Source organism: Lathamus discolor, chromosome W, assembly GCF_037157495.1.
Source record: "Lathamus discolor isolate bLatDis1 chromosome W, bLatDis1.hap1, whole genome shotgun sequence".
Taxonomy (NCBI): Eukaryota; Metazoa; Chordata; class Aves; order Psittaciformes; family Psittacidae; genus Lathamus; species Lathamus discolor.
In genome coordinates this window covers 20,677,514-20,821,692 of record NC_088908.1, presented here as the reverse complement: position 1 = coordinate 20,821,692, position 144,179 = coordinate 20,677,514, and the positions used below count along the sequence as shown (strand labels likewise).

Here is a 144,179-nt window from a genome sequence, read left to right as displayed (position 1 = left end):
TACCATTCCGGACTTAAAGGATGCATTTTTTGTCTGCCTCTGGCCAAAGAAAATAAAAATTTATTGGCTTTCGAATGGGAAAACCCTGAAAGAGGAAGGAGGACACAGCTCACTTGGATGGTGTTACCTCAGGGATTTAAAAACAGTCCAACCATTTTTGAAAATCAATTGGCACAAGAATTACAATCCTGGGAAGCACCCATCCAGACAGGCACTTTACTACAATATGTTGACGACCTGTTAATTGCTACTGAAACTGAAAAAGAATGTGTTCAATGGACTGTAGAATTGTTAAACTTTCTAGGGCTAAATGGATACCAGGTATTGAGACAAGGGGGGCACAAAATGGCATATATAAACCTTTAGAATTAGTTTTAAATAATGTTAAGTTTGATGGCTTTGTAACAGTAGCAACGTATGAATGTATGCCCAGTGGCTATATAAGGACGGCTTATGTAGCAATAAGGGAGACACACGTTAGGAGGAGCTATCCCCCATGTCTCCCGGCGCCGCAATAAAGAATAACTGCTTGTCAACTTGAAGACTTCGTTGGCAAGTTTGTTCCTGGAGTTTACTCCGAATCAGTATCTAACTCGAAACCTCAACTAATTCGAACTCGAGTATCTTATTTAGGATACGAAATAACAGGAGGACAGTGAGAACTTGGAGCAGCTCAGAAGGAAGCAATCTGTCAAACGCCATGACCATCCACAGTTAAAGATCTCTGGACATTTCTAGGAATGACAGGGTTGTGTCGACTCTGGATCCATGATTATGCGACTCTGGTAAAACCTTTATATGAGCTGCTAAAAGAAAATCCAACCTTTCTAAAATGGACGGATCAAACTGAAGAGGCGTTTAAAAGTTTAAAGATAGAACTCATGAGAGCTCCAGCTCTGGGGCTCCTGAACATAACCAAACACTTTTGGCTCTATTCCTATGAGAAACAGGGAATAGCCTTGGGGGTTTTGGCTCAAAAATTGGGACTTTTTAAAAGAGCAGTAGCCTGTTTTTCAAAACAGCTGGATGAACCAAGCAAAGGCTGGCCTGGATGCTTGAGAGCAGTGGCAGCAGTTATCTTAAACATCCAAGAGGCCCCAAAATTTACACTGGGGCAAAAGATCACCATGTTAGTGTCACACGCAGTATCAGCAGTCCTAGAACAAAAAGGTACTCATTGGCTATCGCCATTACATTTCTTGAAATATCAGGCCATCCTAGTAGAACTGGATGATGTGGAAATTGTGGTCACTAATGTTGTGAATCCAGCATCTTGCCTTCAAGAAATCCCCACCAAACCATTAGTTCACGATTGCTTGACCAGTAGAGACAGTATACTCGAGCTGACCAGACCTGAAGGAGGAGCCTCTGGAGGGTGCAGATTCCTGGTTCACCTATGTCAACAGCTTTGTTAAAGAGTGTAAACAACAAGCAGGATACACCATAACTACAACTTCAAAGGTAATAGAAGCTAAACTATTATTCTCTAATGCATCAGCAAAAAAGGCAGAAATAATAGCCCTGACTAGAGCCTTGGAGTTGGCAAAGGGCAAATGGATAAACATCTAAATATGCTTTTGGTGTAGTTCATGCACATGGAGCAATTTAGAAAGAACAAGGACTTCTCAGTACCCAGGGAAGACAAATTAAACATGCAATGGAAATTCTGCCATTGTTAGAAGCTGTACAATTACCTAATGAAGTGGCTATCATACATTGTAAAGGACATCAAAAAGGTAACTGATCAAGAGACTGGAAATAATTTGGCTGATCGTGAGGCTAAACGGGTGGCAGAAACAGAAAGAGTTGAGGTTATGTCCTTAAGTCCTGATGGTAAACTGGTAATTGAGCAAAATAAACCTAGGTACTCCAAAGAAGATATGAAACTAATTGAAAACTTAGAAGGACAGGAAAATGAAAAGGGTTGGATAAAAATACCTGATGGGCGAGTAGTGATCCCCTATAATCAGTTATAGAAATTGATACAAGAAGAACATAATGAAACTCACTGGGGAAGTAATGCCTTGTATAAACATTTAAACAAACAGATCATAGGAAGAAATTTCTATACCATAGTGCAATTACTGACAAAACAATGTCAACTATGACTGAAATATAATCCTAAGACTGAAAACAGAAATCAGGTTGGGATAATTGGAAAAGGGAATTATCCAGGACAACAGTGGCAAATAGATTTTTCTGAATTACCTAGAAAAGGAGGTTATCAATATTTGTTGGTATTGACAGATACTTTTTCAGGTTGGCCAGAAGCATTCCCTTGCAGGGCAAATAATGCGAAACAAGTGATTAAAGTGTTATTAAATGAAATAATACCTCATTTTGGGGTACCAGCAACTATCTCCTCTGACCACGTGTCATGGTTTAAACAAAGTCAGCCATAAATCACGCAGTCGCTCTCTCACTCCCCCCCTTCTTGCCCTCCCCCTACTCCCGAAGGGATGGAGTGGAGAATCGAAAAGAATGCAACTCCCATGGGTTGAGATAAGAACAGTTTAGTAAACTAAGGTATAACACAAATCACTACTGCTACCACCAATAATAATAATGATAAAGGAAATAACAAGGGAAGAGAATACAACACCTCAGCACCAGCCGACCGATAACTCGCCCCACCCCACCTGACCAATACCTAGTCCAACCCTGCAGTGTCCTAGCCCTTCCAGGTGATTCTCTGTTACATCCTGGGCATGATGTGCTGTGGTATGGAATACCTCTTTGGCTAGTTTGGGTCAGGTGTCCTGTCTCTGCTTCCTCCCGGCTTTTCCTCCTCCTTGGCAGAGCATGAGGCTCAGAAAGTCCTTGGTCAGACTAAAACATTTGTGTTATCAGCTCTGTTCCCAGGCTGAAAGTCAAAACACAGAGCTGCACCAGCTACTAAGAAGGAGAAAAATGACTGCTACTGCTGAACCCAGGACACCGCGGTATACATTTCAGTGCAAAATTATTACAAGAAATCAGCAAGAAATTGGAAATAGGTTGGCAATTACATGTTCCATACAGGCCTCAGGCCAGTGGGCAAGTGGAAAAAATGGATCACTTAATTAAACAACTTGGAAAGATTTGTCATGAGACTAAGTTATACTGGTATCAGGCATTACCATTGGCCTTATTAAGAATCAGAACAAAACCTCGGTCAAAGGAAGGAATTAGCCCATTTGAGATTCTATATGGAAGGCCATACCAATCTCAATTTAAAGGGGAGAGCCTTCAAGAAGTAGGAGAAGGATACCTTCAACAGTTCTTAGCAAACTTAGGAAAACAATTCGAAGAAATAAATGGCAGAGTGTTAGAGACCAGGGCCAGAGGTTTAGATTATCCTATTCATCTTTTTAAGACAGGAGATTGGGTTTATATTAAGAACTTTACAGGTAATCCTCTTAAGGAAAAGTGGAATAGAACATATCAGGTGCTGCTGATCACCTTCACTGCAATCAAGATAAAAGAGCAACCTGCTTGGATACATTACTCAAGAATTAAGAAGATGCCAGGACCAGAAAAAAAAACAGAACCAAGAAAAAGTATGGTGCGTCAAGTCTTCAGGACCCACACATGTGAGACTACATCGATCATAATTTGGACTTGTATAATAATAGGTGTAGAAGCATGGAATCAAAATCTATAGCTGAGATTGATACAAAATGTCACTAGTGTCTTAAACAAGAGTGATTGTTGGATTTGTATTCAGCTACCTAAATCAGGAGGGAGACTGGGTATTCCTTTAATTGGCCTCCCTATCCCCTTTAAGACAAATTGGAATAGTACAGGGATGTTGTCCGGGAAGCTAGGGACCAGGTTAGGAAGGCTAAGGCCCAGTTAGAATTAAACATAGCCAGGGATGTTAAGGATAATAGGAAGGGATTCTACAGGTACGTAGCAAACAAAAAAAAGACTAGGGACAAAATAGGCCCCCTGAGGAAGCTTTTGGGAGAACTGGCTACGCAGGATTTGGAGAAGGCTGAGGTTCTGAATGACTTCTTCGCCTCGGTCTTCACTGGCAAAGGCTCTGACTGCACTACCCAGTTCTTAGAAAGTAGATGCAGGGGCTGTGAGAATGAAGACCTTGGGCCCACTGTAGGAGAGGATCTGGTTCGAGACCATCTTCAAAATCTGAACGCGCACAAGTCCGTGGGACCTGATGGAATCCATCCACGGGTCCTGAAGGAGCTGGCGAATGAAGTTGCTAAGCCACTGGCCATCATATTTGAAAAATCATGGCAGTCAGGTGAAGTTCCCGACAACTGGAAAAAGGGAAATATAACCCCCATTTTCAAGAAGGGGAAAATGGAAGACCCGAGGAATTACAGACCAGTCAGTCTCACCTCTGCTTGGTAAAATCTTGGAGCACATTCTCCTGGACAACATGCTAAGGCACATGAAAAACAACAAGGTGCTTGGTGACAGCCAGCATGGCTTCACTAAGGGGAAATCCTGCCTGACCAATTTGGTGGCCTTCTATGATGGGGCTACAGAATTGATGGATAAGGGTAAAGCAGTTGACATCATCTACCTGGACTTGTGCAAAGTGTTTGACACTGTCCCACACGACATCCTTCTCTCTAAATTGGAGAGATATCAATTTGATGGATTGACCACTCAGTGGATAAAGAACTGGCTGGATGGCCGCACACAAAGAGTTGTGATCAATGGCTCGATGTCCGGCTGGAGACCGGTAACGAGTGGTGTCCCTCAGGGATCGGTGTTGGGACCGGTCTTGTTTAACATCTTCGTTGCTGACATGGACAGTGGGATTGAGTGTGCCCTCAGCAAGTTTGCCGATGACACCAAGCTGTGTGGTCCAGTTGATACGCTGGAGGGAAGGGATGCCATCCAGAGGGACCTTGACACGCTTGTGAGGTGGGCTGATGCCAACCTTATGAAGTTCAACCACGACAAGTGCAAGGTCCTATACCTGGGTCGGGGCAATCCCAGGCACAGCTACAGACTGGGCAGAGAAGAGATTCAGAGCGGCCCTGCAGAGAAGGACTTGGGGGTGCTGGTCGATGAGAAAATGAACATGAGCCGGCAGTGTGCGCTCGCAGCCCAGAAAGCCAACCGTATCCTGGGCTGCATCAAAAGGAGCGTGACCAACAGGTCGAAGGAGGTGATCCTGCCCCTCTACTCTGCTCTTGTGAGAGCTCACCTGGAGTATTGTGTGCAGTTCTGGTGTCCTCAACATAAAAAGGACATGGAACTGCTGGAACAAGTCCAGAGGAGGGCCACGAGGATGATCAGGGGACTGGATCGCCTCCCGTATGAAGACAGGCTGAGGAAGTTGGGGCTGTTCAGCCTGGAGAAGAGAAGGCTGCGTGGAGACCTAATAGCAGCCTTCCAGTACCTGAAGGGGGCCTATATGGATGCTGGGGAGGGACTCTTTGTCAGGAGCTGTAGTGACAGGACAAGGGGTAACGGGTTAAAACTTAAACAGGGGAAGTTTAAATTGGATATAAGGAGGAAATTCTTTCCTGTTAGGGTGGTGAGACACTGGAATCGGTTGCCCAGGGAGGTTGTGAGTGCTCCATCCTTGGCGGTGTGCAAGGCCAGGTTGGATGAAGCCTTGGGTGGGATGGTTTAGTGAGAGGTGTCCCTGTCCATGGCAGGGTTGTTGGAATTAGATAATCTTGAGGTCCTTTCCAACCCTAACTATTCTATGATTCTATGATTCTATGATTGTGGAAAGATCCTGTTCATACTCACAAAAGCCATACAAATTTATAGGTTTTAAGGATTCTAGCCTCGAATATGTCATATGTTAAATGTGACCACTAACAAAACTCTTAATCAAGGCAACGTGTTGGTAAGAAATTACCCATATTGCAGCTGGGTAATGCAACTTCACCTTCGAAAACATTTAACTGGTTATTGGAATTTTCCTGAAGGAAAAGGGTGGTATTGGTTATGTGGAGAAAATGCCTATAAGGCTTTGCCTTCTAACTGGAAAGGAACATGCACACTAGGAGTAGTGGTTCTCAACTTTACAGTGATTGACATTCATCCCTCTGGAATCTGGGTTCGTAGTTTTATTAAAAGAATCAAACGAGGATATAATCTCATAGCAGAATGAAACACTGCTTTCCATAGCTTTGTTAGATGGCTTATTCCATCTCTAGGTGTTAGTGAATTAAAGAAAGCAATTGTAAATATCTCAGCTGCAATTAAGGAAATGGAAAATCAAGCTGCTGATGCTATTCTAGCATTACAAGAAGAAATAACCAGCCTGTCTAAAGTAGTGCTCCAAAATCGAGTGGCATTAGGTACACTGTTAGCATCCCAAGGAGGAGTTTGTTCTGTAATCAATGAAAATATTTCATAAGGTGGCAGAGGATGACACCTCGTGGGGATTTGAGGAAATTTGGGAAAAATCAACATCATGGGGACCCAATCTCTCCTGGTTGAGACAATTGTTTTTAACTGTATTAGTAATAATAGGAATGGTTTCGATTACATGTATAACAGTCCAGTGCTCCTTTTGTTGTTACAAACAATCAGTAATGAACTATGAGAACAAAGTTAAATATCAGATAGAAACTAGAGAATATTCTAGAAAAACTCTAGACCATAACAAAATAATTTAAGAAACTTTTGCAAAAGAATTTGCAAAGGAACAGAAAAAGGGGGGACTGAAATAGAGAAATATAGGCTGAAATATAATCTAAGTAAGTAAATTAGTTCTGCTTAGTGATTATCCTTGTATAAGAGAAATTACCGTAGCTGACGTAGTTCTAGGACCTTGTAACCTTGTACAAAATTAATGGTAAGTGAAACAGAGCATGTAGATAAAGATTATCTGAAACTAGCAGATGTTCAGGATGAGTTGTAGCTGAGTTAACTGATAAGTAGAAGGACGGGGAGAAATCATTCAATTATGTCAGTAGTGCTACTAAACTAATTAAGCAGGCATAAACATTTATCTACTGCGCATGCTTCAAAGACTGCCAGGGCGAAAGTTCAAGGAGCTGCCAAGTGATGAAGATTGTTGGAAGAAGTAAACGGCCCCCAAAGACCACTACCACATTTTTGTGCGCATGCAGGAGAAACTTTCCAGAAAAAGTATGTAATACATAAGTAACCTCATGAATATGTGTGTGCGTAATGAATATGTATGCTTAGTGACTATATAAGGATGGCTTGCTTAGCAATTCAGAGAGACACACTAGAAGGAGCTATCCCTTGTGTCTCCTGGCACCGCAATAAAGAGTACCTGCTTGTCAACTTCAACTTTGTTGGCCAGTTCCTGGAGATTTGTCCGAATTGTTGCCTACCCCCAACCTACTCACTTCGAGTGCAGAGTGAGAAACAGAGAAGGCCTTGGTGCTGTGCAAGCACTGTTTGGCAATAGCTAAATCATTGGTGGGTTATCAGTGCTGTTTAGCCACAAATGCAAAGAACAGCACCATATGGGCAGCTATGATGAAAATTAACTTCATCCCAGGCAGACCCAGCACATGGTACTAACCAATTATAGAGGAAAATATGGAAATTCAGAAGAATGAAGCATAGAAATCTGCTGGCTTTAAGAAGTTCAGAATTTCTGCATTTTTCAGTTACTTCAAGGGAGGGGGGAGAATGAAGCAATAAAAACATTGTGCTGTATTTGTGTAGAATGCTATATAATAAACTAAATAAAAGTACAAAACCACAGCAAGTACACTGCTTTCCAGGGAAGTATCTTAAGTAGTCATGACAGAGTATCATGACAACTTTCTATGTGAATATAGTTATTTCATTATCCTTAGATTAAACACAATAATCTAACATGTCTGGGAAGATGCATTGTCAGACTAGACTTGCTTTCCCTATTTCTTTAGAGGACCTGAATTTCCTCCATTAGTCCTAAGTTAAATTTTCAACTCAGATGTAAAAATAAAGCAAAGAGCAAAGGAAATAAGTACTCAGTCATGATTCCATACCATGTTATAGCAGCAGTCATTAAGCTATTGCTGACCAGCATTTTCCCCACACAGCATGCAAGTAATGAGGCTGTGGAATACAAATAAGTTCTTCCCTACTCCAGCAACAGAAATGGATTCAATTTCAACAGCAATAGTCTGTCTTCAGCAAAACTTCAACATCACTGAAAAATAAACCTCAACTGTCAGTTTAGTCCAGGTAACAAGCTAAATTAGTTTCCTATTCCACAAGTTTCATGTCTTTTCATGGTTTAATAACGAGCTTTAACAAATTATGAATGCAACAGTTATAAGTCATCTATAATTAACTGATTACTGTGATGGCAAAATTTCTACTGTGTACATGTCATAGAATCATAGAATAGTTGGGTTTGGAAAGGACCTCAAGATCGTCTAGTTCCAACCCCCCTGCCATGGGCAGGGACACCTCACACTAAGCCATGCCACCCATGCCACCACCATGTCTCCTATTTGCATACTTTTTTTGGACACCGTTCTGTCAATCTAATACTGGTAATTCTGAAGTTGGATCCACTGGAGAAATGCAGGAAGTTTAGTGGATTTCGTAGTATGTCAGATCTACCGGTCTTGCCAGAATAAACCTATAATCAAAAGCTTAAGAAAGGTGGAATAGGAAAAGATGGTTCTTTAGTAGTCAGCAAAAGAAATGAGACTTGTCATTGGAACGCAAAGCATCACAAAGAGTGCAAACTCCTCCAGGTTCTTGCATTATTGGCAACTTCAAGGCAACTGCTTTCCAGTTCCATGAACGTAGTTAGCTTCTATCAAAAAGACAACAGCCAACATCAGCCATCGGCTACCAATTTACATTCACAAGCAGTTAAAAAAATAATTAAAAAATCAGAGAATTAAGAAGAGAAAAAGCAACAAATGAAACAGAACAAAAACAGTTTTCTAAAGCATTGCAGACTAGGAATTTGCAAAATGGGTTCATAATAATGTGCAGATGACTTTTAGTAAATATTTTTCCCTGTACTTTTCACAAAATGGAAGCTTATAAAACCTAAAAAGAGAGGCAGACAATTCCATTTTCCCCATCAACTAGAGCTATGGACACAAAACTCAATCATAATCACAGTTAGGAAAACATTTATTGTTCCTAAATTCAAACAATAAAATAAAAAAAAAACCACACCCCATCATGTTTTATAGCCCAAATGTCAGATACCATTTTACCAACAGATGGGTCTCCAGGGGACTCTTGCAGCTATGCCAATCAAACAAGTTGGTTTTGAACATATGGTTCTGATCTTATCAGATGATTTTAAGAGATCCTTGTACAACAATGTCATCAGGCTATACCACTCAGAAGCATGATTCTACAATCAAGGCACAGAATATGCATCTGTCTCTTCCCAGATTTTCTGCATGGTCTCTGTGCCTCACCTCCACCTACAAACAGTTCTCTATTTCACTGAAAATCCCCAAATTTCTGGGTATAAAGTGCCAAAGATTCATGAACACATACTGTAGAGTAGCCTTCTAAAACTGCTGTCCAAGTCAGTTACATCTATGTGCTTCTTGATAGCTTCAGAATTTTACTCTAAGGACGGCTGCATACCATATCAAAATGGACAGTACAGCGCCAGAGATGGAAGGCAGCTATATGGAGTCCCCTATGCCAAGATGCAGAAACAGCTGAAGGAGAGGGTAAATCAAGTCAGTTTGCAGAGATGAAAGCGGGAAGAGGAGAAAGAGGGGTGTCTAGGGTTCAGCTGTAGCAGTAATTTTTCTCCTTCTTAGTAGCTGGTACAGTGCTGTTTTCAACTTTAGCTGGAGAACAACACTGATAACACACCAATGTTTTTAGTTGTTACTAAGGAATGCTTACTCTGATCAAGGACTTTTCAGTCTCATGCTCTGCCAGGGAGGAGGGGAAGCTGGGAGGAAGCAGAGACAGGACTCCTGACCCAAACTAGCCAAAGGGGTATTCCATACCACAAGATGTCATGCCCAGTATATCAACTTGTGGGAGTTACCCAGAAGGCCTGATCGCTGCTCCGGTTGGGCTGGGTGTCGGTCAGCTGGTGGTGGGCACTTTTATTCTTTCCCCTTGTTCTTTCCTTTATCATTGTTGTCGTTGGTGGTAGCAGTAGGAGTTTTGTATTTTACCTTAGTTACTGGACTGTTCTTCTCTCAACTCGATTCCTCTCTTCTCTCCATCCCTCCGGTAGTGCGGGGGTGAGGGATGAAGAAGGGAGGGAGTGAGCAAGCAGTTCCGAGTTACCAGCTGGGCTTAAACCACAACAGTTCTTTTTGGCACCCAACATGGGGCCCAAATTGTTGAGAAAACAGCAGATCTGACCAGAGTGTGTCTAATTGTATCTCTGATAAGCATTCATTGTTTTGGATTAATAGTCGCTCATCACAATGTTGTATTTGCTCTCAGGGTTATTGTGCTTGGTCTCAGTTTCTGCATACCTTACTTAGAGCCAGAATTTGCTGTTTTAGTGTTTATCAGCTGGGGGGCCTGAGCTAAGGTTATTGTTTCACTGTACTTCATGGTAATGATGTGTAATACAGTATAATCATTGATTATGAAACTGGTCTGGCATGCGTTCCCAGCATGGTCATCACCTCTATGCTTTGGAACATATGTAATGCATTTTTTTTAGCGATTACACTATTTTTTTTCCATCGGGGGGTTAACCTATGAAGGAGACATTCCCTCACACCTCCCACTCCCCCACCAGGCTATTTGCAGCACCATTTGAGAATTCTAAAGGTTTTGGATGGCCTTTGAATACCCTTGAGACCTGCCTGCTGCTTTTGCTGGGAATCAGCATGTTGCCACAAATACTGCATGTGTTTTACTCAGGGCCATCCCACCTTGAGAACGCCCTACTTCATCTGATCTCAAAAGTTAAGCAGGGTCAGGCTTGAGTCTTGTCTAAGGTTGCACAACAATCTAAAAGGACCACCAAGAGATTTTCCCCAAGGCTGGACAGTCATGAGTGGCAGGGTGTGTGGGATTGAATGGACAAGTATCTAGGCCAGCAGTCCCCTCCAGTGCTTTGGAACTTCACCCCTCAACAAGTGCAAAATCCAGAAAAACTAGTAAAGCACTTAAATGAGGTGTGCAGTCATCCTGGCAATACCAGAGAGGGACAAATCATGGCAACGTGCTGGGACTTGGCCTATGCCTATACTCTCTGGAAAAAGATGTCTCTGGATCTGATGGCAAAGCAACAGACAACACAGCTACTCAAGCTCTAAGCACAGCAGCTACACCAACCCTGACAAAAGACACTGCAGCTGTTCCAACCCTAGTGACAGACACTGCAGCCACTACAACCACAGTGATAGATACTGCAGCTAAACTAAAGGACCAGTCTGTGCCAATATTGGTTGCCCCTATATGCAAGGGAAAAAGCAAATGAGAGCCACAAAGGGCAACTCATGCAGTGAAGAAAGACAAAGACGCAATGCACATATTACAGGGGACGACATATTAACAGGAGTTATTAATACATGAATCAGAGGAAGAAGAAGAGTTAACTTCTCGATCGTGCACCTCTACCAAGCTGCGGAATATACGAAAAGATTTCAGCTGTCTTCCAGATGAGCACATCATCACCTGGTTGCTCTGATGCTGGGACAATGGGGCTGACAGTCACAAACTAGAAAGTAGGGAAGCCAAGCAGCTGGGATTACTTGCTAGGGAAGGCAGAACTGACAAAGTGATTTGTCCTGGGTTTAGCAGTAGCAGTCAATTTTTCTCCTTCTTAGCTGGTGCAGCGCTGTGTTTTTGACATTCGGCCTGGGAACAGCGCTGATAACACCGATGTTTTTAGTTGTTGCTAAGTAATGTTTACTCTGACCAAGGACTTTGTGAGTCTCATGCTCTGCCAGGGAGGAGGGGAGGCAGATTGAAGACGAAGAGTCCCTCCCCAGCATCCGTATAGCACCCTGATCTTCCCGCATTACCCACCAAGTATATCCGGTCCCCCGAGAAAAAGCAATCCCACGAGTGGGTTTGCCATTACCTGAAGAAGGAATAACCCAGATTGTCTTCCCCAGAAAATTCTTCAGGTGCACCACAAGAACTTTGTCCCCCTCTACAATATGTAAAAGTTCTGACTGGGCTGAGCCAGCTCTGTTGGCAGATGCTCTGGTGTTGACCAACCAGGTGGCCTTTGGTAAGTGTGTATCCCAGTGCTTGAAAGATCCCCCACCCATTGCTCTCAGTGTGGTTTTTAACAGCCCATTGTACTGTTCAATTTTTCCAGAGGCTATTGTATGGGAGGGGATGTGATATACCCACTCAATGCCATGCTCTTTGGCCCAAGTGTCTATAAGGTTATTCTGGAAATGAGTCCCATTGTCTGACTCAATTCTCTCTGGGGTGCCGTGTCGCCACAAAATCTGTTTTTCAAGGCCCAGGATAGTGTTCCAGGCAGTGGTGTGGGGCACAGCGTATGTTTCCAGCCATCTGGTGGTTGCTTCCACCATGGTAAGCACATGGCGCTTGCCTTGGCAGGTTGGTGGGAGTGTGATATAGTCAATCTGCCAGGCCTCCCCATATTTGTACTTCAGCCATTGCCCTCCATACCAAAGACGCTTTAACCGTTTGGCTTGTTTAATTGCAGCACGTTTCACACTCATGAATAACCTGGTCAATAGTGTCCATTGTTAAGTCCACCCCTCGGTCACGGGCGCATCTATATGTTGCATCTCTGCCCTGATGGCCTGAAGTGTCATGGGCCTACTGGGCCAAAAATAATTCACCTTTATGTTGCCAATCTAAGTCCATCTGTGCCACTTCAATCTTAGCAGCTTTATCCACTTCTTGGTTGTTCTGGTCATCCTCAGTGGCCCGACTATTGGGTACATGGGCATCTACATGGCATACCTTCACCACCAGGTTCTGCACCCGGGCAGCGATATCTTGCCACAGTGCAGCAGCCCAGATGGGTTTACCTCTGCGTTGCCAGTTGCTCTGCTTCCATTGCTGCAACCACCCCCACAGGGCATTTGCCACCATCCATGAGTCAGTGTAGAGATAAAGTACTGGCCACTTTTCTCGTTCAGCAATGTCCAGGGCCAGCTGGATGTCTTTCACCTTGGCAAATTGACTCGATGCACCCTCTCCGTCAGCAGCATCTGCAACTTGTTGTCGAGGACTCCATACAGCTGCCTTCCATCTCCGATGCTTTCCCAGAATACGGCAGGACCCATCAGTAAACAAGGCGTACTGTTTTTCAGTTTCTGGCAGTTTGTTATGTGGTGGGACCTCTTCAGCACACATCATCTCCTCCTCTGGTGACATTCAAGATCTTTGCCCTCTGGCATGACGACTTCTAGAATTCCTGGACAACTGGGATTTCCTATTTGAGCTTGTTGTGTAATTAGTGCAGCCCACTTACTCCATGGAGCATCAGAGCCTTGGGTGGCATGGTTTAGTGTGAGGTGTCCCTGCCTATCACAGGGGGGTTGGAACTAGATGATCTTGAGGTCCTTTATAATCCTAACTATTCTATGATTCTATTATATGTCGGGGCCTCTTCAGCACACATCACCTCCTCCTCTGGTGACATTCCATAATCTTTGCCCTCTGGCCAGTCCATGATGACTTCTAGAATGCCTGGAGGACTGGCATTTCCTATTCGAGCTCGTTGTGTAATTAGTACAGCCCATTTACTCCATGTAGCATCAGTTGCATGATGTGTAGAGGAGACCCTGCCTTTGAACATCCAGCCCAGCACGGGCAACCAGAGTCCCTGGAGGAGCTGTGCTTCAGTGCCAATCACTTCCGAAGCAGATTGAACCCCTTCATAGGCTGCCAGTATCTCTTTGTCATTTGGGGTATAGCTGGCCTCAGATGCTTTGTATCCCCTCCTCCAAAAGCCGAGGGGTTGACCTCGAGTCTCCCCTGGATCCTTATGTCAGAGGCTCCAGGTAGGACCAGTTTCCCTGGCTGCAGTGTAGAGCACATTTTTCACATGTTGCCCGGTCCGGACTGGTCCAAGGGCTACTGCATGAAATATATCTCATCAAATTTGTTCAAAGGCTTGTTGTTGCTCAGGGCCCCATTTAAAATCATTCTTCTTCCAGGTCACATGACAGAGAGGTCTTATAATTGAACTGAAATTTGGGATGTGCATTCTCCAGAACCCCACAACACCCAAGAAAGCTTGTGTTTCTTTGGTGTTTCTTTTGTGTTTCTGTTGGTGGAGACATTGCTGTTCTCTTGTTGATCACATCTGTTGGGATCTGGTGACATCTATCTTGCCATTTTACTCCCAAAAACCGAATCTCCTGTGCAGGTCCCTTGACCATACTCCGTTTTATGGCAAAACTGGCATTCAGCAGGATTTGGATTATTTTCTTCCCTTTCTCAAAGACTTCTGCTGCATCGCCCCACACAATAATGCCATCAATGTATTGCAGTTCTTCTGGAGCTTGCTCCTGTTCCAGTGCAGTCTGGATCGGTCCATGGCAAATGGTAGGACTGTGTTTCCACCCTTGGGGCAGTTGGTTCCAAGTGAACTGGACACCCCTCCAAGTAAAAGCAAATTGTGGCCTGCACTCTGCTGCCAAAGGAATTGAGAAAAATGCATTGGCAATATCAGTCGTGGCATACCACTTGTCTGCCTTTGACTCTAATTCATTTTGAAGTTCTAGCATGTCCAGTATGGCAGCACTCAATGGCAGTTTGACTTCATTCAGGCCACGATAGTCTACTGTTAGTCTCCACTCTCCGTTAGACTTTCGCACTGGCCATAAGGGGCTATTAAAGGGTGAGCTGGTGCTGCTGATCACTCCCTGACTCTCCAGTCTACAAATCAGCTGATGGATAGGAATAAGGGAGTCTCGGTTGGTGCGATATTGCCGCCGGTGCACTGTTTTGGTCGCGATTGGCACTTGCTGTTCTTCGACTTTCAGCAACCCCACAACAGAAGGATCCTCTGAGAGACCAGGCAAGGTGGACAGCTGCTCAATTTCCTCTGTCTCCAAAGCAGCAATACCAAAAGCCCATCGGTACCCTTTTGGGTCTTTCAAGTACCCTCTCCTGAGGTAGTCTATGCCGAGGATGCATGGGGCCTCTGGACCAGTCACAATGGGGTGCTTTTGCCATTTCCTCCCAGTCAGGCTGATTTCAGCCTCCAATACAGTCAACTCTTGGGATCCTCCTGTCACTCCAGAAATATAGATGGGTTCCACCCCTTGACAGCTTGATGGCATCAGGGTACACTGTGCACCTGTATCTCCTAGAGCCTTATACTTCTGTGGGTTTGATGTGCCAGGCCATCTGATCCACACAGTCCAGTAAATCCTATTGTCCCCTACCTCCACCTGGCTGGAGGCAGGGCTCCTCTAATAGTCATCACAACGTTGAACACTTAAGTCATGTTGAAAGGGATTATTCTTCGCTATCACAGGAGCTGGAGTAAAATCAGCTCTTCCACTCTGTCTGGGAACCTGCTCACCAGAGACTGAAGCCGCAGCTCTCATGGGATGATCAGTCTCGGCGCTTGCTCCCCTCTTCAATTCATTCACCCGTCCCTCCAAAGCTGAAGTAGGTCTTCCATCCCACTTCGTCATGTCTTCTCTGTGATCCTGCAGGTAAAACCATAGGGTGGCCCGTGGTGTATACCTCCTGTATCTTCTCTCTCAAAGAATAGGACGCCTTTTGTTAATAGCTGAGACGTGTGTTGGTACACGCGAGGAGCTGGATAAATCATATAGATCGTCCCTCAATTGTTTGAGATCCTGGGACAGATTTTCCACAGCTGAGATGATGGAAGGGGTGAGATTGTCTTCGAACTCTTGGAGTTTATGAATCATTTCATCCACTGTAAGTGGTACTATGTCATTCCAGGTTACTGTTGCCAGTGAATAGGGATATGATGACGGTGCATTCCGTGTAAGTTTTCGCCACATGGGTCGAGTACATTCGACTTCATCTGGGTCTATGAGTATATCCCCATTATTTGGCTTGATGTGATAGATCATCTCTACGATGGCCGATTCCCTCAGAGACTGGATGCCTTTGTCTAAAGTAGTCCACTTGGCCGAACGACTCATAACATCATCCTTGTATGGAAACCTTTCTTTCACAGCTGCCAAGAGCCGCCTCCAAAGACTGAGGGACATTTTCTCTCTTGCAATTGCTTTGTCAATTCCCCCTTCTCTAGCAAGTGATCCCAGCTGCATGGCTTCCCTACCTTCTAGTTCGTGTCCATCGGCCCCCTTGTCCCAGCATCAGAGCCACCAGGTGATGATGTGCTCCCCCGGTTGACGGGTAAAATCTTTTCGCATATTCCGTAGGTCGATTGAGGTCCGAGGTTGAGAAGTCACCTCTTCTTCTTCTTCTTCTTCTTTGTCATGTGATGATGACTCCTGATCAGATGCTGGACTGGGTGGTGAATACATTGTTTCTTCATCTTGCTTCACCCTTCTTGCCTCTTTTTTGCTTTTTCTCTTGCTTACAGGGGCAACCGATATTGGTACGAATTGGTCCTCTGGTTTAGCTGCAGTGATTATTACTGTGGTTTGAGTAGCAACTGTACTTGTCGCTGGGGGTGGTGTAGCTGCTGTGCTTGGAGCTGGGGTAGCCATGTTGTCTGTTGCAGTCGAAGTTTGAGTAGCTGCTGTACTTGTCGCTGGGGTAGCTCTGCTGACTGTTGCTTTGCCCTCAGATGCAGGGACATTTTTTTCCTTTTGAGGGTGCTGGATAGTGTTGAACAAGGCCCTGTAAGCATAGGCCAAGCCCCAGCACGTTGCCATGATTTGTCCATCTCTGGTATGGCCAGACTGACCACACACCTCATTTAAGTGTTTTACTAATTCTTCCGGATTTTGCACTTGTTCAGTGGTGAAATTCCAAAGTACTGGAGGGGCCCACTGACCTAGATACTTGACCATACTATCCCACACCCCCTGCCACTCATGGCTGTCCAGCCTTGGGGAAAATCTCTTGGTCCTCCTATATCGTTCTTTAACCCCTGACAAGCCCAAACCTGACTCTGCAAAACTCCTGAAATCAGACGAAATGGTTGTGGGCAAAACACACTCTGTATGCGTGCCAACATGGTGATCCCCATCACAATCAGCAAACAGGTCTCAAAAGTATCAGAAGGCCATTGAAAAACTTCAAAACTCTCAAATGATTCAATAAATGGTCTGAGAGGGTGTCCTGGGTTCAGCAGTAGCAGTTATTTTTCTCCTTCTTAGTAGCTAGTGCAGCACTGTGTTTTGATTTTTTGGCCTGGGAGCAGTGCTGATAACGCCGATGTTTTTAGTTGCTGCTCAAATGTTTGGTCTGGCCAGGGACTTTCTGAGTCTCATGCTCTGCCAGGGAGGAGGGAAGCCGGGAGGAAGCAGAGACAGGACACCTGACCCAAACTAGCCAAAGGGGTATTCCATACCACAGCACATCATGCCCAGGATGTAACGGAGAGTTAGCCAGAATGGCTAGTGGGACTGCAGGGTTGGAGGAGGTATCGGTCGGTGCTGGGTAGGGTGAGGTTGGGTGACTTATCGGTCGGCTGGTGCTGAGGTGTTGTATTCTTTCCTCTTGTTATTTCCTTTATCAGTATTAATATTGGTGGTAGCAGTAGTGATTTGCATTATACCTTAATTACTAAATTGTTCTTATCTCAGCCTGTGGGAGTTGCATTCTTTTTGATTATCCTCTCCGTCCCTCCAGGAGAAGGGGGAGGGCAGAAGGGGGGAAGTGAGTGAACAAGCCATGTGATTTATGGCTGTGTTTGTTTAAACCATGACAGAGGGGGATGGGAGGGTAAAAGGATGTCTCCTTCACAGGCTGACCACCCGAGAAGGAGAAAAAAGATGTGTAATTGCTAAGCACTTTTATTATATACCTCCCAAAGTATAAAGGTGGTGACCACACTGGGAACCCAAGCCAGATCAGTTTCATGATCAATGATTCTATTGTATTACAAGTCATTACCATAAAGTACAATGAGACAAGAATCTTAGCCCAAGCCCCACACTTGAAAAACATTACCACAGCAAATACCGGCTCTAAGTAAGGTACGATATGCTGAGACTGTGAGATCAAGTGGAACAACTTTGAGAGCCAATAAATCAGCATTGTGATGAGTGACTATTAATCTAAAACCATGAATGGTTTTCACGAATGCAATTAGACACACTCTAGTCAGATCTGTCGTTATCTCAAGGCCTTGTGCCCCACATTGGGAGCCAAAAAGAACTGTCATGGTTCAAAACGAGCCACACAGCTCGTCCACTCACTCCCTCCCCCTTTTTTTCTCCCTCTTTCTTTCCTTCCCTCACCCCCCGCTCCCAGAGGGATGGGGAGAATCATAGAATTATATAATAGTTAGTGTTGGAAAGGACCTCAAGATCATCTAGTCCCAACCCCCCTGCCATGGGCAGGGACACCTCACACTAAACCATCCCACCCAAGGCTTCATCCAACCTGGCCTTGAACACCGCCAGTGATGGAGCGCTCACAACCTCCCTGGGCAACCCATTCCAGTGTCTCACCACCCTAACAGGAAAGAATTTCCTCCTTATATCCAATCTAAACTTCCCCTGTTTAAGTTTTAACCTGTTACCCCTTGTCCTGTCACTACAGTCCCTGACGAAGAATCCCTCCCCAGCATCCCTATAGGCCCCCTTCAGGTACTGGAAGGCTGCTATTAGGTCCCCACACAGCCTTCTCTTCTCCAGGCTGAAAAGCCCCAACTTCCTCAGCCTGTCTTCATATGGGAGGTGCTCCAGTCCCCTGATCATCCTCGTGGCCCTCCTCTGGACTTGTTCCAGCAGTTCCATGTCCTTTTTATGTTGAGGACACCAGAACTGCACACAATACTCCAGGTGAGGTCTCATGAGGGCAGAGTAGAAGGGCAGGATCACCTCTTTCGACCTGCTGGTCACGCTCCTTTTGATGCAGCCCAGGATACGGTTGGCTTTCTGGGCTGCGAGCGCACACTGCCGGCTCCTGTTCATTTTCTCATCGACCAGCACCCCCAAGTCCTTCTCTGCAGGGCTGCTCTGAATCTCTTCTCTGCCCAGTCTGTAGCTGTGCCTGGGAATGCTCCGACCCAGGAGTAGGACCTTGCACTTGTCGTGGTTGAACTTCATAAGGTTGGCATCAGCCCACCTCACAAGCGTGTCAAGGTCCCTCTGGTTGGCATCCCTTCCCTCCAGCATATCAACCGGACCACACAGCTTGGTGTCATCGGCAAACTTGCTGAGGGCGCACTCAATCCCACTGTCCATGTCAGCGATGAAGATGTTAAACAAGACCGGTCCCAGCACCAATCCCTGAGGGACACCACTCGTTACCGGTCTCCAGCCGGACATCGAGCCATTGACCATAACTCTTTGTGTGCGGCCATCCAGCCAGTTCTTTATCCACCGAGTGGTCCATCCATCAAATTGATATCTCTCCAATTTAGAGAGAAGGATGTCGTGTGGGACAGTGTCAAATGCTTTGCTCAAGTCCAGGTAGATGACATCAACTGCTTTACCCTTGTCCATCAGTTCTGTAGCCCCATCATAGAAGGCCACCAAATTGGTCAGGCAGGATTTGCCCTTAGTGAAGCCATGCTGGGTGTCACCAAGCACCTTGTTGTTATTCATGAGGACGATTGAGAGAATGTAACTCCCACAGGTTGAGATAAGAACAGCCCAGTAACTAAGGTATAACACAAATCACCGCTGCTACCACCAATGATAATAATGATAAGAGAAAATAACAAGAGAAGAGAATACAATACCACCCCCGAACGAGTTTGACCCCCCCCTGAAGAGAGCTCGTGCCCTTCCAGGTAACTCCCAGTTACCTCCCTGGGCATGACATGCTGTGGTATGGAATACCTCTTTGGCTAGCTTGGGTCAGGTGTCCTGTCTCTGCTTCCTCCCGGCCTCCCCTCGTCCCTGGCAGAGCATGAGACTCACGAAGTCCTTAGTCAGGGTAAACATTACTTAGCAACAACTAAATGCATTGGTGTTATCAGCGCTGTTCCCAGGCTAAAAGTCAAAACACAGGACTGCACCAGCTTCTAAGAAGGAGAAAAACTGATTGCTACTGCTAATCCCAGGATGCTGCTATATAACACTTCTATAGCCCATCAACTAGATGCCCTTCTCCACCACTCTGGGCTTTGAAAAGAAGTTATGTGTTGTTATGATCATCAGTGGAGAATAAAGTCACGGGAAAACCTGGCAGCAACAGCAGAACTGTCCTCAGGTCACCATTGACTGACCCTGACTTCCCTCCGATCATCACCCCAACAAAGAATGAACACTGACAAAACCAGATGAGCTCAGCAGTGACCAGATGAGTTCAGCTGTGTCATCAGCATTCCAGTACTACACACCATCTCTCCTGCCCTGAAAGACTGTTACAACAGATGGAGCCTGACTTCAGGGACTGGATGCATTCAGCACCTTTATATGGATTGGTCCATGGACTAAGGAATGATATCTCTCTCTTTGTGTGTGTGTGAGCAGTATACAAGCTACTATGAAGAAAATTAACTCTATCCCAGTCAAAACCAGTGCACTTATGTTCTAGAATCAGTTGGGTCATATTATTTCTCAGTGAAAAAGAAAAAAGAAATTATGTAAGGAATGAGAAAATGTTGTTTGGTTTTGGTGTCCTTGTAATTTTATATGTAAACAGATGAATAAAACTTTTCCTTTGAAGTTTACTGTGAAATACAACCTTAAAATCTGTTTTACCATATGGTATTTTCTTGTTCCATGAAATGTACCTCAAGCGATTACATTGTACAAGGAAAAGCCTTTTAAAATAAATAAAACTTCCAGCTTGTGGTGCTGCAAACTGTGTGCATTCAGAGAGTTCAAGCAGGGTCTTTTTCCCACATTGGGACAGTATGTTTTCTGCTGTTAATCCCTTTGCTTCAGCTCATTAGAATTTAGTAAATAATTTGGTCATAGAATCACAGAATACATAGGGCTCTAGAAGAGAAGGGAGTCCAAGAAAGCTGGTCAATATTTAAGCACCACTTCCTCCAAGTTCAGGACCAGTGGATCCCCATGATGAATAAATCGGGCAAAGGGGTCAGGAGACAAATGCAAGAAAGAAATTTCTAAGATGTGGACAAAGGGGGAGGACTATAGAAACATCATTAGAGTATTCAGGGATGTGGCAAAGAAGGCCAAGGCCCACTTGAATTGAGTCCAGCAAAGGACATTGAGGACAACAAGAGGGGCTTCTACAAGTATATCATACTCTAGTTTTCCTGGAGAAATTGGCTGCTCATGGCCTGGATAGATGTATTCTTCTCTGGGTTGGTAACTGGCTGGATAATAGAGCCCAAAGTGTAGTAGTAAATGTCATCACATCTAGTTGGTGATCAGTGGTGTCGCCACTAGTTGTGGAATCACATCACTAGTGGTGTCCCTCAGGGCTCGATGTTAGGGATAGTGTCGTGTAATATCTTTATTGGCGTTCTGGATGAGGGGATCGAGTGCACTCTCAGTAAATTTGTGGATGACACCAAGTTGGCTGGGTGTGTTGCTCAGCTGAAGGATAGGAAGGCTCTACAGAGGGGTCTGGACTGGCTGGATAGATGGGCTGTAGCCAGTGGAATGAGGTTCAACAAGGCAAAGTGCCAGGTCCTGCATTTGGGCCACAACAACCCCATGCAATGCTCCAGGCTTGGGGAAGAGTGGCTGGAAAGCTGCTCAGCAGAAAAGGACCTAGGGGTGCTGATTGACAGCCGGCTGAACATGAGCCAGCTTGTGCCCAGGCAGCCAAGAAGGCCAATGGCATCCTGGCCTGTATCAGAAACAGTGTGGCCTGCAGGGCCAGGGAAGTGATCATCCCCCTGTACTTTGCATTGTTGAGGCCACACCTGGAATACTGTGTTAAGTTCTGGGCACCTCACTACAAGAGGGTCCAGAAAAGGGCAACAAAGCTAGTGAAGGGTCTGGAGAATAAGCCTTATGAGGAATGGCTGACGGAGATGGGATTGTTTAGTCTGGAGAGGAGAAGGCTCGGGGGGACCTTATCGCTCTCTGCAACTACCTGAAAGGAGGTTGCAGTGAGGCGGGGGTCAGTATCTTCTCCAAGGTATCATGTGATAAGACAAGAGGAAACGGCCTCAAGCTGTGCCTGGGTAGGTTTAGATTGGATAACTGTCCTGGGTTCAGCAGTAGTAGTCATTTTTCTCCTTCTTAGTAGCTGGTTCAGTGCTGTGGTTTTGACTTTCAGCTTGGGAGCAACACTGATAACACCAATGTTTTTAGTTGTTGCTAAGTAATGTTTACTCTGACCAAGGACTTTCTGAGTCTCATGCTCTGCCAAGGAGGAGGGGAAGCCAGGAGGAAGCAGAGACGGGACACCTGAGCCAAACTAGCCAAAGAAATATTCCATACCACAGCACATCATGCCCACTATATAAACTGGGGGCAGTTATCCGGAAGGGTAGATTAATGCTTGGGTCAGGCTGGGTATCGGTCGGTAGGTGGTGAGTGGCTGTATTCTCTTCCCTTCTTAATTCCCTTATCGTTATTATTATTGGTGGCAGCAGCAGTGGTTTTGCGTTATACCTTAGTTACTGGACTGTTCTTATCTCATCCCGTGGGTGTTACATTCTTTTGATTCTCCTCCCCATCCCTCTTGGAGTGGGGGGAGGAAGGGGGGGAGTGAGCGAGCAGCTGCGTGGTTCCGGGTTGCTGGCTGGGCTTAAACCACGACAGTTTTTTGTGGTGCCCAACTTGGGGCACGAGGGGTTGAGATAACAGATCTGGCTGGAGTGAGTCTAATCGTATTCGTGATAAGCATTCATTGTTTCAGATTAATAGTCACTCATCACAATTCTGATTTATTGGCTCTCAGATTTGTTGCTCTTGATCTCAGAGTTTCAGCATGTTATACCTTACTTACAGCCAGCATTTGCTGCTTTAGTATTTATCAGCTGGGGGGCCTGAGCTAAGGTTCTTGTTTCACTGTACTTCATGGCAATGACTTGTAATACAATAGACTCATTGATCATGAATCTGTGCTGGCATGTGTTCCTAGTGTATTCATCACCTCTATACTTTGGGAGGTATATAATGGAAGTGTTTAGAAATTACACATCTTTTTTCCCCTCCTCAGGTGGCCAGCCTATGAAGGAGACATTCCCTCACACCCTCCGCTCCCCCACCAGACTATTTACAGTGGGAGTAGATCCTGGAAGATTTAAAGATTCTGAATATCCTTTCTATGCCCTTGAAAGCACCCTGCTCCTCTTGCTGGGAACCAGCTTGTTGCTGCATATGCTATGTTTTGCCTACAGCGTGACCACCCTGAGAACGCCCGATCTTGTCAGATTGTGGAAGCTAAGCAGGGTCCGGCTCAAGTCTTGTCTAGTATTAGATGACAATATTGGAGGACCACCAAGAGATTTTCCCTGAGGATGGACAGTCATGAGTGGCAGGGTGTGTGGGACAGTATGGGCAAGTATGTAGTCCAGTGGGTACCTCCAGTGCTTTGGAAGTGTCGGAGATGGAAGGCAGCTGTATGGAGTTCCCAATGACAAGTTGCAGATGCTGCTGAGGGACTTGGTGAATCAAGTCAGTTTGCAGAGGTGAAAGCCGTCCAGCTGGCCTTGGACATTGCTGAACGAGAAAAGTGGCCAGTACCTTATCTCTATACTGACTCATGGATGGTGGCAAATGACTTGTGGGGGTGGTTGCAGCAATGGAAGCAGAGCAACTGGCAACACAGAAGTAAACCCATCTGGGCTGCTGCACTGTGGCAAGATATCGCTGCCCAGGTGCAGAACCCGGTGGTGAAGGTACACCATGTAGATGCCCATGTACCCAATAGTCGGGCCACTGAGGAACACCAGAACAACCAACAAGTGGATAAACCCGCTAAGACTGAAGTGGCTCAGTTGGACTTAGACTGGCAACATAAGGGTGAATTATTTTTGGCCCAGTGTGCCCATGATACTTCAGGCCATCAGGGCAAAGATGCAACATACAGATGGGCTAGTGATCAAGGGGTGGACTTAACAATGGACACTATTGCCCAGGTTATTCACAACTGTGAAACCTTTGCTGCAATTAAACAAGCCAAATGGTTAAAGCCTCTTTGGTATGGAGGACGATGGCTGAAGTACAAATATGGGGAGGCCTGGCAGATTGACTATATCACACTCCCACCAACCCACCAAGGCACTGTACTATAACATCTTGCGATGTGCAGTTTTTCAGCTTCCTTAACCGCACTAGTGAGAGACAGGACCCCCTTTTCCCAATCCAAGTACTGTTGTTCTGTTTCTTTAATGCGGTAGAAGAAAATAGTAGAGGCCTGGCCGGTCCTCATGGTCCCTTTTGTAACACACCACAGTATGAAGTGTGGGTGGCAAATCACCACTCTAGTCTTAACATATCCTGCTGGTGCAGTAGACCCAGTCTCTTATAGGCTCTGAGTTAATCTTTCAGAGTATTAAGGGCTTCCATAAGTTGTGGAGTCCAGTCCCATACCTTATTTTTCCCAAAGCAAATTGTATAATGGGGGAGCAATTACCAAACCCCCTGGTTTATGTTTTCTCCAATAGCCTAATGTGCCTGGCAACTGCTGAAATTCTGTTTTATTGCCCGGCGTTTGTCTCTTCTTGATACTTGAGAGGGTATCATCAGGTACTGAACAGCTCCTGCTACCCACCAAGCCCCTAAGAATTTAATTTCTTGTCCAGGACCTTGGCATTTGCAGGGTGGAACATTTAGCACATTTTTATTCAATAGGGTCCAGATGGATCCAGCCACTTGCCCCACCTGTTCTTTATTGTCTCCACCAATTAGGATATCATCTATATATTGATATATGTGGATGCCTGCTGGCACCTCCACAGTACTGAGGAGCTTGGCTAAAGCATTTTGGGCACTAGTGGAGGAGTGTTTATACCCTTGCAGGAGTCGGTTAAAGGTGTACTGCATCCCCTCCCAAGTGAAAGTAAACTGAGGTTTGTCTTCTTCCCTTAGGGAAACCATAAAAAACATATCCTTAACATCTAGAGTGGTCATCCAGGGGTGGGCAGCAGCTTGTATTGCTGTCACTACAGAGGTTATGCTTGGGACAGCAGCAGTCAGTGATGGAGTATTACCATTCAATTTCCTGTAATCAATTGTTAAACGCCATTGGCCATCAGCCTTACGGACTGGCCAGACTGGAAAGTTATAAGGGGAGCATGTACAACTTACAATGTGTCTCTTCTCTAGTTTTTTAATTACTTCAGAGATGCCCCATTTGGCAGTGATTGGCAGCAGATATTTAGAGGTACAGGTTGTTCTAGGTTGTTGTAGTGCAGGGACAGTCTGCAAAAGCCTTGCATGAGCAACTTCTGCCTCTCTGCATCCAAAACTTCACACCCTGACATTAGGTAGATACCATTGCTTGACTGCTAGTATGTAAAATCCTAATATATTTTCCTTGTGAGGACTTAGAACCACTTCCACAGCTGTCATCCTCTTCTCCCCAGGTGGACAGAATTGAGTTAAAACCAAGGGGAATTTTTCCACTACACCATTTACCCCCACTATATTTATAGCTTTCCTTGATGGTTTAATTCATAACTTCTCCACTTGCTGCTTATTTGAAACACTAATTTGGGCCCCTGTATGAATTAAAAATTCTAGACTTACTCGCTTTGGACCCACAGGTATATGTATATAGGGCTCCTTATCAGTGGACCATTGGCAGGTGTTCACCCCACAGAGTCAGCTGCTGGAGCCCCAAACAGCGGCTTCTAGTTTTTTAACCCATTCAGGTCTTCCTGCAATGGTGCAAAAGGTTTAATGGCACTGTTGCTGGAGAGGGGTGGTCGCCTGTCTTTCTGGGCTCCTAACTGCCAAAGATAATTTCTTTCTGAATCCAGAGTCCATCCTGGTCTGTCTTGGATGGTTTGGGATCCTGGCAGGGCGGCTGGGCCGGGGCAGGGTGTGTGACTGACCTGCTGGACCCTCCTGCTCCTGTCCGTGCCACCCTCTGGATCCCTCCAGTCCATCTCACACCCATGGGTGACTATACTGTGTATTACCAACTCTGCCCAAGTCAAAATGCACATGGGGGGGTGTGTGGGGTGTGTTCTGAGAGGTTTGCCAATTGTGCTCAGTGGCTGCTTAAATTCTCTCCCTAAGAGACTGAACAAATATTTTCAGGGCATCTGGTAATCCTCTAATGAAGGTTCTGAGGTGGCTGGGATCTACGGGAGAGGTCATCAGTACTCCATGCAACCCTCTCTCACACACTGCTTGGATGCAAGCAGCCTTTTGTGCTCCCTCCGGTAGCCTGGACAGTCCTTTCACTTGAGCAGTGACAGGCTCTCCACTCTCCCTGGGGTCTATGCCCCCAGCTCAGTAAGCCCTCAGGATGTTATCGAGCAATCACCCACTGGTCTGTTGCTCAAAACCACTCCTGAACCCCAAACCCCGCTCGCTTCGTCACTTAACAGTATCTGATCTCCCTCTGTCAGACTCTCTACAAATACTCCATTTCTGTTTTGCAATTCACTGAGCTCGGGTCCCGACCATGGTTCGGGGGTTGCCACCTTGTGGACCCGTGTGCCTTTCAGTTTTAATAAGAGGTAACACGTTCCTTTCCTCCAGTTCCTCCACCTCTTCAGAACTACTCTCATCAGAATCTCCCCAGATATCCCTATGCCAATCCTCCAGGTCTGTGACTGCAATCAATTTCTGAATTTGGACAATACTGGTGTTGTTTTTTTTTTTGCTCATGCCAACATAATTTCAATTCTTTGTTCCAATAAACACATTCGCTCTCTCTTTTTTTTTTTTTTTTAATTCCTCTTTTAAACAGACCAGTTTGGGGCATCGCAACCCAAGGAGACAATTTAAGTTTTGTGACCAAACATGGTAGACATTTATATTTGCTATATTTAGGGGAAAAAATGCTGCAGGAGGCACTAAATGTGGTGCAGTTTATGCTGTTACTGTTCCCCAGGTAAACAACCAACCATATATGGTTTAGACTGCATTTATGCAAATTTACTTATTTCAATTTCTTAAACAACAGTGTCCTGTAATAATGCAGTCTCAGATATCTCAAAGATTGGTCTGGAAATGAAGCTTGCAGTGAAACAAAGTGGGAAAGGTAGAAAGGCTGTCATGGTTTAACCTCAGCCATCAACTAAATACCACACAACCGTTCGCTGGGATACCTGCGAGTGGGTTTTTCAAAACTTTTTTTCCTTAATGATTCCAGAAAGGGAATATTGAGAGTCTCAGTGATAATGTATGTCTTTCAATTTTTTATTATTTTAGTTTTGCAGATGGAAAACAAAACCCCTCTGTCATGTTCTTAGTGGAGAAATTTATATGCTTGCACATCAGCTTTAAAGACATGCTAGATTTATAAAATGTACTTAAAGTTTATTTGAATTTTTAGTAGCCATCCAGACAGTTCTTTATCCACCGAGTGGTCCATCTATCAAATTGATGTCTCTCCAGTTTAGAGACAAGGATGTCATGCGGGACAGTGACGAATGATTTGCACAAGTCCAGGTAGATGACATCAGCTGCTCTACCCCTGTCCATCAGTTCTGTAGCCCCATCATAGAAGGCCACCAAATTGGTCAGGCAGGATTTCCCCTTAGTGAAGCCATGCTGGCTGTCACCAAGCACCTTGTTGTTTTTCATGTGCCTTAGCATGCCTTCCAGGAGAAACTGCTCCAAGATTTTGCCAGGCACAGAGGTGAGACTGACTGGTCTGTAGTTCCCTGAGTCATCCATTTTCCCCTTCTTGAAAATGGGGTTATATTTCCCTTTTTCCAGTCTTTGGTAACTTCACCTGACTGCCATGATTTTTCAAATATGATGGCCAGTGGCTTAGCAACTTCATTTGCCAGCTCCTTCAGGACCCACAGATGGATTCCATCAGGTCCAATGGACTTGTGTATGTTCAGGTTCTTAAGATGGTCTCGAAACAGATCCTCTCCTACAGTGGGCCCAAGGTCTTCATTCTCACAGTCCCTGCATCTGCCTTCCAAGACTTGGGTGGTGTAGTCAGAGCCTTTGCCAGTGAAGACTGAGGCAAAGAAGTCATTAAGAACCTCAGCCTTCTCCAAATCCAGGGTAGCCAGTTCTCCTGATAGCTTCCGGAGAGGGCCCATGTTATCCCTAGTCTGTCTTTTATTTGCAATGTACCTATAGAATCCCTTCCTGTTATCTTTCATATCCCTTGCCTTTCACGTACTTTGCTATCTCTCGCAGTCATGAGAGGGAATCCACTCTCAGCTAGGGTCCCATGCATTACATTTGGTCCTTTGATTCCCGATCACGACGGAGACACACGAGACACAATGTCTCATGACTGGTACCATAGACATGAGGTCCATATTGTTAATAAAATGAGTATAACAACTATTATGCACACTGAAGGATGCTAGAGCTGTATTCCCACTACTACTACTCAGGTTGTATACATTTTCTGTACTATTAGAACAGTGATTACAAGCACTTTAGAAAGGTTACAACATTTGATAACAACAATACTAGCATTAGCTATAGTTACTACATCTTAATCCGTTTGATGTTGTACAAACAATAATTTGTAGCATTTTTCTGACAAACTGGTTGTCCACAGGTGTACTCCTGGAGAAAATGTTGAATTAGCTATGAAGGCAAGGTTCATTCACATTACAGAGGTAACTATCTTGTTGTCTGCGAGGTGTGGTGCTGCTCTTCCATATCCAGTGCACAAGCGAGATGTCAGTCCTGTGGTAATGGCATCGTCCCAAAGGGACCATAAGACATATAAGTACGGCTAGGATCTGTAGTTCCTGTAAAACACAAAGCTAAAACATAATAACATCATTCTCTTAAACAGCATTTATTTGCAGGGACATATTCCCATTTTTCTGTTATAGTTTTGTAACTTTAAATCTTAAACTAACAATAGTGTGTGTGCTTTTAACATAGTAGAACAGACCAAACTGTTCTAACTTAGTAACACATAGAAAGGAATGTTCAGCTAATGGGGGAAGGAACAGCATGGGACTGATAACAACTAGGAAGACAGTAAATAAGACCAGGGATGTCAGCCTTCAAGATAACAGAGTGGCGCCCAGCGTGGAGGGAGACTGGAGCAGAACAGAAGCAAGGACATACCAACTGCTATCTCAGCACCAGGTTCTTGCAAGCGTGCGCAAGCACTGAGTTCATTCAGTAAACACAGTGAGGAAGACTATCAGCGACCACCAGAGACCCCCACTCAGCAAGAAAGTGCATGTGTAATTAGGATGCAAATATTATAATTAGATCATGGGAAAAACTATGAATATGCATGAGTATGCTAAATACACAGCTGCTGTCGGCAAGTATCGGGTGCGCTCACCTTCGCGAAATGATTCACGTATGTGCCCAGCGCTGCAATAAATTATGGCTGCTTTCTAAAACTCCAAATTGAGTCTTAGAGAGTTTCTCTGGCCGACTTTCATGGTAACAATTTGGTGCCCGAACAGCGACCCTCTCCTGTTTCCTGTGGATCTGGGGTCTCTCTGGGACACTGGCATCAGGGGAGTTTCCCTGAAAGGAACCACAGCTTCCTGGACCAATTCAGGACCTCGGTAAGACCCCTGATTTCTTTAAAAATGCATTCTTTTTGGTCCCTTTCAATGTAAGGTGCAGTGGGACACCTTGCGCGGTGGATAAAAGGTAGTTTGGTTTTGGTTGTCCGGACTTTGGTATTTGGTGGAGGTTAGGATCATGGGTACCACTGCCTCCAAAGGGGGAATCCTGAAAAGGTCCCCATTGGGTTGCATTTTGCAACAATCTGGGTGCAGGTCAGGATCACTGCCTCCACAGAGGGTTTTGAAGAAATCCCCATTAGGTTGCATTTTGCAACACTGGAAACAAATTGGTGAACACCCAGGTGGCTTTGTCACTTGGGAGACTTTGAAACAACGTGGTGGACCCCCAAGCGGTTTGGTTACTTGGGAGACTCTGGTAAAATACTGTAATCATTGGTGGAAGTTATTCTTGAGATGAGAAGGAAAGTGGGATGAAGTAGCTTATGCAAAAATGTTTTTCACTTTGAGATATCATCTGGAATGGCAAAAGGATTGCAGTTTTAATTTTGCACCCCATGACCTGTTAGCATTGCCCTTGGAGAAGGACAGCAAAATTTACTTAAACGCTGTTGCTCTTTGTGCAGCATAGAACAGTTATGCACTAAACATTTGAGGAATGTGGAGGAGGATTTGGATTTGATGGTAGCCCCCTGGAGAAGGGATATTGTGAATAATGGGGCTGAAGGTGCTGACAATGAGAATCAAGCACAAGCACCAGCACAGGCACTGGAGATATTGGGGGGGGGGGGGGGGCTGAAGGATTTTGCCCTGCAGCAGGGCGAACTAGGGAAAAACAAGTGGAAACTGTGATTGCACCTTTAAGACAAGCTGTGGGCAATAATGGTCCAGTTATGATAAAGATTCACTTTACCATTATATATTAGAATATATGGAAACAAGTGGCTGGTAATTATGCATCATGCTTTCAAGACTGTTGACAGAAATACAATTATTTGTATGGCTTGGACTGTGGTAGAGCAACAAATAACAGCAGGCACAGTGGATCTTCACGTACCTACCCCCAATCCTAACTGGGACCCTAATCAGGACCAGGACAGGCAGGCTTTTAAACAATATCAGAGGTGGATTTTATTTGGTATTAAGAATGTGGCCCCCAAGGCAATGAACTGGTCTAAGCTATATCAAATAAAGCAAGGTATAAATGAATCACCTTCTGGATTCGTGGAAAGATTAAAAGAGGTGATGCATAAATATACTAGTTGATCCGGAATCAGAGGAAGGAAGGAAAGGACCAATATGATTTGGGAGAGATAACGAATGTGGCCTGGGAGAACCTATTGAAATTGGACCACCATTGCTCTGGTGCAAGTTCCCTGAAATGGTGAAAAGGGATTTGAGTCCCCAATTATTAATATATTATTAATATAATACAATATTGTGTATTGTGGGTTATACTATGTCAGGTTTCAACTAGGAATCAGTTACTGTATGGGGGGGGCATAAGATAAGCTCCAGAGTAAAATTGGAATGTTTAGGAAAAATTGTTGGCTGTAACTCTCACCCAGGAAACCAGGAAAGGGGGGAGAGGCCCGGGAGGAGAGGAAAGAATAATTACATGGAAAGGCTTGCAAACAGACTCCACGCGTTGCACTGGAAGAGGGAATGCCCTCAGAATCAAAATAAACACTGGAGATTTAGAGGAATGTCAGGACAGGCAGAGCAAAATATTACTTTAGATGAAGACTGAGGAGGACTGGGGGAAGATTTGAAAACCCCCCCCCCAGCAGAACCCCTGGCTACAGTTAGGTTGGGGAATGATAAGGTAAAATTTCTTGTAGAAACAGAAGCTATTTATTCTGTTATAAATACTTCTAAAGGGCAATTAAGGAAGCAAACAGCTTCAGGCATTGGTGCCATAGGGTGGACAGGAACCCGGCCTTTCTTTAAATTTTAAAATTGGCAAACAGATGTTGACCCATCAATTTCTTTACATTCCCGAGTGCCCCATGCTGCTATTGGATAGAGATATACTGAGTAAATTACAAAAAGGCTGTGGAGGCCCGAGTTTTTATGTTACAGAAACCAGCCACTGAGACGGATATACCAGAGAAAGTGGAGAACGCACCCCTCAAGTATGGGCTGCTGGAGCACCAGGACGATCACAAAATGCAAAAGTAGTAACTATTCATCTGAAACCAAATATCAGACCTGTAAGACAGAAACAATATCCTATAAAACTAGAAGCAAGAAAAGGACTAGAGCCTCTAATAGAAAATTTTGTCAAATACTTTGGGACAAAAATGGACTGTATTTGTATCTTGCTAGTCAGGTTAAAGACAATAGAAAGGGCTTCTTCAAATACATAGCAAATAAAACTAACACAAGAGGCAATATAGGCCCACTGCTGAACGAAGTGGGTGCCCTGGAGACAGAGGATATAAAGAAGGCAGAGGTGCTGAATGCCTTCTTTGCCTCTGTCTTTACTCCTGCAGACTCTCCCCGAGGGCCCCGGATTTCTATAGCCCCAGAAGGAGTCAGGACAAAGGAGGAGTTTGCTTTGGTAGATGAGGATTGGGTTAAGGATCAGCTATGCAATCTGGACATCTGTAAATCGATGGGTCCGGATGGAATGCACCCACGGGTGCTGAGGGAGCTGGCGGAGGTCATTGCTAGGCCACTTTCCATCATCTTTGGTAAGTCGTGGGAAACGGGCGAGGTGCCTGAGGATTGGCGGATGGCAAAGGTCACACCAATCTATAAGAAGGGCAAAAAGGAGGACCCGGGTAATTATAGGCCGGTCAGCCTTACCTCCATCCCTGGAAAGGTGATGGAACAACTTATTCTTGACTCCATCACTAGGCATATCAAGGATGAGGGGGTCATTAAGAACAGCCAACATGGTTTTATGAGGGGGAAGTCATGTATGACCAACCTTATAGCCTTCTATGAGGAAGTGACTAGGTGGAGGGATGATGGTAGAGCGGTAGATGTAGTTTTTCTTGATTTCAGTAAGGCATTTGATACTGTCTCCCACAGCATCCTCATAGATAAGCTAAAGAAGTGTGGGCTTGACGATCAAGTAGTGAGGTGGATCGAGAACTGGTTGAAAGGAAGAAGGCAGAGAGTTGTGGTCAATGGCGCAGAATCTAGCTGGAGGTCTGTGACTAGTGGAGTTCCTCAGGGGTCGGTGCTGGGACCGGTGCTGTTTAATATTTTCATCAATGACCTGGATGAGGGAACTGAGTGCACCATCAGCAAGTTTGCTGATGACACAAAACTGGGAGGAGTGGCTGACACACCAGAAGGCTGTGCTGCCATTCAGCCAGACCTGGACAGGCTGGAGAGTTGGGCGGGGAGAAACTTGATGAAATTTAACAAGGGCAAGTGTAGAGTCTTGCATCTGGGGAAGAACAACCCCATGTACCAGTACAGGTTGAGGGTTGACCTGCTGGAAAGTAGCGAAGGGGAAAGGGACCTGGGGGTCCTGGTGAATAGGAGGATGACCTTGAGCCAGCAATGTGCTCTTGTGGCCAAGAAGGCAAATGGCATCTTAGGGTGCATTAGAAAGGGAGTGGTTAGTAGGTCAAGAGAGGTTCTCCTCCCCCTCTACTCAGCCTTGGTGAGGCCGCATCTGGAATATTGCGTCCAGTTCTGGGCCCCTCTGTTCAAGAAGGACAGGGAATTGCTTGAAGGAGTCCAGCGCAGAGCCACAAAGATGATTAGGGGAGTGGAACATCTCCCTTATGAGGAGAGGCTGAGGGAGCTGGGTCTCTTTAGCTTGGAGGAGACTGAGGGGTGACCTCATCAATGTTTACAAATATGTAAAGGGTAGGTGTCAGGATGATGGAGCTAGGCTTTTTTCAGTGATATCCAGTGATAGGACAAGGGGCAATGGGTGTAAACTGGAGCATAGGAAGTTCCACGTTAACATCAGGAAGAACCTCTTTACTGTAAGTGACAGAGCACTGGAACAGGTTGCCCAGGGGGGTTGTGGAGTCTCCTACACTGGAGATATTCAAGGCCCGCCTGGACAAGTTCCTGTGTGATGTACTGTAGGTTACCCTGCTCTTGCAGGGGGGTTGGACTAGATGATCTTTTGAGGTCCCTTCCAACCCTTGGGATTCTGTGATTCTGTGATTTCATATGGTAACAACCATTCTGGAACAGAAAAGCAGTCATTGGCTTTCCCTAAGCAGGCTGTTAAAATATCAGGCTGTGCTTTTAGAACAAGAGGACATAGAACTGAAAGTAACTAAACTTTTGGACCCAGCAGTGGTTTTGACAACCGATCCAGAAGCAGAAGAGCTGACTCACAACTGTTTAATGACTATTGAGCAGGTGTATTCCAGTTATACTGACCTGCAAGATACATCCCTGAAGGATGTGGACTACAAACTGTTTGTGGATGGTAGCAGCTTTATGAAAATGGAAATGGGAAAGCAGGATATACTGTGGTAACCAAACATAAAATGATGGAGGCTAAAGCCCTGCATTTCTCCCCCCTGCCCAACACATCAGCACAGAAAGCCAAGCTGATGGTGCAACTGAGACTTCTAGAATTGTCAGAAAGTCAAAATTTACTTTTAAGGCACATCAATTTGATAATACTCCAGTGGATACTGGTAATCACGTTGCTGACAAAGCAGCCGAAGAAGCTATGGGTGGGGACCTTTTATTAATATTGCCTCATAAGTATCAGTGCTTGGATAATGAAGTTCCAAGTTATCAAACAGAGGATGAGAAATTACCTAGTCTATTAGGAGCCAAGAAGAATGATGAAGGATGGTGGGTTACACCAAACCAGCAGGCAATAATTGCCCAACCTCTTATAAGAAAAACACCAGCAACTCATGGGGGAATAGAATCAATGACTGAGGCTTTAAAGCTCCAAGTTCTGAGTAGTATGCAAATGGATGGAATTATAAAGATGTTATAAAAAGAAGTGTGAACCTTGTTTACTGTGTTAAGAGACCCCCACCTGGAACAACAAAGGCAGTTGTCCAAGAGACTATTGGCAAGTGGACTTTACAGAATTGCCACAGCACAATGGGCTCAGGTATACGTATATATTGGTACTAATAGATATGTTTTCTGGTTGGCTGGTGGCTTTCCCTTGTTGCACCAATATGGTTCATGAAGTAGTAAAACATTTACTGAATCAGATAATACCCTGATATGGTGTACCTGCAGGCTTGTCCTTGGACAGAGGTCTGCATTTTGTTGCTTCTGCAACAAAATTTTGTTGCTTCTGCTGCTTCTGTAGTTAGGAAGGTGGGAGAGTGTTTGGGAATCAAGTGGGACCTGCATACCCTATATAGACCTCAGGCTAGTGGGAAAGTGGAATGTATGAATCAGACACTCAAGTTACAATTGAAATATAATCAAGAAACTCATTTAACTTGGTTACAAACCCTACCAATTGCTTTGTTAAGGATATGAATATAGCCAGGAAGGAACCATGTGAGTCCATATAAACTGATGTATGGGCGGCCTTACCAACTGCCTTTTGTTCCTGGTGATACGTTTTTACAGGAAAAACAGGATCTCAGACAATACCTGCTGGCACTGGGTAAAAATCTTGGCTCTGGTAATATCTTGGTAGGAAATTACCCAGACTGCAGCTGGACAATGCAACTCTGGACTAAGGGACCCCAAACTGGCTATTGGAATGCTCCATAAGGGAAAGGGTGGCATTGATTGTGTAATAATACTGCTAGAAAGGCCATTTCCCCAGGATGGACTGGAACATGTGCATTAGGTGTTGTACTCCTGGATATTACAAGAATCAAACCCCTAAAACCAGAAAAAGGATGGATAAGAACCTTCTTAAAAAGGACCAAGAAATCCCGTGATGCTGTTGCAGATCGTCCTACAAAATTTCAGCTTTGTCAGATGGTTTCTCCCTTGGTTGGGGGTGAGTGAATTAGAAAAGACCATATAAATATACCAGCAGTAACTGAAAACATCGAAGACAACATTATAGATGCTATACAGACATTACAGATTGAGGTATCCAGGTTATCTCAGGTAGTATTGAAAAACAGTAGGGCCCTTGATCTGCTAATAGCTGCCCAAGGAGGTTTTTGTACAGTTATAAATACAAGCTGCTGCACATACATAGACCAGAGTGGTAGAATATCCACAGATACAGCAGAAATTTGGAAGCAGACAAAGATCTTACATCAGGCCGTCAGAGTTGATACTAACTGGGGATTTGAAGAACTATGACATGGACTTACTTGTTGGCTACCAAATTGGAAATGGTTGAAAAACTTGTTTGTGATCATTATAGTAATAATCTGGGTCTGTATCCTTGCATGAATCATGACTCAATTTTGTAATTGCTGGTCATGATGGTGTATTAGAATCAAATACGGGTGAAGGGTAAAGAATGAGATTTACAGGATATATGTATACCCTATAAGTCTCAAAGGGGAGAAATGTAACTTTAAATCTTAAACTAACAATAGCGTGTGTGCCTTTAACATAGTAGAACAGACCAAACTGTTCTAATTTAGTAACACATAGAAAGGAATGTTCAGCTAATGGGGGAAGGAACAGCATGGGACTGATAACAACTAGGAAGACAGTAAATAAGACCAGGGATGTCAGCCTTCAAGATAACAGAGTGGCACCCAGCGTGGAGGGAGACTGGAACAGAACAGAAGCAAGGACATACCAACTGCTATCTCAGCACTAGGTTCTTGCAAGCGTGCGCAAGCACTGAGTTCATTCAGTAAACACAGTGAGGAAGACTATCAGCGACCACCAGAGACCCCCACTCAGCAAGAAAGTGCATGCACAATTAGGATGCAAATATTATAATTAGTTCATGGAAAAGATACGAATATTCATGAGAATGCTAAATATACAGCTGCTGTCAGCAAGTATCGGGTGCGCACACCTTTGCGAAATGATTCATGTGTGCGCCCAGTGCTGCAATAAAGAATGCCTGCTTTCTAAAACTCCAAATTGAGTCTTAGAGTTTCTCCAACCGACTTTTATGGTAACAGTTTTATTTGCAAATTAGGGGTAGTCATTCTCATTAAAGGGGTTTCCATTTCCCCAATGGGTCTATTGTTCAATATCTGTAGCTCTTCAGGCAAATGGACCCTCCACGTGTTTAATTCTTGTCTGCAAGGTGTGGTGCTGCTCTTCCATATCCAGTGCACAAGTGAGATGTCAGTCCTTTTCATATATCTTCCTGTGGTAATGGCATCGCCCAAAGGGACCATAAGACATATGAGGATGCCTAGGATCTGTAGTTCCTGTAAAACACAAAGCTAAACCATAATAATATCATTCTGTTAAATAGCATTTATTTGCAGAGACATATTCCCATTTTTCTTGCTGTCATGGTTTAAACCGATCCACACAGCTAGTCCACTCACTCCCCCCCTTTCTTGCCCTCCCACTGCTCCCAGAGGGATGGAGAGGAGAATCGAAAAGAATGCAACTCCCACGGGTTGAGATAAGAACAGTTTAGCAACTAAGGTATAACACAAACCACTATTGCTACCACCAATAATAATAATAATGATAAAGGAAATAACAAGAGGAAAGAATACAACACCTCAACACCAGCCGACCAATAACTCGCCCGACTCCCCCCAGCCAAGCACCGACCGATACCTCATCCAACCCTGCAGTCCCCGCCCTTCCGGGTAACTCCCAGTTACATCCTGGGCATGACGTGCTGTGGTATGGAATACCTCTTTGGCTAGTTTAGGTCAGGTGTCTTGTCTCTGCTTCCTCCCAGCTTCCCCTCCTCCCTGGCAGAGCATGAGGCTCAGAAAGTCCTTGGCCAGACCAAACATTCAAGCAGCAACTAAAAACATCGGCATTATCAGCACTGTTCCCAGGCCAAAAGATCAAAACACAGCATTGCACTAGCTCCTAAGAAGGAGAAAAATAACTGCTACTGCTGAACCCAGGACAGTATCCACCCCAGATTTAATCACTAATACAGCATTGTCTTTTTCAGTGACAATAATTTCAGCCAGCTTGGGTGGGCCCTTGGGTGTTTGGACCCAAACTTTAGCTCCACTATTCAATTGGTCAGCCAATCCAAATCCACAGTTCCCTCAAGCTGTAGTTATTTGTGGGGCTTTCCCCTTACTCACTTGCTTTTTCAACACAGGAAAAATCAACATTTGGGCAACACGGCCTTGTGGCTGAATTAAGATATCTTGATCTCTGCTATTCAACAAAATCACCTTGATCTCCCTTTGATAATATGAGTCAATAATGCCCCAAAGTATGTGAATACCTTTGATGGCTAAAGCAGACTTGGGGCTATCAAACCAAAGTAACCCAATAGAATATATACCCCAATACCAGTATCAATGACACAAATGCCTTGGGTGTTCAATATATGCATTTTTAAAGCATACAAATCTAATCCTGCAGCATCCAGAGTTGCTCGATAAGGTGCTAAAGCTCCCTCCTTTATTTCCCAGTACATGAGGGTCTCTGCTACTGTTAATGGTTTTATTTGCAAATTAGGGGTAGTCATCCTCACTAAAGGGGTTTCCATTTCCCCAATGGGTCTGTTGTTCAATATCTGTAGTGCTTCAGGCAAATGGTCTCACCATGTGTTTAATTTGCCTCCCCCAGACTCTTCAACTGCTCCTTAAGCAAGCAATTCATCCCTTGAATTAATCCCACAGCTTGTGGATAATATGGTATATGAAATATCCATTGGATGTTGTTCGTATCAGAAAATTGTTGTATTTTCTGTTTTTTGAAGTGTGAACCACTGTCATTCTAAATTTGCAAAGGAATGCCATAGTATAAAATAATCAATTCCAGAGGTTTAATTGTACTGTCCTGGGTTGCTGGTCTACATGGATGTGCTATTAAATATCCAGAGTATGTGTCAATGGCTGTACACACATACTGACAACCCCAATGGGCCGGCAGAGGACCTATATAATCCATTTCCCAGATTTGCCCTCGTAATTTTCCCAAATTCAATTGCGCTTGTACTATATGCGATACAATCCTTTGCTGTGTATGCTTTCAGACGGGGCACTGGGCTATCACCGTTTTAATGATACCAAAATTTATGACAACTCTATGGTCCCAGGGCCACCTGCAAGTGGCTTTCTCCCCAAGATGACTGCATTTTTGGTGTGCCCATTTGGCCAAACCCATCTGTTGTGGTGATGAGGGTCTTCCACAACTTGGGGAGTTTTTGCTTGTCCATCTGCAGTAGAATTATATACCATCGTCCCACATTGAGCATCTATATAGAACACTGTGACTTCAGTTTGTTGGAAAAATGCCCAAATATCATGCCACAACTCTTTCCACAATATTTCTATGGAATGACTTTTCCAATCATGCCTGGCCCAAGTTGGGAGCCAGGAAGCTAAACCATTGGCAACTGACCACAAATCCGTAAAATCATGACACTGTCCAAGTTCTTCTTATTAAATGCCACATATATGGCATATAATTAGACATACTGGATAATTTAACCTTCACCTGAAGTGTCTTGGAACTTATTCTGAGACAGATTAAAGGCTATGCCTTTCCAAAAACGCTTCCCAACAATATATTTACTTGACCAATCAGTAAACAAGGCATGCTTCCCTTATTCTCCTGTCACCTGGCATAGGAGGTATACCCATTTTTTCGATGATTCAAGGAAACATCCTACATCAGTTTCCATCGCCTCCCAGGAAAGATTAAATAAAGGTCAAGTCCTCGGGTTGCTTACGTGCCCACCGCACCAAACTTCACCTGATCACTTAAAAGAGAAAAAGAAAGATGAAGTTTGCCGCCTCCCTGTCATGTACTTTTGGGTTGGGTCTGGCGGGGACGGAGGCAACTTTCCCCGTAGCAGCCCTCATAGTGCTGCGCTTGGTAGTTGTAGCTAGAAGGGCTTTGATAACACGGCAGTGTTTTGCCTACTGCTGAGCAGTGCTCCCACAGCATGGAGACTGTCTCTCCCACCACCCCTCCCCCCAGCATCCGGTAAGCTGGGGGTGGGCAAGACGCTGGGAGGGGACACAGCCAGGACAGCTGACCCAAACTGACAAATTTCACAACTGTCCGCTGTGCTATGGAAGCAGCACAGCTGCCATTCAGGCCAATTGTTTTCTCCTACCATATATACCCCTCCTCACCAGAAAAGGGATATCAACGGGGCCTTACTACACAGCCATTCATCGAGTGCTCCAACAGGAGTTGGATGCTCCCAGCACACTGCACCGTGCTGAAACCGCCCTTGTACGGCCTGCCTGTAGCGTCGCGTACAGTATTTTCTAGAGGTTCAGCAGCAGCCTACACCGGCTCTATGCACATTTGCATCCCGCTTCCAAAACAGCTAAGAGTTTGCACCCAACAAGACGCAGGAGACTGCTACGCGGTTCCACCGTCACGCTTCAAATGACTGGGCAAATCACTATCTATCTACGGAACACTGTTAACAGACAGAAACATTCCACACGCTTACGCTCCGGGGAGACACCGTTTTAACTCGCAGAGCTATTTCCCCTCAGTAAGATGCACAAGACACAGATGATATCCCCATGCTAAATCTTTACTGTGCAACTGCTGCTCAAAGCTTTCGTTACCTTCCACAGACACGCCTCATGAGAAATTAGACACCAACAGAGGCTAGGTTGACGGGCAACAGACAAAATCCATCCAGTGAGCATTTGTACACGTGCAGCAACTCTTGGGGTACAAAAGCCTCAGCCAGGCGGCCAGCCCAACTGACGGCCACCCAGAATATGGAGGTGCATGTGATGGACAGACTGCCCACCCTCTGGCCCTTCACCTGCAACCATCCGGAGTCCATCAGTCAGGCCCAGGTGAGCAGCACGCTGGAGAAGGAAGTTCGAGACCATAAATAAAATAAATAAAAAGCCACACACAAAGAGGGCGGCGAGGGAAGGAACGAGAGCAGAGAACCACCCAGAGAAACCAGATAGCCCAATTCTTAGCAAGTCAACCGCTGCGCTTCAAAATTACTGCCTGTCCGCCCGCAACCGACGTTTCCCAAGCAGAGCTACAAAGAACGACTATGCACGCTATAAGGGGGTGGGGGTGGGGGGTGAAGAGCTACTCAATTTTTGTCAAGCTAGACAGTAACAGTACTAAACAACCACAGAAGCTAAGTTTGTCTCCGGGTTAAAGCCCCCATTAATATCTTCAGGCGACGTAAGCAATTCCAGCCGAAAATAAACTTTAGGCTGCATTTTGCGCGGGTTTACAGAGACTTTGAACTTGACTTTTATAGCTAAAAGGGAAGCATCCAACACCTCTCAGCCAGCTTTGCCCTTCCTCACCCCTGACCCGCCAAAAGCCCCAAGCCCTCTTCCCCATATCAGAAGTACTACTGCTCTTCCTCTAAACCATGACAATAGGCAGCAGACTGCGCTCCAAAACAACACTGCATTTTGCACCACAACTACATACCCAGGGATGAGCATTGCTTTAGCTCGCTACTTTTAGTCAGAAAGCTCAACTCCATTACAAGCCAGAAAACCCAAGCCAGCCTACTACTGTGCCCAATCAAGAGGAAGAAAAGGGGGGTGGGGAAAGAGGAACTAACTACAGGTACAGTTTAGCATACAGGAGGCTTCCACAGTACTTACAGCTTCACCAGGATCTTCTGCTTCAGATAACCTGATAGTTGCCTCCTTAGGCATGACTAGGAAAAGTGTCGGAGCTTGGGGTGAAAGGTCATGGAACACAAGGCGCTGGAGGAAGAGTAAGCAGTTAAAACGCAATTGGCTCCAGAAAAAGGTAATAGCTGAAGAAAATCAATACACCCCAAAGAACTCGCATGGAAGCGGATTACCACACACCCCAAGCGCAAGCCGAAACACTGATTTCTCTTACGCGATAGTAACGCTTTCTATACGCAAAACCCAACGTAGTTACAGAGCCCCATTCCAGAACAAGAAATAAAAAGAAATAACAAGAGGAAAGAATACAACACCTCAACACTAGCCGACCAATAACTCGCCCCACTCCCCCCAGCCGAGCACCAACTGATACCTCGCCCAACCCTGCAGTCCCCCAGCCCTTCCGGGTAACTCTCCGTTACATCCTGGGCATGACGTGCTGTGGTATGGAATACCTCTTTGGTCAGTTTGGGTCAGGTGTCCTGTCTCTGCTTCTGTCCCGGCCTCCCCTCCTCCCTGGCAGAGCACGAGGCTCAGAAAATCCTTGGCCAGACCAAACATTTGAGCAGCAACTAAAAACATCGGCATTATCAGCACTGTTCCCAGGCAAAAAATATCAAAACACAGCACTGCACTAGCTACTAAGAAGGAGGAAAATGACTGCTATTGCTGAACCCAGGACATGGCCTGACTGTATGAAGACAGAAGAAGAATCCAGTAAGGTGTTAGAAGACCCCAAACAAAAAAATCACCCTTGGACTAAAAAGGTATGTGAGGGGCTGGTGCATAAATCATAAGGATATAATTGCCCAGGCATTTCTTTGTTCAGGATCTGTCTCCAGAGGCACCGGGCTTGAGTTGTCCCTATTGCTGTACCACTCAATTATTAAATTATTTTTTCCTGGAATCAGACGACTGAGACTCTGCTGCCATAAACCTAGGGTTGAGCCTGAAGGAGGAGGAAATGCTCCCGAGAATGAGTCAGTGTGTGTGTGTGCGAGGGGTCAAAAGGAGCACCTATCGGCTCCCTGGAGCCTCCTGCTGTGAAGGGACTCCAATCCTAGCAGTTAAAGTCTCGGGTGGTGTGTGTATGCTCTGGTAGCAGCTTCTCCCCTTACACTAGTATGGGGCTATGTTTTTCATTTTTGATGAAAACAGCATTGATAACACTGGGATGTTTTAGTTATTGCTGAACAGTGTTTATTCAGAGTCAAGGCCTTTTCTGCTCCTCATGCTGCTCTTGAAGCAAGTCGGCTGGGGGTAATCAAGAAGTTGGGAGAGGACATGTCACCGAAAGCTGGGAGAATAAAACTCCTTAATGCCAATGTAGCATTAAGAAGCAGACACTTCTTTATTGCAGCACTCGGTGCTGGGTGGAATTTCCACAAATCGAGCACACCCAATGCCGATTTCATCCTTATGTTTATACACAAAAATTACAATGTAGTACACTCCCAGTTACAATTATTGGTTAGTGATTTACATACAATTATAACATCTGCACTGTCATTCTCTTCTGCTACTATGCTTGTGTGGGGGAAGGGTCTTCACTTGGGCAAGGGTCTTCTCGATCTGTGGGTGTGTTTTTTAGTATTATAGTGTAGGCAGTTTACTTTAGGTCACCTTAAAAGTAAGTTTTGTTGCCAAGTTGGCTCTTTAGATTTCTGCCTTGCCAGATTGTCAAATAACTCATCCTATATACAACAGACCCTAGGTGCTTTGGTTATGTTCTAGAGAATAAAGACTAAGGCTAGCATGTCACAGAGAACAGGGACTTCAAGCAACACAGCATCTAATTTCTAAGCTAACACAGCATCCTGTACTAACACAGAGGCTAACTTCTTAAATCAAGTTCTTATATATAACTGCTTTATAATCAAACACAGAATATAGAAAGATTCAGTGAAACTTAAGATAATCTGCAACGTTTCCCCCCTTTGAAAGTTTTGAAAATAATTTCAATACTTTCATTTTAACTGTTTTTGTTATTACTTTTTGGTGGGAGTTATATGTTAGTGGGAGCCTTTGGAATTGATTATTGTTCATCTTGTTGTCTAGCCACTGCTTAGATGATACAGTCTTGTTCTTTATTTGTCTTTTAAAATAATAATAGATCAAAATAATTGTTAGAAAAATATCAACAAGACTATGGTGGTGCTAATCAGTGATTTTATCCATGAACTCAAATTTCATCCTAATCCTTTGAAGATTTTATCTATCCAACTTTCTTGTATGTCTTGTTGAATCTTTTGATTATTCTGTTCTACCTTTTCCAATAAGTCTAAGTCATGCTCCATATCTTGAGTCACATTTGGAATGCATATACAATGATCAATTCTATCTTTCAAGAATCCACAAACTCCATGCTCTTTAAGTAAGAGCATATCCAAAGCTGTTCTATTTTGTACAGTCATCCTTCAAGTTGCCTGTAAATGTAAATTCAAATCCTTAAATCCTTTCCAGGTTGCATTTACTAGTTTTTCTACTTGTCCTGTTAGTTGATATATACATTACCTGTTCTTATATATTGCTAAAGGAGTCAGCAAAGACTCCAAAGCCAACCAACTTTCATTCCAGTCAAAAGTTCATTCCATTCTTCATCTATTTCTGACCTCTTCACCCTTTATAATTTTAAATGTTCTTGATGGCTTGGCTTCGCGAACGAAGATTTTGGAAGGGCTTACCCAAGCTAATGCTCCTCTAAAAGGAGTTATTCTCCAGGACATAGAGTTGGTATGCCCAATGTTATTTGTGTTACTTTACCATCTAGAGGTAAATGAGTTGTCCAGGTCCCATCACTCACTGTTCACACTAAGTGTCCTGGGCTCCAGAACGCGGATCACAGAATCATAGAATCATAGAATAGTTAGGGTTGGAAAAGACCTTAAGATCATCTAGTTCCACCCCCCCCCCCCCCACCATGGGCAGGGGCATCTCACACTAAAGCATGTCACCCAAGGCTCTGTCCAACCTGGCCTTGAACACCACCAGGGATGGAGTATTCACAACTTCCCTGGGGAACCCATTCCAGTACCTCACCACCCTCACAGTAAAAAAATTCCTCCTTATATCCAATTTAAACTTCCCCTGTTTAAGTTTTAACACATTATCCCTTATCCTATCACTACAGTCCCTAATGAAGAGGTCCTCCCCAGCATCCCTATAGGCTCCCTTCAGACACTGGAAGGATGCTATGAGGTCTCCACACAGCCTGTTTTCATACGGGAGGTGTTCCAGTCCCCTGATCATCCTCGTGGTCTTCCTCTGAACTTGTTCCAATAGTTCCGTGTCCTTTTTATATTGAGGACACCAGAACTGTACACAATACTCCAAGGGGGGCCTCACAGGAGCAGAATAGAGGGGCTGGATCACCTCCTTTCATCTGCTGATCATGCTTCTTTTGATGCAGCCCAGGATACATTTGGCTTTCTGGGCTGCGAGCGCACACTGCTGTCTCATGTTCAGTTTCTCATTGACCAACACCCCCAAGTCCTTCTCCAAAGGGCTGCTCTGAATCTCTTCTCTGCCCAGTCTGTAGCTGTGCCTGGAATTGCCCTGACCCAGGTGTAGGACCTTGCACTTGTCATGGTTGAACTTCATGAGGTTGCCATCAGCCCACCTCACAAGTGTGTCAAGGTCCCTCTGGATGGCATTCCTTCCCTCCAGCATATCAACCAAACCACACAGCTTAGTGTCATAGGCAAACTTGCTGAGGGCGCACTCAAACCCACTGTCCATGTGTTCCAGAGTTTGAGGATTCCAGGTGAGAGAAAACAAGAGATAAATAGAGAAATCACAACTAGTTTATTAATATAGGAAAATATAGATATACTAACAGATACAGTAAAAGATACTTCTGATGTTTGCTTACCTTACCAACCCCAAGGACCCTGTGAAGACGATTAGGAAACCAGCTCCAAGAATCATCATCGATGTGTGAGGTGGCAGGCTCAACCTTAGCGGGCGTCCCTGTGGAGGCAACATTGACCTGGCTGGTATGAGGTTCTGCCTCCCTGCATTGCATGAGGCTCAGGGTTTTATACTGACAAAAATGCACACTCATTCTGACGCAGGGGGCCAGCCTACGTCGGAAGAAGTGGCCAGCAAAATCTAGAAAGGTCTCCAAGGGCTGGAACTTTTCCAGGGAGTTCTAAAGCAGAACTTTCTGAGGAGGAACCAAAGATGGACTTTCCGAGGAGCAGCCAAAGCAGGACTCTCTGGGGACGAGCCAAAGCAGAAACTTCCGGGGAGGAGCCAAAGCAGACAAACAGTAGTTTTTTATCTTTGTGTGTTTCACCATGGACCATTATCTATTGTCATTGACACCCCATGTCATCGACAAAGATTTTGAACAAGACCGGTCCCAACACCGATCCCTGAGGGACACCACTCATTACTGGTCTCCAGCTGGACATTGAGACATTGACCACAGCTCTTTGTGTGCGGCCATCCAGACCATTTTTTATCCACTGAGTGGTCCATCTATCAAATTGAGGTCTCTCCAATTTAGAGATAAGGATGTCATGTGGGACAGTGTCCAATGTTTTGCACAAGTCCAGGTAGATGACATCAGCTGCTCTACCCCTATCCATCAGTTCTGTAGCCCCATCATAGAAGGCCACCAGATTGGTCAGGCAGGATTTCCCCTTAGAGAAGCCATGCTGGCTGTCACCAAGCACCTTGTTGTTTTTCATGTGCCTTAGAATGCCTTGCAGGAGAATGTGCTCCAAGATTTTGCCAGGCACAGAGGTGAGACTGACTGGTCTGTAGTTCCCTGTGTCATCCATTTTCCCCTTCTTGAAAATGGGGGTTATATTACCTTTTTTCCAGTCATCGGGAACTTTACCTGACTGTCATGATTTTTCAAAAATGATGGACAGTGTCTTAGTAACTTCGTTCGCCAGCTCCTTCAGGACTCATGAATGGATTTCATCAGGTCCAATGGACTTATGTACGTTCAGGTTCTTAAGATGGAGTATTGTGTGCAGTTCTGGTGTCCTCAACATAAAAAGGACATGGAACTGTTGGAACAAGTCCAGAGGAGGGCCACGAGGATGATCAGGGGACTGGAGCACCTCCCGTATGAAGACAGGCTGAGGAAGTTGGGGCTGTTCAGCCTGGAGAAGAGAAGGCTGCATGGAGACCTCATAGCAGCCTTCCAGTACCTGAAGGGGGCCTATAGAGATGCTGGGGAGGGACTCTTTGTCAGGGACTGTAGTGACAGGACAAGGGGTAACGGGTTAAAACTTAAACAGGGGAAGTTTAGATTGGATATAAGGAGGAAATTCTTTCCTGTTAGGGTGGTGAGGCACTGGAATGGGTTGCCCAGGGGGGTTGTGAGTGCTCCATCCCTGGCAGTGTTCAAGGCCAAGTTGGATGAAGCCTTGGGTGGGATGGTTTAGTGTGAGGTGTCCCTGCCTATGGCAGGGGGGTTGGAACTAGATGATCTTGAGGTCCTTTCCAACCCTAACTATGATTCTATGGTCTCGAACCAGATCCTCTCCTATAGTGGGCCTAAGGTCTTCATTCTCACATCCCAGATCTTTTGCAACTAAATATTGTTCCTCTTCTGGGTATGTATGTCTCAGTCAATTTGAGGTCATTCCTAAGGCCTCTGTATAAACATCCATATTTTAAAGCAGCAGCTAAAGGAAGAATAGTTTGGATCACCGTATCAGGGGTATTACAATTATACATTTTCTCACACTTCCACCAGGACACTAATCTTTCCTTTTCTTGTGATGAACTATTTCTATTGGGAAGGTTGCAAAAGTCACTACATCCCAAATAAAACACCAAGGTGCTTTAGCCATGGATTGAAATAAAGATAAAATGGCCATATTCCAGAGTCCCAATTTGCTTCTCTCTTTTGTATCTGACTTGTCTCATTGCATTCCCATTTCATGATCATTTAGCTTACATTTTTCTTTCTTTGCTCATCATAAGAACACCACCCCATATTTTTAAGTTTCCCAATTTTAGTAAAAACATAATTTAACAATTTTTCACAGTCAGCCCTACTACCTGCAGTTTTCCATTTTTTCCGAATTTCCGAATGGTGCCATTCAACCACAGGTTTTTTGTTCACAATGTATAGTTTCATTTTTCCTTAAAATTGTCAGATTCATAGTTAAATTTCCCATGGTAGTGAATCACCTACTGCTCTTGGAATTGGTAAACAAGCAGTAATTTGTGACACTTTTTTGCAAATTAGCTAACTCTTCGATTAATCCTAACATCAAATTTTCATCCTGGGATTTTCCTGAGAGATAGATCAATTGGTCTGTTTCTATTTGCCTTTTATTTCTTTTCTTTTTTTTTTTTTTTTCAGTTCACTTGCCGTCTTATCAGGATTAAGGTCTGGAATTTGAGTAGAATTACATTCTAATTTCAATAGATTTCCATGTTCTACTAATTCTCCATCTGGTTCAGGTTTTACCACAAAATTGGCTTCCATTAACATCTAAATCAATATCCATTCTCCCCAGATCAAAATTAGACATATTTCATAGTCAATTTGGAGGTTTTATAATCCCTGTTAACAATTTTGCACAATGATGGGGCTTTCTTCACCCTAGTGTAGTGTATCTATGCTTCTGATTCAGCTCTCTTGATGGCGATGAAGGTAGTCAACAGTACTTAAAAAGGTCCTTTCTAGCATTCTTGAAGAGGTTCAGAAGTCCATGTCTTCATGTAGACATAATCTCCCGTTTGGAAATTATGTAATGGGTTCTCCAAAGACAGAGGCCTGTTCCAAACAACCCCACTCTGAAGCGCAGTTAAAGTTTTTACTAGGGAAAGTAGATAGTTATATACATTTTGTTTTCTTTTTACATGTACATTCAAATTTAACTCTGGAGATTCATACAGCTTTCCATATAACAACTCATAAGGACTAATTAAAGTTCCACTTTTAGGTTGAACCTGAATTCGCAAGAGGGTCGATGGGAGTGCCTGAGTCCATTTCAAATTAGTTTCCTGACATTTTACTAACCTGTCTTTTCAATGTTTGATTAATTCTTTCAACTTTTCCACTGGATTGTGGCCTCCAAGGTGTATGTAAGTCCCAAGTAATTACCAACATTTTACTAACACCCTATACCACTTCTGCAATAAAATGTGGACCTCTATCTGAAGATATTCCAATAGGCACCCCAAATCTTGGGATAAGCACCTGCAATAGCCAATTAATGACTTCTTTTGCTAGACTGGTCCTATAGGGAAAGGCTTCTGGCCATCCTATAAAAGTGTCAACCTCTACCAAAATGTACCAATACCCATTTTGCCGAGGTAGTTCGGAAAAATCTATTTGCCAATAATCTCCTGGTTCCATTCCTGATTTCAGTATTCCCATTTGAACCTTTTGCTTTACAACTGAATTGTTTTTCAAACATATTTCATATTTTACAGTTGTCATTTTAACTATTTCTAGCAGTTTTACTGCGTCTCTTTAAAAATGTCACTAATGCTTCTGCTCCCAATGACATTCCTTATGTTTGTCTGTATTATTTCCCTCATTATAAATGGTGGGATTACTATTTGACCTTGTGATGTCACCCACCATCTGCCTAGATTCTTTTTGCATTTAGCAACTTCCCTAATTTCTTGTCTTCCTCTGAATATTTAGGGTTTTCTCTTGGTAGAGCTATGGTTTTAGTACGGATTAATGCCATTTGGAAAGCATCTCTTTTTGCATTCCTCCTAGCTATTCTGTCTGCCAATTTGTTTCCTATAATTTCTTTTGTTTTTTCCTGACTGGTATGCTTTAGAGTGCATGATTGCCACCTGAATCAGTTTCTGGACTGCTTGTATTAATTTAAAGATTTATTCTTTGTATTTAATGCTTGTTCCCTGGGAGGATAATAATCTCCTTTCCTTTCACAGGAATCCATGAACATGTACCACACCAAAGGCATATTTTGAATCAGTCCAAATATTCACTTTCTTTCCTTCACTCAGTTCTAATGCTGTCATCAGGGCTATCAGTACTGCCTTTTGAGTTGAAGTAGTGCAAGGTAAAGAATTTGCTTCTATAACTGAATTCTCAGTAGTCACTGCATATCCTGCATATCGAATTCCATCCTCCACAAAACTGCTACCATCCCTGTAAAATTCCCAATGAAGATCATCCAGTGGTCTATCCTTTAAGTCTTCTCAACTGGAACAGACATGTTCAGTGGTCACCAAACAGTAATGTTCTAGCTATCCTTCTTCCTGCATGGAGTTCAAAAAGACTGCAGGGTGTCCTGGGTTCAGCAGTAGCAGTCATTTTTCTCTTTCTTAGTAGCTGGCGCAGTGCTGTGGTTTTGACTTTCAGCCTGGGAACAGCGCTGATAACACCAATGTTTTTAATTGTTGCTCAGTAATGTTTACTCTGACCAAGGACTTTCTGAGTCTCATACTCTGCCAGGGAGGAGGGGAAGCTGGGAGGAAGCAGAGACAAGACACCTGACCCAAACTAGCCAAAGGGTTATTCCACACCACAGCACGTCATGGTCAGTATATAAACTGGGGGGAGTTACCCGGAAGGCCCAGATTGCTGCTTGGGTCAGGCTGGGTATTGGTCAGTGGGTGGTGAGCAATTGTATTCTTTCCATTATTTCCCTTATCATTATTATTATTGGTGGTAGCAGCAGTAGTTTTGTATTATACCTTAGTTACTGGACTGTTCTTATCTCAACCCATGGGAGTTACATTGTTTTGATTCTCCTCCCCATCCCTTTGAGAGTGGGGGGAGGAAGAAGAGGGGGAGTGAGCGAGCAGCTGCGTGTTTCTGAGTTACCATCTGGGCTTAAACCGTGATACAGGGTTAATCAGGCTAGTTGTTTTCAAACTACCACCATCTCATTCTGTTAAAATCACTTGGTATTTCATCATTCCACTAGGGGATAACCAATGACCCCCCTTTTGTTCTAAAACAGTATTTACCATGTGTGGTACATATACTGTTATTGTCCTCCCCAAAGTTAGTTTTCAAGCTTCTTGTATTAGCATCATTGTAGCAGCAACTGCCTGGAGACAAGTGGGCCATCCTCTACTTACAATGTCTAGTTGCTTGGAGAAATACCCAATCAGTCTTTTCCAGCTTCCTATTTTCTGAGTCAGCACCCTGAGTGCAAGATGTTGTCTTTCATGAACAAATAACTTAAAGTCTTTGGTTAGGTCTGGAAGTCCCAATGCTGGTGCAGTCATTTACTTAAACATGCCTGGTTTAAGTCCAGAAAGGCCTTTTGATGTTCTGGACCCAAAGCCCAGATAGATTACAGTTTGGCTTGCTATCTGAGCCTTATTTCTAGATGCTTTTTGCTCATTTAGTCCAAGAAAGTTTAAAAGGTCTATTACCTTAATAAAGGTTAGTGCCTCTTCTGTAGCAATCAAGATGTCATCCACGTATTGTAGAAGCAGATGTCCAGGTTTAGGTTCTGTATCTCTTTGTTTTCACTTTTCCAGCTCATTCACCAACTGGTTATCAAAGCTCATTGGACTATTTTTGAATCCTTGTGGCAATCTTGTCCATGTTTTTCATCCTGTTTGTGGATTTTCCCACTCAAAAGCAAATAATTTTCAGCTCCCTCCTCCAGGGGTATACAAAAGAAAACATCCTTTAAATCAAGCACTGGAAAGCACTGATGATCCTCTCTCAATGCTGTTCAAAGTGTATATATATTTTCAACTGCAGGGTATATGTCTTTAACTATTTGATTTATAGCCCTTAAATCCTATATTCACCTGAAGGTTTTCTTACTGGTAAAATTGGAGTATTATATTCTGACTCATACCCTTCAAGAATCCCAAACTTTATGAATTTATCAAACAATTTTTTAATTCCTTGTCTAAGCTCTGGCTTGATTGGATATTGCTTGATCCTCACTGGTTTTGCCTGTTCTTTCAACTCTTTTTTTACAGGTCGTGCTGTCTTTGACTTACCAGGTATTTTTGTATTTCAGATTACAGGTATAACAGCCTGATCTACCTCCTGTGGTATTTGTTCCTTAACTTTCTCATCAATATTTCCCCTGTCTTTGATTCTGGTATTTTTAAAAGAATCTCTCCTTTCTCAAACACTATTTGCACACTTAATTTGGGCAATAGATCTCGCCTCGACAAAGATATCGGACAGTCTGGTACATAGAAACATTCATGTGTAATTACTTTAGTTCCAAATTTCAAATCTAAGGGTTGAAGGAATGGCCTATTTTCTTGCTTCCCAGTCGCTCCAATTATACTGGACAATTTATTTCCTAATTTCCCTTTGCAAGTGTTCAAAACAGAATATGTTGTACCTGTATCTACTAAAAATTCAACCTTATCACTTCCTAGCTTAATTATAACTAGAGGTTCAGCTGGGTTCCCCTCTTCAGTCGTCTAGGGTCATTATCCTTGCAGTTTCTACCTGGCTTGCCTTTAGTCTAGGGCAGTCTTTTTTCCTATGTCCCTCCTCCCTGCAATGTGTACATTGATCTATCCCTAGAGGTGCATTAGGTTCTTGGTTACCAAAGTTTCTAAAACCTCCTATTCCTCTGGCTTGTCCTCTTCCCTTTACTGCATTCCTGTTAAAAGAGCTATTAGTCTGCTCTCTCTACCCCTTTTTTTTTTTTATTTTTTTCAATTGCTATAAACTTTCCATGGTACTTCAAGCATTTTATTTCAATTTCTAGAATCTTCTCCCTTTAATTTTTGGAGTTTTCTTTTTATATTGGGTGCTAATTGTCCCATAAAAAATCAAAGCCAATTGTTGTTGTTCTGCCTCAGTTTCCAATTTTAAATATTTTTTTCCAATTTTTAAATTTCCAATTTTTAAATTTCCAATTTTTAAATATTTTTTTTCCAATTTTAAATATTTTCTAGCAGTCTCCTTAAAATAATTTGCAACAGCGTAACATTGAATGTAAATTCTGCCTCATAATAATCTGGTTGCCTGATGACAGAAAATATGGGATCAAAAGGAAAATATGTGCAGGAGAACTGCATAACTGTTTGCCTGTATAATTTCATAACACCCTGGAATTAGTGAGACATTTGTAAATGCAATAGCCTTAGAGTTTCCGATTACCTGTTTTGTAAATGTATAATTCATATTTGGATATGAGGCATTGCAACTCCAGCGACTCCAAATATCTTTATCACTTGAGTTGTAATACCCTGAAAAGGTATCATTAATGTTAAGGGCAATCGTTGAATTTATGGGTCTTTGGACCCTTTCTTCATATCCCTCAGTGAGGAGGTGGACATCATTCCGCTGAAGAACGTATCCACCTTTTGTTATCCACCTTGGGGGGGAAAGCACATAGGGCCAGGATGCAGATGTAACATTTTTAATAAAATCATTATAATTTGTTATTGGTGTTAAAAATACCTTAGGCCCTGCTCAGCAGAAGGGGGTAAAGCTATGCAAAATCCTTGGTCTGTTCGATTCCATAACCAAAGAAACGCTTGGATTAGTTTCCATGTGAGGTTTTTGTTACCATTGTTTTGGGTCATTGGGGGCGAGAGGCTATCTGCTCCCCACAGCAAACATATCTGCATATGCACAAGTAGCAAGCACAAATAACCAGACACAACACTCCTAAGACTAATATAGATCGTCCGTGGTCAGTTTCTGTGAGTCTTCCTTTTACCTGTCAGAAAATAGCTAAAAAGAGGGAATTATCCATCCTGTGTTAATCTTGTGCTCTTTTCCATGGGCATCTGTAGCCACCCAAGCATATCTAAGGGCACTTGTCCTACCATGAGGAGTTCCACTAACACAGGCTGCCCTGGGTAATGTGAGGGGGTTCTAGGGGGATCATGTCCCTTCTTTTTAGGTGTTATAGAGGAAGGCACAGGACAAAAGGCAGAAACTCTTGGGCACCCATTCACCCCATTAACAAGTTTGACAGCATTCCACCGCTGACTGGCCCAACCTGCTTGGTGAGGTTTGAGAAAGCGCTTTAGTAATCCATTTGTTCTTTCTACTATCCCATTTGTTTGGGGGTAATAGGGGGCATGGTATACCCATTCTATGCCTTGTTACGTGGCCCATTCTTTCAGGATAGTTGCCGTAAAATGGGTACCATTATCAGACTGAATGATTTTAGGTTTGGGAAAAGTAATAAATCAGAGTTGTAATCCTTCTACTGTATTTTGAGCAGTGACTCATGCAAATGCTTCTGCACATACTAATCCTGATATGATTTCCATATCTATCAATACATATTGTTTTCCCTCTGAATTTTTGAAAGGTCCTATATAATCAATTTGCCAGGCATCCCACAAACCTTTTCCATCTTGCAAACAAAGCAGGGGATCTTGCAGGGGATGTCTTTCAAGTCTGGTGCAGCATTCTCCACAGGCTGAGATTCTCATGGCACACATTTCTCGAGTTACTGGCCATCATCAGCTCACGGCTTCCTTTAGAAGATCCCATATTTTGCATGCAGCCATTCTAACAGCTGTTCCAAATTCTCCCCTTCCTGTTTGGCTGTCAGGTCTGAGATCCTGCCGAGTGAATCTGCCTGATTATTTCAAAGGTGAGCTGGGTCATTTTCCCCCTGGTGTGCTGCAACCCATCCTACTAAGAAACACTTTTGTTTAGTGATAGTTAAGATTTCTTCCCACTTTTCTTGTTGCCATATGGGCACTCAGTTGACCTCCCACTGATTCTGTTCCCAAAAGGGGAGCCATTCAGTGCATTCCTTAAACACAACATAAGAGTCAGTGTAGATACACTTTCTTCCAAATCCTTTTCTTTGACAAATACACTCCAAACTGCTACTAATTCTCCCACCTGCTCACTGCCTTCTCCCTGCATCATTATCTGGTCTCTTGAATTGCCATGCAAAGCAACTGCTAGGTATTTCCATACCTTTCCCTCCCACTTAGCAGATGCATCTGTAAACCATGCATTTCCTAAATTAGTCTGATAAGGCGGGGCTGTTTTAATGTGAGAAGGAGGGGTCTCCTCTACAGACTGACTGGCTGACCAATCTTGAGTTTGTAGTTTCTTAGGGGCTCCTTCTGTAACCTGATTCCTATGACAATAATGGTCTATCTGTGCATACCATTTCCTGACTGCTTCCCTTTGGGCTACTCCAAGTGTGTGTGTGTGTGTGTGTGTGTGTCCCTGCTAGAATGGGGTTTAGCATCTTAAAGAGGCCTTGTGGAATTATGGGTTGGTACTGTATTGTCTTTTCGGCTTCTTGTAGGGCAAAGTTAACTACAAAAAGACCGTTTTTCCATGCTGAGTACTTTTTCTTTGCGTCTTTAATACTTCGAGAGTGAAACGTAATGGGACGTGTGGGGCCTTCAAGTCCTCATTGCCACATACGTACTGACAGGCCATGAATACCAAAACCCCATTCTATTTGAAGTAGATCAGTGGGATGTATAGGCCCTAAAGCCTGATGCATACTAGCTTCAAAAATTAACAGTTTAAGGGCCTTTTCATGGACAGGGGTCCATTCCCATGCTGCCCACTTCTGAATTAGGTCATATAAGGGGCAAGCAATAATAAAATATCTGGGATGTGTTTCCTCCAGAGCACCAACAGGCCTAAAGCATGCTGTAGTTGTATACCTATGGGCTTCAATGAGTCAGGAAGGCCTCTGATCAGTGGGGTCATTCTGTCAGGGTCCACTGGCATAGATGTGGGGGATCCCTGATGTGGTTTGAGTTCTCAATTGTAAATCATCTGGATGCACACAGCCTTCTACACACTCTCAGTAAGTTGATCCAAATTACCCACAATTGCTACTGGGTCTCCTCTATCCAAGGCACTGAGCCCCCCCCCCCCCCCCCAATGCTGAATTAATGGCCATGGAACCCGCTGATTTCCTGTTGTTAAAAATACTCCTAGGCCCCAATACCCCTCAGCCTTATTTTCTGAAGAAAAGTATGCAGTCACCCCCTGTAAGAGAGACCCTCCATACATACTCTGTTTCGGTTTCCTTTTGTGCGCAGCTATACTCCTCTCAAATTTTGGCCAATTCTGTGGCAGCATATGGTACTTCTTTAGTAATAGTTTGGGGAGTGTTTTCATAATCCCTGTCATATATATATTCATTTTTAATCAGGGATCTGAGGGGTGCCACCTCCAACTTTTCCATTCTCTCTTTGGCAGCTTTTAAATAATTTTGGGGATAAAGGAACTCAATTGACCTCTTATCATCAACTTCTTGAGATTTTCCCAATCTTTTAGCCTGGAAGATCATAGCCACTCCTCTTCCAATTGCTCTTGGAGGGCTTTAACTCTTGCAAGGACTGGATTATCTCTAATTCTTTCAATTTCTTGTGCTTCTGTTGTTCTATGGTAGCTGTGAGGGCTGCACCTTACACAGAGCATACGATTGACTTCCCCTTTTTGGGGCACAACTTATTTCCTGACCATAGACAAGTTACATGATCTACTAAATTCTGGGGTTTAACCCAATTGTCCCGTGCCCAAGACAGTCCTGGGGGAGAGGGACGTGAGTCAAACTGTTCCAAACATTTTAACAGCACCAAAGGGTTGTTCAGAGCAGTCTCAGATTCTATTTTTACTTACATCATTAGAGGATTGATATTGTGGTTTCAGCACTCTCTACCTTAAGGTGAATCCTGTCCATGACGCCAGTTTTATGTTTTGACCTGGTCAGAAGACATTTGTGACTCAGACCTCGTCAGAGTCAATATATTTGTTGTCTAGTTGGAATTAAGGCATAAATGAGGCCAGATGCTGAAACATCTCTTTAACAAACTCAAGTGTTTATTACTGGAGAGATCAATGCAGGGAGGGAGATAGTGAGAGAAGAGGGGGAGAGATAAGAGGAATTGCAAGCAGATAGTCACCACCTGTGGATCCAGTGACTTCTCCTTGGTCCTCTTCACCCAGGGTATTGCCAGTGGTAGGATCCCACCCTCTGACCTGAGCCCTGCCCTTTTATGTTCATGTTCTTTGGGGTGTTATCCATAATTTGCATGTGAAGCACAGAGAGGTGTTACTATGATAATGATACATGTGTTTCAGTGAACACATGCGCAGTTCCAAAGTCAGGGTCCTGCGAGGGTCCTCTGGGCGGTCATTGTCCCTCATATTGTGCCCTATGCTTTGAGTCAGGATTTTTCACAGTCCTGTGGAGGCTTATCAGCTTCAAACAAGGGGATCAGAATGATCCTGCCTATGCAGTATTGAAAGCTAATGTCCTTGTTGTTTGCTTCATTTACAATAACTCTTGCAAGGTCTCCCATAGTCAAATGTAAATGGTATTTGAGACAAGCTCGGTTTAAACGGTGTTTGAGACAAGCTCAATTTCCAGGCTCTCACAGCCTGAAGGTCCGACTCATCCCATAGGATTTTACTCATGCATTTTTAAAGATGCAGAGAAGTGATATTCTGCCTGGGAGAAAGGCCTCTTTGTAGTTAGCCTGCCTAGCTTTAAAAGAAGCTGAAAAAGTTATGCAACAGCAATCAGTTATTTTAAGAGGACCCTTTAAGGTCTTGAAACTGATATTAGCTGGAACCCCACCTCCTGTGGGGGTGCAAAACGAGAAACAGTAAGGAAGTGGCATGCACAGTTAGACCACTACTGCCATACACACCAGATGATAGAGGAGGGAACACCTAAGATGGTTCAAATACAGGATCCAGCCTCTGATCACCCAAATCAGGAGCCTCTTCTTTCTGTTATAAAACCTGCTTCTCCATTTGAATCCTAACTAAAGAATGCATGGTTCACTGACTCATCCTCTAAAAGAGAGGGAAATACTGAGCAGTAGCCCTGCATGTTGACTTGGGGGATTGTATAGTAACAGAAAGGGAGGGAAGTGCTCAGGTCCGAGAGTTGATAGCAGTTTGGAATGTGATAAAACAAGAAGCAGAAAGCGAAGAACCAATGTTCATTTACACTGATTCATATGCTGTATTCAGGGGATGTACTGAATGGCTCCCATTTTGGGAACAAAACCAGTGGGTAGTTTATTGAGTACTGGTGTGGGAAGAAATCCTCAACATCACCAAACAGAAATCTTTCCTAGTAGGACAGGTAGCTGCACACCAAACAGGAAATCACCCTGTTCACCTTTCAAACAATCAAGTAGATTTGCTAACCTGTCTAGCCACATTAGCGGCAGAAGTGGAGGGGGGAAAATAGGAACATCTGTTAGAATGCTTACATGTTAAGCGAGATCATTCTAGAAGTAAAGACCTTTATAAAGAGGGGGTGGTCTCTGACCAGGGAGTTATGCAACACTTATATATCTCAGCATGTGGCTTATGCCATACATGATTAGGGGAATATAACCCTCTACAGGACCAACCCCTACACTTCAGGGACAATAAGGGGTTGTGGGATACTTGGCAAGTAGAATAGATTGGTCTTTTTTGTCTCTCAGAAGGAAAGAGGTATGTACTGGTGGCAGTTGAGGTAATTTCTGGACTAACTCAAGCTGAAGCTGTCCCATGAGCAAAAGGGGAATATACAGTGAACAGTCTGAAATCATGGTTTAGTTGTTTTCCTAAACCTAGAGTTATCCAATCAGATAATAGTAGTCACTTCACTGTCTGGCTGGTCCAAGAATGGGCATGAGATGAAGAGATACAACGGATTTTCCATACCCCATATTGTCCCTAGGCAAATGGTATTGTAGAACATAGGACTCCTAAAACAAACCCTGAGATGGGTGCAAAGAATATCTGATGCAGTAACTAAAGTCACTGGACGATGGGGAGCAAACAGTTGCCCCAGACTCACAGATTTTTCCCCTAATCCTCAATCCCTCTTACTCGGAACCAAGGAGAATAAGAACCTGAGGAATCCATTGTACTACCCTAGACAACCGGTTCTAGTGGACTTACCCACTGTGGGACTGTCCTGAATTCAGCAGTAGCAGTCATTTTTTTCTCCTTCTTAGTAGCTGGTGCAGCACTGTGTTTTTGACTTTCGGCCTGGGAACAGTGCTGATAACACTGATGTTTTTAGTTACTACTCAAATGTTTAGACTTGGCCAAGGACTTTCTGAGCCTCATGCTCTGCCAGGGAGGAGGGGAAGCTGGGAGGAAGCAGAGACAGGGCACCTGACCCAAACTGACCAAAGAAGTGTTCCATACCACAGCAGGTCATGCCCAGGATATAACTGAGAGTTACATGGAAGGGCTAGTGCACTGCGGGGTTGGACTACGTATCAGTCAGTGCTCAGCTGGGAGGGGTGGGGAGAGTTATCGGTCGGCAGGTGGTGAGGTGTTGTATTCTCTTCCATTGTTATTTCCTTTATCATTATGATTATTGGTGGTAGCAGTAGTGATTTGTGTTATACCTTAGTTACTAAACTGTTCTTATCTCAACCCGTGGGAGTTGCATTCTTTTGATTCTCCTCCCCATCCCTCTGGGAGCAGGGGGAGGGCAAGAATGGGGGGGTGAGAGAGAGACTGCGTGATTTATGGCTGGCTGGGTTTAAACCACGACAGAGGCAATTACCTCTAGTACTGAAAGATCAAAAATTTCTCTATACAAGGAGTTCTTGGTCAAAGTAAACATTACTTAGCAACAACTAAAAATATTGGTCTTATCAGTGTTTTTCCCAGGCTGAAAGTCAAAACCACAGCACTGCACCAGCTACTAAGGAGAAAAAATGACTGCTAGAGCTGAACCCAGGACAGTATCCACACCTTATTCCATACCATTAACATCATGCTCAGATCCCACATTTCTCAACATACCACTGCTTTTGCCTCATATATATAGATATACCGCCCCACGCGCAGAGAGAGATATCATTCCTTAGTTCATCGACCAATCCCTATAAAGCCACTGAATTCATCCAGTCCATGATGTCAGGCTCCATCTCTTGTAACAGTCTTTCAGGGCAGGAGGAACAGTGTGCAGTACTGGATTATTGCCTGCTGATAGCACCGCCAAACTCGTATGGCTTTGTCAAAGTTCATTCTTTGTTGGGGTGATGATCGGAGGGAAGTCAGGGTCAGTCGCTGGTGACCTGAAGACATCAAGTTGGTGGGCTATAAAAGTGTTATATAGCAGGCAACAACATACAGTTGAGTTCATTGGCTGTTTTCCCCCAAAATCAAATCCCCTTGAGGTACACATCGAACTGCCCCAACTTCCCGCATTACCACCAAGTCCGTTCACGTCCCTGAGCAAAAGCAATCCCCTGAATGGGTTTGCCTTTACCTGAAGCGGGAATAATGCAGACTGTCTTCCCCAGGAAATTCTTTATATGCACAACATTCCTTCCTTCCTTCCTTCCTCCCATCCTTCCTTCCTTCCTTCCTCCCTCCCATCCTTCCTCACTTCCTCCCTCCCTCCCTCCTTCCCTCCTTCCTTCCGTCCTTCCTTCCCTCCTTCCTTCCTTCCTCCCTTCCTCCCTCCCTCCCTTCCTCCCTTCCTTCCTTCCTTTCTTCCTCCCTCCCTCCCTCCCTCCTTTCCTTTCCTTCCTTCCTTCCTTCCTTCCTTCCTTCCTTCCTTCCTTCCGTCCTTCCTTCCTTCCTTCCTTCCTCCTTCTTTACTTCCTTCCTCCCCTCCTTCATTCCCTTCGTCCCTCCCACTCTCCCATCCCTCCCTCCCTCCCTCCCTTCCTCCATTCCTCCCTTCATTCCTTCCCTCCTTCCTTCCTTCCTTCCTTCCCTCCTCACTTCCTCCCTCCCTCCCTTCCCTCACTTCTTCTCTCCTTCCTTCCTTCCTTCCTTCCTTCCCCCCTTCCCCCCTTCCTTCCTCCCATCCTTCCTTCCTTCCTCCCATCCTTCCTTCCTTCCTTCCTCCCATCCTTCCTCACTTCCTCCCTCCCTCCCTCCCATCCTTCCTCCCTTCCTCCCTCCCTCCCTTCCTCCCTTCCTTCCTTCCTTTCTTCCTCCCTCCCTCCTTTCCTTTCCTTCCTTCCTTCCTTCCTCTCACCCGCCTGCCCGCCCTCCCTCCCTCCCTCGGTTCCTCCCTTCATTCCTTCCCTCCCTCCCCCCCTTCCTCCCTTCATTCCTTCCCTCCCTCCCTCCTTCCTTCCATCCTTCCTTCCTTCCTTCCTCCTTCCTTCCTCTCATCCTTCCTCCCTTCCTCCCTCCCTCCCTTCCTACCTCCTTCCTTCCTTCCTTCCTTCCCTCCCTCCCTCTCTCCTTCCTTCCTTCCTTCCTTCACTCCTTCCTTCTTTCCATCCCTCCCTCCCTCTCTCCCTCTCTCACGGTTGATTTTCCCGAGCTACCGAAGGTAGGACGATATAAATATCTTCTAGTCATAGTAGATCAATTAACAAAGTGGTTTGAAGCAATACCCACTGCTAGAGCCACGGATCAAGTAGTGGCGAAACAATTGCTTGAAAATATCATTTCCCGGTACGGAATGATTGAGGTAATAGAGTCAGATCAAGGATCGCATTTTACCTCTAAAATTCTTAAAAGTATTATAATGGCTTTGGGATTCCAATGGGAATATCACACCCCTTGGCATCCCCAAAGCTCCGGAAGAGTAGAAAGGATGAACCAAACCTTGAAACATGAATTGTCAAAACTAATGCTTGAAACTAAAATGAGCTGGATCAAATGTCTTCCTCTGGCGTTGTTAAATATCAGGACCATCCCAAATTCGGTTACTGGAATCTCACCTTTTGAGATGTTATATGGAATGCCCTACACCCAGGGATTACCTATAGATCATCCCAAACTGGAGGATGTTACTATTCAACATTATATTACTGCTTTAAATCAGAATATGCAAGAGCTTAGGGCCAAGGGAATGCTAGCTCAGAGCACTCCCTTGGAATTTTCAATACATAAAATTCAGCCAGGGGACAAAGTACCAATAAAGAGCTGGAGAGAAGAAAGTTTATCCCCTCGTTGGGAAGGACCATTTCTTGTTCTTTTAACTACAGAGACAGTGATAAGAACTGCTGAAAAAGGGTGGACACATGCATCACGAGTGAGAGGACCCATAAGAGAATGGAAAGTCGTGACTGAACTGGGAAACACCAAGCTGACCTTCAAAAGGACTTAAATAGGTAACTGAGGGAATTCATATTGACTCCTGTAAATATGATTTGAGAAACGCAGGTATGACTAAAAAAAACATAGGATAAGGGCTAGTACCATATGCAAATGCTGCAATTTGTATGTTAGGGTAAAGTAAATATATTATTACTCGTAGAGGAGACGGAGAACAATTTTTGAGGAATCAATTACAGTTCTTTTGCATTCAGTGTGAAACTACTTCCTTGTTGGAACAATTGTTGTGGGTCAAATCTGTAATAGCCAACGGGAAATATACCTTTAACCAGCCAGAGAGGGCAAGACCGGAAGGAATCGGTGCTGCAGCTGGAAAGGTCTGCCGAGGGCTGCAACCCCTTGGGCTGTGACCACTGAGCACTATGATCCTGACCGGACCTCTTTTGGCGGTGGTTCTGCTTGGGCCCATATGGGCAAGTGCCGTGGCTGAGAAAAACAACGACTGTAGCAAATGCATTACCACAACTAGACGAGGGGGAGTGACCTCTCAAACACTGGTCTATACCACCTTGTATGAATGTAAAGGAACAATAATTGGCTACTGTATACATAACCAAACTCAATATGGACTTTGTAAGGAAGGGGAAACGAAAACGGTCTGTTTCAATCCAAGAGAACTCCCTTATCTATATTGGGTAGAAATAAGAACAAACTTGGCAAAAGGAAGACTGATAGCAAAAAGCCAAATCATAGCTAATCTAAGTCACCCTGTATGGGTGACTTTTGATGCCTGTGATGCTATTGACAATGACTATTATTCCAACTGTGGAAACTTGAATTGGAGAAAATATTATGGAGGAAGTGAAAAATACATATGTCCTAAACCTAAATCATCATTACCCTTTAATTGCTATCATAGTGATATAGAGGAGATTGCCCAGAGTTACCACTATTGTGCAGGCTCAGGATGGAGTTGTGCCTGCTGGAGTACAACTCCTACCTGGGGATGGCCCCAAAAATGTGACGGAACCCAATTGAGGGCAGAGATTAAAAAGGGAATAACTTTTCCCAACTGCACAGCCCATTCTTGTAACCCTGTTAATCTAACTATCTGGAATCCAGAACAATGGAAACGAGAAGAAGTAAAAATTGGACTATTGATTTATGGACCTGGAGAAGATCCAGGGGTGGTTTTACAAATAATAATTAAAGAAAAATCTAGAGAGTCAGTACAACATCACTTATTATTCAATTCCTTTTATCATGAAATAGAAACAGGAGTCCAATATGAAATTCCCACAGTTGCTAAAAATCTCTTTCGTAAATCTCGCCAAAAATATAGCTAAAGCATTGAATGTAACCAACTGCTATGTCTGTGGGGGAACTAACCAGGGAGAGAGATGGCCCTGGGAGGCAATGGAGAGTAATATAAGTGATCCTGCAATCTGAAGAAATCAAGAAAGAAATAACAGAAGGCAACAATGGATTTTACAAACGAATATAGTGGGGAGAAGTTGTTGGCAAAATTTAGAAAGTGGTGGAAACCCAGTAGGAAACTTGCTTTGTGAAGGGGGTTATACATGGAACAAAACAAAGAAAAACTGGGAAAAATGGGGAAACCCTATAGAAATGAATCAACAATTCAGTAACTGGACCAATGGAACTAATATACCAAATGGTTGGCCCACTCCAGATGGACATTATTGGATCTGTGGTAAACTAGCTTTTGCATTTTTACCTCAAAATTGGACAGGATCATGTATATTAGAAACGATCAGACATAGTTTCTTTTTATTACCTATAAGCCGGGGGGAATGCTTGGAAGTCCAATTGTACACAGAAACAGACGAATTGAGAAGAAAATGATATAAAAGAGAACTGCAAATTGGCAATTGGAAGGTTAATGAGTGGCCACCTGAACGAATAATCTCTTACTATGAAGATAGGTCCTGGGGATATAGGACACATATATATGTGCTGAATAGAATTATAAGGTTACAAGCTGTACTGGAAATAGTAGTAAATAAAACGGGAGATGCATTAGGATTAGTTGCAAAACAAAATACTAAGATGAGAACTGCAATATATCAGAATCGCTTGGCTTTAGATTATTTACTAGCTCAGGAAGGAGGCGTTTGTGGAAAATTTAATCTTAGCAATTGTCTAGAAATAGATGATGAAGGAAAGGCTATAAATGAACTTATAAGAGAAACTTATGTTCCAGTTCAAACATGGAATGGAATTAATTTTGGACTAGGATCTTGGGGGCAATTTTTTAATGGGGGTTGGCTCACTAAAATTGGAATAGTGGTATTAGGAATATTAGGAGGATTGTTAATTATCTCATGCATAATCCCGTGTTTCACCAGATTAATGCATACAGTTATCCAGAACATGCAATTAACTGCTGTACCAATGGAGTCCGAAAAGACAGACCAAGGAGAAGCTCAATCATTGACAATACTAAAACAAGAGTGACTCCAATATTATCTGTGGCTCGGAAAGCAGTCATTAGATTAGAAGCCAAAACACGAATCAATAGGTTACATAAAAACAAATGGGGGAATTGTAAAGAATATGAGAATGATTCGGGTCAGGAACTTGGGAATCATTGTTACCAATGCACCTGTGACCAGTGTACCATGTATCCATGGGATATAGCCCTGGAGGGCAGGGGGGCCCAAGACTCTTGGTTGATATTCAAGGATCACCTGCTACAAGCTCAGGAGTGCTACATCCCAACTAGAAGGAAGTGCCGCAGGAGGGCCAGGAGACCTCCTTGGATGGATAAGGAGCTGCTGAGGAAAATTCAAAGGAAAAAAGAGGCTTATAAAAAATGGAAGCAAGGACAGGCGGCCTGGGTAGAGTACAGGGATGTTGTCCGGGAAGCTAGGGACCAGGTTAGGAAGGCTAAGGCCCAGTTAGAATTAAACCTAGCCAGGGATGTTAAAGATAATAGGAAGGGATTCTACAGGTACGTAGAAAACAAAAAACAGACTAGGGACAACATAAGCCCCCTGAGGAAGCTTTCGGGAGAACTGGCTATGCAGGATTTGGAGAAGGCTGAGGTTCTGAATAACTTCTTTGCCTCGGTCTTCACTGGCAAAGGCTCTGACTGCACCACCCAGGTCTTAGAAGGTAGACGCAGGGACTGTGAGAATGAAGACCTTGGGCCCACTGTAGGAGAGGATCTGGTTCGAGACCATCTTCAAAATCTGAACGCGCACAAGTCCGGGGGACCTGATGAAATCCATTCACGACTCCTGAAGGAGCTGGCGAATGAAGTTGCTAAGCCACTGGCCATCATATTTGAAAAATCATGGCAGTCAGGTGAAGTTCCTGATGACTGGAAAAAGGGAAATATAACCCCCATTTTCAAGAAGGGGAAAATGGAAGACCCGGGGAATTACAGACCAGTCAGTCTCACCTCTGTGCCTGGTAAAATCTTGGAGCACGTTCTCCTGGAAGGCATGCTAAGGCTCGTGAAAAACAACAAGGTGCTTGGTGACAGCCAGCATGGCTTCACTAAGTGGAAATCCTGCCTGACCAATTTGGTGGCCTTCTATGATGGGGCTACAGAATTGATGGATAAGGGTAAAGCAGTTGATGTCATCTACCTGGACTTGTGCAAAGCGTTTGACACTGTCCCACACGACATCCTTCTCTCTAAATTGGAGAGATATCAATTTGATGGATGGACTACTCGGTGGATAAAGAACTGGCTGGATGGCCACACACAGAGTTGTGGTCAATGGCTCCAGGTCCAGCTGGAGACCGGTAACGAGTGGTGTCCCTCAGGGATCGGTGTTGGGACCGGTCTTGTTTAACATCTTCGTCGCTGACATGGACAGTGGGATTGAGTGCGCCCTCAGCAAGTTTGCCGATGACACCAAGCTGTGTGGTCCGGTTGATATTCTGGAGGGAAGGGATGCCATCCAGAGGGACCTTGACACGCTTGTGAGGTGGGCTGATTCCAACCTTATGAAGTTCAACCACGACAAGTGCAAGGTCCTACACCTGGGTCGGAGCAATCCCAGGCACAGCTACAGACTGGGCAAAGAAGAGATTCAGAGCAGCCCTGCAGAGAAGGACTTGGGGGTGCTGGTCGATCAGAAAGTGAACATGAGCCAGCAGTGTGCGCTCGCAGCCCAGAAAGCCAACTGTATCCTGGGCTGCATCAAAAGGAGCGTGACCAGCAGGTCGAAAGAGGTGATCCTGCCCCTCTACTCTGCTCTTGTGAGACCTCACCTGGAGTATTGTGTGCAGTTCTGGTGTCCTCAACATAAAAAGGACATGGAACTGCTGGAACAAGTCCAGAGGAGGGCCACAAGGATGATGATCAGGGGACTGGAGCACCTCCCGCATGAAGACAGGCTGAGGAAGTTGGGGCTGTTCAGCCTGGAGAAGAGAAGGCTGTGTGGGGACCTAATAGCAGTATCTGAAGGGGGCCTATAGGGATGCTGGGGAGGGACTCTTCATTAGGGACTGTAGTGACAGGACAAGGGGTTACGGGTTAAAACGTAAACAGGGGAAGTTTAAATTGGATATAAGGAGGAAATTCTTTCCTGTAAGGGTGGTGAGACACTGGAATCGGTTGCCCAGGGAGGTTGTGAGTGCTCCATCCCTGGCAGTTTTCAAGGCCAGGTTGGATGAAGCCTTGGGTGGGATGGTTTAGTGTGAGGTGTCCCTGCCTATGGCAGGGGGGTTGGGACTAGATGATCTTGAGGTCCTTTCCAACCCTAACTATTCTACGATTCTATGATGTATAAAAATGACTTTGATTATAATAAATGTTGGTGTCAATATAATGAAGGGAGAGAAGAAGAAACAAAGGAATAGAATAGTCTTTAATCATTTATGACTGTTAAAACAATAAGGTTTGGTTTTACTGCTTGAGTGCTTTAAGGAAGGGGTTTGTGAAACCTATGCTTTGATTAAATAACCATATAAGGATAGAACTAGGGCTGTGATTAAGCTTGTGATAAATGATTCTTTATTAATAAATTCCCAAGGGTTTCAGTACCTCTTCCAAGAAGTTTCTTCACCGAAAAGCAGACCTCAGGAACAAGAAAAGAACAATGAAAAGGGGGCCGCGTTGGCATCCGAGTACAGATGAGGAAGGGACTGGCTGAGACCCAAAACCAAGAAGTATAAGAGACTGGACCTCAAAAACCCTGGCGTGCGTCTTGGTGGAGCAGAGACTCCCCTACACACCCAGCGCTGCTTGCTTATTGCCTCTCGATATTAATCAAATGTAATAAAATAATTAAATCAGACTATGGCTAAGATGGAATTTTTATAACAATTCCTTCCCTCCCTCCTTCCTTCCTTCCTTCCTTCCACCCTTCCTACCTTCCTTCCTCCCTTCCTCCCTCCCTCCCTCCCTTCCTCCCTTCATTCCTTCCCTCCCTACCTACCATCATTCCTTCCCTCCCTCCTTCCTTCCTTCCTTCCTTCCTTTCTTCACTACTTACTTCCTTCGATCCTTTGATCCTTCTGTCCCTCCCTCCCTCCCTCTCTCCCTCCTTACCACCTTCCTTCCTTTTTTCCTTCCTTCCTTCCTTCCTTCCTTCCTTCCTTCCTTCCTTCCTCCCTCCCTCCCTCCCTCCCTCCATTCCTCCCTTCATTCCTTCCCTCCCTCCTTCTTTCCTTCCTTCCTTCCTCCCTCCCTCCCTTCCTCCCTCCCTCCCTTCCTCCATTCCTCCATTCCTCCATTCCTTCCCTCCCTCCTTCTTTCCTTCCTTCCTTCCTTCCGTCCCCCCCTCCTTCCTTCCTTCCCCCCTCCTTCCTTCCTTCCTTCCTTTCTTCCTCCCTTCCTCCCTTCCTTTCTTCTTTCTTTCCTTCCCTGACTGCCAGCCTGCCCAACTGTCCTAAAAATATTTCACCCTTATGTTACCAATCCGAATCCATCTTAGGCAGTTCAGTCTTAGCACCTTTATCCTCTTGTTGGTTGTTCTGGTGTTCCTCAGTGCCCTGACTCTTGTGTACATGAGCATCTACGTGGCATACCTTCACCACGTATTCTGCACCCCGCCATCAGTATCTTGCCACAGTGCAGCAGCCCATATGGTTTTACCTTTGCCTTGCCATTTTCTCTTCTTTCAGTGCTGCAACCCTCCCACAGGGCATTTGCTACCATCCGTGAGTCAGTGGAGAGATCAAGTACTCGCCGCTGTTCTCATTCAGCAATGTCCAAGGCCAGCCAGATGGCTTTCACCTCAGCAAATTGACTCTATTCACCCTGTCCTTCAGTAGTTTCTGCAACTTGTCGTCGAGGACTCCATACAGCTGCCTTCCATCTCTGATGCTTTCCCACAATACAGCAGGACGCATCAGTAAACAAGGCATACTGTTTTTCACTTTCTGACAGTTTGTTATATGGTGGGGCCTCTTCAGCACGCATCACCTCCTCCTCCGGTGACATTCTAAAATCTTTGCCCTCTGGCCAGTCTATGATGACTTCTAGAATGCCTGGACAGCTGGGATTTCCTATTCGAGGTCATTGTGTAATTAGTGCAGCCCATTTACTCTATGTAGCTTTGATTCCATGAAGTGTAGAGGAGACCTTGCCTTTGAACATAAACTCCTTGATAGCTTGATGGCATCAGAGTACAATGTGCACCGTTATCTATCAGAGCCCTATACTTCTGTGGGAGTGATGTACCAGGCCATCTGATCCACACAGTTTAGTAAACCTGATTGTCCCTCTCCTCCACCTGGCTGGAGGCAGACCACCTCTAATGGTCGTCATAAGATTGTCCACTTACATCTTGTAGGCAAGCATTATTCTTTATCACAGGAGCTGGAGTAAAATCAGCTCTTCCACTTCTTCTGGGAAACTGCTCCCCAGAGACTGAAGCTGCAGCTTTCATGGTATGATCATCTTTGACCTTTGTTCTCCTCTTCAATTCACTCACTCCCTCCTCCAGAGCTGAGGTAGGTTTTCCATACTACTTTCTCATGTCTTCTTCATGATCCCGCAGGTAAAATCATAGGGTGGCCCTTGGCATGTACCTCCTATATCTACTCCCTCGATCAGTAGGACGCATTTTGTTAATAGCTGAGACGTGGGTTGGTACACATGGGGAGCTGGATAGATAGGATAGATCTTCTCTCAATTGTTCTAACTCCTGAGACAGTTTTTCCACAGCTGAAATGATGGAAGCAGTGAGATTGTCTTCGAACTCTTGGAGTTGACCAATCATTTCATCCCCTGTTGGTGGTGCTACGTCATGCCAGGTCATTGATGCTGAGAAAAGGGGGGGTGGGCACAAAATTACAAAATGGAATATATAAACCTTTAGAATCAGGTTTAAGTAATGTTAAGTTTGTTTGCTTTGTAACAGTAGCAATGGAAAATTACTAAAGTGCATGATACATAGAAAAATATAAGTACAGCTAGAGAACATACTGAGAATTCTTGTACAAGATAAATTGTTATAGTTGATGTAGTTTTAAGAAAAGCAGTCTAGAAGAACAGGATGCAAGGAATTGCTGAGGTGAGTAGCTCGAGAGAGGACGCCTTTAACACCGGAACGGGGGAGAGATCAGCGTCCAGGAGCCTCAACTCAGAGCAGTCAGAGCTACCGAGGGAGCTTCAAGTCCTCGACAGGACCTGCCCAGGAGCCGGCAGCTCCGCGGACGCGAGCCGCTGACTCACAGGGGGCGGAGCCAGGAGCAGCAGCACCAACCCTGAGTGGTTAAAAACCTGCCCCAGGGAGCGCGAGCGAACAGAGTGGGACGAGGCAATTTGCGCAGGCAGTTCGCGCGGCAGTTCGCGCTGGCAGGCGAGCGGGATGGTGAGCACCCGTCGTATGGCCAGGGCCCACTCTGGGAGCACTGCTTTGGCTGCACTGCTCTGGTTGCCCCGGCGTTGGCCAGCGTAGGCACCCAGACAGAGCAGATGACAGGGGAGGCTGCAGTGCAGAGCTCAGAGTGTAGAGGGTGCCTACACTGGTCTTGTGAGGGAAAGGTGCACGATGGGCAGGGCTGTACTCGGTGCTCCCTGGTGGAGGTCCTCCTGCAGCAGGTGGCTGAGCTGAGGAATGCTGTTAGCGGGCTTCAAGATGTCAGGGTAGCTGAGAGGAAGCAGGGCTGCTTGCTCCAGCCCCATACTGTCTGGGGGCTTCAAGCTTCCCCTCCAGCTCATGAAGGAAAGAAGGAGGCCACCAACCCAGGAAATTGGGAATTAGTGACAAAGAAAAATAACAAAAGAAGGAGGAAAAGGACAATTAACAGCAAGGAGCTTCCTCCTAAATCTGTTGGCCCCACGCAGAACCGCTTTGCTGTCCTGCAGGAGACTAACGAGGAAACGCACTTGCACCACAAACAGCCGGATTATGCACGGGTAAAGATCTCTACTGGCGCTACAAAGAAAAAGCGGCAGGTCTTAGTAATAGGGGACTCTACTTTGAAAGGGACGGAAGCACTCGTCTGTCGGCCTGACCCCGTCTCGAGGGAGGTGTGCTGCCTACCAGGGGCACGGATCAGGGATGTTACAGAGAGGCTGCCTGCTCTAGTAAGTTCCATGGACTATTACCCGCTCCTGGTGATCCATGTGGGTGCTAGGGATATAGATAGTAGTAGACTGGGGACCATAAAGAAAGACTACAGAGCCCTGGGAGAGGTGGTTAGGGGCTCCGGTGCTCGGTTAGTCTTTTCGTCAATTCTCCAGGACACAGGGGAGGACCACGAAAAACCTAGGAGGATTGGCCAGGTTAATAAATGGTTAAAAGGGTGGTGTCATAGTCAGGGGTTTGGGTGTCTTGAGCACAGGACTGAAGTTATTAGGCCAGACCTACTGGGGGCTGGTGGAGCTGCTCTGGTAAAGAAGGGGAAGAACAGTTTTGGTAGGAGGCTTGCCAGGCTGGTCAAGGAGGCTTTAAACTAGATGAGTTGGGGGAGGGGGGCATCATTCCATCCCAACACACCCAGTCAGTTGCTAACACCTATAATAAATGCTCAGAACAATGTAGATATATTCTAGCTGCTCCAGCCAACGAGCCGGCTTCAATTGGAGCTCGTCTCAGATGCCTCTATACAAACGACCGTAGCATGGGGAACAAACAAGAGGAAGTATAGATGTGTGCACATCTACGGGGGTATGATATAATAGGCATAACAGAAACATGGTGGGATGGCTCCTATGACTGGAGTGTTGGAATGGAAGGTTACAGGCTCTTTAGAAAGGACAGGCCTGGCAGGCGGGAAGGGGGAGTTGCCCTTTATGTTAGGGATAGGCTGGAGAGTATGGAACTCTGTCTGGGGGCAGGTGAGCAGTTTACAGAGAGTTTGTGGTTCAGGGTTAAAGAGAGAACAGCTGTGGGAGACATTACTGTAGGGATCTGTTACAGGCCACCTGATCAAGGAGGACCTGTGGATGAAGCACTCTACAGACAGATAGGAAAAGCCTCACGCTCGCAGGCCCTTGTTCTCATGGGGGATTTCAACCACCCTGACATCTGTTGGAACAATGGCACTGCACGGCACAAGCAATCCAGGAGGTTCCTCGATTGTGTGGAAGACAACTTCCTTCTGCAAGTAATAGAGGAGCCGACAAGGAGAGGTGCCATGCTTGACATTGTGCTCACCAACAGGGAAGGGCTTGTTGAGAATGTGGTACTCCAGGGCAGCCTTGGATGTAGTGATCACGAGATGGTCGAATTTGAGATCCCGAGGACAGTGAGAAGAGCATGTAGCAAGCTCACTGCCCTGGACTTCAAAAGAGCAGACTTTGGCCTCTTCAGGAGCTTGCTTAGTAAGGTTCCATGTGATATAGCCCTGGAGGGCAGGGGGGCCCAAGACTCTTGGTTGATATTCAAGGATCACCTGCTACAAGCTCAGGAGTGCTGCATCCCAACTAGAAGGAAGTGCCGCAGGAGGGCCAGGAGACCTCCTTGGATGGATAAGGAGCTGCTGAGGAAAATTCAAAGGAAAAAAGAGGCTTAAAAAAATGGAAGCAAGGTCAGGCGGCCTGGGTAGAGTACAGGGATGTTGTCCGGGAAGCTAGGGACCAGGTTAGGAAGGCTAAGGCCCAGTTAGAATTAAACCTAGCCAGGGATGTTAAGGATAATAGGAAGGGATTCTACAGGTACGTAGAAAACAAAAAACAGACTAGGGACAACATAGGCCCCCTGAGGAAGCTTTCGGGAGAACTGGCTACGCAGGATTTGGAGAATCACAGAATCACAGAATCACAGAATCCCAAGGGTTGGAAGGGACCTAAAAAGATCATCTAGTCCAACCCCCCTGCAAGAGCAGGGTAACCTACAGTACATCACACAGGAACTTGTCCAGGCGGGCCTTGAATATCTCCAGTGTAGGAGACTCCACAACCCCCCTGGGCAACCTGTTCCAGTGCTCTGTCACTCTTACAGTAAAGAAGTTCTTCCTGATGTTAACGTGGAACTTCCTATGTTCCAGTTTACACCCATTGCCCCTTGTCCTATCACTGGATATCACTGAAAAAAGCCTAGCTCCATCATCCTGACACCTACCCTTTACATATTTGTAAACATTGATGAGGTCACCCCTCAGTCTCCTCTTTTGCAAGCTAAAGAGACCCAGCTCCCTCAGCCTCTCCTCATAAGGGAGATGTTCCACTCCCTTAATCATCTTTGTGGCTCTGCGCTGGACTCCTTCAAGCAATTCCCTGTCCTTCTTGAACAGAGGGGCCCAGAACTGGACGCAATATTCCAGATGCGGCCTCACCAAGGCTGAGTAGAGGGGGAGGAGAACCTCTCTTGACCTACTAACCACTCCCTTTCTAATGCACCCTAAGATGCCATTTGCCTTCTTGGCCACAAGAGCACATTGCTGGCTCATGGTCATCCTCCTATCCACCAGGACCCCCAGGTCCCTTTCCCGTTCACTACTTTCCAGCAGGTCACCCCCCAACCTGTACTGGTACATGGGGTTGTTCTTCCCCAGATGCAAGACTCTACACTTGCCCTTGTTAAATTTCATCAAGTTTCTCCCCGCCCAACTCTCCAGCCTGTCCAGGTCTCGCTGAATGGCAGCACAGTCCTCTGGTGTGTCAGCCACTCCTCCCAGTTTTGTGTCATCAGCAAACTTGCTGAGGGTGCACTCAGTTCCCTCATCCAGGTCATTGATGAAAATATTAAACAGCACCGGTCCCAGCACCGACCCCTGAGGAACTCCACTAGTCACAGACCTCCAGCTAGAATCTGCGCCATTGACCACAACTCTCTGCCTTCTTCCTCTCAACCAGTTCTCGATCCACCTCACTACTTGATCGTCAAGCCCACACTTCCTTAGCTTATCTGTGAGGATGCTGTGGGAGACAGTATCAAATGCCTTACTGAAATCAAGAAAAACTACATCTACCGCTCTACCATCATCCCTCCACCTAGTCACTTCCTCATAGAAGGCTATAAGGTTGGTCATACATGACTTCCCCCTCATAAAACCATGTTGGCTGTTCTTAATGACCCCCTCATCCTTGATATGCCTAGTGATGGAGTCAAGAATAAGTTGTTCCATCATCTTTCCAGGGATGGAGGTAAGGCTGACCGGTCTATAATTACCCGGGTCCTCCTTCTTGCCCTTCTTATAGATTGGTGTGACCTTTGCCATCCGCCAATCCTCAGGCACCTCGCCCGTTTCCCACGACTTACCAAAGAGAAGGCTGAGGTTCTGAATAACTTCTTTGCCTCGGTCTTCACTGGCAAAGGCTCTGACTGCACCACCCAGGTCTTAGAAGGTAGACGCAGGGACTGTGAGAATGAAGACCTTGGGCCCACTGTAGGAGAGGATCTGGTTCGAGACCATCTTCAAAATCTGAACGCGCACAAGTCCGGGGGACCTGATGAAATCCATTCACGACTCCTGAAGGAGCTGGCGAATGAAGTTGCTAAGCCACTGGCCATAGTATTTGGAAAAAACATGGCAGTCAGGTGAAGTTCCCGACAACTGGAAAAAGGGAAATATAACCCCCATTTTCAAGAAGGGGAAAATGGAAGACCCGGGGAATTACAGACCAGTCAGTCTCACCTCTGTGCCTGGTAAAATCTTGGAGCACATTCTCCTGGAAGGCATGCTAAGGCACATGAAAAACAACAAGGTGCTTGGTGACAGCCAGCATGGCTTCACTAAGGGGAAATCCTGCCTGACCAATTTGGTGGCCTTCTATGATGGGGCTACAGAATTGACGGATAAGGGTAAGGCAGTTGATGTCATCTACCTGGACTTGTGCAAAGCGTTTGACACTGTCCCACACGACATCCTTCTCTCTAAATTGGAGAGATATCAATTTGATGGATTGACCACTCAGTGGATAAAGAACTGGCTGGATGGCCACACACAAAGAGTTGTGGTCAGTGGCTCCAGGTCCAGCTGGAGACCAGTAACGAGTGGTGTCCCTCAGGGATCGGTGTTGGGACCGGTCTTGTTTAACATCTTCATCGCTGACATGGACAGTGGGATTGAGTGCGCCCTCAGCAAGTTTGCCGATGACACCAAGCTGTGTGGTCCGGTTGATATTCTGGAGGGAAGGGATGCCATCCAGAGGGACCTTGACACGCTTGTGAGGTGGGCTGATTCCAACCTTATGAAGTTCAACCACGACAAGTGCAAGGTCCTACACCTGGGTCGGAGCATTCCCAGGCACAGCTACAGACTGGTCAAAGAAGAGATTCAGAGCGGCCCTGCAGAGAAGGACTTGGGGGTGCTGGTCGATCAGAAAGTGAACATGAGCCGGCAGTGTGCGCTCGCAGCCCAGAAAGCCAACCGTATCCTGGGCTGCATCAAAAGGAGCGTGACCAGCAGGTCGAAAGAGGTGATCCTGTCCCTCTACTCTGCTCTTGTGAGACCTCACCTGGAGTATTGTGTGCAGTTCTGGTGTCCTCAACATAAAAAGACATGGAACTGCTGGAACAAGTCCAGAGGAGGGCCACGAGGATGATCAGGGGACTGGAGCACCTCCCGTATGAAGACAGGCTGAGGAAGTTGGGGCTGTTCAGCCTGGAGAAGAGAAGGCTGTGTGGGGACCTAATAGCAGTATCTGAAGGGGGCCTATAGGGATGCTGAGGAGGGACTCTTCATTAGGGACTGCAGTGACAGGACAAGGGGTAACGGGTTAAAACTTAAACAGGGGAAGTTTAAATTGGATATAAGGAGGAAATTCTTTCCTGTAAGGGTGGTGAGACACTGGAATCGGTTGCCCAGGGAGGTTGTGAGTGCTCCATCCCTGGCGGTGTGCAAGGCCAGGTTGGATGAAGCCTTGGGTGGGATGGTTTAGTGTGAGGTGTCCCTGCCCATTGCAGGGGGGTTGGAACTAGATGATCTTGAGGTCCTTTCCAACCCTAACTATTCTATGATTCTGTAAGGGGTATCTGGGAATGGCAGGTGTCCAGGATGGGCTACAGTTAAACTAACTGATAAGTAGGAGGATAGGAGGATTATTATGTCTCTGGTGCTAGCGAACCAATTAAGCTGTTATAAGCATCTTCTGCTCGTGCTTCAAAGGCTGCCAGAAGTGATGAAGACTGTTGGAAGAAGTAAATGACCCTCAGAGACCACCACCACAATTTTGTACGCATGCGGGGAACTTTCTGGAAAATAATGTTATCCGTACATAGCCTCATGAATATGTATGTATGCCCGGGGACTATATAAGTATGGCTTGTATAGCAATATAGAGAAACACGTTAGGAGGAACTATCCCCCGTGTCTCCTGGCGCCGCAATAAAGAATACCTGCTTGTCAACTTGAAAACTTCATTGGCATGTATGTTCCTGGAGTTTTCTCCGAATCAATGCCAATGAGTGGGCATATGATGATGGTGCACTCCGTGTAAGTTTCTGCCATATGAGTCTTGCACTTTCGACTTCATCTGGATCTACGGATGCATTCCCAGCATCCAACCTACAATAGATCATTGCTAGAATGACTGATTCCCCTAGAGACTGGATGCCTTTTTCAAGAGTGGTCCACTTGGCTGAACAACTCAACATTGTCCTTGTAGAGAAACCCTTCTTTCACAGCTGCCAAGGGCCTTCTCCAAAGGCTGAGGGCCCGTTTCTCTTTTGCAATGGCTTTGTCAATTCCCCCTTCCCTAACAAGTGATCCCAACTGCTTGACTTCCCTACCTTCTAGTTCGTGACTGTCATCCCCATTGTCCCAGTGTTGGAGCAACCAGGTGAAGATGTGCTCCCCTGGATGATGGGTGACATCTTTTAGCATATGTCATATCTCGGTCAAGGTCTGGGGTCAAGAAGTCACCTCCTCCTCTTCCTCTGATAACTCTTGTTCAGATGCTGTCCCATGTAGTAAGTGCATTGGTTCATCTTTCTTCACTGTACCGGTTGCTCTTTGTGCCTCTTTTTTGCTTTTCCCCTTGCTTACAGTGGCAACTGATTTTGGCATGAATTAGTCCTTTGGTTTAGCTGCAGTGATTATCACTGTAGTTGGAGTGGCTGCAGTATCTGTTGTCAGGTTTGGTGCAGCCACTGTGCTTGGGGTTGAGTAGCACCAGCAGCTGCATTGTCTGTTGCTGTCAGGGTTTGAGTAGCTGCTGTACTTGTCACTGGAGTTAGTGTAGTTCCTATGCTTGGAGTTGGAGTAGCTGCGTTGTCAGCTGCTTTGCCATCAGATCCAGTGACTTTTTTTCCCCTTAGAAAGCGCTGGACTGTGTTGAACAGGGCTCTCTAGGCACAGGTCAAACCCCAGCACGTTGCCATGATTTGTCCCTCTCTGGTATGACCAGGATGACAACATACCTCATTTAAGTGTTTTAGTAGTTTTTCTGGATTTTGCACTTGTTCAGTGGTGAAGTTCCAAAGCACTGGAGGGGCCCACTGGCTTAGATACTTGCCCATACTATCCCACACCTCCTGCCACTCATGACTGTCCAGCCTTGGGGAAAATCTCTTGGTCCTCCTATATAGTCGTCTAACCCTAGACCAGAGCCAAACCCGAACCTGTTTAACTTTCAAGATCAGCTCTCCTTCAGCAGTTACTGCAACTTGTCATAGGGGACTCTACACAGCTGCCTTCCATCTCCAACATTTCCAAAGCCCTGGAGAGGTCCAGTGGCTTAAGTGTTTGCCCATACAATCCCACACACCCTGCCTGTCATGACTTCCTAGCCTCAGGGAAAATCTCCTGATGGTCCTCCTGTATCTAACCCTAGACCAGACGCGAGACAGACACTGCTGAGTTTCTGAGATAAGACAAGATTGGGTGTTCTCAGGGTGGTCACACCATAGAAAGCATATGCAGCAACGTAGAAAGCATATGCAGCAACAAGCTGGTTCCCAGCAAAAGGAGCAGGACACTCTCAAGGACACTGAAAGGATATTCAAGATCTTTAACTTTTTCAGAATCTACTCCCACTGTAAATAGCCTGGTGGGGGAGCAGAGGGTGTGAGGGAATATTTCCTTCATAGGTTGACCCCCTGAGGAAAGGAAAAAGAAAGATGTGCAATTGTTAAAAAATTCCATTATATGCCTCCCAAATTATAGAGATAATGACCATGCTGAGAACACATGCCAGACCAATTTCATAATCAATGATTCTATTTTATTACAAGTCATTACCATGAAGTAAAACAAGAACCTTAGCCCAGGCCCCCTGGCTGATAAACACTAAAATAGCAAATACTGGCTGTAAGTAAGGTACGACATGCTGAAACTCCAAGATCAAGAGAAACAACTCTGAGAGAAAACAAATAGACATTGTGATTGGAGGCTATTAATCTGGAACAATGAATGCTCATCACAAATACTATTAGACACACTCTGGTCAGATCTGTCATTATCCTTCGTGCCCCACGTTGGGCACCACAAAGAACTGTTGTGGTTTAAGCCCAGTGGGTAATTCAGAACCATGCAGCTGCTCACTCACTCCCCCCGCTTCTTTCTCCCCCCACTCCTGGAGGGATGGAGAGGAGAATCAATAGAATGTAACTCCCACAGGCTGAGATAAGAACAGTCCAGCAATTAAGCATTCCAGAGTTCGAGGATTCCAGGTGAGAGAAAATGAGAGACAAATAGAGAACTCACAACTGGTTTATTAATATAGGAAAATATAGAGATAGTAAAGGATACAGTAAAGGATACTTCTGATGTTTGGTTATCTTACTAACCTCAAGGACCCTGTGAAGATGATCAGGAAACCAGCTCCAAGAATCGACATCGCAGTGCGAGGTGGCAGGCTCAACCTCAGCAGGCGTCTCCTTGCAGGCAGCGTTCACCTGGCTGGTATGAGGTTCTGCCTCCTCCACATCACATGAGGCTCAGACTTTTATACTGACAAAAATGCACACTCATTCTGACGCAGGGGGCCAGCCTACGTCAGAAGAAGTGGCTAGCTATATCTAGAAAGGTTTCCAAGAGTCGAGACTTTTCTGGGGAGTTCAAAGCAGAACTTTCTGGGGAGGAATCAAAGCTGGACTTTCTGAGGAGCAGCCAAAGCAGGACTCTCCGGGGAGGAGCCAAAGAGGACAAACAGTACTTTTCTATCTTTTTGTGTTTCACCATGGACCATTATCTAGTGTCCCTGACACATGCCACCCCATGGTCCGTGGTTGAAACACACAAATATTTTACCATCCGTGCCACAGTTTTATATAATATACTATCTATAAGGGAATGGATTAGTGCTAAAAGACAAGGAACACAACATAAAATACATAAAAACCCAATACCTATTACCACTCATAATACAAAAGCTTTTTGCAGGTAGTCCCACCCCCCATGTCCATCCCTGAAAGGGGTTACACCTGGTGTTTTCTTCTAGCTGGTTAGAAAGGGTCTTCGACTTTTGTATTTATGCATGTATTGAACTGGACTTTTCACTTAAATTCATGCAACATAACCTGTCAAAGTCTTCACACCCATGCTTATGTACTAAAAGAAAAAAAATCAATAGCTGCCCTATTTTGTTTTGCACGATGAAGGAAGCGAGCACTTTGGCTTCAGTTCTTTGCAAATTGGTAACAAGTTTCTAGATGACATGGAGGAAAAGCAAAACAAAGTGGTGATGTCCAGGCTCCAAAAACAAGGTTTCACCAATGCGTTGGCCAGATATACTGGGAATCTTGGGAAACTGGAGACAGATGCTGTTACTTCCAAAGACACAGCCCTTGGCTTTCTTTATCCCCTTCTCTGCTTAAGGAATCTTAAATCACAAAAGAGCAGCTTCTTGACATTAGCCTTTGAGAAAGAAGATTCAAATATGATAGTTATTATAATAGTTACTTATGCTAATGATGAAACCTGCTTTAGATGACCCTGCTTGAGCAGGGGATTTGGACTAGATCATCTCTCGTGCCAACCACAGGCTGCTTGGCTTGCCCTTCCCTCCTGGATGGCCCTCTTATAACAGAGGAGGCCATCCCTCACACCAAGGTCTGGCATGGCATGTGTCCCCACCACTCAATGCTTGCTGGATTGCAGCCAACAGCAGAGCTAAAGGTTCTTCTTGGGGAAAAACACAGAGGCCGACCCAGTCTTGCCCTTGACTATGATAGGAGGCATTTGGCCAACCTCACTCCTTGAACCTCATTGTCAATGCAGAGTTTCACCCGCCTCCTCCAGTAACAAGTTGCTACTATGGCAAAGTGCACACAGATTTACATTAGCAGTATAACAACTACAGGGTGCAGCAGTACATTGAAGATGCTGATGGCAGTGGGGGACCAGCCAAAGAAAATGTCCCACCAGTGGGGTTCTTCCACCCTCTTAATTGGTTCTGTTACCTGCTTTATAACACTACCACTGTATTAGAATCTTTCTGGCTTCTGCCTTAGCATTTTCTAGCAGCTACTGTAAATTCACATGCTCTAACATCTCTTTTACAAGTGACAAATCCACACAATACAAGGTATAGTTTCTTATTAGCAACTGGCTAGTAAATACAGGTGGTTTATACACAAAATCACAGCCTCCAATAATAACTATGTTGCAAGCACACATATTCAGTCATTATTTTTAGTTGCCCCAAGTGATGTTTTGCAAATCATTCCTTTTTCTCTTCCTCTGTCTCATTCCACTCGGGGTATTCATGGTCAGCTCCTGCAGCTGAGGCATTGGGTTCTTCAACTTGTCTATCCAGCGCATGGTATGGCTTGACAAACTTTGCAGGTGGCCACCACAGACCTGTAGGTAGGGGGACACAAACATACCCCCTCCCCCAAGTTATCAGTTCCACTGGCCCTTCCCATTTCTGCGTGCCCAAAGGATCACAGTACCACATTCGCCTTTAAGCCACAAGGATTTACACCCATGGCAAATGAGGATTGAGCTGTTGCCTGACAGTCAGAGCAAGACCTGACAAAATCTGCTTTGCTTGAGAAGAAGACAGGTTAAACTGTTTCGTTAAAACAGAGGCACTCTGATGAAAAAAGGAACATGAAGCAGCTGCAGAAGTAAACCAAATAGTGTTAACAGTCAAGGAGTTTGCTATGTCATTACCTGCAGTAAAAGGGCAGGTTGGAATGCAGCCTAATATGACAAATAAAAACAGAATAATTAGTGCAACAGCCAATACAGAAGCCCTATGAGCCTCTGGACCAACATCTTGACAGTAGATCAAGAGGAGCTTGGGTGCTGCTGGAGGGCAGAGGTGTCCTGCACTCATTGATGTGCATGCAGAATCAAAAGCAATACTTACTAAACCCTATGGCTCAAACAACACTGCCACATTATAAGGGGGGTTTCTTTGAACCCTTTATATTTCCTCAGCCTGTCAGTGTCCCAAGAAGGATGAGACCCTTGTGTCTGACCAGCCTGTCTGCGTCCCATTGTGGGAACCCTACTGGACAGCCCACTGTATCAGAGGGTGATTTGATTGACCTATTCAGGGACCCACGCTGACAGCATCACTGAATCAAATCCCACTGGCTGCAAAACAAACTTGAAGCAATACACAGAAAGTGAAAGGGTTAATATCAATAAGCAGCAAGAGGATGAAACTCTCTCTTCAGACTTCCTGTAGCTGTGGGTGACTATCTGAAGAGAGTATCCCACCATTGATGTTCTCTTTCTTCACTCTTTCCAGAATTTGATGCATTTTTTCCACATCATGATGGACAGTAATCAGTCTTTTCATCCATTTTCTTCAGCTTGCTTTAATAGTCATTTCAGATATTCATTCCAATAGGGTGTCATGGTTTAAACAAAGTCACCCATAAATCACGCAGTCGTTCACTCACTCCCCCCCTTCTTGCCCTCCCCCTACACCCAGAGGGACGGAGAGGAGAATCGAAAAGAATGCAACTCCCACGGGTTGAGATAAGAACAGTTTACTAACTAAGGTATAACACAAATCACTACTACTACTACCACCAATAATAATAATGATAAAGGAAATAACAAGGGAAGAGAATACAACACCCCAGCACCAGCCGACCAATAACTCGCCCCACTCCCCCCAGCCAAGCACCGACCGATACCTCGTCCAACCCTGCAGTCCCCCAGCCCTTCCGGGTAACTCCCAGTTACATCCTGGGCATGACGTGCTGTGGTATGGAATACCTCTTTGGCTAGTTTGGGTCAGGTGTCCTGTCTCTGCTTCCTCCCGGCTTTCCCTCCTCCCTGGGAGAGCATGAGGCTCAGAAAGTCCTTGGCCAGACCAAACATTTGAGCAGCAACTAAAAACATCGGCGTTATCAGCACTGTTCCCAGGCTGAAAAGTCAAAACACAGCGCTGCACCAGCTACCAGGAAGGAGAAAAACAGTTGCTACTGCTGAACCCAGGACATAGGGGTAGGCAGCAGATCTCGAATCAGCATGTAATTAGACTGTAATACAAGCTGAATAAACTCCTCAGGCTGTTTCCCAGCCTGACCTTGCACCCCTGTACACAAACACTCCCTGGCCTGCTCCAGACCCTGGTGCACTATCAGCATTTCTTCTTCTTTAATTATCTACATAGTGGGAACAGGATGGCTTGCAGTTACCACATCTCCCCCTTTTCTACTCTCCCCTGGTCCTGAGCTGCTTTGTCCAAGCCCAGTCCTAGTAAATCCCTTAACTGGCTTAGCTTTTCAATCACTTGTTCAATGGGGTTTCCCTGTTCTGATAGCAGTATGGGGTTGTGGGTTTTTTCTTATTTTCTTTTTTTTTTTTCTTTTTCTTCTTCTTCCCATCCACCCCGTCTAGCTCTAGCAATACAGTATCTGCTCTTTCCTCCATGTCCTAGGTTCAGCAGTAGCAGTCATTTTTCTCCTTCTTAGTAGCTGGTGCAGTGCTGTGGTTTTGACTTTTGTCCTGGGAACAGCACTGATAACACCAATGTTTTCAGTTGTTGCTAAGTAATGTTTAGTCTGACCAAGGACTTTCTGAGTCTCATGCTCTGCCAGGGAGGAAGCAGAGACAGAACACCTGACCCAAACTAGCCAAAGAGGTATTCCATACCGCAGCACGTCATACCCAGGATATAGAACTGGGGGCAGTTACCCGGAAGGGCTAGATCACTGCTCAATCGGGCTGGGTATCAGTCAGCGGGTGGTGAGCGGTTGTATTCTCTTCCTTTGTTATTTTCTTGTTATTATTATTATTGGTGGTAGCAGTAGTGGGTTTGTGTTATACCTTAGTTACTGGACTGCTCTTATCTCAACCAGTGGGAGTTCCATTCTTTTGATTCTCCTCCCCATCCCCCCGGGAGTGGGGGTGGAGGAAGGAGGGGGAGGGAGCAAGAGACTGCGTAGTTCTGAGTTACTAGCTAGGCTTAAACCACAACAGTTCTTTGTGGTGCCCAACGTGGGGCACAAAGGGTTGAGATAAAGACACATCTGACCAGAGTGTGTCTAATAGAATTTGTGATAAGCATTTATCGTTTTGGATTAATAGTCACTCGTTACAATGCTGATTTATTGGCTCTCAAAGTTGTTGCTCTTGATCTATGAGTTTCAGCATGTCGTTAACTTACTTACAGCTGGTATTTGCTGTTTTAGTGCTTATCGGCTGGGGGCCTTGGGCTAAGGTTCTTGTTTCATTGTACTTTATGGTAATGACTTGTAATACAATAGACTCATTGATCATGAAACTGATCTGGCTTGTGTTCCCATTGTGGTCACCACCTCTATACTTTGGGAGGTATATAATAGAAGTGTATAGCAATTACACATCTTTTTTCCCCTCCTCAGGTGGTCAGCCTATGAGGGAGACATTCCCATACACCCTAGTGACAAGTACAGCAGCTACTCAAAGTGTGACTACAACAGATAACGCAGCTACTCCATCTCCAAGCACAGCAGCTACACCCACCCCAGGGACAAGTACACCAGCTACTCAAACTCTGACTGCAGCAGACAGCGCAGCTACTTCAGCTCCAAGCACAGCAGCTACACCAGACCCAGTGACAAGTACAGCAGCACCATTTGAGAGTTCTGAAGGTTTTGAATGGCCTTTGGGTACCCTTGAGACCTGCCTGCTGATTGTGATGGGGATCAGCATGTTGGCACACACACAGAGGGTGTTTTACCCACGACCATTTTGTCTGATCTCGAAAGTTAAGCGGAGTCATGTCTGGGTCTTGTCTAGGATTAGATGACGATATAGAAGGACCAAGAAATTTTCCCTGAGGCTGGACAGTCATGAGTGGCAGGGTGTGTGGGACAGTATGGGAGATTACCTAGTCCACTGGGCCCCTCCAGTGCTTTGGAAGCGTCGGAGACTGAAGGCAGCTGTATGGAGTCCCCAGTGACAAGATGCAGAAACTGCTGCCATCAGGGCAGAGATGCAACATACAGATGGACTCATGATTGAGGGGTGGACTTAGCAATGGACACTATTGCCCAAGTTATTCATGAGTGTGAAAACTGCACACAGCCTCTCCTCCTCTGAAAGACTGTTACAAGAGATGGAGCCCGACATCATGGAGTGGATGGACTCAGCAGCTGTATAGGGATTGGTCCATGCACTAAGGAATGATCTCTCTCTCTCTGTCTGTGTGTGGATGTGTATGTGTATTTATATATATATACACACATGTATATATGTAAGAGCGATGGCATACTGAAAATGTGGGATCTGAGCATGATGTGAATGTTATGGAATAAGGGGTGGGTATTGTCCCGGGTTCAGCAGTAGCAGTCATTTTTCTCCTTAGCAGCTGGTGCAGTGCTGTGGTTTTGACTTTTGTCCTGGGAACAGCGCTGATAACACCAATGTTTTTAGTTGTTGCTAAGTAATGTTTAGTCTGACCAAGGACTTTCTGAGTCTCATGCTCTGCCAGGGAGAAGGGGAAGCCGTGAGGAAGCAGAGACAGGACACCTGACTCAAACTAGCCAAAGGGTATTCCATACCACAGCATGTCATGCCCAGGATGTAAAACTGGGGGCAGTTACCCAGAAGGGCTAGATCACTGCCAGGGTCGGGCAGGGTATCGGTCGGCGGGTGGTGAGTGGTTGTATTCTCTTCCCTTGTTATTTCCCTTATCATTATTATTATTGGTGGTAGCAGTAGTGGTTTGTGTTATACCTTAGTTACTGGACTGTTCTTATCTCAACCAGTGGGAGTTCCATTCTTTTGATTCTCCTCCCCATCCCTCTGGGAATGAGGGAAGGAAGGGGGGGAGCAAGTGAGGGCTGCATAGCTGAATTGACAGGCTGGGCTTAAACCACCACACTCCATGAGGCAAACTGGCTAGTTCTGGGGTTCCTCCCCTGGCCTTTGCTTGTATTTATCCAATAAATTACTAATCTCTTTGGGATTATAGTCTGTCAATTCCTCTGCTCTTACTTGTCTGTTTGCCCTGGTAACCATCTTACATTTTAAACATAGGAGATGCGCTGGCTCCTTCCTTTTTCACATTTGCCTCATCTCTGGTATTTGATTCTGACTCACTGGTACCCCAAACATTACATATCTGGTCGGGTTGGTCCCAGTCTGGTTGGGTTACTGCTGCCCGCTCCCGTGGTCCCGTATCTGCACCAGGCTTTGGGTGTCTCCGCTGCTGCCACGCAGCCCACATGGAATACGATGTTGCCAATTTCTCTAGAGTTTTGGGTTTTTTTTTTCTTTTTTGGTGTTTTTTTTCCTACCACCCTGATGCTGCTTGGGTAGCAGCTATTAAAGTTTGTGGTTGCACTACCCCTCTTGCTTCTTCAGTTAGCAGTTCTTGTTTCAACCAATCTGTCTGTTCCTCCAAGTCTTGGATTCACCCCCAAGTTACTTTAAACACACTAAGCAGGGCTCCTCCCATGTGCCTAGCATTTTGCAGGTGCTCTTTAGGCTTTGCTTGTGATGTCTCTACAAACTGCCCCCAATACCTCAATAGATCGAGAGGGTTTCTTTTTTTTTTTTTTTTTTTTTCACATCATGTTTCCAGCCCCACATGATTACAGGTTTTTCCACCTATCCCACTCTATGGCTCCACTGCCCATCCTGGTCGTTCCACCGGTGGAGCACTGGGAGCCTAATCAGAGGGTAGCTTCTATTGAACATGGTTACCTAACTGTATCAAATAACTAAAGGGGCCTCACTGCCTTTTTATGTCCCGTCCCCCCCCCCTTTTTTTTTTTCTCTTCAAGTCACTTACCTTGCTCTGTGAGGCTACAAATGCCAGCCTGCTCAGCAGCAGCTATAAATGCCTGCCTGCTCAGCAGCAGCCACAGCTACCTGACTGCTCTGCAGCAGCCATAAATACCTGGCGGCAACCGCACTTTTGCATTAACCCTTTCTTGCCTGGAATGTTAATCTGCTACCCGTTAAAAACTTTTACGTGAGCCCGACAACAAAAAATACACAGAACACCGTCTCTTGGTGCAGCTTCACACTTCACTGATGAAGCCCTGCCTTCAACACACACACAAAGGATCCCACAAGCACACTCCACACAACTACAATACTTGAAACACAAAATCCAGACAGACAAACATTACCTGCTATGCGGCCCGGCGTACAGAACATGGTGCAATCCGGTAGCAGTGCCTCCGGCCCCACATACAGAACGTGGTGCAATCCAATACCTGTGCACCCCCACTACACAGCCCCATGTAGAGAACGTGGTGCAATCTGGTAGCTGTGCCCCCTCACTACACAGCCCCTCATACAGAATGTGGTGCAATCCAGTACCTGTACATCCCACCCCATGTACAGAACATGGCACAATCCGGTAGCTGTGCACCCCCACTTTGTAGTAATACATGGCATAACCTGGTAGCAGTGCACTCCGCTACCCGGCCCTACTAATTCTTGTTATACCCAACTATTGCTCTCACGCTCTCTCAAACCTAGAATCCCATCCTCGTCATCATTTTTGTTCCAGAGTTCGAGGATTCCAGGTGAGAGAAAATGAGAGACAAATAGAGAACTCACAACTAGTTTATTAATATAGGAAAATATAGAGATAGTAAAGGATACAGTAAAGGATACTTCTGATGTTTGATTATCTTACCAACCCCAAGGACCCTGTGAAGATGACCAGGAAACCAGCTCCAAGAATCGACATCGCAGTGCGAGGTGGCAGGCTCAACCTCAGCAGGCGTCTCCTTGCAGGCAGCATTCACCTGGCTGGTATGAGGTTCTGCCTCCTCCACATCACATGAGGCTCAGACTTTTATACTGACAAAAATGCACACTCATTCTGACGCAGGGGGCCAGCCTACGTCAGAAGAAGTGGCTAGCTATATCTAGAAAGGTTTCCAAGAGTCGAGACTTTTCTGGGGAGTTCAAAGCAGAACTTTCTGGGGAGGAATCAAAGCTGGACTTTCCGAGGAGCAGCCAAAGCAGGACTCTCCGGGGAGGAGCCAAAGCAGACAAACAGTACTTTTCTATCTTTGTGTGTTTCACCACAGACCATTATCTATCGTCCCTGACACACTAAGGTATAATACAAAACTACTACTGCTACCACCAACAATAATAATGATAAGGGAAATAACAAGGGGAGAGAATACAATTGCTCACCACATGCCTGACCCGAGCAGCAATCTGGGCCTTTTGGGTGTCTCCCCCCAGTTTCTACACTCAGCATGAAGTGCTGTGGCATGGAATACCCCTTTGGCTCGTTTGGGTCAGGAGTCCTGTCTCTGTTTCCTCCTGGCTTTCCATGCCCTCCTCCCTGGCAGAGCATGAGACTGAGAAAATCCTTAGTAGAAGTAATCATTACTCAGCAACAACTAAAAACATCGGTGTTATCAGCATTGTTCCCAGGCTGAAAGTCAAAAACAGAGCACTGCACCAGATACTAAGAAGGAGAAAAAATGACTGCTACGCCTGAACCCAGGACACACATGATCGAAAGACCACAGGGCTTTGAGCAACCTGGTCTAGTGGGAGGTGTCCCTGCCCATGGCAGGGGGTTGGAACTACATGATCTTTAAGTTCCCTTCCAACCCAAACCATTCTGTGATTCCATAATTCTATATCTATAACACCTGGGGCACTCAGCACTGGCCTCTGACACAAGGCACCATTTGACAGTGGGGAAGCCACCTGCCACCAGAGACACCCTGAGAAGGTAGCTGAGACTGTTACAGTCACACACATTTTGTGAGGCAACATTTCTCCTCAGCACACTCCACTCACAGCAGGCCCAATGCCTGAGGAAAAGGCCCTCCATTAGGGCCCAGTTTCCCTCATAACCTTTATGCTCTAAAAGGAGCCTCTTGTGGGGCCTCAACTCACCCAAGTGAACAGCAGGGACAGCCCCCTGGCTGCCATCCCCATCCCCCCACCATTTCACAGGCTGGATTGATGGGCTGTGTCCAATGGTATGAGGCTCAACAATGCAAAGGTTCTCTTCTCTCAAACAACAAGTGATAGGATGAGATAACAGCTCTCTTAGAGAGCTTTGTTTCTGTTATTGCGAACTCATACAGTTATGTCCACATAGCAACACCTATGATTTGCAAAAAATAATACATTTATGTGTTTATCACACTGGAAGAGCATGAGACTGAGAAAGTCCTTGGTAGGAGTAAACATTACTTAGTAACAACTAAAAACATCGGTGTTATCAGCATTGTTCCCAGGCTGAAAATCAAAAACACAGCACTGCAACAGCTACTAAGAAGAAGGAAAATGACTGTTATAGCTGAACCCAGGACAGTGTTCAAGGTATTACTGGCATACTGGCAAAGTGTTGCTGGACAGTGGTTGGAGAATCCTTCCTCTGGCTTTGTTTTGTCCCCAGTTTGATGGCGGGGGCAGGGGGGAGAAGTAAGAGGACTTTAAAGTATTCATTTACTCAGGTCACTGCTTCATTGTCTACCTGTTTTAATACAAGCTCAAGGTGTGCAGCCATGTATTGAAGAAATTATGACAAAAATAGCATTGTGTGGAGGTGTGTTGGGTGTTTTAATGTTGTGAGAGTGTTAGGGGATGGGCTCTGCTTTTGCCCAAAGGACTGGCAGAAGCATTCTGCCTTAGTTTGGTGCTGAGGTAAGATAGGTGGTGAAGCAGGTGGAGGAAGCCTGAGGTTTTATCACACCCTGAAGCAAGGGGATATCAGCTTAAATTACAAGAGGAGTATATGTTGTGAGCTAAGCTTGAGCACCTTACTCTGCTAAGAAACTAATCTTCTGAGTTCAGTAACTGAAAGAGGGCAGATTTAGATTAGATGTAAGGAAGAAATTCTTCCTTGTGAGGGTGGTGAGGCACTGGAACAGGTTGCCCAGAGAAGCTGTGGCTGCCCCATCCCTGGCAGTGTTCAAGGTCAGGTTGGATGGGGCTTGGAGCAACCTGATCTAGTGGAAGGTGTCCCTGCCCATGGCAGGAGGTTGGAAATAGATGATATTTAAGGTCCTTTCCAATTCAAACCCTTCTGTGTTTCTATTAATATAGTGTCTGTAAAACACAGAGAGCCTTGTCCAGAAAGTTTTCATCTAAAAAAGTTTTGACTTGTGTTTAAAAGAATCTATTTGCATTAATTAATTAAAAAGGGAATTGGTCAGTTAGATATGAGTGAGGGTGAAGTTGGGCAAAGTGACTTACTTGGATCCCCTCTTTTTCTGAGGCCTGCAAGATATTAGCCAAACACTCAGCATCTATTGGTATGTGAGAGTTTCCCATAGAAAACATCACAAAATTAACAGTATATCCCTCATATTTAAAATCTAGGGAAATCCATTTCTCTGTAGGATGAAAGACTGTAAAATGTCCATCTCTCTTGTGAACTCCTTAGTGATATGCTGGTATCTTATGAAAACAGGGTGCTTCCCATGCTGCGACAAGGCTTCTGGGTTTACAGGAGTTCAAAGCTGCCAAGACTGTAAAAGTAAATCCTGATGCTCCCCAGAAGAACGCTCGCTTTCTAATGCTGGAAGTAAGTGAATGTGTTCTCTCTCGATTCCTTTCTTCATGCAGGGGTCTCACCAGGCTTGCTGCTCTATTTGAGAGCTGGATGTGTTCAACAGAGCACGTGAGATTTAAGTGGATCCTGACAAACCTCTCGAAGGTGCTCAGCTAGCTGTGCTGCAGGTAACAGCACTGTTGCACCCCTGAGGAGGATAGTGGAACCGCAACACTTGGCGGCATCTCGTGGTCGAATTGTGCAGTTTCTCTGATGGAATCTTTATCAGTCCTTAGCCTCGAAGTTGTTCATGTAAGGATGTCTTCGCCTTTTTTGACAAATGGCAAAGGTGAAGGTAGGGTTTGGGGAAATTAATATCTTTCTGCAGAGCAATAGCTATTTCACTGTCATTGTATTCTTATTCCCCAAAACAAATAAGGTAGCCTTACCTCAAATTGCCTTATTTATCACAAGATGAGTGAGTGATAGACTTACCTCAAACCTGTTTGTGTTCACTGGCTTATATGTGTAGCTCAGTTGTTGACATGCACTTTACATCAACAGTCATGTCTTGCCATCTGTTTCTCAAATAAAACCTTGCCTGGAGTTTTGCTGTACTTGAGGGCATTCATCAGCAATGCTAACTAATCAATAGCAAAAGAGATTGACAATATGGAGACCTATAGGACAGTAAAAATACACTCTTTCGATTCTCCTCCCCATCCCTCCGGGAGCGGGGGGAGGAAAGGGGGGGAGTGAGCGAGCGGCTGCATGGTTCTGAGTTACCGGCTGGGCTTAAACCATGACAGTTCTTTGTGGCACCCAATGTGAGGCACAAAGGGTTGAGATAACGACAGATCTGACCAGAGTGTGTCTAATCGTATTTGTGATAAGCATTCACTGTTTCAGATTAGTAGTCACTTGTCACAATGCTTATTTATTGGCTCTCAAAGTTGTTGCTCTTGATCTCTGAGTTTCAGCATGTCGTAACTTACTTACAGCTGGTATTTGCTGTTTTAGTGTTTATCGGCTGGGGGACTTGGGCTAAGGTTCTTGTTTCGCTGTACTTTATGGTAATGACTTGTAATACAATAGAATCATTGATCATGAATCTGGGCTGCTATGTGTTCCCAGTGTGGTCATCACCTCTATACTCTGGGAGGTATATAATGGAAGTGTTTAGCTATTACACATTTTTTTTTCTCCTCGGATGGTCAACCTATGAAGGAGGTTCCCTTACTTTCCCAGCTCCCCCACCAGACTATTTACCGCATCATTTGATAGTTCTGAAGGTTTTGAATAGCCTTTGAATACCCTTGAGACCTGCTTGCTGATTGCGATGGGGATCACCATGTTGGCACACATACAGAGTGTGTTTTACCCATGACCATTTTGTCTGATCTCGAAAGTTAAGCAGGGTTGGGCTCAGTTAATATTTGGATGGGAGATTGCCTGGGAATCCCAGGTGCTGTAGTTTTTTGAGGAAGGGGGGCGGGGAGTGAGTGAGCAGCTGCGTGGTTCTGAGTTGGGCTTAAACCATGACAGTGATTTAACTGTGGATTATATACTCACCCCAACAAGATCTATCAAGACCAATTGCAAACGACCAAAGCCTCAGGGAATAATATGGCATAAGGCAAGTTACCTCTGCTAATGGCATCTTACTTGTACCAACATTTTGTTGATCAGTCCCCCATTTTTACATATAAACACATTTCTTATATTAGACATACTTGAAAAAGGAGCAAATGTGTTAAATGAAACAAAACAGCAGCATCTGTGTTCAGTGGTTTTTAAGTGGTAATTGTGAGGAGGAGAAATACATTACTGAAGCTGAGGTTGCTGTTCCAAATGGATTATGGGGTGAGAGTCAGTGGAAGCACTGTGGATTTTTAAGGCAGACATTGTTTCTTGTAGTCGTTTGTGGTATAATAGTCTATGTAAGGTGAGGGGCTTCTCCACCTTATGTGTTTTACTCCTCAGTGCTCATTGAGATTGGCTCTGTTCATTTTCTGGAGACTGTACCACAGAGAGAACTTTATGGCTTTAAGTTGTGTGGGATGGGTAGAGTATGTGCTGCTCTGGTTGTGAAAAGAAAGGACCTGGTGGCTGGGTACATTGCTATTTATGTAGCAGATTAACTTTCAAAAGATAGATACATTTGTGGCTGAAGATTGTTTTCAGGTGGAGGAATAGTGACTGGTTGGGCTTAAACCATGACAATTACTTTAAATCATGAATCATTATTTATTGATAATTATTGTTTTATGGGTTTGGCTTTCCCCCCCCCCCCCAAGATTGTCAGAAACTTTAGCAGCTTCACAAATGGTTTCAGAAAAGCATTTAGTGAATTGGTTTACTGGAAATTCATGCTGGGAAAATTCTTTCTTTGTCATTAAATTTTCATACCTAAAATCATTCAGTTAGGAAGCAGACTCAGTCCTGCATAATTGAGTAACGGTACGAACACTAATGAGGAATAGCATACTAATGTCTTGCAGAAAACACTGAGGAATTATTAGTGAATACTTCTAGGGAAATCAAGAATTGTTTGTTAAGCACTTTCCAAACAGCAAAAAAAGTTAAATTTGTTAAGGTAATGTACCTACAATAAACAATTCTAGCCAGTGCTATTTTTATTCCTATGGTGAGAGAGTATTTTACCCTGCTTGTGGTTGAGGATTTAAGGTTATAAATAAATAAATAAAAGCTCTGTCTGTACCAGTACATTTTTTCCATTAAATTATTTTTGAATCCTATTTTTTTTAGGATATTATTGAATATAATTGTTCTGAAGGCCTACCCCTTGTGTTTCATCCATCTTGCCAATGTACTTTTGACCACAGGCTGTCTGTCTTAGTGTCAGACATCAGTCTCAGCAAGTGGCCTTGATAATGCTTTTTTTTTTTTGTTTCCCTTTTTTCTGTCTCATTCCCTTTAGCAGCAACATTTTTTTAAAGTCTGGGGAATCTCGAAGGGGCTGTTGAATTTCTGTGAAACTTTTGCTGCTCATGAAAGGTCAGTCAGACCCATGCAACATATCAAATTTGATGTTACCTTTGCATTTCTTGGCTTTTCAGAGAAAAAAAAATCAAGATAATATTATAAAATATTTTTCATAAACTAATGAAGTATCTGCCACGACTCCTTTATGCTTGTTTGTAAAGCTTGAGGAGAGATGCTTTGTAGAGTTGTAGCTAAAGCTTGTGCCATGCTGACTTCAGCCAGTTTGCATGAGACTGAAACTGTTTTTCTCTAGTAATCTCCCTGTTAGTGGTGTTGTCTGAAACAGAGCTCTTGCTGAATTTCCTACAGCTTTCACTGAGAAGGGAGCACATTACATGATGAACCCTTTATTTGAATATTTAAATGTTGATTTAATGCATCAAATGGCTTTTGACTGTTCTTCAGAGTGTATGTTGATTAGCTAAGAAAATTGGAGAATGCTAGCCTCAGCAGGAGTAATCTTTGCATTTCTGTAGTTTTGGGACAAGAACAAAGTGTTGTGCTTGTATGAAGAAGGCAAATAGCATTATTCTTTCTCAGAGAGCTAAACAACTTGTGTATATCTTGTTTGTGCTTCTGGTGGTAACTCATATGTTCAACTCATGTTGTGGTTTAAGCCGAGCCGGTAACTCAGAACCATGTAGCCACTTGTTCACTCCCCCCTTCCCCCCCCAAGCAGGATGGGGAGGAGACTCGAAAGAATGTAAACCTCACGGGTTGAGATAAGAACAGTCCAGTAACTAAGGTGTAATATAAAACTACTACCACTAATAATAATGATAAGGGAAATAACAGAGGGAGAGAATATAAAACTAAAAAGGGAAGGGGAAAAAACCCCAATAAACACAAGTGATGCACAATACAATTGCTCACCACCCACTGACTGATACCCAGACCGACCCAAGCAGTGATCTGGGCCTTCCAGATGACTCCCCTCAGTTTATATACTGGGCATGATGTGCTGTGGTATGGAATACCCCTTTGGGTCAGGTGTCTTGTCTCTGCTTCCTCACAGCTTTTTGTGCCCCTCCTCACTGGCAGAGCATGAGAAACTGAGAAGTCCTTGATTGGGTAAGCATTACTTAGCAACAACTAAAACATTGGTGTGTTTTCAGCGTTGTTCTCAGACTAAAGTTGAAAACACAGCACTGAACCAACTACTAAGAAGGAGAAAAATAATTGTTACAGCTGAACCCAAGACATCTTCACAGAGGGTCTTGGAAGTGGAAAGTTTAGTTAATCAACAGGGTGTTAAAACTGCAGGATTTGATATGTGCTATTTAGGTGTTTGTCCTTTGACTTTTCCTGGCTGCTTTTGCACCCTTTTCTCCTTCAAATCCTGGCTTTACTGGTGCATTTTTATTCCTCAGAGCAAAACTAAATGAACCAAGAGGTAGTCTGTAAATAAATAACCCACTTCTAAATATGGTGTTTTGTCAACAGAAAGTAGCTTAACTTTATTGTTAAGATTTGTGATGTGTAAAATATGTTGCAAAAAAGTTCATCCTTCAGGAACATGGTTGGATCAAGCTAAAACAATGATTTAAGAGCTTAAATTAAAGGTGTTTGCAAACATGGGATTACAGCTAAGCATTGCTGTGAAGGATGTGCTTTCCTGAAGCTGTTAGGATAAATAGCCATTAATACACACACTGCTTTCATCTCAAAAGAGGTAAGAAGGTACTTATGCAGTGAACAAAATGCATGTTTCGGGCTAGATTTCTGTGCTCAAAGAGGTACTATGTTTTCCTGGAGTGTTTTTGTTTGTTATGTATGTGCTGTGCAGGAAGGAAGTAGAGTGTCAGATATGGGATGATAAATAGGTGTTCTTCTGTGAGTAGGTGATTCGCTTCTTGGGGGTATTTGGCATGACTTGCCCTCAGTTGCCTTCTTTCAGTTCTTCTCAGTGCAAAATTTCCAGCTGAGCTGTTTCTTGCTGTATGTTTTTCCAGACAGGAAGATGTGAATTACTTACTGTGATTTTTGTCACAGAAATGCTGATTTAAAGACTTCTAAGGAAGTACAAGAGCTACAATATTAATACCAAAGAAGCATTGTCAACATCAGTGCTAGGCACTCTAGAAACACTTCTAAATACAGAGGCAGTACTGCAGTGTGTGTATGGGGAAGTTTTCTGCATCTGAGTTCAGGGTTTTGAGAAATCAGTATGTGCTCTTGGAGGACGGCAAGAGCTGCTAAGAGATGAGCACTCTGAAAAAAAATTATTTGGATGTCAATGGAGAGTTTTTTGGCTTCATCTGTCTTGCAAATATAACCCATTGTTTCTGGGAACTCAACTCATGAAACAACTTACTTTCTCATTTAGTATTTTTTATGGGTAACTATGATCTTTATCTGTGGCACTATTATATTTGTTACAATTATGAAGTTGTGTTGTGCTTATTTTAAATTGAAACTATACAGACCAATTAAAATATTTGGGGTCATGAAGAAGGAAATGAGAGTGTTAGCGTAAGAATAAACACATAACCACCGGAATGGTTATATGAGGTGCTTTATTGCAGCGCTGGGAAACCAGGGGCATTCGCCCAAATCTGGCTTCGACCTCGTCACATCGTGTTCGCAATTTATACACTAAAATTTGGTTACTAATACATATTTAACACGGATTGCATCATTAACTATTACATATGTATCAAGGATTGCCACATCAGTCTATTACGACATCAGCCTCTTCTGCGCTTGCGCAGCCTCTTCTGGTGGTCGCATTGATGAAGTAAGGAGTCTTCCTCAGATGAAGTAAGAAGTCTTCCTCGCTCTGTCCTCCTTCACCTTTCTGTTCTTTGGATATATCCCAACCATTGTGTGGACGCCAGCATTGTCTTGTTCTCACTTGACTACCCTGGTGTGTCCATTAATTTCTACTTCGATAGACTTTCACAATACTTTTAAATCCACCCGTATGCCCTTTACCGTATGTAATTATGTTAGCTCTTGCCACCTAGCCTACCATTGTTAACATTGGTTACTGAATAACTCTGGTACAAAACTACAAACAGTACTGGAAAATTACAGTATTTCCAAACCCACACTACTGATTTATAAATTTTCAAATATAATCATTTCTAATATTTAGTTATTGTAAAATTTTGCCCTTTTCTCTAACATTTCCCCCCTTTGAAAATACTTCACTTAACTTAAGTAAGTATTTTCATTCTCTTAGGTAGCTGTCTCCTGATAAGTCAGTGGAGGTGTAGGGTATTTCAGATGTTTCCTAGTTACTGCCTCTATGATTCGATGGGTCCATGCTCTGTTTTGGGCTATTTCCTTTCGAATACAAAGATACATCAAATATAGCATTAAAAAAAAAATACAATCAGTATCACAATTATAGTTTGTACGAGGGAATGGACCCATCCTGTGAGGTGAAGGCCCAAACTATCAAAGAGTGCTCCAGTCCAATTTTGTTCAATATATTCTTTTTCTTTTTCCGTTTCTTTTTCAATGTTGTACAGCTGGGAAATGTTGTATTCTATATCTGTGGTCACTTTAGGAATGTGAATACAGCAGTGATCCACTCTGTCCTTTAAATATCCACAAACGCCATGTTCCTTAAGTAATATGTCCAATGCCATTCTGTTCTGCAAGGTCATTTTAGTTGTGGCTTGTAATTGCAAATTTATATCTTTGAATCCCTTTTTTTGTTATTCTGGCTAACCCTTTTGTTTGACTAAACAGGTTGTCAATCATTTCTCTGTTTCGATATGCTGCCACTGGGGCAAGTAGAGATTCAAAAGCCCATCCTATCTTAACTCCTGTTGAGGGCTCCTGCCAAATGTCTTCATCATTATTGTCGTTATTATCTATATCTCTTCTTGTTCGAATTTGTAAGATTTCTAATTTGCCTTTGAATGGTGAATTTTTCCAAATTGGACAAAGAGTCGGTAATCCTAAAGTAATTTCTTTAGCTGGACCTTTCATGGGTAGGTGGGTAGTCCAGGTTCCGTCACTTGCTGCCTAAACAAAATGTCCCATACTATGCACTGTTGAATATTTACAATCTATATTGTCAACGGGGACTTGTATTACTTTTCCTCCAATTTTCAGTCCTCGGCACGCGCATCCTGCCTTTAAAGCAATCTTGACTGGAGGTATTGTAATTTCCTCAGGGTCAGTGTCACAATCTAAGATTCTGGTACAATTCCACCAAGGAACATTTTTGATTATATTTTGACTAACCCTATTTATGGACAGTAAGTTACTGATGTTTATATTTTCTGTTAAGTTTTGTTTTCCTGTCCATTTAAGGCACCAAGAGATGTTCCCAATATATTGGAATTTCTGTAAAATGCTCACTGACCAAATTGTATTCCAGTCTTGTTTTGAACTATTTGTTTTTCCACATTCCCACACCCTTTTTTGCCTGTTTATCTTGATTTCTTTCTTATAAATGCATTTTCCCCATTCATCTCTTACAGAGGTAAATTGAGCATTTTGGTATCTCTCACAGACTGACCTTAGTACTAAAACTGCAGGATCTCCAAAAACACCTTCTTCTCGATATTCTGTCACTGTCATGTTTTCCGTTACCTCCTTTTCCTGACAAGTGATTTCTCTGTTAATTTCTGAAAGTGAGAATCTTATTATTCCCCATTCAGTTGGTTCTCCTGCCGCTCTGGGTATTGGTAAACAAGCTGTTATTCTACTTGTGTTTTTCATCTTTGCAAAATCTTCAATCAGTCCTATCATTAAATTTTCCTCAGGATTTCGATGATACAATTGGATTATTTGTGTTGAATTTACTGATCTTTTAGTCCTTTTTCTTGTAACCTTAGTTTCGCTATGGCTAATTGTATATCCAGTCCTATAGAACCATTTATCTTTTTCACAACTACCCTTGTTGGTGTTGGTCCTATTGGAGTGGTTTTTGCGAACTTGCAAGTCAGAATGGCATCTTGTTTTAGGTCGTTTTAAAACTTCTTTCTGAGGGATTGCTAGGATAAAAACAGCTGTCAGCTCTGTTAACGACCATATGAAAATCAAAGTTTTATAATAGAACCCAGGCATCTTATTTACATTCCAGTTTTAGTTTTGTAGGGCCTAGTACCTGTGTTTCCCAGATTTTTGAAACTTTCTTTATTTGTGTATAACGTATCTAAGAATCTATTCCTTTTACCTTCACTGTTGTGAATGTGGTTAGCAATACTCGATATGGTCAGTCCCACTGTTCTTTTAATGGTTCTTTATTCCAGTTCCGGATGTATACTTGGTCTCCTGGTTGGATATCATGTGCTGGATTTTCCAGAGATAGTGGCCTATTCTACACCAGAGTGCTTCGCAGTCGAGTTAAGGTTCTACCGAGAGATAGCACATAATTATAAACATCCTGATTCCCTTTAATATGGGTATTAGGGTTGGGTTCCGGTGCCTCATATGGTTTTCCATAGAGGATTTCATAGGGGCTTACTGACATTTTACTTCTGGGTTTTATTCTAATTCGTAGCAGAGCTATAGGCAATGCTTGTGGCCATTTTATTTTGGCTTCCTGACATATTTTACTGATTTGTCTTTTTATTGTTTGCTTCATCTTTTCTACCTGTCCACTAGATTGGGGCCTCCAAGGAGTGTGTAAGTTCCATGATATTCCTAATAGTTTACTAACTTCTTGTACTGCGTTGGCAATAAAATGTGGACCCCTATCTGATGATATTCCTAAAGGAACTCCAAACCGTGGGATGATTTCTCTAAGTAACCATTTCACCACTTCTTTTGCTTGATTGGTGCGACAGGGAAAGGCTTATGGCCATCCAGAAAAGGTGTCAACCCCTACTAACAGATATTTGTATCCTTGTACTTTTGGTAATTCCGCAAAATTAACCTGCCAATAATCTCCTGGCTTCATTCCTATTTTAATTTTTCCTATTTCAATTTGTCTCCTTACTATCGGATTGTTTTTTAAACAAATTTCACATTTTGATCCTACTGCTTTTGCCATCGTTAACATCTGTGTGGAAATTATTCCTAGCCTTAAGTAAGTTACCAATACTTCTGCACCCCAATGACATTTTTGGTGTTCAGTTTGTAGGATTTTTCGCATTATTGCTGGTGGTACTATTATTTGTCCAGTTGTTGTTGTATACCACCCTTCAGAATTCTTTTGAGCCTCCAATAGTCCTGCCAGCTTTTCATCTTCTTTTAAATAATTAGGATCTTGTGAAAGATAGGTATGGAGTGGGCTTACCTTGAGAGGTATCAGGGCCATCATGTTCCATACCTTTCGGGCAACTTGTCGAGTTGTCCAATCTGCCAGTGTATTTTTTTCGGACATCTTCGAAGTTCCTCCTTGGTGTGCTTTACAATGCATAATGGCTACCTGTTTGGGTTTTTGTACAGCAATTATCAGTTTCAAAATTTCTTCTTGATATTTTATATTAGTCCCTTGTGAAGACAACAGTCCTCGTTCTTTTTACAATGTTCCGTGTATATGTATTATACCAAATGCATACTTTGAATCAGTTTATACATTCACCTTTTATCGTCGCTCAGTTCCAACGTTCTTGTAAGAGCTATCAGCTCTGCCCGTTGAGCTGACGTCCCAGGAGGTAATGTTTTTGCCTCAATTACCTTTTGTTGCATTGTTACAGCATATCCTGCGTACCGTGTTCTGTTCTCCACAAAGCTGCTTCCATCTGTGAAAAGTTCCCAGTCCGGTTGCTCAAGAGGTACCTCTTTTAAGTCTGTTCTGGTTGCGTATATATATGCTCGATGACCTCTGTACAGTTATGTTCAAGAGTTCCTTCCTCTAGGTCAGTTCCTAGAAAAGCTGCTGGATTTAACAAATTAGTAGTCTTTAGATTCATATCTTGTTCTGTTAAGATTGCTTGATATTTCATCATTCGGCTAGGGGATAACCAATACCCCCCCTTTTGTTCAAAGACAGTTTTTACCATATGTGGTGCAAACACTTCAATATGTTTTCCCAGAGTCAGTTTTCTGGCCTGCTGTATTAGAACAATAGTTGCCGCTACCGCTCTTAAACATGAAGGCCATCCCGCACTTACCGGATCTAGTTGTTTTGAAAAATATCCTACTGGTCTTTTCCAGCTTCCAGTTTTCTGGGTTAATACTCCCAACGTCAATCTCTGCCTCTCATGGACAAATAACTGAAAGTCCTTTGTCAAATCTGGGAGTCCCAATGCCGGTGATTTTATTAACGTCTTCTTCAGTTTTTAAAGGCCTCTTTCTGTGGTTTGTCCCAAACAAAAGCATGCGATTTTTGGGCTTCATACATGCACCATCCTGCCATGCCCAAAAATGTTCTTAACTCATGTAAATTCCGTGGTTCTGGAATGGCACAAATTGTCTCTATGCAGTTTTTATTCCTAGCTGGTTCAGGATTTCAGTAATCACTTTTATGCATAATGATTTCTGTTCTGCCACAATAAAGATACCATCTACGTATTGCAATCGGAGATATTGTGATCTCGGTACCTGTACCTTTCCTTGAGTAGTCCATGTCTCCAGTTGGTTTCCGAATAGGGTCGGACTATTTTTGAATCCTTGTGGAAGTCTGGTCCATATTAATTGTGTTTTTCGTCCACTCTGTGGATTCTTCCCATTCAAATGCAAACAGTTTCCTGCTATTTTTATTAAGAGGAATGCAGAAGAAGTCATCTTTTAAATCAATCACTGTAAACCATTTATATTTTTCCTTCACAGATGTTAACAGTGTATAAGGATTTGCTACTACTGGGGGGGATATCTTTTGTTATTTTATTTATTGCCCTCAGATCCTGTACTAACCCATATTCACTGTTTCGTTTTCTTACTGGAAAAATTAGTGTGTTATATTCTGATTCACATTCTTCCAAAATTCGATATTTCAAAAATTTCTCAATTGTTTTTATAATCCCAAACTTTGCCTCTAGCTTCGGAGGATATTGTTTAACTCTTACTGGCCTAACCCCATCTTTTAATTCCACTGTTACTGGTTGAGCTGCTTTTGATTTTCCCGGGATTTCTGTCTCCCAAACTGTTGGTATCACAGCCTCTTTTACCTCTTTTGGAATTTGAGCAATGGGTTTTTTTTTAAGAACCAAAACCTGTCCTGCTTTTGATTCGGGGATTTGCATTATTAATTCACCATCTTCAAAATGATCATTGCATCCAATTTGGCCAATAAGTCCTGTCCTAAAGGGGGAATGGGGCATTCAGGTACATATAGAAATTCGTGTGTTAATTCCTTCCCTCCAAATCGCAGATCTAGGGGCTGCAAGAATGGCCGTATTTCTTCCTTCCCTGTGGCTCTCACAATTGTCATAGTTCTTTCCCCTAACCCCCCGTGTAAATAATTTAAAACTGAATATGTAGCCCCTGTGTCTATTAAAAATTTTACTTCCTCCTCTCTTAGTTGGATCTTTACAAGGGGTTCTTTATTTTCTGCTTGGCTTAGTCAGCTTTGATTAACAAAATCCCCCAACAACATTGTTTTAGCCATGTCGGATCCTGCAAAAGGATTTCTTGTTGACATGAACTGCCCCCCCTTTTGATGGACATTCATTTTTCCAATGTCCTTCCTGCTTGCAAAGGGCACATTGATTATATCACATTCTGTCTACATTCATTCTCTTTTGTTTTTTTCTTTAATTTTTTTTTTTTTTTTCTGAAGGGAGGGAAAGGGAGTGGGGAAAGGAGAGGGGTAAAGGAGGAGGGGTAGGTGGGTGGGAGGAAGGCGGCAGCAGGGCTTTCCAGCTTGCTCCTGCCTCCCTTGAAACTCATCCCATTTTCCTTCCCTTTTGCAATACAACATCAACTGCAAGGTAGTATTATACTGTAAAGTTCCATTCTCAGGACATTTTTCCTGGTCTTCTAATTCATATTGCATTCACCGTACATTACAGTAATCAATTAGTTTACTCTTTTGCATGCTCTGCCCAAACCGACCCTCCTTGCAGTGACTTAAAAAACAACCTAATGGAGACGACTTAGGGACCAATGGCATTTTGTAAATACAAAGAGATCTCCAAAACACGCACACACTTACCACTACGTTACAGGAATTATACAGACAGATGCTGATCCTGCAGCACAAATACCAATACCATAACCACGTTTGCCGAACCTGCAGAGCTTTCGCTACTGTCTAACGGACGGCGCCTAGGCTTTTACCCCGAGAGCTCTCTAACCCCAACCAAGTGCAGCTTTCACCGCGTCTAACAGGCAGGCTTTACTACTAGCCCAGCCAAACGCAGCTTTTCGCTGCGTATAACAGGCAGGCTTTTACCAGACCTTACCAAAGGTCAATACACCATACTTTTACTAGAAACCGGTTCTGTAACTTAAATAAAGCACCTTTCTTACCGTGTCAGAGGTCCATCGTGAGCAGCAGAGGTCGGTCGCGGTCGATGGCTCCCCGAGAATTTCTCGGTGCCGGCTGGAGCAGGATCGAAACGCGATCCGCCTCAGCAATGCCCGCGAGGTCCCATCTGGGTCGCCAAAATGTTAGCGTAAGAATAAACACATAACCACCGGAATGGTTATATGAGGTGCTTTATTGCAGCGCTGGGAAACCAGGGGCATTCGCCCAAATCTGGCTTCGACCTCGTCACATCGTGTTCGCAATTTATACACTAAAATTTGGTTACTAATACATATTTAACACGGATTGCATCATTAACTATTACATATGTATCAAGGATTGCCACATCAGTCTATTACGACATCAGCCTCTTCTGCGCTTGCGCAGCCTCTTCTGGTGGTCGCATTGATGAAGTAAGGAGTCTTCCTCAGATGAAGTAAGAAGTCTTCCTCGCTCTGTCCTCCTTCACCTTTCTGTTCTTTGGATATATCCCAACCATTGTGTGGACGCCAGCATTGTCTTGTTCTCACTTGACTGCCCTGGTGTGTCCATTAATTTCTACTTCGATAGACTTTCACAATACTTTTAAATCCACCCGTATGCCCTTTACCGTATGTAATTATGTTAGCTCTTGCCACCTAGCCTACCATTGTTAACATTGGTTACTGAATAACTCTGGTACAAAACTACAAACAGTACTGGAAAATTACAGTATTTCCAAACCCACACTACTGATTTATAAATTTTCAAATATAATCATTTCTAATATTTAGTTATTGCAAAATTTTGCCCTTTTCTCTAACAAGAGTAGTTGGTGGGAAAATCACTATATTCTAGCAAGAATTTCCTTCTGGTTTTTCAATCATTCTTTTGCTGAGAATTTTATGGAAGTAGGAAAAGATTTTTTTTCCCAAAATAAAATTAACTGGGGGGAATCCCCAGGTCTAAATTTGAAAGAATTTAGTATGCAGTGGCAGAGATGGAAACTATCTGACAACAAATTGATTCAGGTCTGTGACAGAATATTTGGAAAGTAAAATGATATTGTTTTAAAGCTCAAATTCACACATTCAAGCTGGCAAAACCTTTAGCAGGGACACAGCATTGTCATCAGAAGAAAACTGTGGTTAGTTTAGCCAAGGTTTTGTTTTGTGGAGGGATAGCATGAGCAGGGCATGCTTCCATGCATAGTTAAACATCTCAACACCTTTGCAAATCTGACCCTTGCTGCTGAGTCCACAGAATCAGTTTTTGCTGATGGATTCCAAGTGTGGGTTGCATAAGTTTCTCCTGAGGGACACTAGCAGACTTCATGAGCTGCCAGCTCCCAGAAATATGCCCTTGGATTGCATGCACATATTTGGATATTTTGTGCAAATGAATGATAAAATATTCAACTGTGCTGGCCCATCCTAGCTGTCTTGGCTTTCTCTGTGCTTTAAACCCTTGTGAGTTCAACGCTCATTTAAACAAGCAACATGAGAAGTAGGCTCTATCCTGGAAGCATTTATGAACAATCTTGGGTCAGAGACCCCTCTGGCTGGGCAAAGATTAATTTTTCAAATGTCTTCTGCCTACCAGCCTCAATACCTGGAGGGGCTGGTGGATCTGTCATACTAAACATTGATTGGTTGTGTTCACAGCCTTCCACAATGGATGCAGCATCATTGTCTGTCTCCATCTTGAGCCACATGTTCCTACATCAGTTGGTGTGTGCAGATGGGTAGCTGTGTGAAGCAGAATTAAATAGCAGACCTATCATGCTCTCCAGTCTCTGTCTGCCCTTCCCTCATGTGCTGTACATTAGAACTGCACCACTTCTGCTGCCAGGGAAATCAAAGTGATGCCTGGGTTGGCCTGCGCTGTATCGGGGGTCAGCATTACTCGTTCTGTCAGAGGACAAACACATCTTTCATTTTGCTCAGCAAAATATTGAAAGTGGCCACGTTCACTGTTCTGGAATAACAGAGACTAAAGAGAGCCCCGATGTTCCAGCAGAGCCATTGCAGAAGTCCATCTGCCACTATGTTGTTTTGGGACCAAACCAGGTGTCATAAGAATGGATGCTCAGGGTTAAGTGTTAGGAGATTTGTATTGGCACTCAGCACCCAAGACTGTTTTCTTTAGGTTTCTGTCAGAAAGGGACCACGTTTCACTTCTCAGCTCCTTTCCTATAGCCTGGTAATCGTGCGCCAGAAGAATTCATCTACCTTGCTGTCCTCTTTCCCCAAGGCTTTCCCAGCCATGGCCGAGAGTAGGCAGGATTGTTAAATGATGAATTGCTTTTGGTGTAGTTATTTTTAACCTGAATCACTTAAGTTACTGAGTTTATAGTGCAGACCCACAAACACTTCTGTTGGCCAACCCCAGAGGGCTGAAGTATGGAACTGGCCTGGGAATTGGTGATCAAGGGGTAATAGGAAACTTCTTCAGCTGGCTTCACTGCCAAAGCCAATCATTTAGCTAAATCCCAACACTTGGTACAAAGTTTGCAAACATCAATAAATGGTTTGGCCTTGACTTTATGGGGGTGGGGTGTGTTTCCACCATTAGGGTTGCCCAGGTTCACATAACTGGGGCAAGCAGATCTGGAGTAGAACCCAAGTCCCTTGTGTCCTGGTTTAGCATAAAGCAGTAAGTCAGGCTAGGAAGGAGTGACCAGACTGCACAGGACCAAGAAGCATGCAGCTTGTTTGAAAGAGAGGAGGAATATCTTTGGTCTCTTTCCACGTGGAAATAAGTCATTGCAATCCTCCACAACTCACAAGACAAAAGAAACTTTTTGCATGATCGTAATTAGCAACACATTGTACTACCACAGAGCTCTTTTGTTTGCTGTTTTGCAACAGAGCAGAGCAAGCTTTTTCCTCTCCTCTGCCACCCACTGCCCTCTTTGCCCTTTTGGCTCTCTCCCTGCACCCCAGAAAAGGTAGTGAATTGGTTTGTTGATTTGAAACTCTGAAATCCCAAACCGAGTTTCTGCCTTTTCTTCACATAAAAAAGTGGGGGAAAATAGGGAAGGATTTAGGATATTTGGCCCAGCTGAAAGATTCTCCTAGACCTCAGGGAAACAACCTGTAAGGTAAAACCTCTGTCTCTTTTGTGGCAGAAGGATGTCAGTTGACAGTGTCAGAACTTGTCTGATGTAGCATTTTTACAGAATGTTTTCTATTACAAAACAAATCCAAGTGCCAAATCATCTGCCTTTGTTGCTTTGGTACTGTAAAGGCAATTTCCTGTTATATCTGCACGGGGCTGAATTTAAGGTATTGATAGGTTCACTTCATGTTGGTATTTGATCAGAGCTTCAGCTTTTATAGAAGACAGCAGTTCGTAGCCCTTATGAAGATGTTTCTGCTGTTGTAACTACATCTTCCTGAGTTTGCAGGGAGCCTGAAAAAGTAACTCTAAGAGTTCTAGTCAGATGCCAAAAACTACTGGTTGTTCTAGTGAGAGGAGAGGCCATGTTGAAGCCTGGCCAGGCAAAGTCTTTTAGAGAGTATGCTGGCCCCTGGATTATCCAAATCCTTTCATTGGTTTGTTCTTGAAAGACTGGGAGTTCCAGAGATCATCCTCTCAGTGCCCTTTTCTTTGGTTCCCTTAATCTACAAAATAGTGATGGTTTGCCCTTGGTAGCATCAGTCTTTCTAACTAAACACCCAGTCCATGCCTTGGGAACTGAGTTTAGTTTCAGGGTGAAAGGAACTGTACACATACTTGGTAAGAGGTTGAGGTTGTGCTTTGGGCCCAGGAGTGATTAGTTGCATGAGAATAGAAAAATGCTTTTCCTGTTTGGTTTAATTAGCATTGCACATATAAATTTGACAGAGGACAAAAACTGTTCTTAATTGTTAGCCAGTGAAAACTACTTTGTTTTTTTGAAGATGGCTTCAGCCATTGATTTGATGTTGTAACACCCAGGGAAGGGGAGTTTGTTGTCAAACACCGCAGTCTAAATTCTTGGCTGAGAAAATCAAATTAGTCCAAGAATCCACAGAGCAATAACTCTTCAAAATCTGAAAATGGCATGTACCTTTCAGAGTACAGAGACTCCCAGAGCCCCAAAGGAAGTCCTCGCCTCTCTGTCCTGGCTGCCAGATAAGGCCAGATTTGTTCAGAAATTGTTCTCAACCATAAAGCTTGCTTGTTTAAGGTGCCTGATCCACATTGGGTCTGCAGTGTGGCAGAATGGAGGTGGTCTCTCCCATACTGGTTAGTCCTATTGGGCTGTTTGATATTATATTAACAACATAGAAATAGGACAGGCTTTATGTAAATTATAATTTTATTTGGTTTCAGCCTGAAATAAAACTTGCTTGTTTGCTCCTCAGAAGAGGAGCCCTGGGAATGTTTAACAGACTTCTGTTGACTGGCTTTCCTGTTACCTTAACCTAACATTGTCCCAGCCCTGTCTTAGATTTCAGTCAAGTCACTTCAGAGCTGAGCTACTCTCCCTGGAGATCTGTGAATTTTAGACTTGATGTGGTGCAGCCAGATCCAAACTCACTTTGACTGTAATTGTAGAACCAGGAACTGAGGGGCTCTGAGATATGAGGGAAATCTGAGCTGGGAGATCTGCAGGCATATTCTAGCCAGGATATGCTGGTGCTAGTCCAATGTAGCCTGCTGTGAAATATAGAAGCTCATAAGCTTGGGTGCAGTACCCTGCTAGAGTGGCTTGTTCATGCTGTGTGGGCTACTAGCTTGGATCTCTGCTAGCTCAGGTGTTGCTTCCCTAGGCTCTGTTTTGCTCCCTAAATTTAAGAATTGGATCTTATGTTGATGGATGTTCTGCTTGTCCAGCAGCCAAGTACGAATTATTCCTCCTAACTGCAGTTTGCAAGCCAAGAGCTAGGGAACCACTGCATTTCCTGCCAGTCACTGAGTGCAGCCTGGGGCATCTCATGACTGAGATGGATAGGGTTCAGCTGTTGAAAGGAAGAGCCCTTCCAGAAAAGCTGCTTGTGAACTAGGGGTGGATGGAAGGGGTAGAGGGTTCAGAGTTTTGAAGTATAGTGTCTGGTTGTCCTTCTGTTCTGTGACCCAACCCTGCAGATTGGTGTGGGTTCTGATGAATAGCTGTGGGTGGTGCATGAGGGAGAGAGAGGCTATGATGTGCTGATGTGCTACAACCAGAGAATGTGCTTCTGAGCCCACATTCAGAGGAGCTCTGCTACAAGGCATGCTCCCCAGCTGCAAACTTGACACCATCATCCCTCCCCATTGTATCACCCAGCCTATGGGATATCCTGTTTTGGAGGAAAAGAGCACAAGGAGGTTTGCAGAATGAAAGTGCCTGATGGTCTGATGAATTGTAGGCATGTAAGGTTCTGCTGGAGCAGGAGCACAGGCCCTTGGTCAAAGCAAATATTAAGGGAGAATAATGAGAATACAAATCTGAAAGCACTCTGATAAATGTCAAAATCTAATAGTTCTGAGTTTGGTTTTGATTTTCCTGGTGGATCTACATTGTGCTGCTTGCTTAAAGAGTAACTAATGTTTATTTTTGTTCTGCAGTGTTTATTTAGGGAGCAACTTCAGAATCAGGCCAGCAGTTAGTAACATTTTGAATACTCTGGCACTCTGAATGGTAGCAATATAATAAGGTTCCTCTCTTTTTATGGTGCAAATGGGTCCTCATGGTCATCGTCTCTTTCTGGAAGGCAAGAAATCTCATAATTGTATCTGTCTTCCTCCTTTTTAGGTCAGCTCTGAGATGCTGGGAAAAATCCCCATCCTAAAGAGTCTTCGCTACAGAGAGAATCAGACTGGCAAGGATGTGACCCTCCAAGATGAACATTCAGACTTGGCAAATACCAACACACCAGCAGCATTAAATGAGAGGGCGATGGCTGAAAATACAAGACTGCAGGCTGCTATGGGCTCAGCACGCTGTGTTGAAAGTGATTCTTTAAGTCTCAGATTTAGAGGGATCTGGCATGATTACTACTGTGTACCTGGGGAACATACCTCCCAGCATAAGAGTGAGGGGGTTGAAATGTGCTTTAGGGGATTCCATGCAACTCCTTTACAATTGAATTGGCAAGGAGCACAGCACAGGGCTCTTCTCAATTACAAGGATAAAGCAACTGCAGAGAGTGCTGTATCCTCTTTGAAAGGCTTGAGCCTCAGGGATTATCCTTAGTGAGTTGAGCTGGCCAAGAATCAGAAAAACAAAGGGCAAGTAGAAATCAATAGTCAGAAATGACTATGAATAGAGGGGGGGAAAAATAGGCATTTTCATTGTTTTGTGAGAAGCCAACCTAAGTTTTCAAGGATATTAGTATATCCTCTGCTTTCTGCAGGCTAAACAACAAAGTGCAGACAGCTTTTCAAACAAATGAGGCATACATCTCACAGCTGACTTGCCTGCCTCATTTCTGCAGTTGTACATGCAAAATGTATTTGTCAAGACAGATGACAGAGGGGGCATTTCTTTGAACAGTTATCCACAAAGTACTCACACTCTGTGTATTTGGGTTTTTTTTTTTTTTTTTTTTTTGAGGGGGAGTTGATTTGCTGCTTGGTTTGTACATTTTTTAGGCCTGGATCAAAAACTTGCTCCTTGGTAGCTGTGTGCAGCCATGTGAGTGAGGTGGTTCTATCAGCTAAAGGTTGTACCTGTAAATTTGTACTTGTGAGCTTGAAAGCCAGCTGCAGAAAGTCTGTTGTAAGGCTTACAATTCTGGTTTTTAATAGCTTTTGCCTGTTGGGAGCTTCCAGTGTATTTTTAATAGAAATGGCTGGGGGGAGAGAGTGCCCTTTTTGTGCTCTTGAAGAATGGCTGTGGAAACACTGGCTCAGCCACTGAGTTCCAACAATAGCTGTTATAATCAGGTGGAAGAGATGGTACCTCCTTTCTCAGCTTTGTTTTGTTAATTCAGCCCTTTGTAAACTTTGTATTTCATATTTCAGTCTGACAGGGGAAAGTAAAGACCAGTTTTCTCCTCTGCTTTCCCCCAAAACATTTCAGGTGCCTCTTTTTCATGGATGCAGATAATTATTAAATAACTGCTTTTTCTGATTGTCTCTTACAATCTAGTGTGATTCTATTGGCTCTGTGAAATTACATGAATATTAATCATTGTAGTGAAAATGAAAAGCAGACAGACCACAGTCAAAACCTGTGGGTGCCTCATCTGGTATTGAGTTGTTTGAAAAGTTGCTGGAGATGGTAGCAAAGCCTGTTCCTGCTGTGCCTATGTCACCACCAGCGTGGTTTTCTTGCACCCACAACATCAGACAGCAGTACTGGCAATTTCTCCTTGTAAAAGGGCTGTCCAGTACCAGCTTGAACAGTAAGATTTGCATGTACATTAACATTCACTTATGGTGTAAGAGAGCATGATGATTTATTTGGTATGGCTTTTATTACTACTTTTTTTTTTTCTCCTTTGGTTTCCTATTCCTGAAAAACAAAAGTTGAATTTTGGCTGAACCATCCTTTATAAACAGAAGCACTTTTGCCATTCATGCTGGGCACATAGTCAAAGTAAGCATCTAAAGGGATATTATTTTTAAGTATGAGTTGGAAGCTTTTTTTAACCAGAGGGTACTGTTAAGTGTACTTTAAGCATGTTATTATGTCTCAAGGGGCAGACATTTCATACAGTATTAAATAAAAAGTTCTCATCATTATTATGTACTCTTTACACAGGGGCTCAAGGAAAGTGTTGCTTCAACTTCTTGTCAATAAAGGAAAGGTTTCTGAAAATAAATAATGCCACGCTCTAAAATGTTCTCTTTTTCTCTAGCTCAAAATTATTTTCAGTATCACTTAGTCTGAATTAAAACATAAGTAAGTGCTGTGGAGTCCTCTGCATTTTGTTTCAATAGTTGTGCACTTCAAGGGTAAGAGTCAGGGGTTATTTTACTACTTATACATACTCGTTATATCATGAGCTTAGAAAGCAGAGGAAAGAAAAGCGAAAAAATGTAATGTCACTGCCTTCCCCTTCTAAATGATGGCAAATTAAGTAATGTGACCATCTGATGTTCTCTTTGACTCTTGCAGTACTGCTTGCTTGGGTGAAGACACCCAGGTAACCTTCACAGTTAAAAAGTAGTTATTCTGACATAGAAAACTTCCAGCATCACAAACTTCCCCTGTTGTATTACAGATGGAACCAGCCTTTTCTGGTCAAATTTGTGGGAATTTCATCCTCTACCTTATTTAATTTCTTAACAGTTGAAGTTTCAGTACAGATATGTTTACGTGCTACGTAAATGAATGATGTTGGCTTGCTCTGCTGTGCAGAGTTGGGGCCAGGCATGTGTAGATGGTTTTCTGTTTGGAGCTGTAGTTCTGTGTGTAACGCACAGGGTGAGCTGCACGAGGTCTGTATCCAGTTGGGCAGATCTCTACAGTGTTTTTCCACCTACCACTTGTTTCTGTCATGTACTGCAATAGTGAAACATGGCCCTACTTTCCCAACAGGTAAGTAATGGTCCAAACCACACTACTGAGAAGATACTAAATAGACAGAGGTATGTGACTTTAGTTAGGTTCAGAGAAGAAAAATAATTACTATAAGCTTAAGCTAATGCACCATTCATGAACATTTTGAATGGACTGGAATAATCACAGAACAGGGTTGGAAAGGACCTTAACATCTAGTTCCAACCTCCCCCTGCCATGGGCAGGGACACCACACACTAGACCATGTCACCCAAGGCTCTGTCCAACCGGCCTTGAACACTGCCAGAGATGGAGCATTTACCACTTGTTTGGGTAACCTGTTCCAGTGCCTCACTGTCCTCACAGTAAAGAATTTCTTCCTTATATCTAACCTGAACTTACCCTGTTTAAGTTAGAACCCATTACCCCTTGTCCTGTCACTACAGCCCCTAATGAAGAGTCCCTCCCCAGCATCCCTATAGGCCTCCTTCAGATACTGGAAGGCTGCTATGAGGTCTCCACTCAGCCTTCTCTTCTCCAGGATGAACAGCCCCAACTTTCTGAGCCTATCTTCATGCAGGAGGTGCTCCAGTCCCCTGATCATCATCCTTGTGGGCCTCCTCTGGACTTGTTCCAGCAGTTCCATGTCCTTTTTATGTTGAGGACACCAGAACTGTACACAGTACTCCAGGTGAGGTCTCACGAGAGCAGAGTAGAGGGGCAGAATCACCTCCTTCGACCTGCTGGTCACGCTCCTTTTGATGCAGCCCAGGATACAGTTGGCTTTCTGGGCTGTGAGCGCACACTGCTGTCTCATGTTCAGTTTCTCATCAACTAACACCCCCAAGTCCTTCTCTGCAGGGCCGCTCTGAATCTCTTCTCTGCCCAACCTGTAGCTGTGCCTGGGATTGCCTCAACCCAGGTGTAGGACCTTGCACATGGCTTGGGTGAACTTCATGAGGTTGGCATCAGCCCACCTCACAAGTGTGTCAAGGTCCCTCTGGATGGCATCCCTTCCCTCCAGCGTATCAACCGCACCACACAGCTTGGTGTCATCGGCAAACTTGCTGAGGGCGCACTTAATCCCACTGTCCATGTCACCGACAAAGATGTTGAATAAGACTGGTCCCAACACCGATCCCTGAGGGACACCACTTGTTACTGGTTTCCAACTGGACACTGAGCCATTGACCACAACTCTTTGCATGTGGCCATCCAGCCAGTTCTTTATCCACCGAGTGGTCCATCTATCAAATTGATGTCTCTCCAATTTAGAGACAAGAATGTCACATGGGACAGTGTCAAACACTTTGCACAAGTCCAGGTAGATGACGCCAACTGCTCTAAACCTGTCCATGAGTTCCGTAACCCCATCATAGAAGGCCACTAAATTGGTCAGGCAGGATTTCCACTTAATGAAGCCACGTTGGCTGTCACCAAACACCTCATTATTTTTCATGTGCCTTAGCATGCTTTCCAGGAGAATGTGCTCCAAGATTTTGCCAGGCACAGAGGTGAGACTGACTGGTCTGTAGTTCCCTGGGTCATCCATTTTCCCCTTCTTGAAAATGGGGGTTATATTTCCCTTTTTCCAGTCGTCGGGAACTTCACCTGACTGCCATGATTTTTCAAATATGATGGACATTGGCTTAGCAACTTCATTTGCCAGCTCCTTCAGGACTCGTGGATGGATTTCATCAGGTCCCATGGACTTGTGCACATCCAGGTTCTTAAAATGATCTTGAACCTGATCCTCCCCTACAGTGGGCCTAATGATAGCTGTATTTCCAACTTATGGAGACTGAATAGAGAGCAGGCCTGAGGAGAAAGACTTGGGAGTGTTGGTCAATGAAAAACTCAACAAGACCTGGCAGTTTGTGTTTGCAGCCCAGAAACCAGCCATGTCCTGGGCTGCATCCCCAGCAGCATGACTAGCAGGTCAATGGAGGATATTTTCCACCTGCATTGTGCTCTGGTGAGACACACAACCCACCACCCCACCCCCCCTCCTGCAGTCCTGCATCCAACTCAGCACAAGAGGGATGTAGAGCTGTTGGTGCAAGTCCAGAAGAGGCAACAAAGATGCTGCAAGTGCTGAAGCACCTCTGCTCCGGAGACAGGCTGAGAGAGGTGGGCTTGTTCAGCAGGAGTTTGAGCCTGGGCACTCTGAAATCAACATGATTTTCATCTTGGACACCGAGGGAAGCAGTGACAAGGACAGGGCCTTTACTGCTGCTTGGGGAGTTGCTCATCTTTAGCTAAAGGACATTTCAATGCAAGATGCTAAATTGCTCTTTAATTAAGCAACGCAAGACTGCCCAAGGCACACTCCTACATGAATTCCTAGTGTCTTTAGCTGTATGATGTGGATTTCTTCCTGTGGGCTGACCAAGCTTCTACTTGAAGAAACAGCAGATGTTGAAGAAAAAGTGAAAGTCTGCCCCTCTTAGAGGTTGGTTCAGGCTCCCTGCATGCTCAGGAAGACATCAGTTATACTTGAGTCACTTCTGACTTTTCTCTAAATCCACAAAACTCTGAAGTGCAATACTTGGACTCTGGTCTCATAATGAAACTTGAGAAACTGAGGCCTGCTTATGTTTTAGTTTGTCCCAGACTAAGATATTTTAATGACAATGAAACTATGAAGTCCATGGCCTAAAGAATTTACAGTCAGAATTAACAGGTTTTAAAGATGAGAACCTTTACTCAAATAGTAATTCTTCATATAGTACCTGTCGTAGCTGTGGCCTTGCTGATAGCATGTAGTTTGACCTTGTTTATGTCTACATAGACAGTTTGTGCCTCATCTCAGGTGGATACCAACCCCTTATGTCCCCTCTTCCTTTCTGTGACTTAAGTCTAGGATTTCAGAGGTTTCTGTGTTTCAAGCCACCTTTCTTTAATGGCCTTTCTGTGACCACTCGTGCCTTGTGGAGGATTGGCTTGTCGAAAAAGGTCAAAAGGTCATGCTCCCATCAACGAGCTGAAACAAGACATCTGTGTAGAAGATGGTGCAAACCTCTCACGCCAGATAATGAGGAAATGAAGGACACCGGCAAACAGCAACATACTATGACCAATCACAGCCAAGGCCACTAAGTGATAAGTGCATGAGAAGGAGGATGGTGGGGGGGTGCACGGTGTAGCTGCAAAAATGTAGAAGCTACAAACCAATGATCTTGTAACATGTAAAAGCTGTAAGCCAATGATCTCTCTGTAACCAAACTATAAACATGCAAGCAAGGTATATAAGTATCCATCTGCTTAGCAATAAACGAGACTTGTTGGTCATCATCGGATGAGCTCGTCTCCCGGCGATTCCCACAAATGGTGACCCCGACGCGATCCCTCGAACACCACGGTGGGACGACGTAAGTTCTGCTCGGGTCCTGATCGCAGCCACAGGACGGTCAAAGCGCCAAGATCTCGGGATTTTAAGCGCCGGACCCTGGGTGACCGTATAGACGAGCCCGGCCGATACGCGCCGCCGAAACCTGAAGGGGCTGCAACAAGCGCGCTAAGGTATGGAAAGGCAAGCGGCGTATGATTTATTTACTGCCTTCTTACAAAAGCGGCAGGTTAAAGGGATCGACCTGCAGAAAGAGCTGCAGGGACTGTTAGCTTATGGACAGTCTAAGGGATGTTTTGTTAACCCTCACACTGTCCATAAATTAGCAGAAAGGCGAAAATTTGGAGATAAGATTTGGCAAGCTATATATAATACCCTGTTAAAACAAAAGGCTGGGAAGACAGCAGGGATCGGGAAAGCTCCGAAGAACGCAGCCACAGAAGGCAGTGACACTGTGAAACATTTGTTGGTCATTTGGAGAACTATTTTAGAGATGTTAAAGTCAAAGTTAGGTAAATTATGGCGGGTGGTACATAATGAACTTTTACAATATCAGGCAGAAAAGAAAGCTGCCGAGCAGGCACTCACGGCTCAGGCAAAAAACAGAAGTTATGAAATTGACTGGCCTTCCTCCATTCCAATGCCATCTGCTTTTTCACAAGTAATGTTGCCATCTCCACAAAATGCAGATGACACCGGAGCAAGCCCCTCAGTTTCAGAACCAACAGCTCCCCCCACCACTACGACTCTAAAACCAGAAAAGCCCTCTGTTAACCCTCTTTCAAGCAATGAGCCTATCCCTGGGGCAGAAAGTGACCTAGTGGAGGCCATAGCTAAAGAAAGAAGGGAGGCTTGGGCAGCGGTGGCTAAGGACAGCCTTGAAAAGGGGGACAATGAGGTGGCAACCTCGTTGGCATGCCCAGTGACTTTTCAGCAACACCAGGGTGGTTTGATGGCAACTGTTACCCCTTTAGATTGGAAACTGTTATCACAATTACGAGCGACGGCCAGTCAATTTGGAGTCACCAGTGAGCCGGTAAAGCAGATGTTAGATTATATCTGGACTGCTCATATTTTGCTACCATCCGATTGCAAGAGTATTGCTAAGCTTATATTCTCACAACATCAGCAGTTACTTTTTAACGCTCATTGGCAAAATCTGGCTCATGGATTCGTAGCTATACAAAGACAACCTGGGGATCCCCTTTACGGGGTAACCCTGGATGAGTTAATGGGTACAGGACCGTTTTTTAGAACCGAGGCACAAGCTTTATTAGGACCTGATAAGTGTAGAGCAGCTATGAATTTGGTACGGCAAGCTATTAACCAAGTTAAGGACCCAGGAGGTGTGCCTTCATATATGGCTATCAAGCAAGGACGAGACGAATCATTTGGGTCCTTTATAGACAGAGCTGCTGCAGCTATTGAAAAAGCAGGCGTCCCAGACTACATGAAGGGAGCCTTGTTAAAACAATGTGCTTTACAAAATTGCAACCCCATTACCCGAAATATTATTCTTACTTTGGGAGCTAATTGGACTATAGAGGAAGCATTAGAAAGAATGGCCTCACAACCAACAGGACCACAAGCTATGGTAGTAGATGCCATAAAACAGCTAGCTGAGGGAATTCAGGAACAAGCTAAGGCTTCACAGACTCAGGTGTTAGCCGCTCTTGCACCCCTTCAAGCGTCGGCCGCACTTGGCCAGCGCAACCGCGGCCCTCTATGCTGTTATCGATGTGGAGGAATGGGACATCTCCGCCGAGAATGCACTGTCTCAGGAGTGTGGTGTCAGAAATGCCGAAACAACTCACATAACACCTCTATGTGTCGGCGAGGTTCGGGAAACTGCAACAGGAGCGCGTACACCAACGGCCGCATGCAGAAACAAATTGCCGCTGTAGCTCAGATGATTCCACCCCCTTGCAACCCGCAACCAGCGGAAGCCTCGGCTTGGACCTGGCAACCTCTGTAGAAACACTTGTAACTTCACAACCTCAAAAGATCCCTACAGAAATTAAGGAAGACAGAGATGAAGACACTCTTTTGACCCAGACCCTATTGACCCCAAGAAAGAGCCTGTGCGTGCTCATCAGGCTGCTGTTGCTGCTCCTGAAGTTCTGACGCCTGTTAATTCTGATGCTGACCTGGATGATCCTTTTGACATGGAGCCAGAAAAGAAGCCTAATTTATATCCCCCAGATCCTCATGATAAATGGACAGCTGTAAAGGGAGAAGCGAGATGGGTGTGGGATGCAGATGTATTGTGTGCTTTCCCTGTGATGTATGTGCTGGATCAAGACCTGCGGTGGAAAGGTCTCTCGTATGCCCTTATCAGGGGTATCGAGAGGACTGTGGTGGACTGTGGCGGACCGTGGACTTGGGGTCCCATATACAACTCATTTGATACAGTCTGTCTGTGATACTCATGTACTAGAAGTTAGCAAATGTCTATGATTCTATTGATGCTTGGAAACCTTTATAGATATTGCTGGCCACTTCTTCTGACATAGACTGGCCACCTGTGTCAGAATGAGTGTGCATTTTGATCAGTATAAAAGCCCAAACCTCATGCGATGTGAGGGAGGCAGATCCTCTGCAGGGGCGCTCGCTAGGGCTGAGCCTGCCACCTCACACTGCGATGATGCTTGTTGGAGCTGGTTTCCTGATAGTCTTCACAGAGTTCTTATGCCACGTTTTGTACATGGGACTGTGTAGTGTGAGTAATGATTGTCTGGATTTTGTGTTTCAAATATTGTAGTTGTGTGAAATGTGCTTGTGGGATCCCATATGCATACGTCTGTGTGTGTGTGTGTGATGAGGGCAGATGGTGTTCTATGTATTTTCTTTGTTATCGTGTTCATGTAAAAGTTTTTAACAGGTAGTGGTTTAACATTTCAGGCAAGAAAGGGTTAATGCAAAAGTGTGGTTGCTGACAGGTATTTATGGCTGCTGCTGAAGCAGGCAGGCAGCTGTAGCTGCTGCCGAGCAGGCTGCTGTTTGTAGCCGTGCAAAGCAGGGCGAACAACTTTTGAAAAAAAAAAAAAAAAAAAAAAAAAAAAGGGGGGGGGAGAGAAGAAAGGAAGGTAAAGTTGCAGAGCACAGGTAGACAAATGCGAATCCAGGTGATAGATTGGAAATCTATTCAGAGAGAGGCTCTGTCAAACAATGATTTTGATTGTTGCAGGAAAAGATTCTCGCCTTTCCTGTTAAGTACCAGATTAACGCTCAAGGTCAGGCAGTAAATGCTGAAATGTCTCCCTTAAATTGAAATTGCTATCTCAGTTAAGGCAAACTGTTATTTCTACAGGCATTCAGTTTGAACCCACTAGGCAGATGTTGTCATATATTTGGGGAACAGATTTGTTGTTATATTAAAAGTATTGTGAAATTGATCCTCACCCCTTCGCAGTTGTTGTTATGGAACATGTATTGGCAGAAAACCTGTCAAGAGGCAGTTGCAGTTCAGCGAGGCCAGGGAGACCCCCTGATTGGGGTGCAATTACAACACCTGATGGGAACTGGACAGTTCTCCACTAAGGAGGCTCAAGTCCAGCTAGGTCCAGAATTGTTAAAAGAATCTATGAAACTAGCCTTGCTACTGGGGAGATCATCATCTGCCTTGAAAGGACTATTCATTGTTCCAGGTGTCATCGATGCTGATTACATGGGTGAAATTACGTTAAATTATTTATGCATCTTTGGTGATGAACAAACTCCAGCGGTTATTAAGCACTTTGTACAAACAGAAGATAAAGCCTTCTTTTAAGGCGTACTATCGAGATCCTAATACAGATTTGTGGCAGGGACCGGCAGAAGTAATATATCTGGGCCGTGGTTACGCCTGTGTTTGTGCTCCTGCAGGACCCTTGTGGGTACCATCCAAGTGACTAAGACCGGCTGCTGCAGAAGCTCCAGTGACGGCGTCTCTGAGCTAGTGTATGGACCCTGACTCGCAGGCCCGGGAGGAGCGTCGCTTGCACCGAGCGCTACAGCCATTAATAGAAGAACTTAACTCCTTAATCAACACAGAGCTTTCGTTGAGCACGGTCGCCCTCCTAGATCCGGTCCATGGCCACAGGCATACAGTGGTACAACTGAGATTGGTGATACAACAAGTGCTTCGATAACTCTGTAGTTTTGTCATCAGTGTGAGCCTACAGTAGAATTGTATTGTGGTTGTCAGTCTATAAGGCATCTTCGCCAGAGTTAGCTGAAACAAAGACCTTTTGTATAGTCTGTCAAATTATCTTTTATGTAACCCGCTTATAGCGCTTCAGACATATTTAGCTGATTTTAGAAGTTTCACTTCATAGAGCTGTATATACGTTTGCTTTACAAGCTGCTTCGCTGTTATAGGTCTCATAGTTATAGGGGGTTTGTTACTTTGTTATGCTTTGCAATGTTGTTCTGCTTGTTTACAACGACTCCTGACTCAGTCCTTATTCCTTTATAAAGAAAAAGGGGGAATTGTGGAGGATTGGCTTGTCGAAAAAGGTCAAAAGGTCATGCTCCCATCAACGAGCTGAAACAAGACATCTGTGTAGAAGATGGTGCAAACCTCTCACGCCAGATAATGAGGAAATGAAGGACACCGGCAAACAGCAACATACTATGACCAATCACAGCCAAGGCCACTAAGTGATAAGTGCATGAGAAGGAGGATGGTGGGGGGGTGCACGGTGTAGCTGCAAAAATGTAGAAGCTACAAACCAATGATCTTGTAACATGTAAAAGCTGTAAGCCAATGATCTCTCTGTAACCAAACTATAAACATGCAAGCAAGGTATATAAGTATCCATCTGCTTAGCAATAAACGAGACTTGTTGGTCATCATCGGATGAGCTCGTCTCCCGGCGATTCCCACAGTGCCTGGACCGATGGGGAGAAGGTGTCCTTCAGCACTTAACCCCCAGTCTCTGAGTGCAGTGAGATATCCTTCCATCTTAAGACTCTCATGATAAAAACATCTACAGTGACAAAGAAGTGTCTGGATGCTGCCAAGAAGTCTGAAACACTGGTGATAGATGGGCAGTCTGTTTTTAATAGGGAATTAAGTGTTCCCAAACACAAGCTTGATTGACTGCAATTCACTCACAGCAGCAGAGGAGCCTGCACTTCACTGCTGTGTGATGAGAAGAAAAGCTCAGTAGTACAATGGGAAATACTTTACTGAGGCAGCTTTGTTCAGAAGTAATTAAAAATGAGGTCTTTCTATTCTCTGTGCAGCCTGATATCCTTGCCTGTCATGTAGTTCAGCACATTCTTTCCAGCCCCTTTCATGACACAAACAAGTTGGGATGTTGATATTGCATGCCCCTCTTTTTCAGGGTTCAGTGGGGAAAGATGCTGAACAGCTCTGGAGGCTCATCAGTGTGAGCAAACCCAGCTCCATGCTCCTGGCAGCAGTGTGGCATCCAGCAGCGACCACCCTAGGTGTTACATCACGGATATGAGCTTCCCAGGGCCATTCCACCCTTCTTCCTCCCCTCACTTGTGGGAGAGAAGCAGGAAGAAAACAGTATCAGATGAACGGAGACTCTACCAGATCCATTAGGCTGGAGACCACGGTCACTTTGGAGGTTATTTTCTTTTGTTGAATGACATTAGTCACAGCATGGTGTGTGGCACAGAGCAGCGAGGCAACACTGTAATCTGCTAACAATAAAAGCAAGGTGGCAAAGTGTCACTCAGTGCTGAAAACTATAGTCATTCCAGTTTCCCTTCAAACAGCTACATTCATGCATTTCCTGGAACAAGGACAAGGTCACACAACTTCAAACCCACCCAAGACAACAATGAGTAAACAAGCTGTGTTGCTGTGTAGTCTTCTCAGAGTGACAAGTCAGAGATTGTTTGTTTCCATAGAGAGAAAAAGGGAAAAAAATTAATTAAAAAAATCATCTCAGCATCAGGGTGGGGAGGGAGCAGAGCCCTCTCCTGGGTCACACCACCAGGTCCCCATCCACCCCTCCAGTATCTCCATGCAAGTCAGTCCCTGGTCCCCTCCCAGAAAGCAGTCTTCACAGAGGCTTTAACTCATTATCTTTGGAAACCAATAAAACAGCTCAGAAAAGGGATGGTTAAATACTGTCTTTAAGTCATATCCATCTGTTTTGTTTGGGTTTTTGTGGCTTGGGGTCTTTTTCCCCCTAGTTGCCTTCTACTGCTCCAAAGGGAGAAACAAATGTTTCTTAGGGGAATGTTTCCATTGAAAAAAAATCTATCACTGGGACTGTGTTTTTCTCCACGACGGCAGCAAGGGGTGAGGAAGGGGGGAAAACCATGTGCTGGGATTTCTCTCATTACAGTTCCTCAGGAGGAACAGCCCCATGTAGCAGTTCTGGCTCTGGAGGAAACATCTGGGGCTGTGGCCATGTTACTCAGGCAAACTCAGGTAAACCCCCTCCATGAAGTAGGCTGTTATGTACAAATGCTTTTATTTCCTCATTGCCATTTATTGAAGATTATCTCCCTACAAGAAAAGCGCACCATTTCCCATGTTTTCATGTGTAATGTCAGTGATGTCCGCTATAAACATCATGAAACATTTCCCTGCCCCTACACTGACATAGGTATAAAAGTTACTGTTTTTCATCTTTCAAAGCACTGCAGAAATGTTCAGGGTCGTGTATCCTGCCATTGTTCTGGGCTGGGCATCCCACTGAAATCACTGGGAGAAATGAGTTCAGGATACGGACCTATCTAGTCAATCTTTACAGTGGTCCCAGTAACATTGATGTTTTACAAGTGGGGAAGTGGGGAAGATGGAAATGGCTCCTGTTAGACTAGATGCAACTGGTAATTAATACCACTTTGAAAAACAAATGGAGAAAAAAGACTAGAAACTCATCAAAAGCTCTCAAAAGAAAAACAACACCACAACAAAGCCCCACACCAACACCCCCTCCACCCCCAAACAACACACACACAAACCCATGGCATGGTAGCCTTTGGATTTCTCTATGTCACAGGTACCTGATGTCCCAGAAGGGCATCTTGTTGCTTCCCAATGGATCCAGCAGATCCTCAAACTCCAGAGGAACCTTCCCGGTTCAGGCACACAACACACGCCTCCCTCCAGTCCAGGGACAAAACACATCTCTCTTGCCCTGGGAGATGAGACAAGACACAAGAGAGAAACTGAGATACTTTCCCCCAAATGTGCCTCCTCCAGAGGTCTGGCAAAGTCACAGAAGTGTGTTACAGTCCACCCATACCATGCAGGAACACATGGAGCTAAACAGGTAATTTTCTTTCTTCGAGGAATAAGGCAAACATACGGACAAATGTTTGTTAGATGGGAGGGGAAAAAGGAAGGGAGACAAACATTGATGAAATGCTGCAAAAGCTTTGACATTTCTAGGCATTAGTGCATCCATTGCTGCCTCTCCTCAGTATTTTTGAGTGACTACTTGTTCAGACAAGAGTAATACTTACATTTTTCCAGGGGGATATCATGTTTTCCAGAGTGTTTCCAGGCACCTCCACTGCTCAGATTCTGAAGGAGGTGATTATTCAGCTAACTGCTCTGCAGCAGCCCTTCTTTACCACCACAGAGGAACACAACTGCTATAGCAAGTTTTACTCCAAGTGAACTCTTGGAACTATAAGTCCTTGCAATATTTTCCAGGCCATGTCATCTTGCTTTTCCAGGTGTGTTTGCTTATTTTTTCAGTAATTAGCCTGAAGCTGAGCCATAGAACTGCACTTTCTATACCAGCCTGGATTTTTCCAACTCCTGCTGTTTTAAATGAAGAAATGCCTATGTTCAGGCTCATATATGTACACAAGGGTAAGAACTACTGAAGTGGCGCTGCCAGTGTCCCCACATCTCTTTCCATAATTAAGCAGAGATGGTTTGACCTCTAGAATTGTCACTTGCTCTCTGATGCTTATCCCAGCGGCCTGCAGGCTTCCTGGGATCTCTTAGAGGACCTGTGGGAAGTGTCCAAGGAGAAGAAATTCATGTTTACAACAGTGATTCACCTCAGTGAAATTTTCTGAAGGAGTTTTACAAGGGCATGTAGTGATAGGACAACGGGGAATGGCTTTCTGTCTAAAGAGGGGAGATTTATATTAGATTTTAGGAAGATTTTCTTCCCTGTAAGGGTGGTGAGGCACTGACACGGGTTGTCCAGAGAGATCAGAAACCACGAGACCTAGCCGGGTTTGAATCTCAATTTTGGGAAAAGCGCGGCTGGGGGGAGCGGTGCCCGGTGGTACTGGTTGCCGACAGCAGGTGGCGCTGCTGTCAAGGGAACGGCGCCGCCGGACCCTCCCCCCGGGATTCCCCCAAATCGCCTGCCTCCCAAAAAGGACCGCTGTTACACCCCTAAATGTGTCCCCACCCTTCAGGAGACCGACCCAGCCCCGCATCGCCTTTTGCATGGATTCCACAGTGCATATCTCTGCTTTGGGATCCCCCCATCACCCCTAAGTCGTGCCCCAACGTGGGATCATGTGCCCCTCATAAACCCACAGGTGGGTGGCAGCAACCAACGCGGGATCCAGTTCTGGGTGACCCTGCAGGGGTGGGAGAAGCCCCCAGAAAGGAGAAGGGGGAAGCGTTGAGGCTGACAATACACCTAGACAGCTGCACCCCTGCAACAGCAGGCCATGGCCCTGATCCAGCACCTCTGGGACCCCCAGCCGGGGGTACATCCTGCATCAAATCCCACTGGAGACACCAGGCCATTTCTCATCACGCTCCAAAATTTCAGCCCAATTTCACGGGCATCTGCAACGAGAAACTCTTTCCTATCATAGAAATGCTGAAACCCCACAAAAAATCATGTTGTTGTATCACCTACTGATTGGGAAGTGAGTGAAGGGATTGCTGACACCAAACTGAGCCACAGCAGCTGACCATGGTCAGATCTGGGCCATTACACAAGCAAATACAATGTTTCTGAGCAAGCCTATGTCTCATCTCCTCGTACAGGGCTCCAACAGCATTTCTGAGTGAGTTGACTTCTTGCTTCCTACCAGAGCCCAAACAACCCCACAAGACATGAGCAGAGCACGTACAAAGGGACCACTTGTAATAGCGACTAGAGGTTTATGCCATCCCCTGGGACAATACACACAGGGAAAAACTCAAGTTTGTCTTGTGCAGAAGAAGGGCTAGGGGCAGAAGCCAGTGGGGTTTCATCCTCTCCCTGCTGCTGTAGGTGTCTGAGATGGACAGCTATCTGTTTAGACTGTGCTCACTGGCTTGAGGAATATGTGGTGGTGGCTCTGTTTTTCCAGGCTTGGAAAACGACAGAAATGAAAAAATGAATTATATAAACCATTGTTGAAGACCAGCTATCAAACCCCTTCAAGCAGGGCCTGAGGCTTGCAAGGTGCCTGACTGCCTTTTCCAGCTCAGCACCGGTGCCACACACAAATGAGTGAATACAAAAGTTAATTTTGAAGAATTAAAATGAACTTTAGGAGCAACACTGAGGTTTCAAGGGAGGAAGAACCACTTGACAGAGACTTAACTCCTAAGCCTGGACCTTTACCTCAGCCACACCTAGCAGAGATACATGCTTCAGGAGAAAAAAAAAAAAAACTCAGTTTTTAGCTTAGGTATAAAAAGAATGGGAATGACACAGCTTACTTTCAACAGGGATGGGCAGCAGTGCAGATGATGGAAGAATCAACCCATAAAGACATAAAACCCAAAAACCCCCACTAAATACTGCAGTCTGATTGCTGCTAGCTTAAACAGATCTAATCTAAAAATAAAAAAATAACCAAACAACCCCAACACCCCCACCCCCCCCCAAAAAACACCAACAAAACCCAAACAAAACCCCCACTCACAACAAAGAACCTCCACCAGCTCTAATAAACCTTTTCCCACCTACCTTAATTAAAAGAATGGATAGATGGGCGGGGAGAAACTTGATGAAATTTAACAAGGGCAAGTGTAGAGTCTTGCATCTGGGGAAGAACAACCCCATGTACCAGTACAGGTTGGGGGTTGACCTGCTGGAAAGTAGTGAAGGGGAAAGGGACCTGGGGGTCCTGGTGGATAGGAGGATGACCATGAGCCAGCAATGTGCTCTTGTGGCCAAGAAGGCAAATGGCATCTTAGGGTGCATTAGAAAGGGAGTGGTTAGTAGGTCAAGAGAGGTTCTCCTCCCCCTCTACTCAGCCTTGGTGAGGCCGCATCTGGAATATTGCGTCCAGTTCTGGGCCCCTCTGTTCAAGAAGGACAGGGAATTGCTTGAAGGAGTCCAGCGCAGAGCCACAAAGATGATTAAGGGAGTGGAACATCTCCCTTATGAGGAGAGGCTGAGGGAGCTGGGTCTCTTTAGCTTGCAAAAGAGGAGACTGAGGGGTGACCTCATCAATGTTTACAAATATGTGAAGGGTAGGTGTCAGGATGATGGAGCTAGGCTTTTTTCAGTGATATCCAGTGATAGGACAAGGGGCAATGGGTGTAAACTGGAACATAGGAAGTTCCACGTTAACATCAGGAAGAACTTATTTACTGTAAGAGTGACAGAGCACTGGAACAGGTTGCCCAGGGGGGTTGTGGAGTCTCCTACACTGGAGATATTCAAGGCCCGCCTGGACAAGTTCCTGTGTGATGTACTGTAGGTTACCCTGCTCTTGCAGGGGGGTTGGACTAGATGATCTTTTGAGGTTCCTTCCAACCCTTGGGATTCTGTGATTCTGTGATTTGATGTTGTTACCAGCTAACTTTGCTTTTAATTAAGCTGATTACATACAGCTGGACTAATTACTGTGCACTAACCTAATTTCCTTATATAAAGGCATAAATAGGCAGGCAGTTAAGCAGATTAATTTGCATGCATCTTTATTTTTTCAATATGTATGTATAATGTTCACAGTGAGAATGCTGAGATAGACATATCAGCCCACGGATTAAAGCAAAATTTCCTAGGCATAGGAGACTCCTTAATTAGACCAAATAAATCCAAGCTTTGCAGAAAATTACTTATTTTTTTTATGAACCAGGCGTGTGCCCTCACTGCCTGCTCTCCTCTAGCTGTATGTTTACCTCTGCCCAACGCAGGACCGCGATGGTGGAGAACTTAATCGGCTCGAGGGTTTTTTGTTTGTTTGGTTGTTTGGGTTTTTTTAATTATTATTATTATCGCTCTCCTGCGGCCACTACGAGCAGAGGTTCTGCGGGGATGTGGATCTCGGGCTACCCGAAAAATTACCGTGTTCCTCCCAGGGTGGAGGAGAGAGAAGGAGCTGCAGGCTCCATCCCCACAGCATCGCGTCTTGTCCCTGAGTAAGAAGCAAAGAATAAGAGTCAAATCCTGCCTTTCTCTTTCTCATTGGGGGGGGGGGGGGGGGGGGGGATATTAAACAATATTAAATAAATAATAACAAAAAGAGAAAAAAGTAAATCGCCTCCGGTTTTCATCCATCCTCCTTTCACTATCATAATTTTAAATCACAGAATCACAGAATCACAGAATCCCAAGGGTTGGAAGGGACCTAAAAAGATCATCTAGTCCAACCCCCCTGCAAGAGCAGGGTAACCTACAGTACATCACACAGGAACTTGTCCAGGCGGGCCTTAAATATCTCAGCGCAGCCTTCCCAGGGCACTGGACCTCTTGGAAGCCGCTGCCAAACCCCAAAAAATCTCTTTTGAGTCTGCACCGAGATGGGGAATTATCGCAGGAAGGTTTGCGGTGGCCACTCCACGCCCTGCAGAGCCCACAGACTCCTCAGATATAATTATGTATGTTATGCCGCATGCTCGTTTATTTGCTGCTCATACAATCGTGAAGCCCATGTACAAATAACATACATGTTTTATTTCAGTTCGACAAAATGTTCACAAAAGGGGAGGGCAAAAAAAATCCCCAATAAAACCCATATACAGATGTATACAGTGCAAAAAGAATTAAAATAAGTGTTACCGAACCGTACAAAGTCGGGGTGAAAACAACCCAAAATATAGAGAGGAGAGGGAAGGGAATAATCCTTCATTATATATATATTTCTATGAAAACATACAGAGAAACGTCTTTACACAGAGACCATGATCGGCTTAACATTTACAAAGGTTAACTAAACAAAAATATATAAAAATCTATATGGCAAATATTGCCAACAGAGATTCATCAATTTAATACTGATCAACTGAGACTACTCGTGTCTCAATTATTAGCAACAACAACAAAAAATGTAGAATAAATAACAGAATGAGCATGGCTGTCTCTCTTCAAAGTGCCTTTTTCTCTCTGCATAGGGTCTGATCCTGCAGTCTTTATGCAGGGAAAAAAAAATTAATAGCTAATATTAATAGCTGCTTGTTTGTTGAGGAAAAAAATAAAAAGAAAGAAAGAAAAGGGTTTGTGTGTGTTTCTCCGAAGAAGGGGCTCAAAGTGAAGCAGGATCGAGGGGGTCGGGCAGGGGGACCCCTGCCGCTCCTCCCTCAGTGCAGTGCGGAGGGGCCATGGGATGCGCAGGTTTTGGGGTCGAGGCTGTCTGCAGCCCCCCAAGGCCGAGCTGGCCCTGCGCCTGCCAGCCACGCTGGTGGTACCGCTCAATGCCAAGGCCAAAACTGAATTAGTAATTGCCTTTTTTTTTCTTTTATAAAGAACCATCAAACCCTCACTTATCGAATCCTTAACGCAAACTCTCAGTCGAGGTGTTTTGGGGGGAGGGTTCTTTGCTTTCTTCTCAACTCAGCCCCAAACGAAGAAGCAGGAAGACCTTCCGTGACTGAGGAGCCGCGTTGGAGGGTCCAGCCGATGCTCAGCTGAGGGGCAGGCTCAGCCCTGGTTCCCAGCCCACTCCTGGGGCGCCAGACCCTCCCGGGTACAGACGGTCCGCAGAGACCCTCCACTTCCACCAAGAGGGTCCGGGAGAGGGGGGTCAGGACATGAGTCAGGCCTCGCTGCTCCCGAGAGGTGTTTTTTCTGCCCTGTATCACATAACACACGGCTTGATGTCCTGGTATGTCACTTGGTGGTAATAGGAGCCGCTGCCTGATGAACACATGGGAGAGGAGGCCATGGCGTTGAAAGAGAAGATGAATTCCTTTCTGTCACACATGCTCAGAGACTGGGAGTGATACCGTGGGATGCCTGCGGGCCGGAGAGAAAAGATCGTCAGCCATCAAAATTATATCTGCTGGGGAGGTTGAAGGCAGGGACAGAGGGGAGAAAGCTGCCGTCTGGGTTAAAAAAACCCAACAAAAAGCCAAAACCCCAAAATAACCCCCAAACCCACCCCAAACCCTCTGCAGCTCCCGTGTCCCAGAGTGGAATTGCTGCATTTCTGCGTTTTCACACAAATACATGAGCGCTCCTGGGGCTCTGCGGGCACGGACAGGTGCCTGGCCCAAGGAAGCTTCGAGGAGATGGGGTCTGGGTCGGGTTGGGTTGAATTTTCCCCCCATTTTACGCCCTTGAAGGTATCGGCTGCTTTTCCCATGGCCTCCGCGGGATGCCATGGATCTATCATAGGCTGGATTCCAGGAATGCACCTGCTGATCCAGGTGCACATCCATCCACCGGGGCTGACTGCATGGACCGGGCGGAGAGACCGAGGGTGAAAAGCCGGGGGGACCGGAGCTGTTCCTGCCCTTTCTGCTGACACTTCGGGACAGAAAAACACCCTGTAAACTCGGGGTGCTCTGGAGAGGAGCGTCCGCCTGGGGCTGCTCCTCGCCGCAACGGCGCCCATCGTCAGGGCGTTAAACCGGAGCATTTCAGTTAAGGCCGCGGGCAGGCCAGGAGGCTCCTCTAGCTTGATTTTTGCTCTGCTTTCCAGCAGATCCGGGTGCGCTCACTGCCGAGGAGCAGCCCAGGGCTGCATCCAGACCCGCATCCGGGCCCGGCCACGCCATTCAGCCCGGCTGATGCATATTTTCCTCTGCTTCACTTCGTGGTTTTGCCCCGCTGATGCTCTGTTTCACACCTGTTTCTGCCAAGCACTTTCCTCTCCCCCAAAGGCCCAGGGTGATGTGCAGAGATCCCCAACACTGCTCCTTCATCCGGCTTCCCTGTACCCTGAGATTCTACTCCTCGAGGTGAATTTGGGACGCAGAACAAAGTGTCTCGTCCCTCCCGAGGCCTCCTCCCTCGATGATCATCTTCCCCTTTCCAAGAGCCAGGGCAAATCCTCCCACAGCAGCTCCATCCCGGGGCCAGGGGTGATGGCAGGCCTGGGCTGCAGGGGCCGGGGTCCCCCGATTTCTGCATGGACAGAGGGTGGACAGAGGCGATAGGCCTGGGAAACAGCCCCAAGAGGAGTGGATGGCTGGGCCGCAACTGTGCAGTTAGCGGGCACCCCTGTGGGGAAATGCCCCCCTTTTTCTCCCTCTGGCGCTCCCTAGGTCCTGATGGAAGGTGAAGACCCCTCGGGCCCATCCCCGCAGCCTCCTGCCTGCTTGAGCCCGGCAGCCCCGGCAGCAGAGTGGCCGCCCGGGGCAGCAGAGCCCCAGACAGGCCGTTCCCAGCCCAGCAGCGGCGGGGAGCCCGGAGGACTGCCCTGGTGCCGGTCGGAAGGGAGACGAGAAGTGGATCTACGCGTGGCCAGCAGCCCCCAGCTGACCCCCGCGGCGGCGGTGGTGTCGGGTGTGTCCCACTCGTGTCCGCGCTTTACCTTGGAGCTCGGCGGTGTTGTGACTGTTTTGGTGCAGGTAGGACTGGTCGAGGGAGTGCGTGGAAAGGCTGGAGGAGAGCGGGTTTGCCGTGTGGTTGCAGGGTGAGAGGGGCTGCTGCTTGATGTAGCATGCGCCAGTGTTCAAGGCCACCGAGGCAGAGGGTGCCCATGCCGAGGCCGAGCTAGAGTAAACCGAGTGAGGCTCCATCACGCTGCCACTGGCAAGCAGCGGGGAGGTGGGCACAGAACTCTCGTTGTGCGGGTAGTCCCCCTCCGAGGAGCCGGTGCAGCCACCCATGTAGGAGTGCCCACCGTTGGCAGGCAGATGGGGCACGGAGTGTCCCGCGAAGCCCATTGCCTCTACGTTGCTGGATAAATGCCCGTTCATCATCCCCAAACCCCCTTCAAGGGAGAGGCTGTTTGGGGGGCAGGAGAACCCGCCGGCCGAGCCCTGGAAGCCATAGCTCTCGGGGAGGTGGTTGAAGCTGAGCCCGTTTATCATGCTGTACATGGGCTTCAGTGCTTGGCATTTCTTCCTGAACCCGCGGGGTCGGCGGCGAAATGAGCCCTCCTCGAACATGAACTCGCTGGCCGGGTCGATGGTCCAGTAATGGCCCTTGCCCGGGCGTCCCAGTCCCTTAGGCAACTTGATGAAGCACTCGTTGAGCGAGAGGTTGTGGCGCACCGAGTTTTTCCAGCCCTGGTAGGAGCCGCGGAAGAAAGGGAAGCGGCTCTGCAAGAACTGGTAGATCTCGCTGAGGGTCAGGCGTTTCGAGGGTGAGCTCTGGATGGCCATGACGATGAGGGCAATGTAGGAGTAAGGCGGTTTCTCCGGTCGCCGAATCCCGGCGTTGGTCTTCCCTTTGGGACCGCCACTGACCGTGGCGCTGCCGGGCGCCCCGCCGGGCGCCGCGGAAGCGGTGTCCATGGCCGAGCTCTGCTGCTGTTTCTCGGCTACAGAGGACATGGGGCCGTAATTGCTCTGCACCGGAGGAGGAGGGGGCTGAGAGGACAGAGACTGCTGCGCTTCTGCAGTCATCTACGGCCGGGTCCGCGGCGGCCAGCTCTGGCCCTCCAACACCCACCCCCCACCCCCCCGCGCCCCCCCAAAAGGCCACTCTACTGGGCCCTCGCTGCCACTCATCCCCCCCACACACACACCCTCCGGCCTGGGAAAAACCCGACTGGGTTTCTTTCCACCGGAGACTTCACCCCTCCGTGGATAAACAAATAGAAGTGACAACCTCCCCCACCCCCATCTCCCTCCTCCCACTTTATCCCTAAATCCTAACCCAGCTGCAAAAGGGGGGGGGGGGCGCGGGTGGAAGCGAGCTGAGCTCAGTTGCTGTGAAAGAGAACCCGGCGGTCTCCGCCTACCCTTCGACGGGCTGGGCTCCCGGGGCCGCCGTCCCTGTCTCCCCCCCAGCCCCGGCTCTAGGTTGGCTGGCGCTGCCGTTGCTGTGGAGACCTGCTTCCCATCGCGGTGGTTGTTGAGTCTGCCCCCGGCCCCGCCGCTTGTCTTTATCTCTTGCAGCGGCGTTTGCCGCTCCTTGATAGATGTAAGAGTGGGGAGCAGCGCGGAACATCCGCTGGCGGCGCAAGGCGGTTGAGGCACTGACCGGCCGCAGACTCCGCGCAGAGCGGAGCTTCGCCTACTTGAAACCCGCTCTTCGTGTGCTTTTAAGCTCGGCGGGCCAGGGCAGGATGTTTATACTGAGTAATGTAAACAGGGGCTCAGGGGTGTTTTAATAAAAAAAAAAAAAAGTCGAAACCTTCTGCTGCCTCTCGAAATGTCCTTTTCTGCCTCTGCTGCCTGGCCAGGGATGAGAGCGAGCTTCGGGCCCCTCGCCTGCTTCGAGGCTGCCTTAGGATGAGGCTGGGGTGGGCTTTTTTTGGGGGGGGGGGGGGCGGGCGTTATACAAATCTGTGCTGAAATGTCGCAGTTGGACGTCAGGAGCCTGATGCTCAGCTCCGGCAGATGCCACGGGCACACACGATGGGTGGGGGGAAGGACAATAGGAAAACAGGAGGGCAGAGAGCCCCTTTTCCTCCCCTAACCCCCCCAAAAAACTCAACACGCCCTAAACCCGTTTGACCATCGTCCCATCAGGAGAGCTGTCAATTAAGGTAAGTCAAGTCGCTTAAACCTTTGTCACTTTGTTGCGGATCGCCCGTGGAAATCTGCACTCTGGGGAGGGTGGGTGGCAGGGCAGGAGTCTGGGCTGCTGGCTGGGAGCGGAGCAGATGTGCTGGCTGCTGCAGCCTGCTCCCTTTCAGGATTGGGGAAAGGAAGAGAGAAGGGAAGTGGAGTAAAAAGAAAAAGAACTTACACACACACACATCCCCCCCTTGCCCGTTGCAGGCCGCAGCACTGCGGGTCCGTCCCGCTGCATCCCCTGCAGAGAGAGAAGGGGGAACCCTCCCCAAGGCCCCAGTCTTCCACCTTAGTTTTCAAAGCTTTTAATGTTCATTTAGTACCTTTTAAAAGAAAGATAGATACCGATCGGGTTGACAAACTCCCTCCACGTTATTCGCGGGCAGTTGTGAGCAGCCTCCGGGGTGCCTGTCACATCAGGGGCTTCCCCCATCGTCTGCCTCCTCCCCGCAAATTAAATAAATCCTCCTGAAGACTGAAGAAAGCACCAGCCCTTCCGTTCCCGGGGCAATGGGGGGGGGGGGGGGGGGGGGGAGGGCTTTGAGGACGGGGACATGCAAGGGGACAGCCCCGGGCAAACCCCAGGACGTGGCCAGGTACCCGGGGAGGGGATACGGGCAGTTATTTCTGGAGCTTCTCCCTTAAGGAGGAAGAGGAGGACTGGCGGCTCCGGCTGCCTGGGGAAAACCGTTTTTCCGGGAAGCGAAGAATTCGGTGTTAAACCCCCGGAGTGGCTGATCCAGAATAAACCCTCCTCTTCTCGCTGTATTTCGTTTTATTTTAGCGGGGGGAGCACATATCTGGCCCTGAGCTTTGATCTGCATCAAATGCCCCTCCTCTGGCCGCCAAAAGGGTGTTTTTCTTTGCCTTACATCCCTCTGCGACTGAATCTCCCTGGCTTGCCTCCAAAACGCCCAGAGATGGAGCTCGAAACATAACACAAAGAGTTCGTGTGAAATCCACGTTGAAAACCGAAAAAAAACCCCACCCCAACCACCCCCCAAAAAAAACAAACCAACCAAGCAACCAAAAAATAAGCAAACAAGACCCCCCAAAAAAAACCCCCACAAACCAAAAGCCCCAGCCCAAACCAACAAAACACCCTCTCCGAGGAAATCAAACGGTTCCCCTTCAAAGCAAATCCGTTCCTGCAGGATTGCCCTCTCCCTCCCTCGCACTGTCTTTTCTGAGTGCGAAGATTTGGTTTCTGATTATTACAGCTAGCGAATATGAAAAATGCAAATATACCGCTCCGGGTTTGATAGGCCTCGCCGTGGGAATAGCAGAAACCTTGGAAAATTTTAAACTGAGCCCGTGAATTGGGGAGAATTTGAAGAGGAAAAGCCGGGCCGGGCGGTTGTCCGATGGACGAGGGGGTCATGGTAGCGGTGAGCGGGACCCGCCTGTTTGCTGGTGTGTTGGGTGCTTGAACCGGCTCCGCCGATGGGGAGATGCGGGGAAGGGAGAGAAGAAAACTAAAAGATGATCTAGAACAATTAGCCCTGTTAATCTCCGCACGGTTTGGAGCCAGTTTTGCCGGCCCGACCCCGCGTATTCCTTGCGCCCACCCCCGGCGCTTCCCAACCGTCTCCTTCCCAAACCAGCTCCCCTTCCCTCCCCCTCCCCGAAACTCGACAGTGTTTTGTGTAAAAATAGACTATTCCGAGCTTTCTTCCTTCTCCTGCGCCGAAGGTACTTTTACTACCTAATTGCTTAAGTAAAGTCAACTTTGCAAAGTAGACCGAGTGTAACCCGAGTATGGAAATGTATATAGGTGGTATTATAGGCGGGCTGGGTGCTGCTCCGAGAGGGGCCGGAGTGTTCCTGCGAGCCCGGACCACACAGGACGAGGGGAGTGACCTCCTCATGTCCCCCTCTCCACTGCCCCTGCTTTGTATTTATACTACCCGCAGGAGCCCCCCTCCCCTTCTTCCCCAGCAACGTCTCTTTTCCATCTGCTGGATTTTGCGTTTCGTTGTTGGTTCTTTTTTCTTCTTTGTTGTTTTTTTTTTTCCCCTTCAGTCGCGGCCATCCCCGTGGCCTCTGGCCCAAATCCGCCACAAATCGATCTCTAAATATTTATTTAAGGCTGAGGGGGTGCGTTCAAGTGAGGGGCTCAAGGCCGTAGAGGGGGATGTGAACGGACCGAGGGAGAGATGGCAGTTAGAGGGCACACACGCCCGCCCCCCTCTACCATTTTTTTTGGGGTCCACCACACGGCAATGCCTTGCCCCACGCATGTGCCCGGTGTCAGACAGGCCCTTTCCCGGTGGCACCTGGGGCTCCGGGACTGCGCTGGACCTGGCGGAGGTTTTGGGGAAGAAGAGGCCGAAAGCGGGAGCGGGTGCGAAGAGAAGCTGCCGAAGCGCCTGGGGCGGATGCGGGGAGGTGCGGACTGGCAGCTGTACCTCGGGCAGAAGTTCAGCCTTTCATCCCCTTTGTCTCCCTTCTCCCCCCCCCCCCCCCATTTTCCGTTACGTCCTTCGATGAAATATTGCAGCACAGGAATTTGCAGCCTTCTTCAGTGCAGGACTTTTAAGGAATTTTCTGGCAGGACCCGGTCCCTGTGGTACAAATCGGTTCCACCGATAATAAGCCTCGAGCTCTACCACTTAGACACAATCGCTTCCCACAGAGATCTTCAAAATATCTCCGGGTATTTATATCCCTTCTCAGGGACGGATAGCTAGAATATTTTCCCGGGAGGGATGTTTTTTGACTGGCTGGGATTATGAGTCGAGGACGTGGGCAGCGAGAGAAACAGTGGGTCTGAGTCAGGGCAGAGTGATGCTCCCGGCCACCCCTCAGCGAAGGAGTTCGCCCTTAAAGGCAGCCCGAATTGTTAATTCAGGTGTAAATCCAGATGTAAATCCAGGTTGGCATTGCTGAGCCATCCATGTTTTCTCGGACAAGTTTTCTTCCATCTAGTGATGGGATGGGAATGCCCCCAAATTCTAAGCAGGACCCTCAAAAGGGGCTGTTCCCTTCTCCCAGCGCCTTGGCAGAGCACTGTGGCATGCAAATAGAATAAGTAGCCATTTCCAGCTTTGCTAGCACCAAGCTCCAGCGGGTTAGCGGTAAAATGGGGACAGCGGTGCCGGAGAAGCATTTCTAGCCACTGGCCAGGCCGAGGAGGTTGAGGGGCTTTCCCGGGGCTCAGCCTTATTTAGCTTTTTTTGTTGTTTTCTTCCCAACTCTAAACCAAAACCCCGTCGAAATCGCACCATGAGCAGGTGCTAGCGCGGGGGGGGGGGGGGGGGGGGGGGGATTTTTAGCGTCGAGCAGGTGAGGGCCGCCGGTATCACATAAAATCCGTTTCACTGAGACGTGAGAGAAGACAAAACGGAATAGCCCACACCAAGGATTAACAGATTATTTTCTTCCACGTGTACTAAAAGCCACGGGGACGGTATACTGTCGAGCTAAATAATAACCAAGCTGTCGGCTTCTTCTACTCCTAAATATCGCGAAGAGATGCGGAAAGCAAACGGACGGTTTTGAGGTAGGATTCGGCCTTCCGGTGCTGTCCCTCGGTGCCCAGTCCCGGGGGCAGCGGTCCCTGGACGTGGCCGCTCGCCCCAGTGCGGAGGGGTGCCCCGGTCCCCTGGGCTGGAAGTGCGGGCAGCGAGGTCTCCAAGAGAAGCATCGGGGGACCCACACTGTCTCCCCAACCGTGCAGAGCCCCAGGTCGGTCCCTGGTGCTGCGGGAGTGGGTGGGCTCCGCGGAGGGAGAAACGACCTTCCCGGGACCACCGAGGCAGAAGCACCACTACGAGGGAAGAGGGGGTGCCAGCACCCGGACCCTCCCCAGGGCAGGTGTCCCCGGGGTCTCCAGCATCGGGGTCCCCAGCAGCCACGACCGCTTGTCACCTGCCAAAAGGGGAGAAGGGGCTGCGGCGGTAGAGCCATCCACGCAGGACGCGGCGATCCCCCGTAGGGAAGGATGCGGCAAGAACAGCGCCTGCCAGCCAAGGATGCTGAGGGCAAAGCTCCACCAGGAGAGCCGTGACAGCTACCGGCCGGGAGGCACCGACTTGTCCGGGTACTTAACCGGGGGAGGGCAGCCCCTCGGCGTGCCGAAAGGTTCCCGCTGCAACAGAGGGGATTTGTCCCTCTGGTCTCTGCCCACGGGGCTCCCATGCCCCGGGACCGGCCGGAGGGGAAAGGGGAAGAAATTGGTAAAAAAAACCCCAACCCTAAACCCCAAAACCCCCAAAATCCAAAACCCACTAAAAAGCCCTCCACCAAAGCTGCGCAGAACTCACTAAAAACCTAGAAATAGTTTTGCTTTTCCCGTTTTCAGAACCGCTCACTGAATTACAAAACTCCCCAGCGCATTTCGCACAGCACCCTCAGCTCCGCGCCCATAACCTCTCTTCAATTCTAGTGCTTAAAATATAGCATTTTGCATCTAAACCCCTTAAAATCGGGGAATGAGGGAATTTCTGCCCGGCCCCAAAGCACTGGAAGCGAATCTCTTTCTCCAGCAGATTTTGCGGGATACCTGCGCTGAAAGATAACCTAAAAAGAAAACCTAACCTGGGGAGTTAGGTTGCAGCATCATAATTTTTCTTACAGGATTATCCGTTTCCCCGTTGAAAAATGATCGAATTTGAATGACTCGCTCAAAGCACCGCGGGGTCGAGGGCTTTCCTCCCCGTAGCGGTGTCCCGCACCCAAGTGGGGCTGAAGCAAGGAGCCCCTGCAAAGACCGGGGCAGAGGCACGGGCTGTACCGTCGAGGTACGGTGCTGAGCCCTTACACCGTATCGAAAATCTGCCTGCACAGGCCTCGGGGAGGTAATGGGTCCGACCCACAGCGGGGTTCCGACCGTCCCGACTGAGGTTAAACGGCCGCGATTGAACCAAATATCGGGCGTTGGGAAATCTGTGCTGGCAGAGCAGGAAAGGGCATTTTCCTTTCATCGGGAAGAGGGTTTGGATCAGAGCTGGAGCGGAGCCTGGGTCTAGTTTGCCCCACAGCCCCAGGAGGGGAAAACAGAAATGCCTCAAAATACTGAACTAAATAAATATGTATGGAGAGAGCCTGTCCTGGATGGGAGAGGAGAGAGAACAGGAGTGTGCAGAAGAAAGACAGAACGACATGCAGAACTACATACAGAAAGCCAAAAGGCCAAGAAAGCCAGAAAGCAAGAAAGAAAGAAAAGGAGGGAGGAAAAAAAAAAGATAGAAAGAACGATAACTAGAAAGAAAGAGAGAATATGGAAAAGTGAAACAAAGAGAAAGGAAAGGGGGAAGAGAAAAAGAAAATAAAGAGAATGAGAGCGAGAGAAAAGGTTGAAAGAAAAAAAATGGAGAAATGGGGAATCAGAGAAGCAAAACGTGGAAAAGAAAAAAACACAGAAATAAAGAGAAAAGTAGAAAAAAATAGGAAGAGACAAAGGTGGACAGATGGAAAGAAATGAAAAGTGAGACAGAAAAATACAAAGAAAGGGAGAAAGATTCAAAGACAGAAAAAAGAAAAAGGAAGGAAGAAAGAGAAAAAGGAAGGAAGGAAGGAAGGAAGGAAGGAAGGAAGGAAGGAAGGAAGGAAGGAAGGAAGAAAAAGAAAGAAAGAAAGAAAGAAAGAAAGAAAGAAAGAAAGAAAATAGATGAAAGAAAGAAAGAAAGAGAAAATGGAAGAAAGAAAGAAAGAGAAAGAAAATGGAAGAAAATAGAAGAAAGAAATTAGAAGAAAGAGAGAAATTGGAAGAAAATTGAAGAAAATGAAAAAGAGAAAGGAAGAAAAAGGGAAAAAGAAAAAAGAGAACAAGACAAAGATAAAAGAGCAAAAGAATAGAAAAAAAAAAAGAAAGAAAAGACATGAAAACAGAAAAGGGGAGAATGAGAGAGAGAAAAAAGCACGAAAGCAAAAAAAAACCCCAACAATAAACAAACAAAAAGACCCAAACGAAAACAAATTAAAAAAACCCCACCCAAATATTAAAAAGGCAAAGAAGCAAATACGAAAATGGAAAAATTAATTTCCCACAAAACCAAAGCTAAGACAGGCGATATGATTTTCCCTCGCAGGCCGGGGTGAGCCGGGGGGGATGTGCAGCCCCATCCCGTTCCTCTGGCCCGGGACCTGAGACCCCATTCCGGAGGGACCCCCGGGCTGGGGAGTAGGGAGCAGGCGCTGCCTTCCCGGCTTCCCTGACCCCATCTTTTCCGGGGAGGGGAACTGGCGGGGTGCAACCGGCCCTGCACCTCCGGGACAGTTCAGTGAGAGCTGAGGTTTAACCCAAATTTTCTTGTGGGTTTCCCACGAAACTCCTGTCCTGCTCCATGCACGTTAAACTCTGCTTAATACCCGCGCCCGAAGCGGCGCGACAGGCTCCACTTTTACTTCAACCGGCTTGGTAGGTGGCCGTATACATATTTTTGTTGAAGTAGTGTTTATGTTAATGAAAAAGGCTGAGATTACAAACAGACCACTGAATGCCCGGGATGTTGCTGCCGGATTGGTCTAAACTGTGCACTTTAAACCTAATCAGTTTTGGGGAGAAAATACGATTTAAAAGAAGGAAAACAAAATCACTATTTTTAGCAGAAAGACATTTAGGATCTTTGGGGAGCTCCGTGCTGCCTCTGCCCTCTGGTTTGGGGCTGCGTTTCAGCGTAGTGGGCGGGGATGGAGAAGGGTTGCAGTGCAAAGCATCTCCAAGAACGAGCCATAAAAAACAACGAAAACGAGCCCTGGGCTCCCAGAGGAGGGAAGGGGAAGGGGAGGGGATTCTGTTCGCCCCCTTCGAGTCCCTCCCGACCCCACAGAGGGGTTCCCTGTGGCAAAGGGGACCATGTCCCTCAAAATCTTGGCTGCGCGGAGGAATCGCAGGCACGGTGGGGATGGGTTGTGCTCAGGATCCATCCTTGTGGCCAGAGCTCGGCAGAACCTGAAATTTGCTCCAAAACCCCCATAATTCACTCATTTAGGTTGGTAAATAGATATACATATATATAATTCCATTTTTTTAAATGCTAACTGAGCAGGAATCAATTAATCAATTTACATAAACATAAAAATATAGATTTTTGATTTTATTTTTTTGGGGGAGCAGCAACATCAACCTGTTACTTTGATTTCAGAGTCTGACTTTAGGGTCAGTCTCCTGGTTTGCTTAACAAAAAATCCTCTTTCCAAAATTATTCCTGCCCCCCAAATTGTTTCTATCCCCATCTGCATTTTCATACTTGAACTGTTGATAGTTAAAAAATCATATTTTAACAGACTTTACAGACTTTTTTCCCCCTCACTCAATAATTTCACAGCATGGAGGGATTCACTTTGGGTCCCGGTGAGAGGGTTCCTCCCTGCCAGGAGCTCTGCCAGCAAATGTGAGTGCAGCATTTGGCATCTCTCTTTTCAACACTTTCCTTTTGTGGGCAAAAGCTCTCGTCAGAGGAGCCTCTCCAGCAGAGCCAGGCAGACTTGAAAGATTTGTACGTTCAGATGTTTTACTACTGTTATGATTCCTCATTGACTAAAGCACAAAGAAAATCGGAGTGTAAACAAGTCACCATTGGAAGGGGATGCCAACAAAATTTGGGTCGAGTGAAACTTTAGCAGGGAAGAGATTCAAGAAAACAAGAGAAAAAAGGAAAACTAAGAAAACCCTAGGCAAAGTTTTCCCTGTGCAATGGCTGTGCTGCACTAGAGCTGCAGCAGGGATTTCCCCCCCGGGTTGGGAGGCAGAAGAGTGCTCTGAAAACATCTTTTTTTCCTTAAAATATCTTTAGGGGGTCAAAACGTCTCCCCGGGGAAAGGGGAGATTCCCAGCGTGGGTCTTAGTGGGACCGCAGAGGCTTTTCTTTGTTCTCTCCTCACACCTGGGATTAGCCTTTATTACACGATGCTTTATTTTTCTCTTCTATCCTTTCTCTTTTTTTTTTTTTTCTTAAATTTTTTTTGGGGGGTAGGGGGTGGGGGATAGGAGGGGAGAGAAACCCTGTTTTATCCTGCAGTTAAGCTGAGGGCTGATTATTCCCTTTACTATGTTACCAGAAAATGCACTGTCTTATTATAGTGTATATTTAGCCATAAAGCAACAGCCTGTATTGAGTAGAAGACTAAAATGATTGTGTTGCAAGGCTTAATCTTTCTAATGTCATTATTTAGCACAGTAGTTTTAATCACAAAACACAGATTTTGTGTTTAAGACTATTAACTGCTAAACCCAGTTAACCACTAAACCCTATTAACTGCTAAAGCAGAGTCCAGGCTGCTTTTCTCTCTTTGCATTAAGAGAAAAATGCTTTATTTCTGTTTGGCAACTCTGCTGTGTTAAACGGTTCATGCACATGGATTACAAGCCCTGTGCATTGCAGTGGTCTCCTCCTGCAGTTCACCTGGGAGATGCTCTGCTCTGGAGGAAAGGGCTGCCAAATCCAGCTTCGGTACAGCAGGCTCCTATTTTACATCCAAAGTTGGCTCAGGCTGTTTCCAACCCTGTGCTCAGCACAGAAGGAAGGAAGAGCTTTCAGGAGCATCTTCAACCATTTCTCCTAGTGCCTGGTCCAAAGCTGTCTGAGTCACCAAGGGAAGTGCATCCACTAACTGAGCTCAGGGCTGTTCATCATTAACCCTTGGGTGCTTTGGATCAGATCTTAAAAGCTCTCTAAAAATACCATTCAGGACTGCAAGATGTTTCACTCCATCCTGACCTGGATTTATTTTCTGGAAACAGATTTTCTTTTTTTCCTTTCTCCCCAAGCCATTTATTTCATCCAATAAGACCATCCATTACAGTGCGCTAGAACCGACCTACTATCCAAGGATATTCTTAGATACACAGCATGTCAGGAAACAGCTATCAGCCCTGTGTGATGCAAATATTTGGATGACCAAGAGGTAGGAAGGATTGTCCAAATGTTTGCTAAAGGCTGTTGATAGCCTAAGGATTTATAACTGGGGTATAATGTCTGCCCCCACACAGATCCTCTAGCAGGTGCATCCAATTTCAACATGACACATGGTATGTGTGTGCTCTGGGAAAGAGGATACAGAAGAAAGCCTTTTCCCAGCTCTGTTAAGCTGCTTACTGGTTTGGAGCCCATGGAGCAGAAAGATGGGAGCCCAGGATCCACTCCAATGATGCGTGCCCCTAGCAATTCAAGCCATTGTTGACATTTAAAACCAAAACACAAGCATCAAGCATGTATAGTTAGAATTTCCTAAGTGAAACTAATGTTCTGAATTATTCAGGCCCATCAAAATATTCCTTGTCACACTTCTTCAGTGCTTTGGTGGAGGAAATTCATGACATTGTTCTAGTTATTCTTGGCATTTCACTTCCTGATTTTCACTGCCAGGATTTGATCTCTTCTGCCTTGCATTAAGCCCTAATTGCTGCTACAGGCATATCAGAAGTGCCAACAGATCAGTCTTAACCATTTCTGGTGTTTAGATAGCTACAGCTTTCCACTGCAGACCCCATTGGTAATGCTCCATATCTATTGCCAGGGAGCCTCTACCTCTGCCCTTCCAACCAAAAGAGTAGCATACATCCAATATAGACCAGGCTGACCTACTACAGCTGGAAATATAGTCAAGAAAAGATTTAGTACCTTGTCCAAAGCCAGCTCTGGTGCATTGATACCTCACCCTGCAGCCTACTGTCCTGATGCTACTGCCTTAACAGGCATCTGAATGATTCAGAGAGACCTCAGAGGGCTCCAGCCCAACCTTCTGCTTAAAGCAGGTCCATCACCAGCCACAGACTGGATCAGTCATGGCTTTGTTTAGCTGAGCCTTGAAAACCTCCAAGGACAGAGTCTAACAACCATGAATATTGATAGTCCAGGTATCAGAGGAGCTGTCAGTGTACTTGTGTCCATCCAACCAGGTCGTCAAGCTCTGCTATCAAAGCAACTGCCATTTTAGCTGTGTTTCTGCTACCATGTTATTGAGAAACAATATCCTACGAAATGGGAGAAAGCAGCAGAGTTGAGTCACGCAAGTCTGGTAATCCCCTTCCCTTCCACTACTTTGCAAGTTTTGACTACACTGGGAACATGAACACATGCATTTAGCATGCTGCAGACAACCAGACAATGTGCTTTTAGTAATGAATAGCAATTGTATCTGCTGCAGAAAAGCTTTTAATTCATTACAGCTAGTAGAGTTTACTGAGGGCTCAGATGGGGAATACAATGGCACTATTGTTTTCCAAGGGAAGATTTCTTAGTTCCATGCTGTTGCGTAAACTGTATGTTTTCTATTTGTTATCTGATTCATTTCAATGAGCTAAGGCTAAGGGAAATAGCCCTATGAGATAGGGCTAAGACCATTTGTCATCCTGTGCTGAAGCAGCAAAACAAACTGTTGCAGGTTGTGTACCAGATTATTAGTATTACCTCTTTTAGTTTGTTTAAAAAAACTAAGAGAACTTGATATTCTTCTAGGGGGAAGAAATTGCATAATAAAACATGAGGAAAAAAAGAAGTGCATGCTCAAATTCCGAAGTCATCTGTTGTGCTTGATGAAGTTTTTTTATACATTAAAATAATTCAGTCCTGAGTTTGATGTCACATTCTCAGTGTGACCTTAGATGTGGAGTCATAACTCTAATCTGGACTTCTCTCTCCTTGAATGTATTTATTTTGCAACAGTTAAACACCAGTGCTGGAAATGTGTTTCCTGGGTAAGGATCTTGAGCAATCTGCTGGCTCCAAGCCAGAAGGACGAAAGGAAGAACCAGCTGTATCTGGTAAAGTGTCTGTTTGGTTGCTCCAAGTTCTCACTGGGGCTGGTGACATATGGACTGGGTGATCCAGGGTCCAGCACTGCAGGTGTAGAGGGAACAGAGGTAAAGCATTAACCACAACATTGCTTTTACCACAAGAGTGACTGTTCCTGAAAATGCATGTGCTGCTTATCTTGTGGACTGTGCACAGTCCAAAGCTTTCTTGATGGTCATGCCACCTATGCTTATGCCTCAATATCTTAATCTTTCAGAATCATAGAACAGAATCATAGAATAGTTAGGGTTGGAAAGTACCTCAAGATCATCTAGTCCCAACCCCCCTGCCATAGGCAGGGACACCTCACACTAAACCATCCCACCCAAGGCTTCATCCAACCTGGCCTTGAAAACTGCCAGGGATGGAGCACTCACAACCTCCCTGGGCAACCCATTCCAGTGTCTCACCACCCTTACAGGAAAGAATTTCCTCCTTATATCCAATTTAAACTTCCCCTGTTTAAGTTTTAATCCCTTGTCCTGTCACTACAGTCCCTAATGAAGAGTCCCTCCCCAGCATCCCTATAGGCCCCCTTCAGATACTGCTATTAGGTCCCCACGCAGCCTTCTCTTCTCCAGGCTGAACAGCCCCAACTTCCTCAGCCTGTCTTCATACGGGAGGTGCTCCAGTCCCCTGATCATCCTCATGGTCTTCCACTGGACTTGTTCCAACAGTTCCATGTCCTTTTTATGTTGAGGACACAAGAACTGCACACAATACTCCAAGTGAGGTCTCCCGAGAGCAGAGTAGAGGGGCAGGATCACACTCCTTTTGATGCAGCCCAGAATACAGTTCTCTTTCTGGGCTGTGAGCGCACACTGAGGGCTCAGGTTCATTTTCTCATTGACCAACACCCCCAAGTCCTTCTCTGCAGGGCTGCTCTGAATTTCTTCTCTGCCCAAGCTGTAGCTGTGCCTGGGATTGCCTCAACCCAGGTGTAGGACCTTGCACTTGTCATGGTTAAACTTCATGAGGTTGGCATCAGCCCGCCTCACAAGGTGTCGAGGTCCCTCTGAAAGGCATTTCTACCCTCCAGCGTATCAAGCAAACCACACAGCTTGGTGTCATCAGTCAACTTGCTGAGGGTGCGCTCAATCCCACTATCCATGTCACCGATAAAGATGTTAGAATAGAATAGAATAGAATAGTTAGGGTTGGAAAGGACCTCAAGATCATCTAGTTCCAACCCCCCTGCCATAGGCAGGGACACCTCACATTAAACCATCCCACCCAAGGCTTCATCCAACCTGGCCTTGAACACTGCCAGGGATGGAGCACTCACAACCTCCCTGGGCAACCCATTCCAGTGTCTCACCACCCTAACAGGAAAGACTTTCCTCCTTATATCCAATCTAAACTTCCCCTGTTTAAGTTTTAACCCGTTACCCCTTGTCCTGTCACTACAGTCCCTGACGAAGAGTCCATCCCCAGCATCCCTATAGGCCCCCTTCAGATACTGGAAGGCTGCTATGAGGTCCCCACGCAGCCTTCTCTTCTCCAGGCTGAACAGCCCCAACTTCCTCAGCCTGTCTTCATACAGGAGGTGCTCCAGTCCCCTGATCATCCTCGTGGCCCTCCTCTGGACTTGTTCCAGCAGTTCCATGTCCTTTTTATGTTGAAGACACCAGAACTGTACACAGTACTCCAGGTGAGGTCTCACGAGAGCAGAGTAGAGGGGCAGGATCACCTCCTTCGACCTGCTGGTCACACTCCTTTTGATGCAGCCCAGGATACGGTTAGCATTCTGGGCTGCGAGCGCACACTGCCGGCTCATGTTCATTTTCTCATCGACCAGCACCCCCAAGTCCTTCTCTGCAGGGCCGCTCTGAATCTCTTCTTTGCCCAGTCTGTAGCTGTGCCTGGGAATGCTCCGACCCAGGTGTAGGACCTTGTACTTGTCGTGGTTGAACTTCATAAGGTTGGAATCAGCCCACCTCACAAGCGTGTCAAGGTCCCTCTGGATGGCATCCCTTCCCTCCAGCGTATCAACCGCACCACACAGCTTGGTGTCATCGGCAAACTTGCTGAGGGCGCACTCAATCCCACTGTCCATGTCAGCGACGAAGATGTTGAATAAGACTGGTCCCAACACCGATCCCTGAGGGACACCACTCGTTACCGGTCTCCAGCCGGACATCGAGCCATTGACCACAACTCTTTGTGTGTGGCCATCCAGCCAGTTCTTTATGCACCGAGTGGTCCATCCATCAAATTGATATCTCTCCAATTTAGAGAGAAGGATGTCGTGTGGGACAGTGTCAAACGCTTTGCACAAGTCCAGGTAGATGTCATCAACTGCTTTACCCTTATCCATCAATTCTGTAGCCCCATCATAGAAGGCCACCAAATTGGTCAGGCAGGATTTCCCCTTCGTGAAGCCATGCTGGCTGTCACCAAGCACCTTGTTGTTTTTCATGTGCCTTGGCATGCCTTCCAGGAGAATGTGCTCCAAGATTTTACCAGGCACAGAGGTGAGACTGACTGGTCTGTAACTCCCCGGGTCTTCTATTTTCCCCTTCTTGAAAATGGGGGTTATATTTCCCTTTTTCCAGTCATTGGGAACTTCACCTGACTGCCATGATTTTTCAAATACAATGGCCAGTGGCTTAGCAACTTCATTCGCCAGCTCCTTCAGGACCCGCGGATGGATTCCATCCGGTCCCACGGACTTGTGCTCGTTCAGATTCTGAAGATGGTCTCGAAACAGATCCTCTCCTACAGTGGGCCCAAGGTCTTCATTCTCACAGCCCCTGCATCTACCTTCTAAGAACTGGGTGGTGCAGTCAGAGCCTTTGCCAGTGAAGACCGAGGCAAAGAAGTCATTCAGAACCTCAGCCTTCTCCAAATCCTGTGTAGTCAGTTCTCCCGAAAGCTTCCTCAGGGGGCCTATTTTGTCCCTAGTCTGTTTTTTGTTTGCTACGTACCTGTAGAATCCCTTGCTGTTATCTTTAACATCCCTGGCTAGGTTTAATTCTAACTGGGCCTTAGCCTTCCTAACCTGGTCCCTAGCTTCCCGGACAACATCCCTGTACTCTACCCAGGCCGCCTGTCCTTGCTTCCATTTTTTATAAGCCTCTTTTTTCCTTTGAATTTTCCTCAGCAGCTCCTTATCCATCCAAGGAGGTCTCCTGGCCCTCCTGCTGCACTTCCTTCCAGTTGGGATGCAGCACTCCTGAGCTTGTAGCAGGTGATCCTTGAATATCAACCAAGAGTCTTGGGCCCCCCTGCCCTCCAGGGCTATATCCCATGGAACCTTACTAAGCAAGCTCCTGAAGAGGCCAAAGTCTGCTCTTTTGAAGTCCAGGGCAGTGAGCTTGCTACACGCTCTTCTCACTGTCCTCGGGATCTCAAATTCGACCATCTCGTGATCGCTGCATCCAAGGCTGCCCTGGAGTACCACATTCTCAACAAGCCCTTCCCTGTTGGTGAGCACAAGGTCAAGCACGGCACCTCTCCTTGTCGGCTCCTCTATTACTTGCAGAAGGAAGTTGTCTTCCACACAATCGAGGAACCTCCTGGATTGCTTGTGCCGTGCAGTGCCATTGTTCCAAGAGATGTCAGGGTGGTTGAAATCCCCCATGAGAACAAGGGCCTGCGAGCGTGAGGCTTTTCCTATCTGTCTGTAGAGTGCTTCATCCACAGGTTCTCCTTGATCAGGCGGCCTGTAACAGATCCCCACAGTAATGTCTCCCACAGCTGTTCTCCCTTTAACCCTGACCCACAAACTCCCTGTAAACTGCTCACCTGTCCCCAGACAGAGTTCCATACTCTCCAGCCTATCCCTAACATAAAGGGCAACTCCCCCTTCCCGCCTGCCAGGCCTGTCCTTTCTAAAGAGCCTGTAACCTTCCATTCCAACACTCCAGTCATAGGAGCCATCCCACCATGTTTCTGTGATGCCTATTATATCATACCCCCGTAGATGTGCACACATCTATACTTCCTCTTGTTTGTTCCCCATGCTACGGGCGTTTGTATAGAGGCATCTGAGACGAGCTCCAATTGAAGCCGGCTCGTTGGCTGGAGCAGCTGGAATATATCTACATTGTTCTGAGCATTTATTATAGGTGTTGGCAATTGACTGGGTGTGTTGGGATGGAATGATGCCCCCCTCCCCCAACTCATCTAGTTTAAAGCCTCCTTGACCAGCCTGGCAAGCCTCCTACCAAAACTGTTCTTCCCCTTCTTTACCAGAGCAGCTCCACCAGCCCCCAGTAGGTCTGGCCTACTAACTTCAGTCCCGTGTTCAAGACACCCAAACCCCTGACTATGACACCACCCTTTTAACCATTTATTAACCTGGCCAATCCTCCCAGCTTTTTCTTTGTCCTCCCCTGTGTCCTGGAGAATTGATGAAAAGACTATCTGAGCACCGGAGCCCCTAACCACCTCTCCCAGGGCTCTGTAATCTTTCTTTATGGT

The 144,179-nt window shown here is 45.4% G+C and overlaps 2 protein-coding genes, 1 long non-coding RNA gene and 1 pseudogene across 3 annotated transcripts; 1 reads left to right on the top strand and 3 right to left on the bottom strand.

Moving 5' to 3' along the window:
• The first annotated feature begins 29,268 nt into the window (after window positions 1–29,268).
• LOC136004437 (methenyltetrahydrofolate synthase domain-containing protein-like) lies at window positions 29,269–106,726 on the top strand (annotated as a pseudogene).
• On the bottom strand, window positions 40,159–45,160 carry LOC136004419 (adenosine 5'-monophosphoramidase HINT1-like). The gene is made up of 3 exons (XM_065660900.1): window positions 44,969–45,160; window positions 41,065–41,169; window positions 40,159–40,290 (listed from the first exon to the last, which is right to left on the bottom strand). The coding sequence occupies exons 1-3, from the start codon at window positions 45,158–45,160 to the stop codon at window positions 40,159–40,161; spliced, it is 429 nt and encodes a 142-aa protein (XP_065516972.1).
• On the bottom strand, window positions 93,698–101,048 carry LOC136004356 (uncharacterized). Its single transcript, XR_010608404.1, has 2 exons — window positions 98,222–101,048; window positions 93,698–97,986 (listed from the first exon to the last, which is right to left on the bottom strand). It is a non-coding gene; the product is annotated as an uncharacterized LOC136004356 (long non-coding RNA).
• A 17,386-nt stretch (window positions 106,727–124,112) lies between the features above and the next one.
• LOC136004302 (forkhead box protein F1-like) lies at window positions 124,113–127,899 on the bottom strand. The gene is made up of 2 exons (XM_065660680.1): window positions 126,861–127,899; window positions 124,113–125,338 (listed from the first exon to the last, which is right to left on the bottom strand). Exons 1-2 carry the CDS (start codon window positions 127,897–127,899, stop codon window positions 125,181–125,183), a joined length of 1,197 nt encoding a protein of 398 aa, XP_065516752.1. The 3' UTR covers window positions 124,113–125,180.
• Window positions 127,900–144,179: the final 16,280 nt, after the last annotated feature.

Excerpts from the sequence above, each read along its gene's own strand:
- LOC136004302 (XM_065660680.1), bottom strand. The coding sequence starts at position 127,899 with ATGACTGCAGAAGCGCAGCAGTCTCTGTCCTCTCAGCCCCCTCCTCCT. Across the intron at positions 125,339-126,860 it reads CAACACCGCCGAGCTCCAAG|GCATCCCACGGTATCACTCC; the intron begins GTAAAGCGCGGA and ends TCCGGCCCGCAG.
- LOC136004419 (XM_065660900.1), bottom strand. The coding sequence starts at position 45,160 with ATGAGTGTGCATTTTTGTCAGTATAAAACCCTGAGCCTCATGCAATGC. Across the intron at positions 41,170-44,968 it reads GGGTCCTTGGGGTTGGTAAG|CGCCTTGTGTTCCATGACCT; the intron begins GTAAGCAAACAT and ends CTCTTCCTCCAG. Across the intron at positions 40,291-41,064 it reads CAGAAGATCCTGGTGAAGCT|CGTGCTGCTCACCTGGGCCT; the intron begins GTAAGTACTGTG and ends TTCCTTCTCCAG.